This window comes from Cupressus sempervirens, chromosome 5 (genome assembly GCF_028749045.1).
Source record: "Cupressus sempervirens isolate cs-2001-9-10 chromosome 5, ASM2874904v1, whole genome shotgun sequence".
NCBI classification, from domain to species: domain Eukaryota; kingdom Viridiplantae; phylum Streptophyta; class Pinopsida; order Cupressales; family Cupressaceae; genus Cupressus; species Cupressus sempervirens.
The window spans coordinates 101733668-101877846 of NC_143122.1; the positions used below are offsets into that span (position 1 = coordinate 101733668).

General features: G+C 34.9%; 2 protein-coding genes across 2 annotated transcripts; one reads left to right on the top strand and one right to left on the bottom strand.

The window, feature by feature from the left end:
• Positions 1-48819: 48819 nt before the first annotated feature.
• LOC149554764 (ribosome-binding factor A family protein) lies at positions 48820-111658 on the bottom strand. The gene is made up of 3 exons (XM_089828793.1): positions 110979-111658; positions 84390-84563; positions 48820-49224 (listed from the first exon to the last, which is right to left on the bottom strand). The coding sequence occupies exons 1-3, from the start codon at positions 111333-111335 to the stop codon at positions 49027-49029; spliced, it is 729 nt and encodes a 242-aa protein (XP_089684919.1). The 5' UTR covers positions 111336-111658; the 3' UTR covers positions 48820-49026.
• A 22581-nt stretch (positions 111659-134239) lies between these two features.
• LOC149554765 (DNA polymerase epsilon catalytic subunit B-like) lies at positions 134240-142832 on the top strand. Its single transcript, XM_089829014.1, has 5 exons — positions 134240-134263; positions 141352-141441; positions 141637-141801; positions 142244-142420; positions 142740-142832. The coding sequence occupies exons 1-5, from the start codon at positions 134240-134242 to the stop codon at positions 142830-142832; spliced, it is 549 nt and encodes a 182-aa protein (XP_089685140.1).
• The last annotated feature ends 1347 nt before the right edge of the window (positions 142833-144179 follow it).

A 144179-nucleotide genomic window follows, 5' to 3' on the forward strand; every position in this document is an offset into this window, starting at 1 on the left:
GTTGAAATTGCCTGGACTCAAACTAATTAATTCATATTCCAACATATGACCCCTCATTGAATCTTGTGTGCCAAATAGTGTCTCTAGCTTTGTCCATACTTCATTTGGTGTATCCAAAGACTCAATGTGAAATAGCAAGTCAGGAGAAATAGACAAACACAATGTTCCATATGCCTCATCACATTTGTTAAACCACTTAGGCTTGTCTTCATCTTTAGTAGGTTCAGTTTCAAGTCCCATAGTTATCCTATTTAATCCAGCTTTCTTTAAGTGAATTTTCATGCGTGATTTCCACTCAAAGTAATTGTATGGAGTTAGGATGGGCATATTTGTTTGATCCATGATGAAGGAATGCAAATAAATGCTAAAAGGAAGAGAATCCAGCCACGACAATGCCCCCCCCCCCCCCCTTTTTACTCAATCAAAGAACTCCCCCAAAGAAATATGATTTGGCACTTTATTTTAGTGCATTTACAATTACCACTAGAAAGAGATATTTAGTGGTCTTGATTTCAATGCATTACAAACCCTCATAAAGAGCATATGCTAAAAGTGAAACTTGGGCACAATAATCAAGAAAAAAAATAGCACCACTGCGATCTACTCAAAAAATCATGCACTTTCAAAAAAAGAATCGCCTCGATACGAGGTCGTATGAGAAAGTTATGATCCTCCGAAGTTTCCAAAATGAGAACTGTGCACAGTCACGGCTGAGAATCTGCAATTTCTGAAGAATTCATGCATGAAAATCAAAAACTAACTCCACTAGTGGATAGAACACAAACAAATAGCCAAGTTCATAACAAGAATCATCAAAATCAGAGTCCGTATGAGCAAGAACGAGACATTTGAAAACTGCATTCAAATCTGCGGCTGCCAACGGAGAGGGGTATGGCTGTAGCTTTGCATGCTCGATTCTGAAAAATATACAGCTTGCATGCAAAATCTAAAAGATATCCAGATGGTTTTTCGGGGCTGCGAACAAAACCCAGAAAGAGTTTTTCTTGCTAATGAACAGAAGATGTTGTTGTAGTGTAAATCAGACACCTTTAACAGTAAAAAATGGCTCCAAAAATCAAGAAACGACCCCAGCAACCAAAATATGACATGCAAATGCTGGATCAGCTTCCTAAGTCCATCAATGGCATGCTGGAACCTGCAATACTGATTGAAAACTCCAAATATGCAAGTTGGTTGTCAGATTTGAGATTGAAACCCCAGAGAAAAATTGTTTTTGTCAAAACTTTTCTGATTCTCAGGATCATCCAAAGATGCAAGAGAAGAGCATACTTCGTTTTTCAAAAAACTACAAAAAATTTTATTAGCCCCCTCCCAAATCTCTCAAATAAGGAAACTAAGATCTACTCTTGCACATAGAATAGCTCTGATACCATGTTAGAATCTGAAAAGATTAATAACCCAGAAAACTAGTGCAAAGAGTAAATATCTAAACTATGAATGCAAATGATACAAAATCAAAATAGCATCATAGAGTTAGTCTCCAAGAGAGTAATGCAAATGCTAGAAGCAAAATAGCATTAAGAGGATGCAAAAATAAGAGATACAAATACAAGCCAAGTAGCATGCTTATATAGGCTAGGAAGAGGGAGGAGGTGGCAACACCAACCAATGAGGAGCAACCATCTATCGGACTAAAGATAGCAAAGTATCTTCCCAAGATAGCTAATGGATGCTCACATGTAGGAAGATGACACCTCACAACCATTCACCTAATAAGACATGCTTTATTAACCTAAGAGAGATTATTAAAAGTGTAGGAAAAACCTAGCAAAATAGGAAAAATAAAAAACTACACTAACAATTGTAAGGAGTGAGTTTTCATTACCAAAACAAGAGATTGAAAAGGGTAATGAAGATTTTATTGTAGGGTCCTCAATTTTTTAAATGCTTTTGATAAAGACTATAGTCCATTAGCAAATGCTAAGACTATAGGTGATAAGATAAATAAAATGATGATATTATTTATTGAGATTACGGACATGTTGAATGAAAAGAAGGCTCTCTTGATCAAAGCATACCATGATCAATCAAGAGAGGTCATGCAAATGTTATCTTTTACTCTTTTTGTGAACTCAAGGTAGTATGTCATCCAAAAGAGACTAGCGTATAGTGTATTTAAAATGCAAGAGGAGGTAAATAAGAAAGGAAAAGAGGAAAGTGACATCAATGGGTCATCTTCCTTAGCACACAAGAGACCTACATTTGAGGTATATTCATATGGGCATGCATCCAAGAAATAAAAAATTGGAGAACCTACTACTTTTGAAGTTCATATGTATACACCATCTCAGTCACCTCTTTGTCTTGATAATCAGTAACTCACAGCTATACAATTGGAATAATTGGGAAACTAGGGTGAAGTTTTTGTTACTTCTTCTTAATTAGAATAAGGGATACTAAAAGAGCCTTATATTCCAAGCATGGACTTAAGTGTGAGTGACTTCAAAGGTAAAGAGATAGACCATTTATTAAACAGGCTTCTCATAAAATTTGATCAGATGATAGTTTTGTGAAAATATAGAACATTTTTATAATTTTATTGGAGGTTAGATATTTCTAATTTTGAGGAAAGATGTTAGAAAATGAAATTAGAAAAACCTATTAATGAGGACTCTGCAAGGAAACTTGCAATGAAAAATAAAACCGTTTCCACATAACCCATTATAGATTTGAAATAAATATGCAATTAAAATACAAGTGCAAGAGAATAAACAACATACTCACTTAACTTGTGACAAAAGATATACCCTAGGAAACCCTCATTGAGGGAAAAAACCTAGCCTCCAAAATCATCCATCACCATGTATTATTTAGCAAAAACACCATTGTGATACAACCATGGAAGCCTTCAAAGCGATAGCCACAACCAAGCAATCCATTTGAAGAAGAATTAATCCACACATCTCATGTCATACTTCCAACCTTCACAACTGCTCCCTTGGCTAACCTGTCAAACCTTCTCCCACTCAACTCTTGCCATTTTTTCCTTTTTCCTCTTGTCTCTACAACTACCCTATGATTTCTTATACAGTAGCAAGTCCCACAAAACCACCAAGTGGTATTACATAAAGCATGTGCTAAAACCCTAAAACTATGTGCTACCTAACCCACTAATCCCACACTTAATATTGGACATTAATTTATTTTTCCCCAATATTAGAACAATTACATCATATATTATCACAATTTTACAATAGAACTCATTGAGTCTATCCTATGGGAATGTTTACATAGTGCACATCCATCTAGGTGCTCCTAGTGCAACATTACATAATAAAATAAAATAATACAATATAACAATATTATGAAATGTGTGTAAAACACATAATCTCAACAGAATATAGGGTCAAAGATGAGATAAAAGAAGAAATGATGTAATATTTTTGTAAAATAATGCTAGAAGAAGGAACAACAATGATCAAGAATGTTGGAGTAAAAATTCTCCCTAATTGGGATATTGCATAAGCTATGGTATTTGATGCAATAAGGAAAGAAGTCAACACTGTGTACAAAAATGAAGAAGAGGCCAAAAAGGCATTCAAAGGTGTGAATTATAGTGAAGATCATGTTTCACTAGTCATATGGTCACTACAAAGAAAAAATAGGTCTCACTCTTCTGAACAATCTAATCCAAATTTAGTGGGAAGTTTATTTGTGAAAAGAGTTGAAGATACTTCTAATGAAGATGTTGCCTTCATGAACGCTGAGACAATTTTTTTTGCATTAGCCACAGCAAGAAAAGAGAAGAAAATAATTTATGAATTGCATATGAAATATAAGAAATTCTTGGCAACATACAATGAAGAGATAAGGCAAAGAATGAAGGTTGAAAATGATCTTTCTAGATATAAAGGAAAACAAATTAAGTAGTTGGAGTTAGGGGAATCTTCCCAAAGAATGATTGCATCTTCACCTTCTCCCCCACCACCTACTAGTCCTATTTTTGTGATCCTAGAGACTCCATTGCATCCAAAGGAACTTTCAAGGCTATACAAATAGATGTATAGAAGAGATATGAAGAAAAGATAAGAAACACAATGTTGCATTTTGTTTTTGAAATTGATATCAGAATACTTCACCATGTGATAATAAAATTGATAGCTATGACAAAATATTTTAGTGATGATGAAGATAGGTTAAGAGAAGTTCTGAATAAATGGATTGGAAGAGAGGAGACAATAACTAAAATGTGTTTCAATGCGGTTGATAAAATAAATGTTGATTATCATATTGAAAAGATATATGATCAAATAATTGGTTTTTTGGATTTTAATATAAACAAAGAATTGTTACAAAGGTAGATGAGATTTTATATCTCCAAGTGTGAGAAAAAAGGCATGCATTTTTTCCTTCAGTTCTTTCAAGTGATCATGAGATGAAGATACTTAGAGACTAGGATGATGGCATTCTTGTCATGTTTAATGATAAAGTGAGTGTCATAATGAATAATGATGCTAATAGTTTATTCATAGAAGTTGTAGAAGACCTAGTGGAAGCAAGAAGATTTTATAAATCTTTCATTTCTGAGGCCAAGAAATTGAAGAGTAAATGGAAAGACATCTGTTGTAAAGAGAAAGAGATCCTTGATTTTGATTGGCTAGATGATTTAGTTTATAATGAATGGGAGGAAAAGTATGCCTCAATAATAGAATCTTCTTAGGTGGCAATAGAGGAAAAATCATAAGGCATGGACATGGATGATGAGCTGCAACACTCATTGGAAAAAGGTGTTCAGCATGAGGAAGGATATCCAATTGGCAACTAAAGAAATAGAAGAACAAACACAAGATCAAAGGAAAAAAGAGGATGTAAATGCACATAAGGTTGTTATTGATCTAGAGAAAGATAAAAATAAAGAGGCCTCTACCCCACCAAAAAGCACAGACACCTAAGATGCATGACGGTAAATAATTAGCAAAAGGGAAGAAATTGATTATTACAATAGGATACCTCACCTTTGTGGTTTACCCACTATGGATATACTTATGTAACAAATCATTGAAATTACTTTTAGAGAATGCAAATTATGCCATATGTACCTAGATCAGTTGTTCCATGGTTTTTTGAAAGTAACTTTTTGTCTCAAATGTAATCATCGTTTGTTTAAAGCTAGGTGTCATTTTTCCTCTAAGCCTAAATCTTTTTGCAACTCACCTTATATAAATGAGTTTTCAAGGCTACAAGAATCGTTCGAGTTTTTATTTTGAATGAATTATAGATTCATATTTTGGAGTTGGTCCATAGTTGTATAGTTGTATTGTTTCAAAAATGCCATTAATAGAAATACAAAGTTAGATGGTTGAGTCTTTTTGAGTTTCCTCATTGAAGTTGATATTGAATTGTATATTTTCAAAGTAGATAATACAAAAGAATTTATGGGTTGCTTACCCAATATAAATCTTGTCCTTTCTTGTGTGACTTTTGATTTTCTAGAAGTTGATGATAATATCTATTGAATTTCAGTCATAACTCAATTTGAATTATATCTTAGTTCATTTTTTGTTGATAATCTAATGGATTATGTAAATTCTTCATATTAATTTGGGAGAATTGAAAGTTATCAAAATAATTTCATGATAAGAATGATATTTTAGACTGAGTATTGTTCTCCTTTTTCCAAAGTGATAGGATAGATCTCGTTTATGAGTCAAAAAGTATGTGAGTAACAACCCAATGGACAAGGAACTTATCATATTTTGAATTGGTAAAATCTGGATGGACTATATAGTGCAATATTGATATAACAAATCTTTAAATTTTATTTTTATAAGATTGAAAGTATAGCCTACACTTCATTTGAGGAGTATTAGGGTTTGAAAATTTGTAATCTTGCATCTCCTTTTTCAATCCTTAAATTAGAAGAATCACATGCATTCATCTACTAAATAGGAATCTATACTATAAATTGTAAAGTAGGAAGGGAAATCATAAATTCCTAGGTATACCTTCCTGAATTTTGTAGAGTTCAAAGTGAAGAAGAATAAAGTAGTCTTAATAGTTGACCCTATTGATTTTCTTTTGGAATACCCATTATGGCTTTTAGTTGTCTCCTAGGTATCCTTTGCATTTACAAAAGGTAGTTAAAATTTTGTCAATTCAAGAGCCAACAAAATGGTGACTTTGTTGGGGAACACATGCCATGGGCTTTGTTTTAAATGGTGATAGGTCATGTGCTAGATTAGTGTCTTGTCCTTGTGACAGAATATTTTCTTTGGTGCAAAAAAGTCGCCAAGTTCTATCACTTCTATGTGTTTAGAGTTTTCATTTCCCAAAATATATCGTGACATTGAATTCATTTGTATTAGGCCCCCTATGTTAGATTTGTATTCAAAATTCCATTCTCTTGGAAGATTCTTATTGTTAGCCATATTAAAATATTTCCCCTTAGTGGGTGGTGACTCGGTCAAAGTTTTTAGTAGCTAGTGTTATTTTTTAAAATATTTTTTGGAATGGATGATAAGAGGAGAAACACAAGATCATATGTGAAAGTAAATCCAGAGTTCCCTTTATATGCAGAACTACCTCAAGCTAGTAAAAAGAACTTGCCTAGGAAGAAAGGAGATTTTGGCCACACATGGAAACCCTGAGATAATGTAATAAATCATTCTCAATACCAACATGTAAAAGAAAGGGAATCCTCATCTTTTAATTCTAAATCTAAGAATACAAGACTTCTGGGCAAAATGTTTACTCCGTTTCCTTAGGAGAGATTATACAAGGATAAAACTATTTATTCTATAGGATATACTACTTTCAAACCAAATATATCTAAAGAAGTAGATCAACTCTAGAAATACAAGAAGACCCCAAATAATAGTTAAAACCTTGGCATGTTCCATTTTTTGAGATAAACTTTACAGATTTAAGTGATCCTGTAGATTCAGAAACTACCTCTACAGATCTTGATGACTTGTTGTTTGAAGTTGGAATACTTAGGAAAATGGTTGCAAAGGAGAATGCCAAATGTATACATTTGGAAAAGAAAAAAGAAATGATCACCATGAATACCCTTATAGAAAGGGGAATTTTTCTCAAAATAATGGAGGTGCTTAAAGAGGAAAATAGGAAGTTGGAAAAGAAATCTTCAACACTACATTCATATATATTTGGAGATATTGGAGAAATGAGGCCTAAGGTTCAAGACCAAGAGTGTGCCCTCCATGAGAAGGAATGACTAGTTATTTCCCAAGTCCAACCTTATAAACCCCTTGAATAAAATGTAATAGATATCACCTCTAAAAATCTTGATAAAGGAAAGAAAATAGTTGTTGGTGTTCACATTAATGAACCTACGATTACATTTAAGAGTAATGATATTTCCAAAATTGTGTTAGACCTGGAAAAAGATAAGAAAGAAAGAGAAGATTTAGAAAAGGAATTGGAGAAGGTTGAAAATGAAGCTCGAGCAACAGAGATGAAAAAAAATCCAATTCTTGAAATCCACCTATGGTTTAACAATAAGACAAAATGAGACCTCACAAACTATATCCTCTATCCCAATATGTGGTCATGTGACAATTAGTCATTGAATTTCCCAGTGAGTACAAACTTCTTCTTCCACCACAACTTGTCATCTAACTATAGCACAACAAGGAAAAGCATCTATGCAAACCCAAGTCATTGTACCTAGTTCTTCCAATAACTTAGGATCTCAGAAAAGACCCATATCCAAGGAAAGGTATAAGAAAATGTCTTTTGTAGGTATCCTTGGTTTCCCCTATCCCATCCTAAATGAATTAAGGGATAAACTTGTAGAGTTATTTGGAAATAATACCATTAGTGGTGAAGAATGCCTTAGAAAGTTTACTGATATGCTAAATGATTATGAGGTTGAACATGAAGATATTGTTATGAATCTATTTGTGCACTCACTCACAAAAGATGTGAGATATTGGTTTAAGAGACTCCCTGATGATAGTATTAGTTCATGGATTGATTTGGAAAAGTGTTTCAAGGAACAACATGGAGACAACACTAATGCCAGTTTTTTCTTGAATGAATTTAATAATATAAAGAAATATCAAAATGAATCCACTTTTGATTTCAATAATAGATTCCAAAAGGGGATGTACAAGCTATTCCAAGTCATGAGATTAGGTGATAATATGTGCCCAACTACTTGCTTTAATATATTTGATAGTAAAATGGCATACATTCTGAGAGACAAGGATCCTAAGATATTGAGGGATTCTTTTAAGATAGTTGCAAATATTAAAAACAATAGGAGAGCATCTAGGAAGTTAGGAGGAAGAGATGATCCTAATTTGTTTAAGCCTAGGGTAAACAAGAAGGAAGAAGACAAGCCTTGTACAACTAAGAAACATGAGGAAGATAAGATGGACCAGGTGTTGAATTTGTTGAAGAACTTGAAGCCTCCAATCAATAATGTAAATAATTCTAATACTGGTGAGTCTCAGTCTAATAAAAATTAAAATAGGAAGACTAGATTACAAAATTACCCCTATAATACATAGTTTGAAAGATGGTAAACCTATTAATAGCCCTGTGCAAAATACAAACGAGAAGAATACATTATATCCTTTACAAAGGAATTCTTTAAATATGGTTGAGGAAATGCCCTAGTGTGTGGTTTTCCAATCCCCTCATTCTTTTGATTATTATGGTGTAGCTTAATCATTGTCTACATGCCAACAAAAAATCTAAAGAAGGGGAGGAAGAGAAGAATTGTGATGATGTAGCTTACAATATGACTAGTTCCTATGGGGATTGTGAGGAATCTAATACTGAAGAATTTTAAATGGATGTAATCAATCAATGTGATGTACATCAGATCTATCATTAGTAGATCTTTTCAGATGATGAAGGTAAAATTGATGGAAATGCATGCAACATGACTCCAGGGGTGGGACACATGAATTTGTGAAAACCAGCTAAGGAAGAAATTGACAATATAATTGTAGAAATGGTTTCCAAAGTACATAGTACTTATAACCTAATAAATAGAACCATAAATAATGTCGTTGGTAGAGCTTTAGGAATCTTCATCAAGGATGTAACCCACAAAATGAATGATGACAACAAAGAAAAAGATCAAATGGTTGTCAAGGTCAAAAATATTAGAGCTAATATGTAGACACAGTCATTATCTTAATGTAGATGCAGTCTGTAATACCCCAAAATTGGCTCATTACCATTTTAACCAATTTTGGTCTATTTTTTATCAATTCTAAAGTCTTATTTTACTAGGGAATTCTTATTCTGATTTTTGCTACTCAACTTAGTTGTCAAATGTAGAAAACCCTAAATGTACATTAATCATGCTACCTATTTAATTCCTAAGTATTGACTCAAATTAGTCATATTGAACCTATCGATTAAGATTTAATTTAATTTCAAGCATTTATACTTTAATTATATTAAATTATATCCTAAGGCTAATGTACTAAGGAATTAAAAATATTTAATTTAATAATTATGCTTATTTTAATTAATTGAATGATATTATTCAATTAAATGGAAAGGGCATTTATGAGGTCATATCTCACTTTACTAAATTAAATAATATCTTCAAAATCTTCTCTTCAGTTCCAAAATGGAAACTCTGAGTGAACTATCTCTTAAAATTGGAATTAATCTAGTTAACTTGTTCTCACACTCATGAAAAGCTCAGTTAACTACTCATCACACTCAGATTTGAAACAATCAACTTCACATGCATAAGGAAGTTTCCATTTTAACTGAATCTTTTCTTTAATCTCAACCATTCATCCAAATTGATCCTGACCATTGATAAATTCCTAGATTTTATTTAAGAGGCTCACAATCCCTGATTATAGAGGTTGGAATTATATGGTATTGAATTGTTGTTGAAATAATCATGCATTCTAGCTTTCATACTTTCTTATATACTTTGATGTCATTTTAGAATAAGAATGCATACATTTAGCTTAATGTCTTTTATTTCTTAGATTAATGCTTGCATTTTCATATAGATTAATTGTATAATCATATTCTACATCAAATCCTTCATTCTAGAAAGGTCTAGTTGCCTGCATCTCTTTCTGAGAGCACAATAGGAAAAATCTTTCTAGTTAGAAGGCAACAGGTCGCATTGTCGAGCCTCTTGGATAAACGACTCCATGTTTATTCCAGGATGAATCCACATTTAATGACCATGTTGAAGTGTAGGTGAAAGATCTGAGGCCTCATTTTCACATATACATTTCTGGTGCCCATCGTGGGACAGTGAAAAATAATTTTTTTGGCCTCACCTATCTATTTTTTTGATATTTTCATCATTCTACCATACTTGAATGTATAGTCTTCCAAATTTTCACATAGAAAATCTCATTTTTGTGCAAAGATTTGAGGGTTTTTCTTGTTGCTCTCCACTTTCTCGCATGAAAAAGTGCCTTGTTGCATAGATTTTCATGCGGTACCTCATTTTCTCATGCATGACAGTCAAAGACTTTGCATGGACCTATGCAAGATTTCGTGCAAAATCTTGAAATAACATAGTTAAAATGCAGTCTTTTAGTACGTTGTTTATCATTTTTTACTTACGTGTTTTCTCTAAAGCATCATTATTTGAGTTTTCTAGTTTTCTGCAGCCTAATAGTTGTCTATAGGACATTTGATGAAGACTCCTTTATACAAACTTTCTCAAACATGAACTAACTGTGTGTTTGTAGGATGTTGTCAAAGATACAATTATCGAAGACCAATATTAAAACCCACTAAAACAATGTGTATGTTTCTTGCTTTCCAAACATAGTCTAATTAGGGCTTGTGAACTTTGTAGGGTGTAAGATAGGGGAATAGGGGACTATGCTCTTCACCACTTGGAAGTCATGACCAAGGGTGAATTAGAAAACTAGAAGCCTCTAAAAGATAGCATCTAAGGGAGGCTAGCAACTTAGTGTTTCTCTAGTATGAACCCTCATCTATGATGAGATGATGATTTCCTTTTAGGGGATCAAAATCTTTAGAAAGGATGAGTCTAGATTGATTAAGCTAAGTCAGTGATTAACATGTTCTACATGTTTGGGTGAGAAAATAAGGTAGAGGAGTATGCTCTTTCCCCTTAAGTGAAATCAAAAACTTTGACCCTTGTGTTTGAACCACTAGTCTAAGTCAATCCTTTAAAGGGCATGTCAAAGTGATCCAACCTCTAGGAACAACCCACGTAAGCACACTCCTTTCGCCAGAGATTCCAACTCACTATAATAAAGAAGCTTTGTAGAGTGAAAGACTCCAAAGCTATATTAATTTCTTCCTCTTGATTCTTGATATTGCATATCAAGAGAAGGTTGTCTATTGCACTGGTTGGCTCTAGCCCTAGTCTTTCTAAGCAAGTGTGTGCACTTTCAGATGCTAGTGTGGGTTGCTGGTCTCAACTCTACTTGTGGATCCACTAGGGATTAATACAAATGGAAGCCAAGTAAAAACCTTTTGTTAGAGGCTACTCGGTTCACCTTTGAAAGGAGGAATAATCTTTGTGCATGGAGGGGGAAGAATTTCTCCTGTAGAACTCACCATAGGCATGCTACTAGGTGTTGGAAGGTAATATACATGCTTGATCCCTACCACAAGGGTGTTCATTAAGCATATATGTTATTGAGCCCTTTGAATACACCAAAAACACTAGTGCTCTCTAGGGGGTGACACTGTTGTGTGTAATGCATGCATGCACATAAGTTGTGGGACAAAGGTTTTGCCTTCTCTACCATTTTTTTTTTTTAGGGACAAAGCATGTTTGTTATTGAGTCTTAAACATGTCCAAACCTATCTCAACAAATTGAAGGTCAAGACTCTCTCATCCCTTTGAGTTGCTTTGCCCTCAGTTGGATTGTATTCAACTATTGCTTGCTTCCCGTGTCTTGTTGAAAACACTTTGTCTTACTTGGAACTCAATGTTATTTTACAAACTTGAAAATCAACCTTGTAATATGTACATTATCTATCAAACTTATCAACAATCTATCCAGAATAGTCTAAACTTTCCAAAGTCTCTTTGAAATCCAATTCTATTATCTATCTGGTCTCAAATTTTGCACATAGTTTTGCAAGATTTTGCTCAAACCCAATTTGCCCTATCATTTATTCACACAATTCTATCTAGGTTATCACACAAGTAGTTTCATATCTCCATGCAAGATCTTTCCTTGTTATACTATCTTGATCGTCAAAACTTCACCTTTCATTGCGTACCTTGGAGCATATCCTCATGCTAGCTTTAGTTGTTGATCTGAGTCTTCGCACATGCCTATGCACTTTCTCACGTGTCTCCTAAAGGATCTTCATGCGAGACCTTGAGTCAAAACTACCAAATCAACTTGTTTGAGAAATCTATGTCCTGCATCTAGTATGTTTCCTACATCAGGTTGCCTCTTTTCTGTCTATAAATAGTCCCAAATAGAAACATTTTTCTTAGCTAATGACTTACGGTCTATACTTTAACTAGTTTCATCTCTCAACCATCTTATTCTCATCCTCTAGTGTTTTTTATACTCCATGTCATGATAGTCATAATCTTTGGTTGTCCTAGCCTCTACTCATCCTACTCATACCTTAGTATATAGCACTCTTCCATTTCTTTTTGAGACTATGTTTTAGTTTGATCCTTGTCTTGGTTTTTGCTTCTTGTCCTTGTCTATGACTATTGCAACAAGAAGTGGAACTATGTTGTATCCCCTTAGACTTAGGTGAGGTCATTCTAGGGGTTATAATTATAGTAGAGGTCATCTTGCATTTTATACACAGTTTGCATCTAGTCCGTCCAGTGAGGAATCTTCACAATCTCCCTCACCCATTAGATCAACTCAGGTCCAGCGAATGTTCTCCATAAACTTAAAACCAACCAAGAACCCCTTGTATCAAAAGGATCCTAAGACTAGAAAAGGTCCCTCATCACTGAAAAAACTTCTAAATTCCTTTTCAAAGGACCTTTCCAATCACATAATACTGAAATTGAACACGTTCCTACAATGGCTGATTATGAGCCTGAACATGGTAGTCATAGAAAACACCAAGATCAACCTAGGAATGACAAAGAGAATGACCATGACACCAATGAGGAATAGGAAGAGGTGGAAATACTTCTCAAACACATAGCAAAGTGTCAAAAAGACAAAAACTTTCAAAAGGTCATGGAAATCCTACTCAACAAAGAGAAAGAAAAGTACTTTCTCAAGCTTGCCCAAGAGGGAGCTAAGCTACCCCATCATTTTAATGTGAAAAACATCATCACACCTAAAGATGAAATTGAGACTTTCAAACTCCAAAAATAACTAAAAATCATGCAAGACCAACTAGCTCAAATGATGTGTGAGAAAGACAAACCCACAAAAATATACACCTTAGATGCTCTTTGTCCATTTCCATTTGATAGGAGCATAGACATGCCTCCTTTTCCAAGAGGAGTAGAGCTACCTAAGTATGATAAATACTTTAGAACCACCAATCCCCAAGATAAATTGCAAGAATTTGGTGCCTTGTCTATGAAATTTATGCATAATCAAACATATCTCATGCATTTATTCCCTAGAAGTCTAGGTGGTCAAGCTATGGAGTGGTTTTCACACTTGCATCCTGGTATCAAGACGTTTGATGAAATTGCCAACTTTTTTGTCCAGTAGTATTCTCATGACATTCAACACCCTATTAATATTCAAGATTTATGTAACCTTAAGCAGAATGTTGGGGAACCTTTCCTCACATTCCTTCAAAGGTGGAGACAACTTTACACTAAGTATTCATGCAAGATTCCTAAAACGAAAAAGCCTGAGATCTTCACTGATAATTTCTTGCCCAATTTTGGGTATAGAGTCTAGCTTCAAGGTCCACGTACCTTTGAAGACATGGTCACACAAGCTATCTGCATAGAGGAATTCATGGTCAAGAAGGGTGAACTTACCCTTCAGAAGGACACAAAACAAAGATCCACCTCCAATAAGGACAAACCCAAGTACATCAACAAGAACTAAGAAATTGTACATGATGTTGTTTTTGACAATGTCACTCCTAAATCTGCTAAGGTAGCATTTTATCTCATAGATGGTCTCAATGTGGCCAAGAATGTTGAGAAACCTCCTCCTAACAATAAGACATCTAGGAATAGACTGAAAAACTCATGGGTCACATGCCATAAATGAGAGTATACACCTATGGGTGAACCTTTGGATGTGGAGTACAAAACCTTGTTACAAAACAAGCTCATTTCACCATTGGACAACTCTCACCCTTATATTTCACCTTTAGAACTATGCTTTTTTCATCATGTCATGGAAAATTGTAGTGACTTCTCTCTGATAAGTAGCACCAACATTTTAAAAACCGAATGGCATTACATTCCAACAGAAGGTTCCCCATGCACATGTAAAAGTAGTCTTTTCTTGGTCTTCTAGCACAATTTTTATCTAATTATAACTAGAAAACTCATCCATGAGAGAGTACATCTCATATCTTACTATCATGTCCACTATAATATCAATATTGGGAAGTGGAAGATCATCCTTAGGACATGCTAAGTTGAGATCACAAAAATTAGTACAAACTCTAATGGATTTATCATGCTTAGAGATTGGAACAATGTTGGATATCCATTTAGCATAATCAATTGCACAGATGAAACCAAATTTCCACAATTTTCCTTAACTTTTTCTCTCCAAAATGTTTTTTATACATCATTCTCAAGCATCATAGCTCTTGATGCTTCCATTATTGACCTTTTTTTTTCTCAGTGATTCCAAACTCTGCAGGAGTCTTCAAAGCTTATAGCTACCTCATAATGTCATTCACTTCACAAAAGTTATTAAACTCATTCAAGATAAATTCTCCACCTCTATTAGATCTCAAACATTTAATTGTTAGTCCAAACTCATTCTCAACTCTATACTTTAAAAAGTTAAACTTCTCAAATGCTTCATACTTTTCTCTAAGGAATGCTACCCACATCATCCTAGTAAAGTCATCAACAATAATCATGAAGTACCTTTCATTATAGAATCCTCTTGTCTTAATGGGACCACTCATATCTATTATGACACATTCCTTGTACATAACATTAGTACGCTTCACATTTTTTGGTAAATATATAACAAAAAATGTATTACTTGCCTTCACAATATTATCAAAATTTACATGAAATAACCTTCTATGAAACCACCTATTGTTATCAACTTTTTCACACAAACATGTCATCTTTGTAGGGTTCAACTAAAAAATATTACCTCTAGATCTTGTACAAGTGTCAATCAACTTACCATCTTTTTCCTTAATAATGCATGTCTTTTCTATGAATTATAATTGATATCACTTATCAACTAATTGTTCAATACTCAATAGGTTATTCTTTAATACATCAACAAAGTAAACATCATCTATGTTAGTTTTACCATCAAGAGTAATAGATCATATTCCCTTGATATGATATTGTTATGAACCCTGGCAATTCCTCCATCATTGCTATTGAACCTAAAAAAGTTATTCATATCACCAATCATATGATGTGAACAACCATAGTCTATGACCCAATAAACTTTCTTCTCAACCCATGACACTAGGGCTTTCTCTTCTCTAACTTCTTTTTTAGGATTCTCTTCTTTTATAGCTACAAGTCCTAACTCATCATAACTTTCACACTAAACTCTCTCATCAGAATCATCATCTTCATTTTCATACAAAAATTCTCTAGGGCTTATAGACTTGAAATTATTTTTGTACTTTTTGACTCTTTTAGGAAACTTAGAAGCATCAACATTCAAATATTTTCTTACCATCTGGTTCTCTCCTTTAAAGAAAGGAAATTTCTTCTTCAATCCTTCTATCTTCCCCAGATCTGGATCTACTACTACTTGAATAATTTCCATTGGTGTTCACTTCTTGATGAGGAAGAGTGAACACTTAATACACTAAAATTAGTTTTCACTCTAGGAAAATCTCTAGATTATTTCAAGCTTACTTCTATTGATTCCAATCTTCCAAGAAGAGTCTCTTTGGTAAATTTATCAATACAAAGTATCACTTTCTCAATCATCTATTTTGTCTTCTTGAATTGTGGTGTCAAGGTTTTTAATATCTTCTATATGATCTCATCTTAATCTTTATTTCCTTTACAGAACTAAATTCTTGAATAATTTTTGATATTCTACAAATATAACTTCTTACAAATTCATCTTCCATCATGTTATCCTCTTGAAAAAAAACATATCCATTTTTTTAATTTGATTATCTTAGCATGCTTATCACCTTTAAAAATAGACTCCAAAGCTTCCCAAATTCCATGAGATGTTTCTAAGGATTTTACCTAATTGTATTCTTTTATGAAGAGTTGATAAAAGTTCTTCTCTACTAAGCATATTACACATGAAGAGATCTCTTTCAACTTCACTACATTCTTCAAGTTTTCTTTCTTCTAGAATTTTCTTTCCATTCTTCATCATCGGTCAATATCTTAGACCCATGCATAGAAGATATGTCTTCATCTTCTCTTTCTAGCTATCATTGTTAACTCCATTAACCTTAGGAATCTCTTTTCTAAAATGACCCGCCGTTGATCTCCTAAAAATGTTAATCTTTTCCTTCAAGAACCTGATGCTCTAATAGAAATTGTTAGAAAGTAAATTCCACCAAGATAACTAAGAGGGGAGGGTGAATCAATTATCAAATCAATATATTTTATCAAACTTATTAAACCTTAAACATGTAATCAATATAATCAACAACCATAAGAAGACACACATACATAATAACATTCAATTTGTTAACTAGGAAAACCATTGATTGGAGGTAAAATCTTGGTGGGGATGGTACCCACAAAATGATGTACTAATATATAAGTTCCTTGTAAGAGGAAAAAAATATTTTAGGAGAAAATGAAGTAAATTCAGTACATATTAGTCTTTGTTAGGTGACTTTGAATCCCTATGAAGATATTACAACCCTATTAGAACTTGTAGAAGGTACATGGACTCATTGTCCAAACAACTCAAGGGAAAGACTATCAAACTCAATGTCCAACTAACCTCTATATTATTCCTTTAAAAATAATAGAAATGAAATTGATATCAAATGTTGGAAATGATTAAAAAGATCATGAATGAAGAATAATGGAACTGGTAAAGAATGTTTTCAATCATTGTTTTGTCATTGATGTCAAACTTGCCACTTGTAGGAATGACAATTGCTTTAGTGATCCAAATACTATCAATTGGTTGATTGAAAAGAAGGTGGAAATCAATAAGATGTAACTAGAGTACCTAGAGAAAGGTTGAAGTTATGATGTTGTAATGAAGTATAAGGATCAGCTAAGCCATTGATGAAATAGTGCATTGATGACATACTCTAAGATACAGAGGATGGACACACTCAGACACATGATGTAAGGATTAACTAAGTCCTAGTTAGTGTTGAACAGATTCTTAGTTGAAGCCGAGAAAGTTCAACTTTAGTGTGTGCCGAGTGAAGATCAAGTGTTGAGCAGCCTTTAGGTGTCAAGTAAAGATCAAGTGCCAAGCAATCTTTAGGTGTCGAGCAAGATATAGGTGCCGAGAAATAGTAAATAATATTAAGAAGCCGAGTAACATAGAAGGTGTTGAGCATCAATAAACTAATGATGTTGAGTTACTGCATTATTTTGAAAAGTTGAAGATTCGCCAGATCTAAGCCGACATGGTAGTTATCTAAAATTTTGTGAACCAGATAGAAGATAAGAATGATGAGCTAGTGGCACAGAACACTATGTAAAACATTTTTGGCAAATGCTAATGGATTTATCATGAAGTTTCTAGATAAAAACAAGATATGGGACAGATACATTGTATCCTACCTAATCCATTTGGAGAGGGAGATTTGAGCAAGAAATCAAGAACAAAACTTCTTTATAAGGAGTTATAGGTTAGAGATCAAGTGCACATGCATGAGGAGTTGGTCATAAGTGTAATCATGTGAAGAAGCCAAGAGGAGTAAGAACAGAGCATCAAGACTCTAAATTGATCGAGTGACTAGAGAGAGCATTGGCATAATGAGTGGAACAACTCAAGGAGATAGATCTTGAAGGGTGAACAAGCTATCAGCACTGCAAAAGAGGAAAGCCAAGAAAAGAAGAGAACTGAAAGAGTGATCTGAAATCTACAAGGTTGAAGTTGCAATCTGTATCAGGTAAAAACCCTTCTAATATTTTCTTACCATTGTATTAGATATTGAAACCCTACATTGCTAGGTTAGCTTAATAGCTAGGTGGATAAGCCTCAGGAAAAGGATAAAGAGATCCCCAAGAGAAGGATAAGGAGATCCTCAGGAGAAGGATAAAGAGATCCTAAGGAGGAGGATAGGAGATCCTTAGAGAGGGATGAAAGATTCTTTTGAGTAGGTGATTGTAAATCCAATGGACTTGGGTGAGCCTAACAGCTCTATGTAAATCCTTTAAAAAGGTGACATTCCAAGTTGAATGTTCTTAAATCTTTTAACAAGGTCACATTTAATAATGTGATGTAGCCTTTAACAGGGAAGACCATCAGAAGTGGTTGAAATCAATTGCGCAGTTATTTTGTGGGTATCATCCCCACTCCAATTTTACCTTCTTATTCTTGGATGGTTTCTGGGTTATCAAATCCTTAGTTTTATGGTGTGATTCATGTTTACTTTTCATGATTGTTTAATGTTCAATTGCATGCATGATAATTTCAGTTATGTGCAATTAAGGATTTGTAGAAAAAGTTGTATTGGACATCATTGGACATTAGATAACTGATTCACCCCCCCTCTTAGTTATTCTAAAGAACTCTAACAATCAAAAACTAGAACTCTTACTTTTTCCTCTTATTGTGTCAATATTGTATGAATGCCTTTAAAATATAAATACTAGATCTCCAACTTTTCATCGCAATGATCCCTTTGATCACTTACTCACATTTACCAACTTCACATATTGCTTTAATAATTCACACTTACATTTTTTATCACAAGGAAAAAAATTTCCTTTATACTATGTCCTAAAAATTATTCATTTAGTTGGACTTAAGGCTTTCCCAATTAATTATAATAGGATCTTATTAATATAATACAATTCATTACATTTTTTTACAATTACAAAATATTGTCAGCTCATAGTCTTCACAACTTTTCATGTGTGACCTTAAACCTCATGTACTTACTAATGTCATCATCAATATATCTACTTTCACTTTATAACTTCTCTCATCGTGATTCTATCCCTATTAAGAGATACAATCCAAAAACTAAAAATCACTTCTCAAGTATTCTATCTGCACACTATCTTTTGTAAATCACAAATAACTCTCAGATCTCTTCAACTTCTTGCATGCACACTTGTCGATGTCATCAAGACATAATATCAAATATATCCTCAACTACACTTGACCTCATCATCAATACTTAGTCTATAAGACCTCCTTACCTATTTTCTATTATGTTAATCTTTACAAATACAATATTATGTCGACATCAATGTCAAATATAGCTATGAATTCAACATGTTAATCTCCCAAAGGTTCAATAAAAGATTAGGATATTCCACCAAAGGAATACCATCAAAAATAATGCTAGTAAAAGTATATGGAGCACACTAGATAATAGTAAAGAAAACCAAGTTGGGTCTTAGTGATTTGTAACATGAGTAGATGATGGATATTCTTAAAAAGTTAAGATAAATAGTGTAATGCACACATTAAAGTTCTATGAAATATTGATATGCATATTTGTCTATTTCCTGGGTGAATACCCTAGATATAAGGAGTTCTATTCAAATTCAAGGATTAGTTGTATCACCACTTAGATAATGAGCATGCACAATAGGTCAGGTGATTAAGGTTCTAGAGAAACTTGAAATTTACTTCAAGAAATTTCAAGAAGATATGTAGAAAATAATAAGGATACCAATAAATATAACAATTGACTATAGAAGAATCATTTTCCTTCTTAGTAGACATAGATAACTTAATGGTGCAAGCACTCGAACCAAGTACTCACTAGTTAACTAATTTTTCCTATGAGATGGAACAAGGACCATCCAGAAGTCTCATTAAGAAGCTACTAGAAAAACCTATTAACAAGAAGAAATAGAGGTTTGGAACAGCCAAGGTAATAAAGAAAAATATCATTGAACAAGAAGAAAAAGCTTCATAGTAAATGAAGAAAAAGAAGAAAGGAAAAAATTTGGATGTAAGGTAAGAAAAGCTAGAGGAAGATCAAGAAAGTGGAGATAGTCCACAAATCAGCATCGAGAAAATTTCTACTCCAAAACCTAAGTTAGAAGAGGAGAAGGACCAAAGAGAAAGAAAAAGAAGACAACTTATAAGCCTCCAATAGTAGAAACTTACAAGAGGAAAGGTGTTAGCCCCTTTTAGGAGCTGATAGTTTATAAAACTTGGATTTGAATCAAAAACCCTAAATAACAAAGAAAAAGTTTATCCTTGTTTTATTTTTGAACCTTTAATTTTAGGGTTTTATTTTGATAAAGGGTGATCTTATTAAAAGCATTTTAACCTAAAGCTTTCATATTTTATTTTATCCCTTTGTTGTGAGAATTAATTAAGTCAGGCCCTTTTTAAATTTCCAAACCCTTATGGTTTTATCTTCTAGTGGACCCTTGTTGCAGATTACTGTATAACCATTAGATGGTGAATCAATGATAGTCACATTGTCATTATTGAAATATGAAAAAGCTTTAATCATAGTGATAAAGCAATAGTGTTTCATGTGTCTGGTGGGGCCATCTAAATATGGAAGTCAAAGGCTAATGAGGGTCATCAGATTTTAATCAGATCGAGAGTTGTCATGTTGTCATTGAAAGAAGATGATCAAACTTTACTTATAGTAACATAGCAATGGTAAGACATGTGTACAAAGTGGGACCCTGGGTGTTGATAAACTTTAGAAAGAAGATGTCACCAATGATTAATCAATATCATAGTATGATTTGATCATGGCTAAGTGTAAGATGGTTTTAAAGTTTTGTTTAAGCCATTAATGGGGTTGAAGATCAATGAGTATCACTTTGTCATAGTGGAAAGGTTGTTAGTGTTTACATAATGTGACAAAGTGAGAACATTGCACATGTCCTAGGTGGGCCTTACCCTATAGTGAAGGTATTATTTCTCACATCGTTGATCTTGCTTAGGTCAACAAGCATTATTTCCATGAAGAGATATATGATATTTATGCAATATGACAATGTGACTGGATGCCATGTGTTGTGGTGAGCCATGAACCAAAAGGTAGAAATGATTTCCCATAGTCAGTAAATCAAAATAAAATCAATGGTCATCACAATATCACAATCGAAAAGTGCTAGGTTTTTAATGAATATGACTATGTGACAATGTGACATGTGTCTCTAGTGGGCCTAGTTGTATGAAGTACAAGAAGACATCTCAACTGTTGGATCAAAAGGGCATCAATGGAAATTGCTTCATAACTGTTGAAAAATGCAAGGTCTTTAACTAATGCAACTATGCAACTTGATGACATGTGTTGTTAGTGAGCTAGATATCACATAAAGCACCAAAAGAAAAGGGTTTTATCTAATCCATTCGATGCAAAATAGATCTACAGTTATTGCTTTGTCACTATTGAAACATGCAAGGCTTTTTTCCATAGCGACAAAGTGATAAGGTGCCACATGTAAGGGTGAGAGTTGTCCCCACCTCGTAACATTAGCTAGATGAGAGGTCTATAAGGAACACCCCAATCTATCCATAGGTTCATCTCATAGTTGGTAGATAGATCACAACCTTTTACAAAGACTTTACATAATGGTGTGAAGTTCAACTAGAGTCAAGATTGTGAGCAAAGCTTGACACAAATAAAACAATATCTTTCTAATCCACATATCTTGATGCCTCCTATCTATGGGAAGCCTTTGATTTTGTACATCTCAATAACTGAAACATCTCTAGGAATCTTATTAGCTCAAGAGGAAAACAACAAGGAAAGAGCTATTTACTACTTGAGTCTCATGCTGATTTCTTATGAGATGAATTATAGCATCATTGAGAAAGCTTGCTTGGCATTTTTCTTTGCTTCCCAAAAGTTGAGACACTACATGCTTGCCCACACTATGCAGCTGGTGGCTAAAATAGTTCCACTAAAGTGCTTGCTCAATAAGGAATCTCTCACAAGAATACTAGCTAAGTGGGTCATGATACTCAGTGAGTTTGACATTCAATATGTCAAATGAAAGGGTATCAAGGGACAAGAAATTGTAGATCAGCTAGCAAATACACCTATGCAGAGTCATCTCTCAATGAGCATTGATTTCCCTGATGAGTCAATTCTAACACTCACACATCAAATGTGGGTGATGTTCTTCAATAGTTCCTTCACACAACAAGAATCTTGTGGTGGATTACTCTTAATAACACCGCAGAGATATTTGATACCCAAAGCATACAAGATTTTGTTTCCCTATACAAACAACATTGTAGAATATGAGGCTTTGATTAATGGCATGAAAATTGCAACTGAATGGAGAGTGGATCAGTTAGATATCTTTGGGGACTCTCAACTCATAATCAACTAGATTAATTATGTGTATTAGACAAAGGATGAGAAATTAATCCCTTACAAATGCATGGTTGATGACATGAAGAAGTATTTTTCTCACATCACTTTCCAGCAAATTCGTCGAGCAGATAACAAAGTGGTTGATGTTATGGCTACCTTGGCCTCCTTGCTATAGATGTTTGAACATGATCTCTGACATGAGTTCCTAGTGGAAGATTTACTCTACCCTGCTTACAACACCCCTGATTCTAGGATGATCTATTCTATTGTAGGAAAAGACTCATCTTGCTACCATCACATCTACTCCTATCTCCATAACCAAATCATTTCAGATGGTCTAACCTAGAATGAAAAATGTTACCTTATTTGTGATGCTTCATAGTATATCATTATTGCTAATGACTTGTTTAGGAGAGTTCTCAATGAAACACTCCTTAGGTGTCTAGAACTTGAAGAGTCCAAACACACATTAATTGACGTTCACAAGGGCATCTACAAATCTCACTCAAATGGCTTGACACTAGCTCACAAACTCATTAGAGCTAGTTACTATTGGCCTAAAATGGAGCAAGAGGCAATCAAGTATGTCAAGTCCTAAAAAAAATTCTAGCTCCATGGAAATTTGATTCATGCTCCAGTCAAGGAGTTAATTCTATCTACTACACTATGGCCATTTCAATAATGGGCCTTCAATCTTTTGGGTCAAATTCACCCATCTTCCTCTAATGGAAATAAGTTCATTATTACAGCTACAAACTACTTCACAAAGTGGGTAGAGGTGGTACCTCTCACAATAGAAAATGGCAAAATTTTAGCTATTTTTATCACAAACTACATCACCTATAGGTATGGTGTACCATCCTCCATCATTACTAGCAATGGAGGACAGTTTAAAAACAAATACCTCAAGGAGCTATGTAAGAATTTCAAAATCACACAACATTGGTTTTCTATCTATTACCCCCAGGGTAATGGCTACACAAAGGCATCCAACAAGGAAATCTTCACATCGCACAGTCAACAAATTTGGGAGGGACTGGCACCTCCAAATTAATCCAACCCTATGGGCATACAGAACAAGTATCAAGACTCCCATAGGTACAACACCCTTTGCTTTGGTTTATGGAGCAGATGTGGTGCTTCCAATAGAGGTTGAGATTCCTACTTTGAGAATCTCTATGAAAGGCCTCATTAACAATGAAGATTACAAAATAGCTCAACTTCAAGAGCTAGTACTACTAGATGAATGTCAATAAGTGGCGTGTGATTATTTGTGAGCTTATCAGTAGCGAATGTCTAGAAGTTGCAATAAGAAAGTTAAGCCACATGACTTCCAACTGGGTGATCTCATCCTAAGAGAGAATCCTAAGAATCAACAAAAATGGGTCCAAAAAGGGAAGTTTTAATCGAACTAGCTTGGTCCTTACATAATCACTATAGTGTATGGATATGTTGCTTACTAGCTCTCTACAGCTGAGGGAGAAGTGCTCAAGGAGCTTGTCAACACTTTCCACCTGAAGCAATTTTATAGCTGATCTGATCTCAAAAGCTCTTTGTATATTCAAAAAGTCTTGAAAAAAATCATTACCCTAGTGAAAACCTAGCAATAGGCACCTTGGTAATACCAAAAAAATTGAAAATTTTCAAAAATATAAAAAAATCAAAAAAAGAAAAAGTACAAAAAAATTGAAAAAAAAGAAAAGTGTCATTGATGAGAGCCTAGAAATAGGCATCATGGTAACAAAAAAAAAAATGAAAGCCTTGTCAAGAAGGTGAAAACTTGGTAAACAGGCGCTTCTTGTTCCCAATGCTCCATCTTGAAGTGCATCTTTTTGCTCCCTATATAGTTGATTTCCTACTTTTCCTACTTTTCTACTCATGTATCCATGGATTGAATCTTGTCATAACTCGAGGGTACCATCCTTCAGTGTTATAGAATCTTTCACAATAGTCACCAGTTGTTCTAACTGTGTCTACCTACTATCACTAGTGTCACTCTTTTTGAGATTCTTCTCATAGATTCTCTTTCGCGACAATCACTAGTTGTCTCAACTGTGTCTGCCTACTATTGCTTGTGTCATTTTTTGAGATTCCTTTATGGAAGATCGCTCTTGCATCAATCACCAATCATCCTAGTTGTGTTTGTCTACTAGCACTCAGTTCTACTTAGGTTCTTCACTCTGAAGATTCCTCTTTGACTTTAGTCACCAGTCATTATGGTTGTGTTTGTCTACTATTGTCACCCTACTCCAGAGATTTCTTTCATCTATGTTTTGGACATTGACACTTGACATCAATCCAAAAACACAAAAACTCAAAATGATACACTTGTTTTGGATATGCTTAGCATTTTCTTTATTTTTTCACTTTTGTTTTCATCATGCCTCCTTGAGCAACTCGATGATGTCATTCTGACTAGAAAAGTAATGACTAGGGGCATGATCTTTTCTTTTCTTTTCTTTTTTGGTTTAGTTCCACAAATTTGAAACATTCATATCATAGGGGTGTCCACTATAAGAGCCTCCATCTCATATTGGATGGTCAGGTGTACTTCAACTCCTTATATGTGGATACATCAAATAGCATTGGCTCTTATCCTTGCTTGTTAGAGTGAACTCTTTATGCTATAGTAAATACTGATACTCATCCTGCTAAGTGAACATATGGGTGACTACAAGTATATCTAGCACACTTTTGTCTTAGGTTATGAACACAAGGGTCGTTGTAGATAGAATACTCACTAATTACTTAGCATAAGAGGGATCTCCTATGTGTCAGTGTGTCTACACACAAGAAACATTTTTGTCACCCTAGCGTTTATGCTCTAATGTTTATGTTAACTTGCTACATTAAAAGGGACAAATGTTCTAGTCATTATGGCTTCTTGTGCCTCGAATGCTTGCATTTCATCCCAACATAACTAGAATAGATGTCCTATTCATATTCTCATGATTGCAATGTCAGTAAGAGTTGTATGACATCTAGGGTTTTGGCTATATGCTTAGTGATGACAATTGTCAAAGCTTGGAAACCATACCTAGGGTTGCATCTAGTTTTAGGTTGCATCAAATATAGGGTTGGGTTGCATACATTACTTGGTTCAGCATATAATTGGATTACGATTCTACTTTCATCTTTTGTGATGAGGGATTGCTGGTCTCTTCAAAGTATCATGATTCTTCATGGCTACACAAGCATTTGATTCTTTGGTTTGTCCTCTTGCGCTCCTCGATGAAATACTTGTCACTGTCAAGAAAAAACATGAAAACACTACATGAGATGTCAGTCCATTACCTATGCATTTCATTTATAAATCCATAAATTCATTTCATCTAATGAAAAACTCAAATCAAAAATTCATCCATAAATCACATCACATTTGCATCTAATAATCACAGCATAAAACATCTCATGTATATAAAATTAAAAGGCAAATAATGACAATGACATGAACACAAGATGCTCATCTTAAAATCTCATATATATATATATATATATATATATATATATATATATATATATATATATATATATATATATCGAAGAATGTGTCAGTACAAAAAATGGGTGCTACTCGAGCACTGTCAATCAAAATAATACAAAGTGGTGTTGGCACGCCAATGGATACATAGTCAGAATCAAAAATTGGAGACAAGAGCATCGAATCTAACTCTGTCCAGTACCCTCACCTCCTAGAGGAGGAGGAGGAGGCAACGACATATCTGGTCTAGCTAGTGAACATGCACCCCCAAACTCTTGAGCATACCAAGAAAATCTAGGAACCTATTGAGCCTCATTGGGCACCACTGTGGAGTACACTACAAAATAATAGGTTGCTCTGGCTTCCTATAGTCTAACCTCATCTTGCAACATCTCCAACTTCCACTCAGCTACCTGCACCTACTCTTGTAGCCTTAGGATTTCATGATCACACTTTGCTATCTGTGTATCTTGCACCACCACCTGTATCTATAACTCTCCCAACTGTCAAGAGACCTATCTAATCTTCTCTCTCACCCTCCTCAGTGCATCTTGGAGCCCAACAGCAGGCTAATCCTGCATCTCCTCATCAAGTATCTCTACTTGCTACTCTGTAGGTGCCTACTCCTCTATGCATGATCTCTACCATCGAACCTACTCCACCCCACTACCACTAGCATCTAGATCTGACCTCATCTGGCATGGGGGAATTTGTACTTGTCATACTCTCTATCACACCTATTGTGGTGGACCCTATAGTGGTTGTTGTTGTGCTGGCTGCTGAACTGGAGCCTATATGGGTGCCTTTTGTGGTCCTTGTGGCTTAGGAGCTGCCATCCCCAATGGCTCTGTGAACCTTGGGAAGGGATGGCTAACAAAATATGCCTGGTACGCAGGCATCATCCCTATATCTGCTACATCTGGGAGGTAGTCCCATTGTGTCGCAACTAGGTTGCACACATCTATCTTTGATCTCTCGAGATCTAACCTCATTGACCATCCTCACTCCATGTCTCAGGCTAACGTGGCATAGGAAAAATACTCTTGCGAGATGTCCTAAGGCCGCCCGTACTATCGCCATAACTATGTGATGGGGAATCTCTCTATGATGTGGGTGGTTCAACCTAGTAGTGGCCATGAGGAGAACATCCAGCTAACCTCTTGAGGAGCATCATCCCAGCCCTTAGTCTCTCTCTAGGGTCATCATATGACAGATACTAGGTCATCGAGACATGTCCTCCAGTGCTTAATCTTACCCAAACTTGTCTCGGTAAGCTGGCCTCTATAACTACATATGAAGGACTCCATCAACTCCCATGTATCCTCAAAAATGGGTTGTGTTACTGGCAGGTGCTCCCATGCCCAAATTTGTGGAACATATACCCCAGTGGCCATATTCTTCCACTCATGGTACACTATCTCGTGTATCTTGTGGTACATGTGTGCGGGAATGCATTGTCCCCACCTGCATCTCTTTGGGGCATCTAATATCTACTATAGCATCATGCCCCAACCACACTCCAGTCCATGTTGTCTTCTGTTAGGTACCAGGAAGTAACTATTGAAAATGGCCAAAACTGAGGCCAACCTGTGAGTAGTCTCATATGTTTGGACAAGCTCATCCTGTGTGATGGCTTACCCTATCACCAAATCTCACTAAAATATGGCCCTCAATATCATTGTGCCTACTCTGGGCACTATGTCATAAACTGCTCATGACCCATGGAAGGGTATCCGCAGTATCCGATAGATGTCCTCTGGTGTAATAGTCATCTGCCCTTGTGGAAGGTGAAAGGTATTCATCTCCAAATGGAAACACTCCACCAAGGCAGTCAAAAGGTTGTGATTCACCAGCATTGTGGGATCTAGCATAGAGATGCTAATCCTAATCTATCAATGTGTGCCATATTAGCATCATCTAGACTCTGTAAGGTGGATAGTGTGATTTGAATGCGATGTCATCAAAGATCATTTGCACACATGAACAAGAACAACATGCAAATAGTCTGCACCCACTTGACAAGTCAAAATGACACCCAAACAAATACAAATTTTAGACAAAAAATCAAAATTGCAATTTTTAAATTCATTCCTCACACCAGAATTTCACACGAAAATTCATGTTCTCGCACAAAATCTTGCATCTTCATGCAAGAAAGAAAGTCCTCACACAAGAAATGATGAGACTTCGAGAAAAATGTGCCTAAAATCCTGTGCATCTTGTGTGAGAGGTGGGTATCTCCTGCACAAGAATCCCCACTGACGCACACAAAGAAACATCGAGCTAGTGGATCTTTGCACGAAGAAGGATTTTGTTTGCTCGAGGAAAGACACCCCCACACAAGAACCAATTGAACTACCCTAAAAACATGTAAAAACACACTAAAAAATGTCTCGAAATGCATGAAAAATTCAATACGAAGAGGGATTGTTGACTACTCATTGGAGGTCCATAGTCTGCCAACTGATTGTGTCGTTGGAAGCACTCAAAATGGTGTGTGCGCACTAGAATTGTCATATTTCTCTTAGAGCTCTCTTCTCCACTAAAGAAAAAATGCGCAAATGATTTGAAAATGACCCTTTAGGCCCTTATATAGGTGTTGACCTAATTTTTCAAAGTGCTCCAATTTGCACAAAACTCACCCCTTGGCTAATTTGACCATTTTGAATCCATTTTTAGGATCAAATTCAAAATCTGACACACCTAAACAACTCAAATGCATTTTAAAATTTTGGGACTAATGTGATTGAATTCTTGTGCAGTCTAAATTTTGCTAATACTTTGTGAATCTTGGTATCTTTTCACCTCAAAATTTCTTCAAATTTCATCACAAATCTAGAAAAAGTCAACTATGGTCAAATCTAGTCAACTTTTGGTCAAACTTGGTCTCTTGGACCTCGAGTCCATGCTGAATTCACTCTAAATTTTTTGATCATTCTAATCTCTCGTATATTCTGTTGACTCTTCAATTTTTTCTGTATCTCTCTCTATACTACTTTACATCATATTTCTAATGTGTCATCTTTTAATTTCGCTCCCGAGGGGGTAGGATGATTACATCATTGAATCTAAATTTCAAAATCAATCTAAATCTTCATTGCTTGGGGCATCCTATTCCCATCTTATGTCCTCATTGCTAGGGGCATATCATCAATAGGGGCATCTTCTTCCCCTCTATTTGGCATCTTTTTCATCTATCTCATCTTTTCACTATCTAATTATATCTTATAACAATCTTTATCAGAGTTTGATGGACAAGTATCAGGACAGTCTAAACCCTGACTCTTAAGGACCAAGCCTTATTCTAAGGATGATTCTATGACTCATGATTGAATTGTGTTATCTTTCAACTTAGGTATTTAGGTGTTCTACCTAGATCCATTAAGATTAAGCTCCATTCTGGAGATAATCTTTATAAGCTTGTTCAACTTAGGTATCTAGGTGTTCTACCTGGATTCCTTAAGATTAAGCTCTATTATGGAGATAATCTTTAAAAGCTTATTCAACTTAGGTATCTAGGTGTTCTACCTGGATCCCTTAAGATTAAGCTTCATTCTAGAGATAATCTTTAAAAGCTTATTCAACTTAGGTATCTAGGTGTTCTACCTAGATCCCTTAAGATTAAGCTTCTTTTGGAGATAATCTTTAAAAGCTTATTCAACTTAGGTATCTAAGTGCTCTACCTAGATCCCTTAAGGTTAAGCTCCATTCTAGAGATAATCTTTAAAAGCTTGTCAATTAAGGTATCTAGGTGTTCTATCTAGATCCCTTAAGGTTAAAGCTCTGTTTTGGAGATAATCTCTAAAAGCTTATCAGTTGGTCTTTGTATCATCAATTTTAGAACCGATCTCATTTCTTGATCTTCGCATCATGCTTTTTGATTTTCTTTGAATTGAACATGTTGCTCACACATTCATCTAAGGAGGGGAAAAATATAATACCCCAAAATTGGCTCATTGTCATGTTAACCAATTCTGGTCTATTTTTGATCAATTCTAAAGTCCTATTTTACAAGGCAATTCTTATTTTGATTTTTGCTACTCGACTTAGTTGTCAAATGCAGAAAACCCTAAATCTGCATTAATCAGGCTACCTATTTAAGTCCTAAGTATTGACTCAAATTAGTCACACTTAACCTATTGATTAAGATTTAATTTAATTTGAAGAATTTATACTTTAATTAAATTAAATTATATTCTAAGGCTAATGTACTAAGGAATTAAAAATATTTAATTTAATAATTATGCTTATTTTAATTAATTGAATGAGATTATTCAATTAAATGGAAGAGCATTTATGAGGTCATATCTCACTTTATTAAATTAAATAATATCTTCAAAATCTTCTCTTCAGTTCCAAAATGGAAACTCTAAGTGAACTATCTCTTGAAATTGGAATTAATCTAGTTAACTTGTTCTCACACTCATGAAAAGCTCAAAACTACTCATCACACTTAGATTTGAAATAGTCAACTTCACTTGCACAAGGAAGTTTCTATTTTAACTAAATCTTTTCTTTAATCTTAACCGTTCATCCAAATTGATCCTGACCATTGATCAATTCCTGGATTCTATTTAAGAGGTTCTCAATCCCTCATTATAGAGGTTGGAATTTGATTGTATTGAATTGCTATCAAAATAATCATGCATCCTAGCTTTCATATTTGCTTAAATACTTTAATGTCATTTAGATTAAAGAATGGATACATCTAGCTTAATATCTTCTATTTTCTTAGATTAATTCTTGCACTTCATATAGATTAATTACATAATCATATTCTATATCAAATCCTTCATTCTAGAAAGGTATAGTTGTCTGCATCTCATTCTGAGAGCACAACAGGCAAAATCCTTATAGTTAGAAGGCAACAGGTCACATTGTTGGGCATCTTGGATAAACGACTCCATGTTTATTCCAGGATGAGTCTGCATTTAATGACCATGTTGAAGTGTAGGTGAAAGATCTGAGGCCTCATTTTCACGTATACATAGTCAAGATAAATTCAGAAAAAAGAAGCTATGTAAAAATGTAGATGTAGTCACAATGCAGAAGAAAAAAAAAGATATTTATGATCCTATTGATGTGATAACTAAGTTATCAAAATTTATTGTAAAGGATCCTTTGTCTCACATGTTTAGAATAGAAGAGCATAAAAGAGAATCTCTCTCTTGGTTGGGAGGAATTGGGAATGGTAATGTAATTAAGAGTGAGCCATCATTAGGAAAAGTGGTACCAATCACACCAAAAAAAAGGAAGATAAAGGAGTGATATCTCATATACCTCCAATGAACTTGGATAGTTTAGTAGCAGCATACATAGAAAATGTTGACCCTTTCTTTCTCTTTCTAATTATAAATGGAAAGACTGTGGAGAACTGTATGATTGACTCACAGATTCCCTCAAATTGAAAGTAGGCACAAAATAGGGTAGATATCATGTCATGGATACAAGGGCAATCCTTCTCATATATACAATCAATGCATTACCATATAAACTAGTTGCATACCTTGACCATGATTTAACCATGAGTGTTCTAGTAGTTGATATTCCTCCCTAATATGGTATGTTACTGTCAAGGAAATGGAGTGCTACAATGAGAAGAAGCCCGTAATGTGACCTATCTTTTGCTACTTTTCACATAGGTGAAAAAGCTATCAAGTTCAACATGGATCCTAGAGTTACCCATATGATTGAGGACAATATAGAAAACAATGCCACATGCTTCCTTGATACTAGTGTAAATTCTTTTAGAGCTGAAATCATTATTTTAGAAAATAAGAAACCAATTCCATAAACTACACAAGAAGTAACTAGGTGTTCTAATTCACAAGGATCGTGGGTTATGTATTTTGATGGTGCTAATTCTAAAGAAGGATTAGGAGCTAGAGTGGTTTTTGTTTCAACAAAAAATAAAACATTAAGGTATTCCTTCACATTGAATTTCACATGTACCAACAATATAGAAGAATATGAAGCACTCTTGCTAGGGTTAAAAGTTGTTGGTAAACATGGAATTAAGAAGTTACATGTAAATGGTGATTATGAACTAGTAGTGTCACAAATAAGGCAAACTTATGCATCCAAGAACAAGGGGTTGAAACGGTATAGAAATGTTGTTTAGGATGAAATTGAAGCATTTAATGCATTTGGGATAACTTGGATGGACAAAAAAAATTTAAAAATGGTTGATATGCTTGCCAATATGGCTATTAAACCTAATGATGTTTATTTTGCTAGGGTTTCAAAGGTTGAAGTACAAAATAGGCCTTCTATTCCTGATAATGTAGAGAAATAGAAAGTGTTTGAAGATTAAAAAGACATACTAAAATTCCTTTTAAATGAAGATAAGTACCATGGTCAGGAATTAGATTGCAGTGCCTTTGTTGAGACTATAATTGGGAAGGATACCATTTTTGGTCAAGAACTTTTGCAATTGAAAACAAACAAAATTACCAATGGGTTGGTAGTGTTGGAGATTTTTTTCACAATCAGGATAGAACCTAATCAGAAGTCAAAGACAAGAAGCTAGGAGAGGTAGAAGAGATTGATCCTTGAACTATTGAGTCTCCAAAAAGGGTATACATAGGTAAGAGTTTATCTCCTACTAAGAAAGTTCAGACATGTGTTTTCTTGGTCTTATGATGATTTAAAGGCTTATAGGGAGGATTTATTTAAGCATGCTATCCCTTTGAAGGAAAATTTCAAAACATTTAGGCATAAATAAAGAATTATTAATCCTACCCTAGCTCCAAAAATACAAGAGAAATTATTGAAACTCAGAGATGGAAGTATCATCAAACCCATCAAACATTCTACTTGGGTTTCAAACTTAGTGCCGGTCAAATAGAAAAATGGAGATATCAATCTATGCGTTGATTTTAGGAACCTTAATATTGCCTCCATAAAGGACAAGTTTACCCAACATGGAGGCTATGCTGCAGCAAGTGACAAGTTTAGAACTGATGTCGCTAATGGATAGTTTTTCAAGCTACAATCAAATGTTGGTTGATGTGACTGAACAATATAAAACTACTTTTAAAATACCATGGGGAACTTATGTATATGCCAGAATGCCCTTTGGAATAATTAATGTAGGAGCAACTTTTCAAAAAGCCATGGATATTGGTTTTTCTTATTATATAAACAAATTCATGGTGGTATACCAAGATGAACTAACTTCTTATTCCAAAAGGGCAGAAAATCATTGTAAACATTTAGAGAAAATTTTCATATAAGCCCTAGAGTATGGAGTTTCCTTGAATCCTAGGAAATATACATTTGGAGTTACAGAAGGAAAACTTCTTGGTCACATAGTATCCAAGGATGGGGTAAAAATTGATTTAGAGAGAGTTGCAACTATTAACAAATTCATTAAACCTAAAAATGTTAAGGGAATCCTATCATTTTTTGGCCAAGTTAATTTCTTTAGGAGATTCATAAAATAAATTGTATAAATGAGTAGGCCAATCTCCAAAGTGCTCAAAAAGAGATATGTAGTCAAATGGGATGGAGAACCTTCAATTTCTTTTCAAGAGATAAAAATGCAATCAAGACTGCACCTATACTCAGGACTCTAGATTATACTAGTCCCATGCATATATTTTCCTTTTTTTCTTCTCATACAATTGCAGTAGTAATGCTTCAAAAAAATGAAGAGGGTTTAGAATAACCCATTGCATTCGTTAGTAAATCAATTCAAGTTGCAAAGCTTAAGTATGATGTTACTGAGAAATAGGCTAATGCCTTAGTAAAAATAGTTAAGGTTTTCATATGTTAGTTGGTTGTAGCCACTATTATAGCCTTTGTTCCAAATGTTTTTGTAAAAGACATATTTCCTCAACAAGAGGTATCAGGAAGAAGATGTAGATGGATAAATAGAATCCAAGAGTTTAACATAGATGTTCAAATCACAAAATTGGTAAGAGATCGAGGGTTGGCAAAGCCAATGGCTTAATATAACCTATATGCCAACCAAATTAATCTTGTAGATGAAGATCATCTCCCTCATACTTGTGATGTGGACCCATGTGAGTGGCATAAGGATGTTATTCATTATTTGCAACACATAGATACTCTGTCGAGAATGACTGGTAATTAAAAGAGATCATTGAAACTACAAGAAACAAAGTGCATTATTGTACATGGTAAACTCTGGTGGAGAAATCTAGAAGGAGTGTTACTAAAATGTGTGGATTAGGAGGAATCAACCAATATCCTAAATGAAATGCATTGTGGAGTCTATGGAGGACATTAAAAGGCTAAGAAAACATCCCACAAAGTAATGAGGGTTGGGTTTTGGTGGTCAAGCTTATTTAAAGATGCTCATCATTTGGTTAGGAAGTGTGACCCATGTTAGAGGTTTGTTGGAAAATTGAATTTTTTTGGGAATGCCCTATTAAGGCTAGTAGAGGTTCAAGCACATTTTCAGCAATGGGGAATTGATTTCATAGGAGAGATAGTAAGTAACTGAAGTAGTGGTTATCCATGGATCCTTTAGCTACTCATTGTTTCTTAAAATGGGTAGAGGCTATCCCAAATAGACGACAAACTAGAAAAGTTGTGAATGATTTTTTGATGAGTAACATAATTATAAGGTTTGGGTGCCCAAAGAGAATTGTGAAAAATAATGCAATATGTTTTAGATCTAATGAATTTATAGAATTATGTGACAAATATACTTTACTAGGTCTACTTCATCCCCTTTATCATCCTCAAGGAAATGAGTAGCCAGAACCCACAAATAAGAGTCTATTGAAAATTATCAAAAGGATCCTGGATGAAAATAAAAAGGCATGGGACTCTAAATTGCTTCTAGCAATTTAGGTAGACAATAGTAAAGAAGACCATTGGAGTGTCACCAATTCATTTCTTCTTGGTTAGGAATACTTGTTGCTAATGACCTATAGGTGACTAAAGTTGTATTCTATTATGCTAAGTTGGTTCGCTACTTGTGAAAAGCAATCGTATTGAGGATGGAACAATGGTGTAGAATTAGATACACCAAACATTCTTCCTATTTTTTTGATAGTATACTTGAATCTATAATTCAAGGATGGACCCTTTTTGTAGTATAGTATATTCTAAATTCTCTTCCCGATTTCAATTGGCATAGAAGACCAATGAAAAGAATGAGACTCATAGTGTAGTGCACGATGAGACAATTAATTTTCTATTTGGGATGCACTATAAGATATAGTTGACCATTGAGTGATAACCACTCACTTTTTTTTTTGTGACACCTATATGAGCCAATATTTATAATCTATATGATTTTTATATGAGCCTATCAATATTTTATATATGATGCATGCATGAACCAGTTACTATTGTCTTTGTGATTCTTATATGATCCACTCAACATTATCTTTATGATGCCTATATGAGCCAATCATTGTCTTCTTTATTACTCTTATAGGAGCCAGTCATTATTGTCTTTGTATTTCCTACATGAGCTACCATTGTGGGCTATCTTCTTCACAATCTCAAGTAACACTTGGAATTTATCACCTACATTTTATAGATGATTTCCAATTAACCCTCTCAATAAAAGAGCTCCAATTAATGTTACTTTCAAGGTAAGGAAACTACCTATGCAATCATTACCATATAAAATCCCAAATAACTTCTAGCAATCCTTCACCTCCATGAACTAGGTTAATGTTGGCTAATTAAAAAAGATATAATAGTAGCTCTAGGCATTCACTATTAGCATACTCCGAGACAACTTTCTAAATATTATTGTAGTATATTCAAGATAGCCAAGTTTGAAAACTTAACCTCTGTAAACTGAGTTCCATCTAATCCCTTATAGTATAACCCAAACATTTATTAGTATCATTATCCATTGGCTTCCTATCATTTCATAGATATCTTGGTCATTTACACTTATGAGCATCATACATAACAAGATGTACAACGTTTTCTAAATGGATAAGCATTTCACCATCAAGAAAATTGGGAGACTATAAGGGACAATATTAAATCTCACAAAAACATAACAACTACTAAGAACCAAAAAATTATGGCTTTCTCTCAACATATGATCTTAAGAAAATGAATTATAAGGAAATTAGCCTCTTCAATTCATCTTGCTATTTAGAAGCACATTGTGTATTAAATACAATTTATTGAGAGAATTATCAAGTTCTCTTAACTCGTTCATGACTTTCTAATAACTATTTCAACCTATTCTGAATCATATCAAAGAGGAAAGGTCAAGCAAGTTGAAACAATCATGGATACTTTGATTTGCCTCCCCCAAATCATTCACCTACAAAGTTGAGGTCATATGAGCATCTTTCACCCAAGGACTACCTATGCACCTACTTCCAAACATATCAAAGTCACATGTATTTCTCCTTGAAAGGTTTCTCAAAGGATACCTACACACAAGTTCTCATAACCAAAGTCCCCTTATATACTATTTCTTACTCCTAAACAATTCTCATAAACAATTACTAGTATTCATTAATGTTTGAAAAAATAGGGAATTTTTACACTATCTAACATCTTTTGGTATAACACTTTCCTTAAAGATATCAATATCCTTTGTTAAGCTCAACCTAGTACTATTTATAAACTATCTTGAACATCCAAGATTTTCCTTATCAACATAGGGGCTAAACTTATTACTCAACATGAAAGAACCTTGGTTTACATGAACACATAGGAAAAGAATTCCTTTCAAAATTTATATAATAGATTCAATATGGAGATTCTTACACTCTACAGATAATAGATATCTTGTATTTGTATATAATTATTTCCCCAAATGGTCAAATACCATTCTATATACCATGTCCTAAGAGAACAATTTGATATTAAAGGCTATTATTACATTCATTATCACTTCAACATAATTTCTAATGGTCCATGATTACATGTATCTTGGTATATTCTCAATATAAAATTTGATTTAATATTTTCAATATCACATTTATTGAAAATTTCATAGGTCTTGTACCATATTTGTATACTTTCCCTAGCCATGATTCATACAGAAGCATATCATCATAAAAATTCATATGATAGTCCACTATTGAGGTCAATAAATATCATGTGGTCATAATATTGATATAACATAAGATTACTGCAAAAGCCTCAACAAGGCTTTGACTGAGGTCCCACTACAATATGGTTCAATGATATCAAGTATCATAAAAACATATGACATAAACCTAATAAGGTTGCACAAATTTGTGTGTTGTCCTCGAAGACATATATTGATTTTTGAAAATTGGAATAAAAATGACTAAAGCCACAATCTAAATAATTGGAAATGCTAGCCTGATGTCTTCGTATAAGATATACTCTTCATAATATTATTGGTAATAATATTATTACATTCTTATTTTAATTTCCCCATTGTATAACCCATTATTCATATATTATTTAGTTCTTGTACTACATAAAATTTTGCACTTGAGAGTCATAATTAAATGCTACAAATATTAGATAACAAAATGGTAGACTAATGAGTCAGACAAGTTCTCTATAACACCTTAACTCCCTTCTAAGAATGAAAGATTGCAATACAATCCAAGGATATAAAGTATTGTAACCATATTATACTACCAAATTTTGTTGACTGAACCCCCTAGCATCAGGTAGCCTAACAATCATCTAATCTATAAAAGTTGTAAAATAATACATTCTAAACTTTATTTTAGTATAATTATTACCATAGTCATACTCATGGTAGGTGAAAACATTATACTTTTTAATTTATAATATAAAAATATATACTCAATCTATTTTGTAATATTCAACTTCTCAACATTTAGATCTTATTTATTCTAATTAGAAAAGAAAAAATTTATCTATTGCATGCCTAATAAATCTTAAAGGCAACATGTATTATAGTTAAGTGCTCAATACCTACCATTGTCCAAAAACAATTTTATTTATGTTTTGAGCAATATTGAGCTTACAAGAAAAATTAATGATCTATGGTCTCTAACTTAATGCCGTTAGAAGTGACTCACCCATCCATAATCATAAATTATATAGATTTTGGTTTCTCAAAATGACCATTTTATACATAATTAAATCAAGACTTATTAAATTTACCTATATACATGATTAGAATAATCAACTATGATCTAATCAGGACAAGGAAATCTAGTATATATCTCTACACATTAATATGGACTTATAATTCCTTTTCAATTACACCTATTAAGTTACCATGAACATTAATAATTTGGTAAAATCAAGTCTTCTGCACCAAAAGGTTTAATGTTATGTGGCATGTTTTTGATCAATTAGTTATGAGTGGTCATTTTTGCCTACTTTTGTTAGGGTAAGCGCCATTGTTTTGCCACTTTTATAGTCAAAAATAATATTTAATTTTATTGGTCCGCCCATCTTTTTTCACAACGTTATCCAGTCTTGTTTTTCATGTTCACAAGGAGGGCATTCTAGCATAGATAATTACTCACTGTCTAAACTTCTTTTGCTCCTTCCATTTGCAACCTCCACATTCATTTGGTAATGAACTCATTTTCCATGATTATGCTTGCTTCCCTCCATCATCAATGTCATTGTTGCTACTACTATAGATGTGTATAGATAAGTAAAACCCACCCCACATTATCCCCTCTCTATTGATGCCTCTCTTCCTTTTCTCCCCAAAATTTTTCATTTATGTTTTCTCTTTGCCTCTTTGTGTGCCATCTCTCATGTCATCCAATCCCTCCACCTCTCTCTATTCTTCTTCCCAAATAAATTTATTTGTCTTCAAATTCCACCAAAATCATCTCCCTTTAGTCACTTACATTTTGAAGTTTTTATTCCTCTAAAACCACTTCCATTTCCATTTATCTCTTTCCCACATCATCCCACACAATTTGTTGCACTCTCCTTTCCTCCCCTCATGAATCTCCTCCCAAAAGAAGATAATATCTATCCCTAGTGATTTAATGAAGATAATATCTATCCCTAGTGATTTAATGTGCATCCATAACATGTTTGAATGTGCATTTGTAACAAATAGTAAGTATTGTCTTATAATAGAAGAGGTAATTGATTTCCCCATCAAGGAAGGAATTTCAAAAGTAATTGGAAGTATGTTGATAATATATGCATGGTTTTTTCATTGATGTTAAAGAGATAAAGAACCTATAAGAAAAAGTAATATTGATATATATAGGATGCTATCAGAATGAAGTCATAGCTATCGACATAATGTGGTTATCAAAAAGAAGACAATAATATTATTGAAATATAGGAAATCGGGTATCATACAAAGGAATTTTTTCATAATAGCCAACAACATGGAAAAATAGCTTGTGGAGAAAGTTAGAAGGATAAACCCTAGAATCAAATGTTGAGATTGTATGATGGTCTCAATAGAATCAAGGAGGAGATTTAGATGTAAGGGTTAACTACAATTGTGTGTGTGTGTGTGTGTGTGTGTGTGTGTGTGTGTGTGTGTGTGTGTGAGAGAGAGAGAGAGAGAGAGTTGAGAAGAAAAGTGATTGAAAGGATCTTTTGAGCTTGGAAGGAAGCATAATTAGATCAATTATCTTGTAAAGAATCCTAACTGATTTTCTACAAGTTGTTTTAAATACTTTAACAAGGTACTCTCTAATAGGACTGTTAAGTTTTGGTATGAACTTGTTGTAAATCCTTTAACAAGGCGAATTCCACATAGGAAAGAAGAAATATCTTTACAAAGTAGTCTTCATACACTAATAATAAAACTCACATTCTATTAGTCACTCCTTACTAGGAGAGTCACTCATAAAGTGACAATATTGTAAGCCCTAACAGGCAATCTTTTTTTACTGTAGTGAAAAAGTTGTGGGTATCATCCCCAATATAGTTTTTCCCTTTGACCAAAGGTCTATGCATGACCAAAAATTCATGTGTTATGCTTGTACAAATCTTTGTGTATAACTATTATTTACCTTATGCTTTTAATTTTTTAGCATATCGGTAATACTGAAATTGTTATTGATGAAAAGTACAATAAATGTAATGAGATAAAAGTAAAACTTGTCAAAATTGATAAGTATTGATTCTCCCCTCCACACCCCCTCCCCCTCCCTATACGTAACCTTTCCAATTAACAATTGGTATCAAAGTCTGGTTCTCTAAAAGGAAAGCCTAACAATTTGAGAATAGATCTAGGAAACAGAAAGGTACAGGAAGGAAAAACAATTGGATGAAGAAATTGCACAAAATGAAGATCTACAGAAAAAGTTGAAAGCCTTCTTTTCAAAATGAAAGGAATTATCATAGCATTTATAGATGAGTCTTGAATATCTTGAGGAATTATCGTACTAATTCTAAAGAATTTGATGCAGTAGTCATGGATCTAATGGAAAGAAACACAACTTTGGACGAAAATATGAATGAAGCCCAAAAGGAACTTGAAATCCAAGCCCTAAGGATGAAAAAATAATCGAAAGAAAGAAAACTACCAAAGAAGCAAAGGAAAGCCTTGAAGTTGATAAGATAAATCTGGGAAAAATGATTAGAGATAAAGATAACATCATTCTCCAGTTGCAACAAGAAAATAACAAGACAAATGAAGAAAACATACAAATACTTGCTGAAAAATGAAAACTAAGAAAAGAGGTTGAAGATTTGAAAAATAATCTGAAGGTTGGAAAAGAAGACTCACAAAATTTGACATAAGCATGAAAAGGAATAATGAATAGTTAAAGAATCAAAGAAGATCGGACAACATAATTGGTCTTGGTTACACCGAAAATAACAAATTTGAAATCAATGAATCATCCAAATCGGTATCAGAAGATCCATTACACAAAATCAACAAATCAGTCAATATGCGGGATAAGAAACCTACAAAACCTATTTGCTACAAATGCGGAAAGTTTGGTCATACATCAAACACTTGTAGAAGGGAATCTTTGAGCACACCTTTTAAAGGTTACTACTATAATTGCAACAAATATGGACACAAAGAAAGAGAGTGAGTGTAGGTCAAAAGCAAATAACATTTCGTAAGAAGGAAACTTTGTAGGATGCTATTAAACATGCAATCAATTTGGTCACAAAGTTGAACATTGCAGATCTAGAGCATCACCAACAAGGAAACCGATAAGCATCATATGCAACAATTGTGGATACTTTGGACATAGAGAAATGAATTACATGTCTAGATGCTTAAGAGGTAACATAGGAGCATGGAGATCAATAGGAGTATCATGTTACGTCTATTATACGTATGGTCATATAGCAAAGAACTATAGGACCGACAAGTGAATAGTGATAGCTATAAAGGAAAAGAAACTAGAAATCAAGAACCAACTAAAAAAATATGAAGCGCATTTGAGTTAAAAAAAAGATAGGAAGACATTCATTAACAATTCTTCAAACTCAAGTTGAGAAGATATGTCATCAAACTAAGAAAGTACTTGGAGACCTATAAGAAATGGTTAAATTTATTTTGTCCCTTATGAGAAGAATAAGATTAATATCATATTATGCATTAGTTATATATTATTATTTTACTTAGATTGAAAGCATGCATCTATCAGTATAAAATATTGTTATTGGAAGACAATGAGAACTTCAGTGAAGTAAAATTATTATCAGATGGATAGAATGTCTATTGGCAGAAAAGTTACTCTTAAGGAGCATTTATTGCCTAATTAGCCACTTGTACAATTTTTGGTTAGTAAATATATGTCAAGTCTATTTGTTTGGCACCTTACTTTTATGAAGCTATCATTGAGCAAGAAAACCTAAAAGAATTAAGAGCAATCAATTGCAAAAATCTATCAGTGAAATTTTCATAAGCAATTGAAGTGTGTTTTGATTCCTAGTTTGCAGAAGCTACATAATTTTTTTTATTTTTGAAAGAACATTTTTTATTCTCGAATTTTAGCATTAAGAAGAAACCAAAACCAAAATTTGACCCATGCTCTTTGAAGGTTGTAGACAAAGACAAAGTAGGAGCATTGTCCCCATTACCACCAAGGGTATTATTGATTAAAGACATTAGAACATTTATTCACAACAAAATAGTCATATTGGGAGATGCAAAGATAGAGAAGATGTATAACAAAGAATTATGAGAGGATGGGGTATTGAAGAATGAGTTCAAGCACCTGGAAGCTCAAGGTCTAACACATATGATCCACATGCTTAAATTCTTTAAGAAAAAAATGGATAAGATATGTTTCAAGTCATGTGCATGACAGACATTTATGGATTGATGGGGAGAAACGGGTAAAATCCAAAAAGGAAATTATTCATAAGTTCACTAGACTATCGACACAAGGGAAAGAATGTTCCCTTCGTGTAAGTAAAATGGAGGAGCTAAAGAAAATCACAAAAAATACCTCAGATGGGAGAGCCATGCAAGTTGATAAAGTCAAGAACAATGGTACTCATTTTTCTACTATGATTATAAGGTACAAGGTGTACTAGTCTAGCCAACCCAATAGTTTGTTTGCTACTACTGTATGGACAACACATGAAATAGCCAAGCTAAATGAAGTCTTTGATTTATTAGGTATTGTTGTTGCAATTGTCTATGAACATGAGAAGGATTGTCAACAAGATATCAAGTTTGGCTCATTACTTGTTTCCATGTACCTTTATGTTAAGAAATTGATTCTTGGAGTTGGAAATGTGGAGTGGAATGATGATAAACCCATAATCTATCAAATCAATGATTATACTAAAGAACAACTAGGAGAAGAATTTGCATAAGTCATGTGGGGTTACTTTAAGGAATTCCAACTTAGAATGCAAGCATGTTATCAGATACTAGAATCAGTAGTGGATAGTACAAGGATTCTATTTATTTCTTGGTAGACACTGATTATTCTAGGATTCAACCAGTGGAACCCAGAACCTCTTGGGTGTTAGCATTAGGTTATGAAGTAACTAAGAAAGAGGTCATTATTTGTGTTGACCATGTTATGAGTTTTCCTAAAGATGTTACAAAATGATATGGAACATATAAGAAAGCCTATCAAAGCATAAATTTGGAATTGAAGCTACTTGAGAATATGAAGAAGGAGAAAATTATAAAAATTCATATAGATCACTGTGGTGAAGGGGCCACCAGCACAATAGTGGAAACAATAGAATAGAGTAAAGAGGCTAAACCTCTACCACTTCCAGCCACACTAGCAAAGAAGAAGAAGAGGGCAAAAGATGAAGGAAAATTAGGGGAGTCATCAGACCTACTTTCCACTCAAGAAGTTCAAGGCAGTGACAAAGAGGATATTGAGATAACGACTCTAGTAACTGTCAAAGAAGAGAAGGAAAAAGCAAGAGTGATAAAAAATACCAAATGGAATGTATTTAAAGGAAGGAAATCACAAGTCCTAGCAAGAGAATGAAGAACCACTAGGAGTCAGTCAAGGACTCCACAAGTCATCAGCAAGAAAGTTGACAAAGAACTTGAGAAGGAAGTTAGTTCATGGGGAAAGAAGCCTGGATGCAAAACATATAAGATTCCTATAGATTCCCAAGAGATGGAAAAGTATATAACAAATACTAGAATAATCAGGATAATTAATTCCTTTACCTTTTCCAAATTACTCGAACATGATAAGAAGATGATTGAAGATACAATCATTAAGCATTTTAGAGATTATAAAAAAAACCCATGAGATGTTGTGGATAGTGTACCAAAGGAATTATACAAGACTTTAGATAAGATGAAACTCTTCACATCATAGAGTTGAGGAATTGAGAAAATGGATTTTAAAATATTTATTTCCACAACTATCTTAGAATGATATTGAAATATTTATGGAAAGAGAAGAGAACATTCAGAATGAAGACATTAACTACTATGGTTTTAAATGAGGAGCACATACTACAAGAAGATCTTAAAAATGTATGGCACGAAGTATTTCAAGAAGAGAAAAATCAAGTCTACTCAAAAGAAAGAATGTCACATGCAGACAATGCCTTTACCATAAATTAACTAATTGGCAATGCACCTTGTGCACCCAATAAGCCATCAGATAGAGAAGACGTAGTTGTTGAAGATATTACTGAAAACCAAGAGGAATCTACTAAAGAGTTGGAACAACATGATGACTTAGCACAAGTTGCTATACTCAAAGAAGAAGAAAAGGTTGCTACCACCATTAACATTGTACAAGGAGAGGAGACCACTAAGAAGAAGGAACCTCACCAACAAGATAACACATCAGCAAGCTCATTGTTAGTACAAACTATGGAATTACCAAGCCACACTTTATTGTCAACAAAGGAGGTACTCAATGCCATGCATACCCAAGAAGATATTACTAACTAATTGGCAATGCATACCATAAATTAACTAATTGGCAATGCACCTTGTGCACCCAATAAGCTATCAGATAGAGAAGACATAATTGTTGAAGATATTACTGACAACCTAGAGGAATCTACTAAAGAGTTGGAACAACATGATGACTTAGCACAAGTTGCTATACTCAAAGAAGAAGAAAAGGTTGCTACCACCATTAACATTGTACAAGGAGAGGAGACCACTAAGAAGAAGGAACCTCACCAACAAGATAACACATCAACAAGCGCATTGTTAGTACAAATTATGGAATTACCAAGCCACACTCTATTGTCAACAAAGGAGGTACTCAATGCCATGCATACCCAAGAAGCAATATTGGAAACACGAGAGTAGAACATTACATCACTTAGGAGTAGCACACGCCCCTAGTTCAACCAATAGTTACAAATCAAGAAGGTTTAATTGAGAAGCCGCAAGATTTAGATGATATTGGTACTCAATCACAAGACATTGGTGACAAGGAAAAAGGAAAATATGACAACTCTCAACAAATTACTCGAAATACCGACAAATGAGAATCAAATCAATATACCAAAGGTAAGGTACATAAACATAATGAGAAGGGAGATGAAGATGAAGATTATGAGATGGATAAGAAGAAGGACTAGAATGTAAATAAGGAAATGATTGACACTAAAGGAAAATGAAAAAGAAAGATAGAAGAAGAAGAAGATATCCAAATAGTGATATCTACAATTTGATATATTAAGACAAGATGCTTTGAAACTGAAGCCCAAAGATAGAGATCATTGTAAATAAATAACATTCTACAAAAAAATACTGAAAATTTTATCTTGATAAAATTGATGAATCGGGAACAGACCTTGAAGAACAATTTGCCTGAGAAGCAACACAGAAGGTCGATGACAAGATCGCGCAAAAAGTGTTTGCCGGAATAGCAACACTGAAGGGTGAACTTCACTAGATCATTAATTCTTTGAAGGAAATTTAACTGAGGCAACAACTATGTATACTACACTCTACAATTTGATATGTTTACTGCAGCTATCAATACAAGCATTATCAGTGTACATAGTGAATAACGAGTCAACAAAATTTTACTACCTTCTATGTCCAATTTTATGGAACATTCAGTGGAAATGCATGATTTAGTGTCACAAGAACAGGAAATGACAATTGTAAAAGAGCACATCATTGTCAAAGTTGTAGAACTGCAAGGTTCAATCACCTCAGACACAAATATCACCAAGTCTAATCTTGTTGAAGTTGAATGAATTGTACCATTGCCAAAATCATGTATAGTAGACAGCCTTGAGAAACTAACATCTTATTTATAGCAAATTATCACTAGTCTCAAAGCTTTAAATGATACCTACAATACCTTTTTGCTAAATATAGGTAATCAGTTACATCTATCATTAATAAGTTATAAGTAATTCCAATTTCCACATCTTTGTATATATATCATTTGGCATGATAGTTGGCATTGATCGCGATAAAAGAAAAGGGAGAGATGAATGATGAACCAAGAAAGGGGGAGATGAATGTAATTGTTTGACATCAACAAGACTGCAAACATGAGGAGAACATAAGTAAAACAAAACAAATTTTGAAAGAGATTTTACAAAAATAGGACGGTTTTTGAAATCATGGGATAACAAAGTTTTGAGGGGAGATTGTTGGCAATATCTACATAGTTTTGCCATTGATGTCAAAGAGACAAAGAACCTATAAGGCAAAGCACTATCACTATATACAAGATACTACCGAAATGAAGTCATAGCTATTAGTATAATGTTGAGTTATTGGAAAGAAAACACTATTATGAAAATATAGGAAATCGGGTATCGAACAAAGGAAGTTTTGCATAACAACCTACAACATGGAAAAACAGCTTGTGGAGAAAGCTTGAAGGATGAACCTTAGAATCAAAGGTTGAGATTGCACAATGAGCTCAACGGAATTAAGAAGGAAAATTAGATATAAGGATTAACTACAATAGGATGAAAAAGAGAAAAGCAACGAGAGTGGGGGAAGAAGGAGAAAGAGGGAGGGAGGGAGAGAGAGAAAGAGCGGGGGGGGGGGGGGCGGGGTGGTTGGAGATAGGGAATATCAAGTCAAGAATTTTCTAGGTGTTTTAAATCCTTTAACAAGGTAGTCTTTGACAAGGTTATTAAGTTTGTGTATGAACTTGTTGTAATCTTTTAACCGGGTGAATGCCACATAGGCAAGATGAAATCTCCTTATAGAGTAGTCTTAATAGGCTAATAATACAACTCACATTATATTAGTCACTCCTTACTAGGTGAGTCACTCAAAAGGTGACAATATTATAAGCCCTAATAGGCAATCTTTTTCTACTGCACCGAAGAAGTTGTGGGTATCATCCCCACCACAACTTTTCCCTTTGACCAAAATTTTTTACGTGACCAAAAATTCATGTATTGTGGTTGTACAAATCTTTGTGTATTACTGTTATTTACTTTATGCTTTTTAATTTTTCAGCATATCAGTAATCCTGAAATTGTTATCGGTGAACAGTATAGAAAATGTAATGAGATCAAAGTAAGATTTGTCGAAATTGATAAGTACTAATCCCCCCCTAGACAAATGGATATACTACCGGAAGAGATGCAAAATAACAGACTGAAAGCAAATGAAGTATTTCTGTCGCTTACTAATAAAGAAAAGAGTCAGACTCTTCAATGACTCAACCTATTGACCTAAGACCAAATATATTAAGTCTAAGAACCCATGTGCAAGAACTATACTTGGATAGGAGACGGTAGAAAATGATTTGTTTTGCACATCTTTGTTTGTGTTTTACAGCTTTGCTTGAGATGGAATATGATTATGTTTTGTTAATATAAACTATGGATTATGTTTTGTTAATAAAAACTAAGTAAATGTAACATGCAAAATTAAGGGAATAATTGCTAGTACACTAAGTCAAAGGTAATGGTCATTTTTCAAGTAGAGGTGCATTTGAAAAGGCCCAAACACTTTACACAAATACGAACAAATTTAACAACGATACACAACCAAGAGCAATGAGACGGTGATTGACAGCTGTAAACAAGCAGCTACACTCAAACACTAACAGCACTAGAACGACTCATTTAAATAGACTGAAGCCAATAAATTCCAAAATACCACAAATGCTAGTTACGCAGCTTAAACCCTTAAAGCTATAGAGAGCCCTGAACACTACCAGGAGATCCATCCACTGCCTTACTAAAGGAAAAATCTATCTTGGCCAGCTTTTCATTTTTCACTGCCACACTTATTTCGAAGGGCTTCTCACCACGTTGAGTATATTAAATGATTATTGGCATTATTAACGTTAGGAATCAAAGGTGATTCCATATATCAGATCCATTTCCTAGCCAATACATCAACAGTTGTAAAACAGGCAAACATTTCACTTTTACTTTAAAATCCGGTACCCTTCAAATATCAGTCTCACAAGCAACCATACAAGCAAATGCGTGCTAATTCACTTTTATTGTTTGATTTAAGAGTAAGGACCAATTAATAGTTTATAATGCATTACAGCCCAGCAAATGTGTTTTGACAGCATAAAGCATCCAACACAATTCAATAGAGATTTTTGTTCTCATTACATTTGCAAATTCTTTTGAAATCAACTAAGCAGAAAAGATTATCCTCTGATATTGACACTTACATAGTAGCTAAGCCCCCAAAGTCAGAAGGAGACGCTAATAACTCCTTTTTGTATCTCAACTACAACCACCACTCCACATGAGATATGCCACAAATTTAAATTTAAGTTTCCCTCCAAATGATCTTAAAATTTTGTTGCACTTTAAACATTGGGAAACATTTTATCAATGCCCATCATATAAAAAATGGGCAGAATAAAATGGTGTATAATTTGCTTTGGTTTTTGAACTACGCATCTCTTGTAATTTTTTGTTTGAAAAACATCTCATCAATGCTAATCATATTTTTTAAATGGGCAGAGTAGACTGGTGTATGATTTGATTATTTATTTTACCAACTTTTTTATTGAAAGAAATTGTTTCAATTCTGATCATATAAAAAAGGGGTGGAATGGAATCATACACCAAAAGTACACATTGGATTTCAAAAATGTCTGAAAGCCAAAGAGTTAGCTACATAATAAAATTAAGCATAGTTACAGTTAAACATTAGGATAGAAGTTTAAAATTCAAGCCCCAAGGGCACCACAAATACAAATAAACAAAGCCCAAGACAACTAAGTCTGGGGCCAATCGATCCCATAGCCAATGGTTTCCTTCCCCAACCACCACCTCTAAAAGGATCAGTAATCTAAGGGATGGACTGCAATCCGCACTGAATTTCATATTTTTCCAATGTCTAAGGAACACTCAATATATTTGCCCTTTTTGAATTTGCTTTTGTACAAACATAGAAGAGTTAAAACTAGGGCATGCACATTAAATTAGACTAGTAAAGGTCAGGCTTTTAGAAGGAGAAAGTATCACAAAGGGATGCAATCAAGAAGGCAATACAAGAAAAAGCTCTATATTGTGAAAACGTGGATAATTACAGATAGAATTACTAAAACAACCAAGAGCATAAGAGAGAGATCATAATATTTACTCGTGAAGAATTTGTACAGTATATTTTAATTATGCTTTAGCACCAGTTTCGCATTCACCCCATCAAGTAAAATGGCGGTCACAATTGGTTCTGACAATAAAAGCCATTTTTTCTTTTCATACAATACAACACTCAACAACCTGCTGTAAAAAGTGGGCAATCCAGAGACTAGTGATAATCATCGTATGTATATGAGATCTCCATCATCCTCATCACTTTCCCATTCATCCTCTGATAATTCTGTATGCTTCTCTTCTTCGGGATTTGATCTCATCTGTCTTTGTTGTCTGTCTTTCTCAAGTCCACTATTTGCTGATCGATTTTTCTTTTCCTTCATTTCCCTCTCCCGTTCAAGCTCTTTCAATATTGCATTTACCTGCAAAGATTTGAACAACCCATTAAATCAGTTCCAATGAAACAAAGCAGAAATAATTGCACTGTTTCTTTGAAAATGGTGAATTTAAATAAATTGCTCCATTAGATTTTCCCTGGGAAATAGGCCAACAAAATTAAATTACACAAATTGCAAGTAAACTAGTCAATGCATGAAAAATCAAAATAGATTTGGCATAGGGATTGAAGTTCAAGACCTCCACAAAAGGGTACAATGTAAACATTTCTAGAAAACCCTAAGTTTCAAAACATTAATGATGCAAATCAAGACTGGAGGAATTGCTTTCCATTATAAATCAATCAAACATGAACATCAATATGGCAGATTCACAGAATCATTCAAGTAGATCCATAAACCAAGTGATGCAATAGCCTTACTCCACAAAGTTGCTCCTCTATATTATAGTTATAAGGCCTACTTTGTTATTCATCATGCACAGCATCACTGGCAAACATATCTACTGTTTTGAGCTGTCAGTTTTGCTTTCATTTTGAAAAGACTTCATTCAGGGAAGGAACCATTGTCTTGAAAGTGCATACCAATACTTTTGCTACTTAAATGTGAATTTTAAATACCAGGATTTGCAATCTTTTTGACAATTCTTTCATGCAGCAGTTGAATAATTGAGAAGGGGGGTGAATCAGCTATTCACAAGCACTTTCTTCAACATTTATTGATTCAATAGGTACTTAAAGCATTCAGAAGCTTGTAACAGCTTTAAGCATGAAAGCAAAAAACCATCAACACAATGAACACCATAATTTACGTGAAAACCCAAACTGGGAAAAAACCACAGAGAAACTTGTTAATGTTTTAGCATCAGTAGAAGTAAATGATGCCTATCTGATATACTAATCTGTTTTTATGTTTCCAGATAAATGTTCATCATAGTTACACACACACGCACACACATATATTGTTTGGATTAAACCAATGACATTATCGGCTAAGAGAACATCGATTGATTGTGTTATATATCAGTGGAGATCATAATATATATGTATGAGTATATGTATGTATGTCTATAACTTACATAAGCTATGGGACATGACTTTGTTGTAGCCTCTGTTGGATTGAGTTTATTAAAGCTACCTCATTGATGATAAATCATCCTTAAGATAAGTATCTTGTATATATAATATATATTATATATATACAATATATAGTATACATTATATATCTTATATATATAATATATATATATATGATATATGTAATATAATATGTATTATACATTATATATTATTATATAATAATATTATATTATATTACATATATGGTTTATATATTAATATTATATATATGTTAGAAGTGAGTTATACATATAGTTATTTATAAACTAAATGGTGATTAACTTTAGAGACATGTCTCTTGATGTCTCCTGAAGAGACATGTCTCATCTTCTCATATTTATATAAGATCCAAATCTGCATTTGAAAATCATCAATTACAATGGCAATGAAAATACATTTGCAGAACGATCTTAGTTACTTTAACATGGTATCAGAGCTGGGCTGTAAATGTAAAAAGGAATAGTTATTGGTCTACAGAAATCAGAGAAATAAAAGAGATAACTCCAGCAAGCACAATTCAAGATCTTTGTCCAGATCAAACAAATAGTAAAGATGAAGGAGAGATACAAAACACTATCGATAATTTTTTTTTAAGCAACGACATAGAGCCCTCTTTTGAGCAAAGAGAAATAAAGAGATCTTAATAGATAAGAAACGACCACACTAACAGAAGTTTCTCAGGCCACGTCACCTCAGTGTATGGTGCAGAAGCCACGTGATTGGAATGAGAAGAGAAATAAAATTAAGATTTCAGGAAATATTTGATTGGAACAAATATGCATTGAATTGGTCCATCCCATCAGTAGAAACACACAGGAAAAGAGAAGAATATATACATTGTATTCATATATCATGCGAACAGGTAAAGGCATACTAGCTGTACAATAACCATTAAAGTAATATCGATGGTAAAAGCATTAGCACGAATGATGGCAAGGCATAATACAGTGACAAATTAATAATATCTCTTCTCTTCCAAAAGAATGATATTCTCTCAAATAGCTGAAGCAATATAAAAAGAAGCCATGTTCAGCCAATGCCAAATCCAATCACATATGCATTTATGAGCAAAGCAGTAATGACCAAGGAAACAAATAAATACAAATTTGTCCTCCTTTACACTGAAACTGAGAAAAGTAATCAAATATGGATAATTACTAGCACACACTATGTACTTCAACTCCAGACAAATGCCTAAAGAACTTGTTAACCATTCAAGACATCTAAGCACCTCTTCCATTTGATCTCAAACAAATTATACTCTCACTGTTCCCAGTAGTAAGACTCAGTACTGGCATTGATATCAAACACTATTCAGGTTAATCTTGAATTTTCTCACTTATTTGTCAACGAACTTTGTATGGATCACTACCAAGTCACTAGAGAATTCATTACTGTGTTGTTTGAGCAAGCGAAAGTGAATAACTTATGAAGTAGAAACAATGCAACAAGTCTTATAAAGTCTGAAATCTGTTGACCCTAAAAGGTAAGTTTCAAGTTTGTCTTCCATAATCACTAACCATACTATACTGAAGCAATGTTGAAGCATCCATGGAGAAGAAAATCAAACTTGTGGACTCCTAAGATGTTGAAATGAACCGAAGAAATAATATCTAGCAAACATGGGATATAACATCATATTCTTATCAACATTATAATAGAGATTTTTGAAGCAGTGATTTCCATACATAATATGCTGCAAGGGAACATTGATTAAATTTGAGTCAATTAAAATATTTGGTGGAGGCCATATACATAGGTAACAAGCAAGAGAGATCAGCGGAATTCCCAGAATAAGTCCACCTGTAGAAAATGAGGATCAAAGATGGAGCAGACCAAAATCAATACTCTCCAGACATCTTGGGAAGTAGAGAATGAACTTTCATTACAAGTAGAATTATATATGAGGCCTTAGTGTCACCGAAGCATGGAGAAAATAGTGAATGGTATGCGTCTAGCAGCTAACATAGAACCTACATAACAAAATAGTAGCCCATGCCCCTTTGACTTCGTACAAATGGAGAATAAGAGAAAACATAAACAAGGCATAGAATTTAACAAGGAAGACAAACATTGATAAGAACACCAAAAGGGGTGGGAGTATCAGAGTAACTATGTCAAGAGGACTGAAATTCTTACAACTATGTGAATGGACCTACCCGTTGTGTACATCATAAGGAAGTTGTGACTTTAAATTAAACTATCTATGAGTCTCCCTTTAAGAAATGAAACTTGACATATGAGTTGTAGTCATTCAAGTGGCACAATCATACTCAATCAAGATATTGGTGTATTGTGGACGAGTTTGTGTTGGCTTCTACTATTAAGCTTAATGAATGTTTAGAGCGTCAATGGATGAAAAGAGCAAGTTGGAACCTAGAAAGAAGTCCTCAAATTTGATGTGATGCAAAAGTGTTCAATGATATAAGAGTGAGAATTTTACATTGTGGGGGGGAATAATAGGCAATGTTTCATTCCCACTTGAACCATCCTTAGAAAGGGAGATATTCCATGACCCTCATGGGCAGATAAGTACTTGTATCTTTTACATTTATATATTCATTAATTTGTAATTCTATAAATAATATAAGGGTTATTTTCTTTGATCTTTTTCTTTATGTTTGAGGATATACTTACAGGAAAAGAAGGTCGATACTTCATACATGCTACCAAATATTGGGCAGACTCAACCTAATGATAGTAGTTCCAAAGACCCTGATGATTAAGATGGATAAACTGAGGCTCTTGAAGAAAACATTTTTTATGATTAAGATCATGAGATTCTTCTACATTAAGAGGGAGTATGACATTTCTTCGAAGGCAATGCTGGAGCTTAGAAGATTGATACTCAGAGGGAGTATAGAAATACATATGGTTGACTGTATGATGTTGATGGGCCTACTCCTACGTATATCATGAGGGAGTGATGAGTTTGACAGGTATCCTTGGGTAAAGAGAGTTTCTGAGGAAGTAACATCAGGACTTGACTTCCCAGGATCGATGTTCAAAGGGAGAAATTTTTGAGATACAATCCTTTGTGGATGATATCTTCTCTATGAGGAAAAGTTCTAAACAGAAATTCTCTGTAATGCGTTCTCCTCTATGAGAGGGAAATATAAGGTGAAAACCCTTTTTTGTACCACCCTATGACTAGGTTCATGGTAGTTACTAAGTCACATATGATATGTAATGAAAGGTGACGATTTTTCATTGACATATATAAACAAAAAGTAACCATTATAAGATGATGATCTTGTAAATGATAGACTTGTTATCATGGTTCTTTGGGCCGGATTTTGTTGGACACCATGATAACAAACAAACAAAAGGTAATTGTTTGCAAGGTGACGATCTTGCAAATAATAGGCCTATTATTATAGACATCTCTAGACATTGCTTTGGGCAATTAGAGATCATAGATAACGAATTCATGTCATTATCATGGACATCTCTAGACATTGCTTCGAGCAATTAGAGATCATGAATAAAAAATTGTATGTTATTACTATGGACATCTCTAGACATTGCTTCGGGCAATTAGAGATCATAGGTAACATTTTCATTACGGTAACTCTAGATATTGTTTCAGACAATTAGAGATTATAATGTATATTATGATAGTGTTCATAACTTGGTGATTTTTGTTATCTTGCCTATAACTATTTCATTGTGTGAAGATTAGATAAAGTGATCAGGTATTCTATACTAAAATCCAAATGGTGTATTACTTCTCCCTTGCTAAAGAGGGAGTGTTAATGTTTTAGCATCAGTAGAAGTAAATGATGCCTATCTGGTATACTAATCTGTGTTTATGTTTCCAGATAGATGTTCATCATAGCTAGTTATGTATGTATGTATGTATATATGTATGTATGTACAAGTAAATGATGCTTATCTAGTATACTAATCTGTGTTTATGTTTCCAGATAGATGTTCATCATAGTTAGTTTTATATATGTATGTATGTATGTATGTATGTATATATATGTATGTATGTATGTATATTGTTTGGATTAAACCAATGATATTATCGGCTGAGAGAACATCGATTGATTGTGTTATATATCAGCGGAGATCATAATATATATGTATGAGTGTATGTATGTATGTATGTCTATGATTTACATAAGCTACGGGCCATGACTTTGTTGTAGCCTCTATTGGATTGAGTTTATTAAAGCTACCTCATTGATGATAAATCATCCTTAAGATAAGTATCTTGTATATATAATATATATTATATATAATATATGTAATATAATATATATTATACATTATATATTATTATATAATAATATTATATTATATTACATATATGGTTAATATATTAATATTATATATATGTTAAAAGTGAGTTATACATATAGTTATTTATAAACTAAATGGTGATTAACTTTAGAGACATGTCTCTTCATGTCTCTTGAAGAGACATGTCTCCTCTCATATTTATATAAGATCCAAATCTACATTTGAAAATCATCAATTACAATGGCAATGAAAATACATTTGCAAAAACGATCTTAGTTACTTTAACAAAACTAACTCTCATGAAATGAACAATAGATGAGGGGACACCAGTTTAGATGATTTTTACAAGGGCTCATTGTTGGTTTGCTCGCTGTTGTTTGGTTCACTATTGGTCAAGCTAGAGTTTAAGAATTGAAAACCACCACTGAGATTACTGTCACCAACACTGTGCAATACAAAAATGATATATCAGTCTGCTACCAATTATATCCACTTGAAACACAAATCTTCCTTGTTGGATTTGCATTCACTTCACATATACTCGCATAAAAGCATTGTGCATGCATATTAATAAACTGAGATGATTGCTCTTGTTATTTTCTTGATACCATCAACCAAGTTAGCCTAAACCAATTTGAAATAGGTCACACCGAAGCATTTCTGCAGTGGTAAGGAATGAAGCATGAACCACCTCACTCAATACAACATGCTTTGCACATGCGAATATGCAACACCATCTCTCAAACTTTCATTACCAATGGATATGAACAATGTATTACACAATAACTATTGGGACCAAGACACAATGAACATGGTCCAAATAAGACCGAATCCAAATAAAAATTCCACCATATGTTGCAGACGAAATAGAAACATCACCAACATGGATAAGGTAAATCATTTAAAGCACATCCTTCAGTGAACAGAACTACCGGTAAGCCAAGGATAATGATACACACATCAATCAATATAAAAAAATGACCAAATCATCAATGAAACTCCTCTATGCATCGGATATGTTGACATCAATGACAACAACATGAATAGCATCAACTTCACATTCTAACAATCTCCCCTTTTTCATTGACGGTAACATTTATCAATAACAAAGAAAACAACTTACTGTTATAAGATATCAGCATCAAAGTTTGTTTCCTCACTCCCCCTTTGACAACAATAACAAAGGGCCTAAACCCCCTCTTACTATGCTCCCCCTGACAGGAATTTGTCAAGCATTGATCCAGAAAAGAATAAGCATGCAATTCACTGGACCAATGCACCCGTGCGTTTAGTGAACACTAGGAAGGGGCAAAAAGCCCTACTTCCCCTGAGATACTCAAAAGTATCCCTGCACAAAGGTTTTGTAAATATATCTGCAATCTGCTCCTTTGAAAGCACCAATACCTTCTCTCTCAAAAAATGATATCTAAGATATATGTTTCATTCTGAAATGTCACATTGGATCTTTATAATGTTTATAGCATTAGTTTTATAACACATAATTGAAATCGGCTGATCAAAAGCTATATCTATATGATATATCCTTCAAAGTTTGTTTCATCCACAACACCTAAGTACAACATGGGGATGTTGCAACATATTCTGATTCAACAGTTGATAATGTTACAAAAATCCTACTTCTTGCTTAACCAAGCAACCAACCAATACTTCTTTGGGTATCCAAACAACCTGCCCAATCAGCATCAATATAAGTTGTCAGCGTGAAATGTGAACTTTTTGGATACCATAATCCAAACTCTCATCTTCCCTTAAGATATCTAAAAATCCTCTTCACCACTATAATGTGATTCATTCGGTTCTTGTTTGAAATTTGGCTGCCAAATATACTACATACATAATACCTAGGCTAGTAGCAGTCAGGTACAATAATCCTCCAATCACCTATATTTACTTACATCTTCTTTCCGGTGACTCATCCTCCTTAGTCAACTTGCATCCAGTATCAACAATAGTACATACCAATTTAGAACTCTCCAAGCCAAACTTTCTCAACAATTCCATGGCACACTTGGACTAAGAAATGAAAATCTCTTTATTGTACAGATTTACTAGCAATCTAAGGAAAAAATTCGACTCACTAACCATAGACATTTTAAATTCCTTTAGCATCTCTTTTGCAAACCTCTTACACAAGTCATCTTTTCCTACAAAAATAATGTCAACAACATAAACTACGGCAATCAAAATCTGGTCTAAACAAATCTTGTAATGCAGGATACAGTCTATTGATCCTTTTTGAAATCCTTATCCAATTAGATGCTTGTCCAATCTACCATACCAGACTCTCGATGCCTACTTCAAACCATATAATGCTTTCTTCAATCTACACACAGCATTCGGATCCTCTTGTGACCTAAATCCTTAAGGTTCTTCAATGTAAACTACCTCCTCTAGTTCTCCATTCAAGAACACCGACTTGACATCCATCTATAAACGTTGAAATCTTCATATGCTGCAATAGCTAAGAATATTTGGGCCACCACCATTCAGGCAACAGAGGCATAAGTCTCACCAAGATCAATACTTTCAATCTAAGTGTAACCTTTGCATACTAACCTTTCCCTGATCCTTATTACCTTTCCATTTTAATCTAGCTTGTTTCCGTACACCCAAATTGTACTAATCACATTCCTGTCAGCCAATCTTGGTACAACTTCCCAAGTCTGATTCTAAAATAAGCCTTCTTATTGAACTTCTTAGATTTCTGCCTAGGACCTTTCTCCGGACACCTAGTAGCCAAATGACCAATCTTTCCACATCTAAAATAATTAAGAGGTAACATACCTTTGTATTTGTCAGTACCTCTTTTCAACTTCCTTGCAAAGTTTGCTTCCATCTCATTTGAATCTTCATCACTGTTAGGGTCTTCTGATTTCATTGTTTTATTTGTTTTCTCAAATATGCTCTTATCTTTTCCGAACTAACTCAAATGCAATCAAAGTGCCAAACAATTGTTCTTTAGTAAACATCCTCTACAGCCAGACTCTTATCACTGTAGCTATCAAATGATGTCACCAAGATCTTTTCTATCTTCATTGGTGATATTCCTCCTTGATTCTTGAGTTCATTCACTACTTTCTCAACCCTCTAAAAGTAGCTTTTGATGTCTTCACCTTCTTTCGTTCTCATTTTCTCATAGTGACACTTAGTTGTTAACTTCTTAGATAACCGTATCATTTTCTTCATAAATTTCTTTCAACTTTTCTCAAACATCATAAGCAATCTTCAATAAATTTAGCTCAGTTTTTGATAAGGCACTAGTAATTGCATACCTTGCTTTCTCATTCTCCTCATAGTCTTTGATTTCATCTTGAGTATTTAGGCCATTATGAGGAAACACATACTTTGTCTCCACAGGCTTTCAGGTAGAGAAATTGATTGAAATCATATATCCTCTCATCTTTTCTATCCATGAACTGTAGTCAGATCCATTAAACATATGCATGTTCAGTTTGTGCAACATAGAATCTGCCTTAAACGGTTAAGCTCTTCACCAAGGAACTAAGCTCTAACACTAATTGTTGAACAAGCTTAAAAATTGAAAAGGGGTGTGAATCAATTATTCAACACTTTCTTCAACTTTTACTGATTCGGTACATATTTAGAACATTTAGAAAGTTATAACAGATATTAATAGAAAGCACAAAAATATCAACACAATGAACACCAGAATTTTACTTGGAAACCCAAACTGGGAAAAACCACAGAAAAACTAATTATGAAATGAACAACAGTTAAGGTGATTTTTACAAGGGCTCACTGCCAGTTTGCTCACTATTGTTTGGCTTTCTGTCCTAAAATATGAACATGGCTAACTACAAATATGAATATGGCTAACTGCCAATACAAATTGGCTCATTGCTAGAGTATGAGAATTGAGACTGAATCCACCACTGAGATCGCTGTCACCAACACTCAGCAATACAGAAATGATATATCAGTCTGCTACTGATTGCATCTGCTTACAACACAAATCTTCCTTGTCAGATTCGCATTTACTTCGCATATACTCGCATACAAGAATTATGCATGCATCCGAATCAACTGAGATCATTGTTCTTCTTATACTGCATGATACCATCAACCAAGTCAGCCTAAACCAATTTGGAATAGGTCACACTAAAGCATTCCAACAGTGGTAAGGAATGAAACGTGGACCACCTCACTCACTAGAACAAGTCTCTCACATGCCAACAAGCAATATCATCCCCAAGACTTTTGGTACCAACAGATATGAACAGCATCACAAAACGACTAGGGCTGAACCACAACGGACACTCTCCAAATAGGACTTATAACCCAAATAAATGTTCCATCATATGTCGCACACTAAATAGAACCATCACTGACACGGATAAGGAAAAACATTTAAAGCATATCCTTCGATGAACACAACTACCAATAAGCCAAGTATATCGGTACACACATCAACCAATACAGATCATAAGTGAACCTCCTATAAGCATCGGGTATGTTGACATCGACGACAACAACATGAATTGCATCAACCTCACATTCTAACAACAATGGGTTATGCATTTTTGTACCCTATTAGTCCCTCTATGGTTTAACACAGATTTAAAATTTGCCAAACTTGCAAGTACTTCTGAGTTTGTGTGCCGCAAGGAATTTTCCCAGTTATACTCACAGACAAGTTACATTGAGTCAAGACATGCAACTTGCAGTGCATAACCACAAGTACTCACTAAGTTTCTGGCTAAATTTTTCGTGACTGGTTTACAATACTTTTGTGGCTATGGTTCCTGATATTATTGTAGCTAATGTGTTTGATATTTTCACTGCTAATGTTTCTAATGTTTCATTGTTCCACCCATGCCTGCTTGCAATCTTGATCTGTCCATGCTCTACAGACCCATGTGCTGCCTTCCCTGTACTGCACCAGTACCTGCTCTGCCTATGTGATACCCTTCTTGTATCTGCTCCTCAGTTGGCCCCAGCAAGGTTTTGCACAGCCAAACCCTTCTCATTTTATAATTATTTGCAACTCAATTACCTTTCAACAGGGATAATCAGCCTTCCTCCCTTCTACTCATTATCAATCTAAAACAACCCCCCAACAGGGACTATTGGCCAAAACAACTATTGACTGTAATTTGAATGCATGGTGATCTTTCCAATTTTTAACTGTTGATGGCAATATTGTTCTCCCTCTTATTCAGATCTAATAATAAACATTTTCCAAAGTTTTACATGCTCATTTCACTTGCAATTGTACTTTGCGTTAAATTTATGTTTGCAGTTTTTTAAACAGACTTGAGTACTTAAATTTGCTGATTTTTGTTCCGTCACAAGCTTTCAAACTACAGTTTAACATATTACAGACAGTTAAAGAAAGAATATGAATTGGATTGGAGACATAGTCTTGATTTCTTCTGCCACAGATAGTATAAAATAGACCATTCATAAAAAACAACACAAGGTAATTGAAAAGATTGACAATACTTTCAGGCTGAGGACCATGATATAAGTTGTTGGATTGAAAGAATATACTAGCATGCCAAGAGTCACAAGAAACTCTAGTTGCTAACAGTAAACAAACTAAAATATATGGTGCGACATTTCTACCCAAAATTATTCCTCGTAAGCAGAAGAAAATACACATTAAGATCAAAAAGGTCATAACCAGAAGCTCTTGTTCCCCACATATATGTGATTCAAGTTATACAAAACTAATCAATTGAAAAATCGTAAAACTTTAAAAATATGTTCAAACATTTTGAGATTAAAAAAAATTGTGACAAAACAGGAGCTTAATTGCAAGTATTTTAACAAGTGGTTGACAATCAGGATCAGAACTACAAAACAGTTTATAAAGTGAAGGATCTCCTGAGACAAACCTTCTAAAAGTTGCATATAAGAAAATATACACTGTCTTCTTTGATTGGTCTGATAGGGAAATAATGTAAGACTTAGTTGATTGTTCAACTTCAGGGTTTAACAGTGTAAGAGTGTTCTGCAATCAAATCTTCGGCTTTTTGGGACAATACTAAAGCCACATAGTTGATCCCAAAAATCAAAAATTACTGTTTTCTCCTTTGTCAAAGTTTAACCTTTGAATGGCTTTATTTAATTTAATCTTCTTGGGCAATGTTTAGGCTTTACATAACATTGTTTGTTTTGCCCTATTTTTCTAGAATATACTTACATTTTATTCTCTTCTTATTACCCTTTTAAAAAGGACTCAATGCTTTTCTCTTGTTCAATCTTCCTTTCCTTTTCACATTCAAAATCCATATCAAAAGTCCCCCTTATAGTCAAACACATAGTTCGCAGATTTGTACTGGAGATTACTTGGCAAGCCCAAAATTTTCAACGCAAAAACTCGTCAAAAACTCGGCAACTTAGAAAGTGCTAAAAACTAAAATCTCTTAAAGAAACATATATTTTTTGCAGAATTCAATTACAAAAGGTATTAAATTAGAAATTGACATCTCAATATAGAAAATGCATTGTTTTATAGCACTAACATCATGTGAAAAACGTAGCTTAACCAGCATTTTACCTGTATTGACATTTTTACCTACATTTTTTTACATCTATAAAAATGCGAGAGTTAAACTTGAGAGTACTTGCTAAGCAAAAATATTGAAGGTACTCGGCAACTCTAAGAGTACCCGCAAAGTTGGTAAACTATGGTCAAACATATTGGGAAAACTAGACTTACATGATTTGTATTGGATGACCTTGTTTTAGCCATGAAATTTGTTGATTTTTAGATTTGCTGCAAATGTACTAAGCATTGCCATATTTTTTCATATATGTTTTCCAATTGGCAGCAACCTCTTATTTATATTGATAATAAATTAAGAGGAGACATGTCTCTTCATGGGACATGTCTATTCATTAAAATAATAAAAACATAAGTATATATATAATTTATTATTTAACTGACTACACTATATATATATATATATATATATATATATATATATATATATATATATATATATATATATATATATATATATATATATATATATATATATATATATATATATATATATATATATAACATTTATGTATCACATATATGAAAATTCAGTTTAATCTCAAAGTTTATCCAATTGAAGCTACCAAACATCAACACTCCCTCTTAGCTAGGGAGGATAAACAGAATCGGATATTACACCATTGCTAATATTAGGAATGGCAAAAGTTAACGATATCTTTGATCAAAAGATATCCACCATTTTGATATCATGAGTATTGGTCTTCTAGAATATCAAGACATGATATTCACCAAATACTTAAATAAGGTTTGATATCACATCTAATATAATGAGTATTGGTCTCCCAAAATATCGACATTCAATATTCACCAAGTACTCAAACGTTTTTGATATCACATCTGATATCATGAGTATTCAACACTTGATATTCATCAAGTGCTCAAAAGGTTTTAATATCACATCTAATATCATGAGTATTGGTCTCCCAAAATATCAACACATAAAATTCACCAAATACTTTGAGTAATGGCCATCGAGAACATTCAGTTGCATGATATTGACCAAGTACTCTGTGTTATGGCCCTCTAGAACATCAATTTCAATAACATTCACCATGTGCCCAAAAAATGTTTATAAGGTATTCTCATAATTCTTACCATATAAACATTCACCATGCAAAGTATAATCTATAATGGTTTGCAAAGAAATCGTAAGATTTCCATCATAATAGAAATATTAAGTTATTGTAAAATCGTCGTCACTTCCTCATGATGTACACAAGGGGTAGACCCATTTAATCATGTAGTCATATGCATGATACCAAATGTTTACATGAAGTCAAAACTCCCTTTGACTTTGATATGATCCAAGTATTCAAGAATCAATTGAAAAATATCCTCTATCCACTCCTTCAGATGAATAGACAATTTTAATGCTCAAGGAAAATAAATACTTATCATCCTTGATTGTCCTCATCATCATTGATGTAGTAATTATACATAGAACACTGAAATTTTTTCACCCTTGTTATAAGACATCATATTAATCTCATAAAATATCAATCATTTATTAAATAAATGTTATATATATATATATATGTTATCAAATGTCCTTCCAATTATAATATCCATATCACATTAATGACTAAAGCGTACCTTATACCCACTTTTACCTTTGGTTATGCCTTCAACACCTTATAGCCAAAGGCATCATTATTATTATTTAATGTGTACGAGGTCGGTCTTTATTCCCTTTAGCACATGTCCCTTATTCAAATAATCTATGTTGAGTACTTCAATATGCTAATGAGGATACGACTCTCCCAATTGCCATGGTGTGAACATGGTTTGTTTCATTCGACCAATACTAAATGGATAGAAGACTCTGTGAATTGATGTATTCGTTATTAGCAAATTTGTCGCTCAACCTTCTTGTCTATCACATACTTAATATGAGTCAACATAACTTTCCATAGTGACCCTTGGTAATGTCTTGGTCTTATGGTGATGTGGGTCCCCATCAAATATTCAGTTGCCCCTCCTCGCCTCTTTATTAGTGAGCGGTTCGAGTACATAGGGCTTACTGTTTCCACGCTGGCCAAGCACGGTGGCTGTTGGCAAAAAAATAGATCTGCACTATCCTTGTTTATTTGCCCATTTGTTGTACAAGACTTTGTCATTTTCTTAGATGGTGGCAATGCCAATATTCATATCAAATATGCTTTTTCTTTGATCTTCCTTGGTAGGCGTGTATTCTCAAATCATATTCGTGTACAATCTGATGTACCAAGAGAGCATGCCCTTGCAATAACTTGGTTTTATTTGTGTGCATCACATTCAGTTTGATAGTTTTAAAATTTTATCCACAAATCCATTCTTTGATAATTCTTCCAATTCTCGCATTCTATGAGACAATCTATAATTCTATGAAGTTGTTCATGAGTAATGTTTGTGATTCACATTCTATATACATGTCTATGCAGGCAGCTATAAATAAAAGAGTCAACAATGTCTTTCGTCCCTTTATTTATTTGTGGACACCTCTTACATGTTCCAAAGGAACATAGAATTTGAGAATAGCTTTCTATGTAACTTTAAATGGTCTTCAAGTTTCTATTGCCTTTTCAACAAAACCATTTTCTGTATGTTTTTTGCACTTAGATTGAGCTCCATGAGATTGATTTTTCTGTTATGCTTCATGTGATGGATGTCCAGATGGTGCAATAAATCTCTCATATTATAGCAGTTTATCGAGGCATGTTGTTGCTTGTAGAAACCCTCTACGGTAGTGCCCACATAGATTACATGTATAAGGAATATGTCCTACAATTTGAACTTACATCCTTCCAACCACTTAAATCGATACAACATGAAATCTAGACCATACCCCCTCTCGGCGATGCTTACCAGTGACAGAGGATAGCAGAGACCTTCTACCAGCCTGTGATCAAGTCATTCAATGATGAGAAACTCTCTGTGGTTATTCTTGGCTAGCGATTTCTAATACAATTGTGACTCATTTCTTATTCAATGTGCAAACTCCACAATAGCACACATCAACAATCTAAAACATGCACAACTTGATCTGCACTAGCTTCCATTTCATTGATTCGATCCAAATATTGAACAACAATCTCTGATTATTCACTTATACATTTACAACTAGTCTCTGATACCATGTTGATTTTTAGATTTGCTGCAAATGTACTAAGCATTGTCATACTTGTTTGGTATATGTTTTTCAATTGGCAGCAACCTCCTATTTATATTGATAATAAATCAAGAGGAGACATGTCTCTTCATGGGACATGTCTATTCATTAAATGATAACAACATAATTATATATATAAATCTCATATATATACTTCATTATTTAACTAACCACACACACACACAATGTGTGTGTGTGTATGTGTGTTACATATATGATATATATATTACATATATGTAACTTCAGTTTAGTCTCGGTTCAGTGTCCAAGGCCAGTTCATTGTTGGTCCAGATAGAGCCCCAACCCCAACCTGCAAATCTAGACCTATCAAGCCCAGGTGAAGCTGGGAAAAATTGTGTACACAAACTCATGCATCCACCAAATTGGGCGCACTTCCAAAAAAAATTGAGTTTTTTAGCACAAAAAAGGTAATTTCACCCACACTACCCCTTTCACACCTATCCCCACCCCAACCCACCCCACCCCCACACGTAACCCTAACTTTTCCCATACAAAACACCTAAAAGGAAAATCCTATCTCATTTTTCAAATTGTGAATGAAAAACAGATATATTTTCTACATTGCTGAACTTATTTTCTTTCCATTGCTCCAAGCTAGTTGTTTTGCTATTCCTAAGCATTTGTAATTGTTTGCCTGTTGTTGAAGAGATTGTCAAGAACAATTTCATCAAAAGAAGTGGATTTTTCTAAGTTTTTGCTTTCATTTTTTATTTTATTTTTGCAATGTTTTAAACAAATATAATATTCTCATCTTGTTTTTAAGATTTTTCTTTTTGGTTTGTTGTGAATACGTTGTTTATTGCAAGGTTGAAAAACTCGGACTTGACAAAAAAAATCAGCAATAAATCGGTACTTTTATTGAATATTTGAAAATAAATAATTTCGTAAAATACTCTTAAAAGCACACATATGTACAACAAATTTGTAGAGCATAAACAGATTGAGATATCCACCACATAGTAGTCAAATTTTTGAGTTTCATATATAGCAATTAATACTTAGCGGACTAATATGGAATCATATATCAAAAAACAAGTAAGGCATCTAAATAAAAATAGGTTCAATACATATAGAAGTCAACCTCCATGAAACTACAACTTCTTAATACATATTAAGTTCAAGTTTCAGTATCTGTGTAAACTAGAAGTATAAATCATAAATTGCATCTACGACTAAAGCTCTAAAGAAATCAATGTTGTTGTGTGGGTGGTGTTGAAGTAGTTGTAGCATCCTCAATAAGTGCCTAAATAGGGGCCTCAACAAAAGCCTCTAATGGATGACCAAGCTCAAGTTCCTCCTTACATGTTGTCACCTCTGCATCTTATTGACAAGACTTTGTTTCGCATGCAACCAACAGAGTAACAATTGTCACTGGACTGGAATGTTCAACAAATATCGCCTGAATGAATGTGATGCAAAAACTTTCCACTCCCAAGCTCCTTGTAGACCGGGTCTCAATCGTGCAAGAATAAGCAAAGTTGGATGAGGTGACTGATTTATAATAAGGCGGGTCGAAGCTTCATCGTTTCCCTCTGTGTTTGATTAGGCAATGGATCACTTAAACTAAGTTGGACAAATATCTCAAGACGGAACCAAGGAAAGTAAAGAAAGCAAACAACAATAAATTAAAGAGTCTATAGAGTTAGAAATTTAATCTACCTATAGTCTACCTTTGCACTACTATTACCAACAATACATGCTTGAATGGTAGGATTACTTAAACATGTGCTCAATCAATCAATCTAACACATATAAGTGTTGCAAATGAAATTGGTATTGAAGTAAGCAAAGTCATTTTGTTTTATCTAAGCCAAGGAAGATAATAGCGTCAAAATAGAAAGATCTCAATGTTTTCGAAGGTAAATGAATCCAACAGAAAGCACTCCAAGATCCGTTTACTCAAAACATAGCTTATAAATACCAGTAAGCACTAGGTGAAACGAATATTTTCCAGAAAAGATGATGTTGCTTTCATTCATAAGTAAGGTGTTACAATAGTATGGACCATATAGTCATCGATTTTACCAACCCTAGAACAATTGGTTTGTCTCTTATTTATAGACAGGCATTTACACTTTGCGCAAGAAAACAACTTCCAACCCTAACTAACTCACCTACCACCTTCATTAACACTATCTATTGTTATCTCCATGCAGGAACATCTGAGGAATAAAATAAGTTAAATCATAGCCATGAAAGGGGTAGAAAGAAGCGGGGAACGGAAAGACGGGAATTAGCAAGGGAAATCCGATCTAAACGATGATCTTTACACACTTTTCCTATCAAATCTCTATCAATTATCTCCTCAAGATGCCCACTGATTGATAAGAGCACTCCACTTCTCTGACAATCTTAAATGCATCAAGTACGCAAGGAAACGCACAGTTGAAAAAAGAATTTTTATCTGCCATCATTAGTTGTTTGTCGCGTCATTAATAAGTCTGTCAACGAACAGCGGCAGCAAATGGTCGGCTTCCAAAGGAATCTTGGCAATTGAAGCCCCTTCTAAGTAGGTAGTGAATCAAACCAAGAGTATCCCCCAATGCTGAAAATCTTACATATAGTGGGGTCCTCGTGCATCGTTCTATGTCAAATACAAAGTTCATTGGACATAGAAGGGGAATCCTCATCAATCTCGAAAGATAAACGTTTCCGACTCCCTGTTACGGGATTGAGAACATATGAGCGCCCTTTCGTTTGTTAACTAACTGTCTCATTGGCTTCCCTTTCTTGGACGCCTCTCGTCCTGTGTTGACAATTGGTCCTTTCATGATTTGGCTCTCAGGACCCGACTGACCTAGAAACCTTGGGTAATCATCTTCCCCTCTTTTCTCAAAGATGCCTATTTTACAAGGCAACAAGCATCTTGTAGAATTTACACCAGTTCTTGTCCTGTCCTGATACTCAAACAATTTTGTCGATCCTCTGAAGCCAATATCCATTAGCATATGCGAGGACTGAATATGGGTTAATACTATGATCCTTTTAAAATATGTTTAACTTTACCAAGCTTAAGATTAATGATTCCAGGAACCTTGTGTCCTTTCATCCCTTTTGAAGACAAATATGCTATATGGGAGAGAGCACAAGACCCGAAAGCTGAAAACAAGTAGAGTAGCTTTTGATAAAAGACAAAATCTGGTATTCGGAAGCCATAACTTGGAAGCATGAAAAACTACCTCTCACCAGATATGAGAGACAAAATCCCCGAATCTTGAAAACCTACAACATTTAAACTTGTGAGCACAAAATAGATAGTTTCGAACTTGCAAGATATCCATTATTCATTCTTTGTCGGAATCCTAAATTGCATTGCCTAGACAAACACTAGCAACGTGACTTACACGCTAAGTTGTCCTTATGCTACTGACAAGACTACTATTCAATATTCACTCATGTGACACATGGGACCAATAAATGATACATACTTTGCATGTGACAACCATTTGAATTCAAAATACTAGCCAATGTGCTAATGATGCAAGGCACTAAGCCTGAGGATATGTGATGCATCTTTGTGAACAATCAGAGCCAAAAACCACCTCTTACAGTCACCCAAGACCACAAAAAGGGCTGCCAGCGCAGTGCCAACAAGTCATCACTAACCCACCACGATTGAGGTCACACGTGTGCTTTGAATAGTGACAAGATATTACACACCAAGTTTCAGAGTCAAAGCCACCAACCAGGCACCCATGAAGGCATGCCTTCAACCTTATGGCTGAGCCAAATAGACCAACTCAACCTATGGGATACAACCCCATGCTGAACAATGGACAAAAAGGGGCCCCAAAAAGCACCCAGAAAAAACAAAAGAAGTGAAGTTGTACCACCAAACAACACAACCCAAAAAAGAAAATAGTAGAACAAAGCAACCCTTTCTACAGCAGAATGCATCCTATACCATGAATTCAAACCGCCAACCAATGACCAGAATTCAAGCTACCGAGAGCATTTCGTGGAAGAAACGTTAACTTGTTCTTCATGGGAAGGGGGTGGAGCCAAAAAAGCCCCACCCCAAAATGAACAAACAGCGAAAACAAAACAACAAGAAAAAGTCGAAAAACAAGCATAACAACGCCCAAGAAGGGAAAAGGAGCAAAACAAAAAGAACACCCAAAGGGGCAAAGAAGAAAAAGGGCAGACGACAAAAAGCCTAAGAAAAACATAGATTGCAAAGCGAAAAGGACAACGAAGGGAAAAACACCAACATGCAATGGTAGCACAGCACTAGGACCCGTCTTTGTCCGAACACAAACCAGAACTAGCTCGGCCCACCAAAGCACTTGTAGACGTAAGAAATGATCACGTGCAGGTAGGGTGGCAACCCAAAAAAAGACTTCTGCTTCCAGAGCACAATTGTGATTATTGAACAAAGTGACAATTAACCCCTTTAGGCATCTTAAATAACTTGTCAATCGCAGTAATTAAAGGGCGCATTGATTGTACTTGTTCTTTATTAATAAACCTTGCCATGTGTCCATCCTAAGACCACAAAAGCCTTTTCCCGCCATGGAAACACAAGAGAAAGTGTTCCTAACAAGTCCATAAATTACTTTTTCTCATTGGCCATAGACCTTTGGCACGATGTTGAGAATCCTTCCTTCTCCCACACAAGAGGGAATGACAACTTGGACAGGAATGCCGGAACCCGAACATCGAAAACCAAAGCAAAACACAAATGACTTGTCTCAAATGAAACAAGACAAAAGCAAAAAGAGGGGACCCAACTTTTTGCTCACAAAAAGTAGGGATGGGTATGTAGGGCATAATACATCCCAGTCATCTAGCTCCATCTCAGAGTCAACTCATCAGTCAAGAAAGGATCCACGCTCACATCTACATCATCACCATCAAAAGGAACAACCCAATTTGCTGAAATCAATCTCATGCAAGTCAAGTGCTTCATATGAAGAATGCCCTTGAACCTTTTTTTCATGCATTCAAAGATTGTACTACACATAAACCAAGTCATTCAAGCACTTATAAGTCAACCTATTACACTTCTGTGTGTATGTTCTTAATAACACTCTAATTTTTCTCACAACCAAAAGCACTACAAAGCAGTGATAATATTCAGACGACAAGCTTTTGAAGATTAGTTATTGTGGCACAATAATCTTCCCATTCCAATAATATTAATGAGTGAAATAAATGTTAGAATAAAACTAAACACGTGCTCTTGTTTACCTAGCTACAAGGTATATATCCTAGGTTTGCAATGAGGTTGAAAGAATATTATCAAAATGAAATAATCCAAGAGAATTTCTTATGAAAATAGTTACCATAAACTCAAAGTCATAGAGAGCTTTCCAAAAATCGACACAAGAGGAGACAAATGATTTTTGAATGGGGAAAAAGAAGAAAAAACCCATGTGAATTATATGAATGAGGCAAATGCCTAAGGAATAAGACAGAATTGGAGCCATAAGCTCATTACAAGCACTACATAGTGAGTGTGTGGTATGGAGAATGAGAGAGGAAAATCTCTTATATAAAGATGAGAAGAGGAGTTATTTAGTATGTCCCATGTGAATGATCGCCACATTCATAAGTGCGTGTACCAAGTGTCATGATCCTCTTAAGGAGGAATAAACTATTTCCCTTAATAAAGGAATTACAAAAATGACATATCCTCACACTTGTACTAGAGGACAAAAATTACATAAGGGATGCCTTGGTTTATCCAAATTAAAAATTAATACAACTAAGGAAAGATTACTTATTCTAACACAGGTGAAGTAAACAATGGCACGTCTTTCCTCTTGTAGCTCTGTAACTCATAAAGTACGAGGTCTCAAAGATACAAATCAGCAACCAATCTCTGACTACGTGTCCATGCCAACTTGAACCTCTGCATCTTCTCTAAAAGTGTTGGGGAAGTAATAAGCAACATGAATATGTTGGAGTTGCCAGTTCCACCTACCATCAATTATGGTCCATGTGGGTTTATATTTGGTTTGATTTGACCTATACAAGTGCTAGATGGTCTCTTTGGTCTTATCCATGGCCTCATATAGATACCCCATTGGGGTTTTCATCCCCATCCACTATTCATAAAACCCTCGCCAACAGTTTTGACACCTGGACATTAAAAAGTTAACAAAACAAAGTGAATTGCAATACCTGAGATTTAAATTATAAATCATCAAACAAGATTTGAAAACTTAAATCGATGATCTCATCCATTAGCTTGCCAAATCTAAAATCATACACAAACTTCTTTGCTTCAAGCTTCTTGGCATAAGGACTCTCCAACCATTTCACAATCACAAACATCCGTCTCTAGTTGGGTAATGTGGCTAATATGCTTTACAAGTTGAGAAAATTAGTAGCAAAGTGTGTAACCCCGGCTTACACGAGATCCTTATCATCAATGTGCTCTCTCATAAGACTCGAGACCCATGTATGATTGTAGATGTACTCTGTGATATACCTTTCATCTTCAACCACCTTCTCCACCCTACTCAATTTCCCTAGGCCCTCAATCCTTATCATCAATGTGCTATCTCATAAGACTCAATACCCATGTGTGATTGTAGATGTACTTTGTGATATACCTTCCATCTTCAACCACCTTCTCCACCCAACTCAATTTCCCTAGGCCCTCAAGGAGCACGTCAAGACTATGAGCAACACAAGGGCTCCAAAATTCTGTGGGATGTCTATGCAGCAGAAGTCTATCGGCTGCCACATATGCAGTTACATTATCAATCACAATCTGAATGACATTACCCTCTCCCACTTCCACCACCAACTCATTTGACATGTTGCACATATTATTTGCATTTTTCACTTGATCAGAGGCATCGGCTAATTTTAGATATACTAATTGTCCCCCTGAAGAAACCAGAAAGTTGATGAGCATCCTATTCCTACCATTTGTCCACCCGTGGGATATAATAGTGCAGCCTATTATTACCAAGCTCTTCTTTTCTCTTCCACGAGTTGATGAATGGTTTGGACCTCTTCTTGTATCAATGGTCCACTCACCTCATAACAAGTCGAGGGCTTGAACCCCTTATCAGACATAGTCATTGCAGCGACTAATTGATACCAGTATGGACGACATATAAAATTGAAAGGAATATCATTGTAGTACCAAAATCTTGAAACTGCCACCTTTGTCTTCGCATGCATCTCTTTGATTTATCCAGTATCTTGCAAACCAGGTCAAGCACCAGGAATGTTACATGGAACCCAAAAGTCTAATGTATGCCCACTCACATTTTTGTCTAATGACGATCCTCCTATCCATGGTGGAATGGAAGAAGCCTATGCATATGTTTGCAACCCTATAAAACTATAATCTCCCATCAGGGCTGCCATTAAAATTTGCTGTCCTCTTTTTCTCATATGCTTCAAGGATTGTCATAGCCTCCCTAGTAGCCTCTTCAGAACAGCTATCACATGGTGTGATGTCATGGCCTGCTATCTTCCCAATGTGATATTTTAGTCGAGTTATACCCCCACTCATCGACTTAGGACAATTATAACATTCCACATCTCCTCGTTTTGTTCCCAGTGTCCCATGTTTCCAAAAAGCTTCCCTACTCTGCCAACAGCCATTTTCTACAAATACCAATTTGGTTACGTGTAAGTCTGAGAATGTAAGGATAAATAACAAGATGTTAGAAACAAATTAGCGAATATTAGTTGTCCAAGTCTGAGTTCAACTATTAGCTAAGTCTACGAACTTATGAATATGAACTATTATGAAGAAATGCAGATTTTCATATTATTAGGTAGTGTTTACAAGTATGTACTTCTCCTATGATTAAGTTGTGATCATGCGAATGAAAAAAAACCATCTTAAGATAGAATTATTGAGGTGTAACTGAAAACATATAGATCTGTTAACTAAAAATTGAGTGTTCGATAATCTACTCATTCTAACTTTATTGTGATCTAATTATCTTGAAAATTATCTGTTAAATGTTATGAGTTCCTTTTCAAGTCAAAAGCCTCAATAAGTAAGACTATAAAACACAAAATGCAACTGTCCTTGTATAATTTGTATGCTTATTAACTTAGCATGAAGAATAAAATTATTTCTTTTTCTTTTTTTCAACTTTCTTGGATCTTTATTTAGCAATGCAGAGTTGAAATACACTAGGCAATGATTTTAATTGAATTATTTGAATGCTGAAACCAACATTTCCAGCTCTCATCGACAAAGATGTCAGCTTCTTGTAGCAATCCTTGCCTTGAAATGGGAAGATCGACTAGTAGCACATTCATTAAAACCCAAACTACAAAATCCAAGTGTCAAGTATTCAATGGCAGCAGAATTGAATGTTTTTGTAGCAGAAGAAAATTGTTTCCCCAATCAATGTCTTACTAACTAAGAAATAGTTGTTGTTTTGGTTGGTTATAATCTCCACCTTAAATGGGAATATCATTTTATGTCTTCCGTAAGGAATCTAGCACCGTCTAAAGAACTCACCTCATCCAAAGATGATTGAAATTGCAAATTTATACATCTGATACATTAATCAATAAAATAATTCTAGAACATTGTCCAAATTTCAAACCTCTTACCCTAGGAATGTCGTCAAACTTTTGAAACATGGCATTTTTCATCCTGAACAGACGACCCAAAAAAAACCCAAAAAAACATGTCTTTTTCTACCATGAAAACCCTTAAAATGTTTTGTTTGGGCTATGTTGACCTTTTTAGCAAATAAAACTCTACAATATCGCAAGTTTTTGGTGATTTTTTTTGTTAAACTTGCAGCACAATAATGGTAGTATCGATAAAAATGGAGATTATATCTACTTCCTCCGTGAATCACGATGTATCCCACTACATGTGATATTCTCACAATATTTTAAACCTTGGTTTATTGAGCTTGTTATTTCTAGTTCCGTGAGCCACACCCACTTTTAAAGGACTCTCCCCTTAGGAAATATGTTGAAATGGTAAAACGACTTTCATACAGCAAAGGTTACACTTGGATTAGTGATCATTACAAAGCAAGATATTCAAGCTCATATAATCAAATGAAAAGGCCATTTGTGGCCTTATCCCTAATCAAAGAATCAAATTTTGTCCCACCCCAAATGATAGACACCTTGACTCAAGCTCATATGGCTGAATGAAAATGCCATTTGTGCCTTATCCCTAATCAAGGCATCAAATATTGTCCTGACCCAAATGATAAAGGTATTCCACAGAAACAACTATTGGCATATATTGAAGAGCAAAAGTAGACCAAGTAGCCTAAAGAAAAGTTGTAACTCATATTTTGCTAAAGAATAAGGAAGGATCAAAAGGGATAAAGAGCCCCTCCACTACCTTCTCATCTTCAGCCTATGGAGAGCCATCCATTATCCATACCTAAAAAACAACCTATAACATCTACAAATAAGATTATCAAAGAAAGCATTGGAATGCCATTTCACAATGAGTCCAAAGAGTTTGGCCTAGACATTGCTAGGTGTATCTATGTGAATGGATTGGCATTCAATGTGGTTTGTTCACCATATCGGCAAAAAAAATGGTGAAATTAATTGATGGGGCTCCAAAGCATTACAAGGGCTTAGGTTATGAAAAGTGTGCTACCTTATTGGACAAAAATGTGAAATACATAGAGGACTACTTTTTGAGTACAAGGCTTTTCACTTGACTTTATGTACAATATAACAAATAATCATATAAATAGATTGCATAAGACTCTTCATCTTTCACACAAAGGTCTCTTTGAGTCCCAAAAATAAGACCCTTCAGATTTCCACATATTCAACACTTCACATTTCCATTCGCATGCCATGACGTATGACATGTGTCTTTTTGCATAATATTAAATCAAATATAATTTCACAAATATCTCTTTCAGTTGATAATGATCTTAACAAAAAAAAATTTATCTCATAAAATCAAAGATAAAGAACTCTATTGCAGCTACACACTTCAACACTCTCTCTCAGCAAGAGGGTGATCTTTAGTAAGGTATGCACACATAGCTACAACCAAAGATGATAAATTGACATATGTTATCTCAACATAACATAATCTATCATAGTTACTTCATATAGTTGAAGTCACACACATGACCTTCACCATGCTTTCTTGCAGAGGGTAGAACAAAGACTTTTATCTCAAAACTTCTCCCAAACAAAGATACATTTCCACCATGCCTACTCGCAAAGGGTGGAACGAGGGCTTTCACCTCAGACTTCTCCCAGAGAAGAATGCATTTCCACCATGCCTACTCACAGCAGGTGATCCAAAGTACCTACTTGCAAAGGGTGGAACAGGGGGTTTCACCTCAAACTTCTCCCAGAGAATAATGCATTAATAACTGAGATCTTTCTCTTAATAGAGACTTCCTCTCAGTAGGAACAACTTTAATAACTAAGATTTTATTTTTTCTTAACAGAGACTCCCTCTTAGTAGGGACATCTTTAGTAATAGAGTCTCCCTCTCAACAAGGACAACTTTAATAGCAGGGTCTCCCTCTTAGCAAGGACAACTTTAATTACCACAATAAGATATCTAACTATTGCATGAACTTGCAAAGGGTTGGACATCTCTCTCTGTCACGTAACCTCCCTCTAGAGCTGAATAGTCTTTCTAAATATGATCTTCCCCTTTTAATGTGTCATCAATTTAGTACAAGACTACAAAGAATGTTGCATAATCTCTCACCATTCCATTGCATCCTGCAACCACGAGAGATATTCAGTACTCATGATTCTTAAATAATACTCTAAACTACTTTCAGTGCTATTCAATATTCAAGATACTTATATCAGCTCAGCCAAAAGCACCCATAAGAGAACAAAGAACACACAGAAAATGTGCAACATTTCACAAATTGAATGACTTATGTTCTTTACCATATGAAACTTCTAGAAAGCTATGTGCCTTGACACAAAGGGCTTCATCCCATAGATTTGTACAGAATCTGCTTTCAATAAAGACTCGCGCATGATGTAATATGCAAATATTGAGAGTCAACACTACCACTCTTCAAGAAGAAAGAAACCAATAATAAAAAGAACACAACCAAGGAATAAGGACAGTTCTGCCAAGAATAGTGGCCAATGCAATTCCCATCACAATTGTAATCACAATATTTGCAGAGCCAGCACTCATGTTGTACATGATATTCTTGATGCCATTAAATGAAGGATTTGAGAATGCAATTGGCTAGAAATCGAGTGGCCCATATTAACTCACACCTCCGTTTGGGCATCCAACGGTGTTTATCCTTCCACCCAGCAAGTGTCGAATTGGTAATCACAAGCACAATTGACAACACAGGCACATAGGCAAACAGTCTAACCAAAATGACTATCTTTACTTCATATTTCCACCTATATAGGAAGAGTGATTGAGCAAATAGAACCAATGCAACCAGGTGAAGCACCCAATTTTATAAAAGAAACTGAAGTCTTTAATAAAAAAATCATTAAAATAACTGATCACGAAAGAAACAATAAATTCCAGCAATGCTAAGAAAGAATTCATGATACCCATCAATCTTAGAAACATACACTGCTGCCTTAATGGGTGAGAGATATATTCATGAGAAAATGAACATCAAATCCTTTATAATCTCGTCACTCTTCCTAGAAACCTTGAGGGCCTTCTGCAAATTAGCCAATCCAACTCGATAACTTTCTTGTACAGCAAAAATATCAAACCGATACAATTTCAAAGATGACTACCGCAAGAATCACCCACAAAAGAAAAACATGCACGAAACTTCCTTGAAATGTGAATGCTAAACTCAATACATTGTATTGTGTATGTTTCAAGAATCTTATGGAGAATCATTATCTTCAGAATGATGACCATCCATCACTAGAGATGACATCAGTTACACATAGGTTGTCATAATTCCAGTCGCAACCCACCATTTGCACTCCAGCTCGATCCCTACAACCAACGAGTTGAACTCACCACTGTTGAGATTCATCCTTAGAAGGCTTCACAACATTCACAACATTGATGAGAGTCATCCTTGATACAATGATTAGATAAAATGCAAAATATGAAAAGAAATTATTTGACTTCACGTTAGATACTGTCCAAATGAATAACCTACATGCATAAGACAACTAAACCAAAAAAAATAGCAATAGACAAAATAGGTTATCATTACCCACCTCTCTGCTAGCATCAAATTAATTTCTTACGATTATGATGATACTCGACAAAAACAAAGATGACACGACGGTAGTCTTCCATTACAAGTACCCCAAGAATATTATGCTCATCCACAAAAAAATATTATACCTTTCATGGCAATGACCAATGATGGGCAAATAAAATGGCACATGGTTACACTCAGTAGTAGTTTTCTTGTGACTGGAAACTACCTTTGTGCCAGTAGAGCATCCTATCGTCTTCAAAAACCCCAAACTCCCTCCTATTATTTCTGTTCTTTTAATTTCCATAAACCATTTGAACTGCTCTCCAACTCATCCAACCAGCCTAGCACGCTACCTTTCTTTGACTTTTGGAAAATGTTCACGCACTCAATGAAATCAACCTAAAATCAACGCTCCATTCGAAGGCATCTTGTTGAGCTAAGGAGAGCTATTCGGAAGGCACTCTAAGCGATTTGTGTGAGTACTGCAATATTTCATGAAAAACTTCTAACATCAACATAAAAGCTGACTCCCAATCAGAGCCAAAGACACCTTAAAAATTATTCAACATTGGCAAGTAACATATACACTCGAGCCACGAAAAGAGTCGACAAACTAAAATTATCAAGAATCCAAGCCTTGCTCTCAGCCTCTCAAAATGATTTCCGAGAAAAAGTTCCGACAATTTAACTTTTTATGTCTTAAAGACAGAGATGTAGCTAAATCTTGTTGATTTCACACAAAATGGTATCAAAACAATCTTCTGGATTTTGCCAAAACTCTTTTGATCATCCATAAGAAAATTGATGTTCTGATATTTCTCACTACATTCAAAACCTTGATAAGTCATTAAAAACCAAGCTCAAGCTTAACTTATAAGTGATGAAGACAATAAAGCAATTCATTATATAAGAACTTAAAACTTTCAATAAAAGATAATGCCAAGAACCCTTAAAAGTTGTTATCCACCTTGGCTCTAATACCATGTTAAGTTTTATGCGCACAAATTAGATAAACAACATAAGAAAAGTAAATAAGATGCATAGAAAACACAAGATTTATCCTCGGAATACCCTTCCACTTTAAGGGAAAATCCCAGCCACACCAGCTAGGTATCTATTTTATTGATGATAAAGTATTTTTGAGTACAAGGCTTTTCACTTGACTTCATGTACAATATACCAAGCAATCATATAAATAGATTGCAGAAGACTCTTCATCTTTCACACAAAGGTCTCTTTGAGTCCCAAAAATAAGACCCTTCAAATTTCCACATATTCAACACTTCTCATTTCCATATGCATGCCTCTTAGCATGACATATGACACGTCTTTTTGCATAATATTAACTTAAATATAATCACAAATATCTCATTCAGCTGATGAAAACCCTAATTGTCATAACAAACATTTTTGTATCTCATAAAATCAGAGATAAAGAACTCTATTGCAGCTACACACTTCAACAAATGCCATAACTGCTTCAAAACTCTGATTTTTTTCTTCTTTCTATCTGCTCCAAAATCAGGAAAGATATGCAATAACTTTTTCTTAATAAATCTGCAAAAAACTCTATATCAAGTTGGCTTAAAATTCCTTAATAACTCTGCACTATTTCCTCTTGCAATCTGTTATAATTCTGCTATAATTTCTTTTGCGTGTCTACAATAATTATGCTATTAATTCTTTTGATATCAATGAAAACAATTTTGGACATCTAATTAATTCTTGACATCAATGATAAATTTGTTTGTGCCCCTTTGACAATTGACAATATTTCCAATACCCTTTGCATTAAGTTCCAAATATTATTCTTCTCAGATCCTTTTGGTTGGCACAAAAGTTCCCCCACATAAAGACCTTGAAGTTCTCAAGGGTACAAGGCAGCACTTCACAGACACTGGTAATTATGACATCCGGAATGCAAATAGGGTTGAGCTCAGGGTTTGCATTCTCCAACAATGTGGTCTCGATGTTCTTCAAGACAAGTATGATGTTGATGCTCGAAGTTACTGGTACTTTCATGGAGAATCATACATGCACCTACAACCTTTTGTTATCAAAATTCTATCCCAAGTTTTATTAAAATAATTATCTTATAACTTTTATTTAAATTTTAATTTTATCATTAATTATCATATTTTGTCTTGATAGGTTGCTAGATCATCTGCGTCTATAGAGGAATTGGGGAAAATACCCCATATACTCAATAAAGTGTCATATACTGAACTCAAAATAGGTGGACTTACGGTTTGTGCATTCAAACTTGCTGCAGCTCCTTAAACATAAAAAAAGTGCCTACAAAGAAGGGGAGACAAAGAAGTAGGATATCTTGCCAAATCTTTGTTGAGTTCGATGCTTCCACTTCCCACTTTGCTGTAATTGAAGTTGATGATGACTATGAGCTGCCCAATGGGCATGAGAGAGCTAGTGCAATGCTAGTGGTAGTGCCAATGCTAGGGGCAATATTTGTAGTTCTTCTAACATACCACTGCATAGATGATCAAATATTTGGCAACAGTGAAGAGCACAGAGGAAATGCGTGGGGTGAAGAGGAGTAGCCAAGCTAAAAATTACTGTGTGACTGATCGATAATATATTGAATGCAATGTCTCCATTATACGTAAATATGTAGGCATAATGTGGATAGCAAATAGTAAACTGTAAAACTAAATACCATCAGACTGTAAAATGTTGGCCTTTCCTTTATGCATTAGTATACACAAATCACAATCCTTCTTGTATGATTCCTTGTCCAGCTGTTGCAGATAGGCTTATTAGGTGATTGTTTTTGGCCCGAGGCTTGAGCACATTGTATGCAGTATGCCCACATATTGTATTGTGCTCATTTTATGCATAATGCACATTGCCCATTGTGTTCATTTTATGCATTGTATGCGATATGTCCACATAGTCCATTCAAAATAGAAATGGCTACAGCAAATTTTGAGAGAGAATTTTCTGAAAAAATATTTTTAAGAAGATATTTATAATTTTATGTGTTCTGATTTTTTGAATTTAACAAACATAGGTGACTGATGAACTAATCCACTAATTATTGACTGTGTTACGAAAATGACAATACATAATACAAAGTTCAAACCATGATTCTCAAATTTCAAGTGATTGGGAGTCGTGACTACTGATATAGCTGTTCATAGCGGCATTTGTAACATTTATCATTCACACACATTTACTGCGGCTCACCATATCTATTTGGAATTTGGATTATCATAGATCATTGTCTGATAAATTCTGATCTCAGATTTAGACAACTATTTGGTGACTGCTCTTTTTAATAGTCTGATAAGTTTTGATCTCAGTTACTTCATAGGCTTAGCTATTAATTGATCTCAGACTTAGACAGCTATTTGGTGACTGCCCTCTCTAAAAGTCTAATAAGTTTTAATCTCAGTTACTTCAGACTTAGCTAATATTTAAACTGACTTAACTGTCCTCTTAAAAAAAATTATGAATATAACATTTAACAAATATTCAGAAATGAAGGGGAGCTATAATTCATTACATCTTTAAATAGCTGAGACTACTGTGAAAGGTGTGAATTACAAATTGTCAAATCATGTATCAAAATTAGATATAACATGGAGATTTTACTTCTGCAAGCTGTCCTCTTCATTTGTTATTTTTTGTCTCACATTTCTAATTCTTTATCCTTGGCCTTACAGATTTGCAGTGCTAGTTGATGTGGAAAATGGTCGGTGGCAGAAAGGGGGACAGTTTTTGGAAACATGGGATACCAGAACCAAATCAAGATGTCAAATGTAACCATTGCACTCGGGAGATAACTGGGGGCAACAGTTGGCTGAAACATCACCTTGCAAAGATTGTGCCATGATATTACACTATGTGGCGCCTGTCCCGAAGAGGTTATGAGGGAGGCATTAGAAAGCCTTGAAGCATATGTGCAAAAGAAGGCAGGAAAAAAGAGACCAGCAGAGGCAATGGCAGCCCGTATGAAAAATTTCAGTTCTACAGGGTTGCAAACTGGTCAGAGGGCTTCTTCTATTGAGCAACAGATACAAGGACCAGGAAATGTGATCGGGCTTATGTCAGAGTTTTGGGTTCCACATAACACTCTTGGTGCTCAATCTGGATCACTAGGCACTACATGGAATAAAGAGATGCACCATCGAACAAAGTTGGCAGTTGCAAGACTTCAGCACAATATTCCCTTCAATGCATTATGCAGTCTGTATTGGGGTCAATCTGTCACTGCAGTGACCATCTCATAAGGGGTTGAAGGCCTGAAGTCACTATGAGATGAATGGGCCATTGTTGCATAATGGAGTCCAAAACACTTATTGACTTGTGGAAGATCAATTAGGGACTTCGGGAAAAGAATGTCTACAGTATTACAACTGATGGGTGAACAGATGGAAAGAATAAGATGCTTGTCAACTTTCTAGCCGCTTTTGGGGGTAGTTAGTAATTCTAAAATCAATCGATCCCTCTGATCAAGTGAAAAAGGTAGAGACTTTGTCCAATGTTATGGATGAGGTGGTGATGGAAGTGGGAGTACATAATGTCATCCAAATTGTGGTAGACGACAAAATTTTGATGGCTAGGCATTCAACATTAATTTAAAGCCCTTGTGTTGCCCATTGTCTTGACTTGCTCCTTGAGAACATAGGGAAACTGAGTTGGGTGGAGAAAGTGGTTGAAGATGGAAAGATCTTGTGCGATCGGGGGTCACATGCTTTGCTACTAATTTTCTCACCTAATAAAGCATATTAGCCACATTGCACAACCTAAAGCAAATGTTTATGAGTGAGAGATGGTTAATAAGTCCTTGGACCAAGAAGCCTAAAACAGAGAAAGTCGTGAAGGCCGCTTTTTATGTTAGATTTGTCAAGATGATAGAGGAGATCATCAATCTAAGTTTTCAAACCTCATTTGATGACTTATTATTTAATTTATATGTATTCCAATTCATCGATTTTGTTAAAAAAATTATGTCTGGGTGTCACAACCGTTAGTGAGTGTTCTAAGAATGGTGGATGGGGATAGGAACCACACCTGGTATTATATGAGGCCATATTAGCACTTTTATGGGTCAAATGAGAGCAAATACAAACACATATGGTACATAATCAATTGGAGGTGGAACTGACAACTCCAACATATTCATGCTATTGCCTGCAACTTGAACCACAAGTTTTATTTCTCCACAACTTTCAAAATATATGCTTGGCCTAGACATGTTTTTGGAGATTATTTGCCGATGATGAGCTATAAGAAGGTCGTTGGGCCATTGTTTTCTTCACCTAATTGCAAACATCCCAAGTAAAATCATATGTTTAATTTTATTATACAATTTATATTGCTCATTAAGTTTACTCTAGAATCTTTACCAAGATATAAATGGCATTTTTTATCCTTGTAGATTTGTGGTGGGAAGATTATGGTGCCACAGCACCTAATCTTCAAAAGCTTCTCATTTGAATATTAGTGCAGCCTTGTGGTCCTTCTAGTTTTGAGGTCATTCACACCAAGTGCAATAGGTTGACTTAGTAGCACTTGAATGACTTGGTCCATGTATGGTACAGCCTTCGATTGCATGAAAAGAAGGTGCAAGCACAGGCTTCACATAAGCACTTGACTTGGATGACATTGATCCATATTCAGCAACTTAGGTTGCTACTCCTGATGGTTATGATGTGGATGTGGATTTGATGATCACCTAGCTAAGTTTGAAATGGAGGTGGATAACTGGTATGTGAAAGTCACAACATGCAAGGAGGAATGTCATCTTGGTCATCTTAGCCGCAAGCACAAGCTTCACATAAAGCACTTGACTTGGATGACATTGATCCATATTCAGCGACTTGGGTTGCTACTCCTGATGGTTATGATGTGGATGTGGATCCTTTCTTTACTAAGGATCACCTAGCTAAGTTTGAAATGGAGGTGGATGACTGGTATGCGGAAGTCACAACATGCAAGGAAGAATGTCATCTTAGTGGTCCATCAGAGGCTTTTGTTGAGGCACCTACTCAAGAACCTCTTGAGGATGCTACAATTGTAGAAACCCAGGACAACTCTAATACAAATTGTAGAAACTTAGGAATACACCTTGTGGAAGGTGGATGGACAAAGTAAACTAAAATGGAAAGATACTCAATGTGTTGCGGCACTAAAATATTTCATTAACCCTTTTGTCCATATCAATAACATTACAAGATGCCTCTATTTATAGAGGTCTTAGATCATTTCTGGAAACATCTAAATTGACCGACATAGAACAAATAGACTTTTCTAGAATTATCTATGACTTCCAAAACTTTACCTAACCTATTCATTTATCCAGGAATTTCTAGAATCCTCTATTATACTTTTCCATTTCATTTGAGGGAAAATTACACATTCCAACACTCCCCCCTAATTTCAACCTCAAATGTTGTTGTGTACAAATCCAAATCTTTTCTTTTTCCTGACACCAAAATGCTATTTTCCAATAATCTTCATATCCGTTGATGCATGAATAGTGTCTTCCAAGGCTGCGGCCTTTAATTTCTACAAACATTTTGTCAGCAATTGACTGCCAATGATTTCCTCTTTTCACAAGATCCACTGATAATCTTGCCTCATCTGTCACAAATGTCGGTGACAGGATTCACTAATAACCTTGATCAAATTCATGTCTTCTTTCAGCTACCCCTTGATAGCTTCATCTGTCACAAATGGTGACAGGGTTCTCCAAATAACCTTGCTCTGCAAAATAAACAATCTCTTTGCTGTCACAAATGGTGACAAACAAATTCCTTACTTCTTCAGCTATCCATTGATTAGCTGCTTCTGTCAAAAAATAATGACAGGATACTCCCAATTAACTTGACTCTAATTCGTCTATCACAAATGGTGACAGGATTTCCTTACACTGGCTCTGATACCACTTGTAGAAACCCAAGACAACTCTAATATAAATTGTAGAAACCCAGGAATACACCTTGTGGAAGGTGGATGGACAAAATAAACTAAAATGGAAAAATACTCAATGTGCTGCAGCACTAATATATTTCATTAACCATTTTGTCCATATCAATAACATCTCTATTTATAGAGGTCTTAGATCATTTCTGGAAACATCTAAATTGACCGACATAGAACAAATAGACTTTTCTAGAATTATCTATGACTTCTAGAACTTTACCTAACCCTATTCGTTTATCCAAGAATTTCTAGAATCCTCTATTATGCTTTTACATTTCATTTGAGGGGAAATTTACACATTCCAACAACAATTGCTTCAACAACACACACCCGGCAGCAACAATCTCTTTCGAGCTTTAGTTGTAGACACAGTTTATGATTTCTAGTTTTCTTTGATACAAAAACTTGAACTTAATATGTATTCAGAGCTTGTAGTTGTTTCATGAAGTTTGACTTCGATATGTATTGAACTCAATTTTATTCAGATGTTACACTTGCTTTTTGGTATATGACTGTTAATTTGTTAAATTCTAATTGCTATGTATTTAACTCAAAATTTGATTTATTTATGATGGAATTCTCAAATCAGTATATGTTCTACAAATTTCATATATGTGTGTTTTTTGAAGAATATTTCAAGAAATTATCTGGTTTCAAATATTCAATAAAAAAGCTGATTTATTACTTATTTTTCACCGAGATTTAGGCAAGTTTGAGTTTTTCAAAAAAAATTGGGACAGCTGTGTTAGTGCCAAGTTTGAGTTTTTCAACTGTGATAATCACAATTCAACTATTACTCAATATTAAAAAAACAAAAAACACAGACTTTTTTGAAGCTACTTAGCTCAGTTTCGGACCAATATAAATTTAAAAATCTTACTAAACTAACCAGATTTTATGTGCAGGAAATTGCTAGATTTCTCTGAGCATTCATGTAAAGCATTTATATTACAAATGTAGATAATCAAATCTGTCATAATTTTAAATATTTAAATAAACAAAGCCTGGCTTAAGAGAGTTTATCCTCATGTCAGATTTACAAATATACATACCCGACTTCCGCGTTCTAGTGAATCATCTTTGATGAAACGAACTTCAGGTGTCAAACGCAACTTCATGCGCCTGCCCAATTGATATCGTACATACTTATTCTTTGCTTTCAGACCTTCCATAGCTATCTCTTGTCCTCTATCATCACCAAAGATAGAAACATAAACCTTTGCAACCTGTGTTCAGGAGAAAGATAAATTTTAGACATCCCAAACACCAAAAAAATGAAATTAAATGAGATACATTACTGATAGCAACTACTATAATAAGAACATAACCCAATTACCAAGCCACAAACAACAAAACAGAATAATAAAAAATCTCAAAGAAAAATAACAAAAATGAATCTTTCTAGAGCTATTATTTTTTGTTCTATCTATGAACAGCAATATCATATGAATGAGATCAGATATTACATTCGCCAGACATATGTGTTAACAGTTTAACTGCTGGTGTTCAAAATGCCTAATCACGCAACATAAATCCTAATTCTACATTGATCCGGCAGCATTTACTTCAACAGGCCAAACAATTGTCAAGGCTCATGCCATCAATATAAATCAAATGAAGAAACTGAAATCTATTTATGATCTCAATAGTACGAACTACCTAATATTTCAATTCAGATTCAAATTACTGAACAGGAATGAAAAGACAATTGAACAAAAAATGAAAAGTGGTGTCTGGACTCTGATGTCCCTCTTGTGGACCTACCTATCAAACCTATCTCTGCTTGTGTTTATTCATTCCATGGGGAGAGGTTAGCAAATCAACATTTGATGACAAATTCAGCACTTTGAATTCTTAGATATATATATATATATATATAGCCGTTCGGCTATAGAGCCCTCTCTATCTATCCTGCAAGGATGATTTCCCACTGTAATAGAGTTTGGTCAATTGCTATGCCCTCCATAGTTGATATCCTATGGAGAATTGGACTTGGAATAGGTGTTCTGAGAATAGATGCCTGAACTCACTTTTTTATGGATATGTATTCCACCCAGTGCACCCAGCACTAGATTTTGCACTTCTTATGCTGAAGGCACCTCATATCCACCTTTGAATGTGAGCTGGACCTTATATATGTTCTTATATCTGCCCAGTAAACCTTAGCACGGTCACCTCATCTTGGATCTGGACAAAACTTGTTGCACTGGTCCTGGTACTGATTCGAATAAATGATTGGATCATTCAAAGCCCTACCTGTCAATGAACTGCTACATTGAAAAGTTGAAAGCAAAGATCAGGTGCTATAGCTGAAATGTCCTATTGGTAGATAAATTTCTTTGGCATGGCAACTAACATTCTCAATGTGAAGATTGATTTATGGCAGCTAAAGAACGCTGCACTGAACCGTTCCAAATGCCTGCAACAACTAAGTCTTGATTGAATATGGCCGGCGAGTCCCGAGACAATTGCCTAAGCTGTGGTGTACGTATTTCATCTCAACCTCAAGAGCTGAGCCTTCGAGGGGTTTCCGTCCCTGAGAGGAAAATTAGCTATAAAACGTAGACTCTCCAAAAGTAAATCTAGTTGTCCTCCAAAACAACCCACCATTCAATTCTATACCTGTTGGAACAATTGGTCAAGACCCAAAAATGGCACCACTTTTAAATTTAAAATTTTCACTTTTTTATTTGATTGTTAACAATTATATTATATATTATAAAAATTAAAATATAATAAATTAATGTTTTATTTTTAAAAAACAAAAAAATAGAATAGGATTGAAGGCAAGAAAAAAATGGGATATGACAGGCTCTTCCCAAAATGCTTGGTCTCAGGAAATGACAAATCAGGGAGCTCAATCAGCTTCATGTCAACATCCTGAGACTCATTAGCTTCTCTATAACTCTCATCCTGAAACAACCTCCACAAAAGGAAGTCGTCCATAATGAATGCATCAATGCCCTTGAATCACCAAGAGGAATCACGCCACATTGCTCATTACGTCCAAATCCCGCCTCTGTCAAGTGGACTCAGCAACAAACCCTGAAAGAATCATTCTGGAATCTACTCCATCCAAATGTCACTCCTCGTCAATAATACTGCCTACCCAGAGAATGTGAATACACTCCTTTAAGTCCAAGGACTGCCCTAAGAGCTTACCACCTTGTTCCTATTGTACCCATGGGATCATCTTGTGTGAATGAAGTATCCCAAACATTTGTTCTGTGCTACATCCCTGGGTTCCAATGAGTCCCATAATGTCACAGTGGGTTGGTCCATCCAAAGTGTGACACAAGTCAGCTTGCATGTAAGCTGGAAATAAGTCATAAAAACCACAAGTCACACAAAATTCCATCCAAACCAGCACTAGAATGGTCGGGATGATAGTCTTCAGTAATGGAGACCCTCCAATAACCCTCTCAATATGCACAAATCTACAGTTGTCCATGACTAAAAACATAAAGACCAACCACATAAAATTCATATATCAGTTGCAATAATGAAAACCCAATGCAAAATTCAGCAACAGGTAATCTTACTAGGATTTAAAATTCTCCATTAGTTCTTAGCAGCTGGAAAATACTCCTCATCATGACTGAGAACACTTGTTTCAAATTAATTAAATAGGTATATCTTAGAAGCGGACAGCTTAAACATCTTTAGATTAAAAACCATAATAGAGGGTCTCATATAAGTATATTTGCAGTCATTTGACCATGGATACCAATATTGTTCTATTCCACATAACTGAGGCTAGAACAACAGCCTTCAAAGAGGAAATCAAACCTGAAAGGTGGAATCGCATACTCAATCATCCGGATGACTTGGCCAGGCATGCTGTTGAAAGAGTTTTAGGGGAAAGGCATTTCAACAATGGAAATACTTGGAAGACTAACAGTGATATTATTAGCACTTTCATGGCATGTCTTTTTCAGGCCAAATTTTCAAAATGGGATATAATGGCATTATGCCAAGCAGTGTTTGTGAAGAACTAGTTGAAGGGTTTGGAGAATGCAGTCTTTAGCATTATAGGAGAGAAATCCCCTATCCAAAGGACTATATGGATGCTCCCATAGGTAGTTTGGAGATGGCCAAAATGGCTAGACCCCCAATTCTAGTTATCAGAGATAGCATGGTCTTTGAGAAATGTTGGCTGGATATGGAGAAGAATATTAACTTCTTAAAGCGATGGTTTTACATCATTAGGGAGGATAATCCTCTCTAACTCAAGAATGACCTCCTTGCTTACGGATACAACGTACCTCCCTCATTAGATCTGAATGATCTAGATCAGGTTAAATTTGTTCTACCCAAATTGTGCAAAAAAAGTAGAATGAAATAAGCAGTCGGTCTCAAGAGTGTTAAGGGCAAAGCCATTACCTTTGAAGGACTTGATTCTAATGACTCAGAGAATGAAATTATAGTCATTTGTCGAACTTGACTCTAATCAATTATTTGGCTTCATATCTTAGTAGTTTAGTTTTTATCTTTTATCCTCTCTAGCTTTCAGAACCATAAAAATGTTAATTATCTTTTCTATCCTCTGTGGACAGTGAACTTATTTACAGTTTGGTTACTTCAAACTTCAACTAATAGACTCGTAATAAGATGTAGATATGTTAGATTTAACCTCTTTTATGATGGCTAACCTAAAGGTTGTTATTCTCATAAAGAGATATATCAGACATACTTAAAACCATAGTTCCGAGAATCACATTGAAATCGCCTGAATTGCCAATTTGGCAACTCGATTCAACCTAGGCGATTTTTCATGAGCCGTGATTTGAAATCTTTGATTTTTTCCCATGAATTGCCTGAATCGCCGATTCATGCGATTCATGGAAAAAATTGCTTGAATTAGTCGAGCAGCAAGGCATAAAGTTGACTTTTTTTTTAATAAAACACATGTTTCTTTTCTTTTCTTTCTAGCCTTTCCTCTTTGTTTTAACCCTAAAGGGCCTTCTAATTGTTAAGCATGAGTAGAAGAGAGGAAAAGTGAGAGAGATGAAGAGAAAAGAAAAACCACAGATTTCTAACCAGCAAGAAGTAAGAGCACCAAAGAGATCAGAAGTCCATCTGGGGAGGCCATAAATTGCATTGGGAGCATTAAGGAGTCAACAGCAACACTCCTCAACTCATTTGCAAGAGGTAAGTGCTGATTTTTTTTTTTTGCATGTTAGTGTATTATGCATTTTTTGTTAAATTTTTTTTAGTTTTCATTTACAAATCTTGAATTTTTTTAGTTTTACTAAATTGCAAACTAAGGTTTGTTGTTTTGTGGCTTTTGTTTATTAGTTTCAAACTTTGATAGTTTACTTGAATTTTCTTATTACAGCAACCCTTTGCTTTCATTTTCCGCAATGGGTAAAAAAGATGAATGTTGGAAAATAACAAAGAGTTTCCTGGAAGAAACAAATTTCAAATGAAATGTATGTTTTGTAAAGAAATAAATTCTGGTGGTATTTATAGATTCAAATACCACATTGCTGCTATACTTGGACATTATATTACAATTTGCAATCAACAAACTGCTGAGGCAAAACGCACTTGTTTAATGGCATTAGAAAAATATGAACATGAGAAATTGAATAAGAAAATGCAACTTGAAGGGTTAAGGGCTATTGGCTCTCATGCTCTCGTAGCTGCATCTGCATCTGCATCAGCTTCCACATCTATAAGTTGTGTTGGAGAGGGTTCTTCCAGGCCTCCTTTTCATCCTAGTTCTAGTGCTCATGCGAGTGCTACTGCTAGTCAGTCTTATACTGAGATTGAGTCCAACTCCAACCTATTGCGGCCTAAAGTGCGGAAAAACAGAATGGATAGTTACTTTGTGCCCCGCACTACTCCTAGCTCACAACCCACGCTTGAGGGCATGGGTTTGAACAAGGAGATTCATGATGCTGCTAGAAAAAAAATTTGCAAATTTTGGTACTTTTGCAACATTCCATTTGTTGCAGTCAAGTAATTGATTTTTTTTTCTTTGTTTTCTTTAAGGTTAAACAAAGTAAAACTTTAATTATATCTACTTGTTTTATGATTCATTGATTAATCATAAATTCGCCTTACAAACTTACATAATGATTTGACATCTAAATTTCTAATCATAATCTATTTGTGATAGGACTCCTTATTGGCAAAATATGATAGATGCAGTTGTTATTTGTGGTTCGGGGTTTAAAGCCCCAACTGAGGCTGAGTTGAGTGGATACCTCTTGGATAAAATGGTAGAGGATATGAAGATTGAGCTTGAGGAGCACCGAAAGGAGTGTATCGAAAAGGGTTGCACCATCATGACTAATGGTTGGACAGATAAGAGGAATATAACACTCTTCAATTTTCTTGTATCCTGTGGAGGTGATTGATCATTCTACTTTCCTACATACATAATTGTGAACCGTGATTGAATATTTCAAATTTTGATTTGTTGATAATTCATTATAATTCATTGTTTTGTAGAATATAACAGGTTTCTCAAATCCATTGATGTTTCCGCTAATATAAAAAAACGCCACATACTTACGTGAGGCTATTGAGGAAGTCATAGCAGAGGTGGGGGAACAACATGTGGTACAGGTGGTGATGGATAATGCAGCAAATTATGTTGTTGTAGGTAAACTTTTAACTTTTCAAGTTTCGAAAATAAATTTATTTGAATGTTGAACTTTTTTTAATTCTAAGTTTCCTAAGTTCTAACATGTTTGAATTTCTAATTAACTTAAAATTGTTATAGGTAAACTTTTGATGGAGAGGCACCCCAACATATTTTGGTCCCCTTGTGCAGCACACTACATTGACCTCATGTTGGAGGAAATTGGCAAGCTTGAGTGGGTCAATCATGTATCAAAAGGGCAAAAAATATATGCAAATTTATTTATAATCATTCATTTGTCCTGAGCACAATAAGGAAGTACACAAGAGGCAAGGAGTTAGCTCATCCAAGCATCACGAGGTTTGCCTCGAATTTCATCACACTACAGTCCTTGTTGACATCAAGGGATGATTTGGGGAGCATGTTTATTGAGCGAGAGTGGATTTCATTTTCCTATGCTACAACCACTACAAGGGTAAATGTGGTGAATTGCATATTTGATGATGACAATTTTTGGAAACCTAGTACAGAAATTCTTAAGATAAATTTATTGCAATTTAACATTTAGTATTTTACAGTTTACTATTTAGTATTTAATAATTAATATTTAATTGTTTAATGATTTAGTTTTACTTTAAGTTATATTATTTTAATATTTAAGTTTTGACTCAAATTTTCGTTTTATTTTATATGCAAGTCACTGAGCCCCTTGTATCTCTCATACGAATTGCTGATGGGGAGAAGCCCTCTATGGGCTACATATATGAGGGCATGGATAGGGCCAAGGAGACCATTAGAGCCCAATATGCAGGAGTGCAAGAGAAGTATGCCCCTATTTGGGATATCAGATAGAAGATGGCAGAATCAGCTCCACCGACCCTTCCATGCAGTAGTTTACTTTTTGAATTCGACATTTCATTCCCATCCTGACTTCAAGGTGGATGAGGAGGTTCTCATCGGCTTATATACAGTGATCCAGAAGGTTGAGTACTGATGAGGATAGTGTAGTTGCAATCATTGAGCTCAACAAGTTCAATAATAAAGAAGGGTCACTTTTCTCTGGCAGGATGGCCATAGATGCTCGAACAACAATATAGCCAAGTAAAAATTAAATAATATATATATGAATCTAAAGTTTATGACTTATAAGTTGTGCATTTTAAATTTTAATTGTTGATTATGTAATTTTAAAATTGTAAATGAGATTAACTGTTTTTGTTTTCCCTTATTTCAAATAGATAGTGGCAAATGATTGGGCGCACAACTCCAAAACTTAAAAAAATTGTTATCCATATTTTGAGTCAGCCAAGCAACGCTTCTAGATGTAAGCTCAATTGGTCCATGTTCGAGCACATCCACTCAAAGAGGAGAAAGGTTGATTGTACAGAGGTTGAATGATCTTGTCTTTGTTCATTACAACCTTCGTCTTAGAATCAAACATATTTTGGGCGCTGACTCCTCTCCGATCATTCTAGAGGGAATTGATCCAGAATCAGAGTGGCTCATTGAGGCTGTGGATCCATTCTTGATTGAGGAAAACCATGAGTGGGTTGACCAGGTGGATATAAAGGCTGAGGCTATGGCCATGGTAGAGGAGGTAGCTAGAGCACGTTCGAGCATTGGTAGATGCACACGCCCACGCACAGACACAGGTCATAGTGATGATGTTCGTGAGCCCATCTTATATGTGGGGGATATGGCTCGGCGGTCCTCTAGGACCTACCTTAGACACCTTTCTAGTAGGCAAATTGGATACTCTAAGGCTGAGGCTACAACCAAGCTTGAGGATGATGATGAGGCTTGAGTTGGAGCCTTGTTTTTTCATTTTGTTTACAAATATTGATACTAATAGACATACGTTTCATGGATCTTCATCTTAGATTCTTACATACATTTATGATTTGATGTCTTATGGATCTTCATCTTACATACATTCTATGATTTAAATCATTATGATCATATGATTTCTATTTACTTCAACTAGCCTACAATTTACATTTTACATGTTACAGAGTTACATATGTGATGGATTTATCATTTATATTCCATGTTTATATATGTTAAGTTTTAACTTCTATTTGATGATGTTATAGTGTGTTTAAGTTATATTCAATAAAGGGTGCATGAAATAAGTTTTAAATTGTTAAAATCTCTAAATTTAAAGGGTTTTTTTTAAATTTGCCGATTCATAGCCAATTCATGGCCGATTCACGATTCGATTCGACCTTGCCGACTTTGCTTAAAACTTTGTTTATGAGAAAGTGTTCTCAAACATATTTTTTGACATTTCTATTTAGAACATTAAGGGATTGAAGGAATAGTTGTAATGTTCCCAATATTTTAGACCCTCAATGGAGTTCTTAGCTTTTCATTCTCCGAAGGCTAAGTGGAGAAATAAAGAGAAATAAATTGAATTAAAGTCAACATATAAATAAATCTGAAGGTGACTTTATATTTAATTAATTTTAATTTTCTACACGTACAACTAATTATTGTATTGGAAGCTTCTGAAGAGTGCATTCTCGTAAAATACAACATATTATTATATTGGAAAGGGGGAAGCTTTTAGAGAGTGCAATTAAATAATATTTTATTTCCTTCTAGAATAGTGAAAGAAAAAAATAAATAGAGGCGAGAGCTTCATTGTTAAGCATCCGATTATTGTCAATTGCATTTGATATGAACTTGGGAGAAGAAACTAAGGGTTTCTTTTTCAGTTAGCCATTGGAGAGCATCAATTCTTCTATGTTGCAACCATTTGAGGTGGTGAAATATCCACCGAATTTGGCACTCAGGAGAGCTTCATTCTAGAGTTCTATTTGTGCTTAAAGTTAGAGAATAACCGAAAGGTTTGAAGAATATTGAAGGACTATCGAGAGCAGACCTGAAGATTCATCTTTGGCAACCATTAGTAATTGTTTTTTTTCCCTTGCTCCTACAGTACGCGTGAACAATGTCGCGCTACAGTATTTATGCTTGCTTTCGATTGCAACTTTCATCTTCATCCATGGGCATCACTATTATCAGGTTCCTCTTGCAACTATTAGTAGTTAGCACTGTAATCTTAGGCACATAATTGTGTTGTTGTAAGTGATAACTCAATATTAGATTTGGCATTGCTGTAGTCATTATTGTAAGCCCATTTGTCTTGGCAAATTCATAGCAACATTGTACATGGGAATGAATTGAATAAAGGAGATATATGTTGCATACCATTTGTTTGACAAAATGTCCATCTAATAGCATATTTGATCAGCATAATAGTTGTATGCCAATTGTTTGTCAAAATGTCAGTTAGTTGTAGGTATGCATTCCATATCTATTTTTCATGTATATGCATTGAAAATTTCAAAAGGAACTGCATTTCCATATTAGTTCATTGTAAGAGGTATTGTAATATCATTTGCGAATATTCTAAATTTCTTAGCATCATTCAAACTATATCAAACAATCTAAAACACAAAAAAATCAGAAAAGAGAAAGACGACATACAAGTGTTTGGCAATATTCCTTGAGCTAAAATCAATCAATTTGGGCAAGGGATATTAAAGTGGTATCAGAGTTTGCTTGCAAAGTGTTTGACGAAATGTCAAACAACTGAATTATAAAAAAATTTGGTGTTTAACGAAGTTATAACTGGTTGGGATTATTACAGTGGTATCAGAGTTTGCTTGCAAAGTGTTTGACAAAATGTCAAACAACTGAATTATAAAAGAATTTGATGTTTGACGAAGTTATAACCAATTGGGTATATTACAGTAGTGTGAATAAATACTTAAGTTTTTAAAGTTTAAACTTTAGATTATTGGTATGCTAGTCTTAAATTCCTATTAGTTTCAAATTTGCAATGATTTATTCTGGTATAACAGAAAGATTTAAACCATAATTCTCTGATAGAAAAAGCTCATATGAGTTTAAATTTTAAAGTTTTAACAGGAAGAATCTTAAGCAAGAAATTTTGTATCTTGCATGGCTATTTATATTACAAGTTTGTCTACATTACGCGGACACAATTAACTTTATGCCTTAACTTTTGAGACTGATATGGCAAAACAAAATAGAACTATGATAAAATTAGTCATTCATTATTTCAAATGACTGTATGACTTTTAAATTGAAATTTGATATTGTAGTCTTTTGCAATCACAGTTAGGCTTATCATTTGCCTCCCTTTTATTAAATAAAGTTTTTTCTTATCATCTTTGTTATCATCTATCTTTTGTTTTCTAATCCTTCTTAGTCTATCCTTTGACATATCAGATTCGCTTATGTCCGGTATCCTTGACATATCTCTTTTCAGGACTCATATTACTTTTCTTGACACCTTGAACTCTTTCCCTGGTATTGTCATGATGGTTTGGTGCCTCCCTAACAGTCAATCTCACATATACCTGGCACCTTTATCGTTACTCCCCTATTTATACCTTGCATGGCATCTTTTCCCCCATCCCATTTTTCAGATCTCTCCTTCTATCAGGCCTCATTTCTCTACTATGGGAGGATTTGGTTCTTTTCTGATTTGTTATCATGGTGACTAAATCTTTTTAGTTGTCTGGGTAATTCTTATCCCTGTCTTTTTATCAAATCTCTTTAGTGGGCTATTGTAGCCTTGATAATATTATTCATTTTGGGAAAGATTATAAGGCTACAGTATCCTATTCGGAAGTTTTTTATGTCCATTATACTTCATTTTCTTGCTATGAAAATTGTATTTTTGTAATCAGCTTTTATCAGAACATTGGTTAATATCTCACTTCTCAGTTCACTTGAAAGATCCCTAATGGATCTCTTCTGCTGATCTGCTGTAATTTTATATTTTTAAATTTGTTTTCCTGTTTATTTATGTTTTATTGCAGAACTAGACAAAAGTGCAGAAAGTTTTGTTTGTTTTTTATGGTTTTATGACATAGAAAGGAATAGGGAACAGCAACCATGAAACAAGACTGAAATAAATAAGGTATTCAGTAAAAATCAGAATTATTGCAAACCGTACCAGGCAGATTTGTCTGAATTATAGAGCCAAGCAATAAATTCAATGCATTTTCCAAAGCTCACATACAAATTTGATGTCAAACTGGAAGGTGAAGATTGTTCTCGAATCTAGCATAAATTTGGAGGTGAATACAAGCAATACTCTATACACCACGTGGTGTATCTGCTACAAATGGCGTCCCACAAGCTACAATGAACCACGTCCCAACTGGAAAGATGATATGCTACGCTGAAACCCCAATGAGAATTGCTGCCTCTATCCTTAATCACCACACACAATGCCTAAGAGATTCGGTGCCAAAGATTGTTGAGGGCTATGTCCCAGCCAATCACTAACCTGGGGTTTGCGTCCCAGACTAGAAGTCGCCCATTCAGAGAAAATTCATAAACAAGTTGTCAAATATGCAAAAGATGATCTTAGAATGAAGCTTCTATCTCCTTATAACCCCTCTCAATTGCAAATCAAACCCTAAGTGCCTCCAAGTGGCATTGGGTTGTGAAAGTGTTATAATTTCTTATTTTAAAGTGGTCATGTTACTAGAAAATGACATTTTTCCTCATAGACAAAAATCTGTTCATTGAATTGCCCTGAGACCAAAGAGAAAGATTTAGAGAATTTAGAGACCTTTCCAACGAGCTATCACACCATAGGATGCACATCCAGATGAGGCCAAAAACCCCTTATTACTCCAAAATGGCTAATAACTTAGCCTTATTTAATTAATAAATGCTAACTTAGGAAATATTAAAAATATAACCCAAATAGCCACAAAATGCCCAACTGACATCACAAACCATAAAATCATCCTGTCACCTCTCTATGACTGAAGTCGAAAAACAAGGATCCACTGGTAGTCTCATCCCTAAAATCTAGGGATGCTCCTAAAATTTAGGAAACAAGCCCTATCCCTCTGAAACTGAACCCAAAGAGTAATCTCATGGAGACCCAACCCTGGGCAAGATCATACCTCCTAAAAAGTAGGAACTGCCTCCCAAAAACAAGGAACGTCTCCCAACTAATCAATAATTGCCAGAACATCAAGTCCCCAACACTAAATAACCATACTAGGTCTCTATCCAACCCTGTCAGCCTACAAGACCCCATAATAAGCTGACTCACATGTCTCTGCTAGACTAAGCTAAAAGAGGGGACATGACAGTCCTCCCCTCTCAGAGATGCTTGCCCACAAGCAATACAACACTAATCCTCCACTATCCCAAGCAATCCAAATACAGAGCACTGATCGACCCCAAACCCGAAGTGTCTTGTCAGGACAAACATACTCCCCACTGTAAGGTGTAGAAGTGAAGTAGATCAGATCGTCACAGTAGAGTATGCACCCCTGAATACTCTCGCGCCCAAGAATCCAAACAAATGGCCATCCTGTCCTCCTGTCAAAATTTAAACCAGTAGCCGGTCCCAAAATAGTCTTGTTATGCAACCCGTCCCAAACCTCATACAATCTTCGTGGCAAATCTAAGGCACCCGCTCCTATCTGTTGAGATATTGAGGACATGGGGTTATGATCAAATCACTGCTACTATCTGAGTCTTGATCAGTAATCATACTCCTAGTTGATCCAACCTAAAACGGAAGTGGGCATGCCTTGAGCACGATCTTCCTTCTCCCAACCACAAACTCCAATTCTCTCGCCTTGAAATCTTGGTTGTATCTCCCCAAGTATTGCAACCACTGTACACCCAAAACTACATCCGTGCCCCCTAGATCACACATGTAAAAGTCATCTATCAAGGTGTATCCCTTCATGCCTATGCTCAACTGTGGGATACCCTTGACGCATTGCAAAGTAAGACCATTGGCCACAGTCACATTGATTCCTGGAAAATTATGTGCTTGCAGACCACATCGATCTACCATTCTTGTATTTATAAATTTATGTGTAGACCCACTGTCCACCAAACAATACACAGTATGCCCATGGATCATACCCGAGATGTAGAAGAGGTGAATCATCAGTGCACCTGACAACATAGCCATAGTCCCATGTGTTGCGACTGCTACCTCAGCATCTTCGAGCTCAATTTGGACACCATCATCTTTGTCATTTATATCCCAAACCTCCTCATCGTCTACATCTAATATGACCTCAATAAGATGTGCCTTTCCCTGCCCAAGGCACCTATGTCCTAGTGCCCATGGCTCCTTACAAGAAAAACATAATTTCCTCCTCCTCAGTTCATTTCAAGAATCCAGGTCTACTTTGGGAGGTGGAGGTGGTGTGTCCTTAGCCTGTAAAGGAGGTCTCTATGGTGCCTGTATATTCCCCAATGGTTTCTTATCAGTCTGATAAGAGGTAGGAGTGGTGTCCAATCTCAATGTCACATCAATAGCATCCTTAAGAGTGGCCGGCTAGAAAGCACGAACCAATCCCTTAAGCTTGTCCTGCAATCCCTCAATGAATAGCATCACACTATGCTTCTGTGTCATATCAAGTATCATAACTACAATGCGTTGGAACTCATTACTATAAGCTTTTGCATGACCAGTTTATCTTAGATGAGCCAACTCTCTATAGTAAAATTCTGTATCCATACGGTCAAACCGTGTAATTAGTCACCCAATGAACTCAGCATAGGAATGTACTAAGGCATGATCCTGGCTAACCAATCCATAGTGCCACCAATCATAGGCAATCCCCTCTAGATGCAACACAGCAAACTGAATAGCCTCACACTCAGGCATGGGCCGTAATGAAAGATATATATCCAGCTTGTGAACCCAAGCTCATGCACTCGTATCTCCTGAGCCATTATATGTAGTCAATGTGATCTTCCCAGTAGCTCTATTCAGGTTATAGTTCTGCTACTGTTGTGGTGATCTACAACCGCGATCTCCCCTGAACCTAGTTGTATCTCTACGCTGTGCACAATACTGGGGAAGAGGGAAGACATCCCTAACATCAGGGGGTAGAGCTCTCCACTCAACTGTGGCTGCCAAAACTGACTACTGGAACCCCACCTCTGGTGATTCCACTTGTGCTAGTTGTTCACTTGGTATGAACTGAGGAAGCAATGGTCTATTTGTAGTAGGTGTACGATGGTGATGCCGCCTAGAGGAATGAAGGGAGCTCCCAACTGAAGAATGGGACCGATGGCTGCATTGACTACCAACCATTGAAACTGATCTACTTCGCCTACCTCTGTGTCCACCCATCTCCAAACACTCCAAGGTATCCTGTAATCTATCTAAAGCTTGAGCGATCATAGGCTGAGTAGTGAATAGGGTCTACACCATCTCTCTCTCTTCATCACCCCGATTCCCTGTGCCGCCCACCTGTTCTTCTACCATAATAAGTTCCTAGTCTATTCCAAACCCTTACTCAAGTTGAGCTCTCCTGCGCGTATAATATCTGTGTATCTCAGCTCTTGGATGCATAGATTTGTATTCAATCTACCAACTAGTGACTACCTAGATGCTAATATGAATTATCAAAACTTTTGATCCAGTACCCAAATGCCAAAATGAATTATCAGAACTTTTTAGCCAGTAACCAGATGTTCAAATGAATTATCAAAACTTTTTATCCAATACCCAGATGCCAAAATGAATTATCAAAACTTTTTAGCCAGTACCCAGATGCTGAAATGAATTATCAAAACTTTTTATCCAATACCCAGATGCCAAAATGAATTATCAAAACTTTTTAGCCAATATCCAGATGCAAAAATAAATTATCAAGACTTTTGCTAAAATCTGTTGTGACAATTTCTCACAAACCCTACAGGCTAGCAGGATCTAAGCTCTGATACCACTGAAAGATCCCTAATGGATCTCTTCTGTTGATCTGTTGTAATTTTATATTTTTAAATCTGTTTTCCTGTTTATTTATGTTTTCTTGCAGAACTAGACAGAAGTGCAGAAAGGTTTATTTGTTTTTTATGGTTTTATAACATAGAAAGGAATAGGGAACAACAACCATGAAACAAAACTGAAATAAATAAGGCATTTAGTAAAAATTAGAATTATTGCAAACCGTACCAGGCAAATTTGTCTAAATTATAGAGCCAAGCAATAAATTCAATGCATTTCCCAAAGCTCACATACAAATTTGATGTCAAACTGAAAGGTGAAGATTGTTCTCGAATCCAACATACATTTGGAGGTGAATACAAGCAATACTCTATACACCATATGGTGTATCTGCTGCAAATGGCGTCCCACAAGCTGCAATGAACCACATCCCAACTGGAAAGATGATATGCCACGCTGAAACCCCAATGAGAATTGATGCCTCTGTCCTTAATCACCACGCACAATGCCTAAGAGATTTGGTGCCAAAGATTGTTGAGGGCTACGTCCCAGCCAATCACTAACCTAGGGTTTGCGTCCCAGACTAGAAATCGCCCATTCAGAGAAAATTCATAAACAAGTTGTCAAATATGCAAAAGATGATCTTAGAATGAAGCTTCTATCTCCTTATAACCCCTCTCAATTGCAAATCGAACCCTAAGTGTCTCCAAGTGGCGTTGGGTAGTGAAAGTGTTATAATTTCTTATTTTAAAGTGGTCATGTTACTAGAAAATGACCTTTTCCCTCATAGACAGAAATTTGTTAACTGAATTGCCCTGAGACCAAAGAGAAAGATTTAGAGAATTTAGAGACCTTTCCAACAAGCTATCACACCATAGGATGCGCATCCAGATGAGGCCAAAAACCCCTTATTACTCCAAAATGGCTAATAACTTAGCCTTATTTAATTAATAAATGACGCTAACTTAGGAAATATTAAAAATATAACCCAAATAGCCACAAAATGCCCAACTGACATCACAAACCATAAAATCATTCTGTCACCTATCTGTGATTGAAGTCGAAAAACAAGGATCCACTGGCAGTCTCATCCCTAAAATATAGGGATGCTCCTAAAATTTAGGAAACAAGCCCTATCCCTCTGAAACTGAACCCAAAGAGTAATCTCATGGAGACCCAACCCTCGGCAAGATCATACCTCTTAAAAAGTAGGAACTGCCTCCTAAAAATAAGGAACGTCTCCCAACTAATCAATAACTGCCAGAACATCAAGTCCCCAACACTAAATAACCATATTGGGTCTCTATCCAACCTTGTCAGCCTACAAGACCCCATAATAAATTGACTCACAAGTCTCTGCTAGACTGAGCTAAAAGAGGGGACATGACATCACTCATATCATTTGGCTAACATTTTAATGTTTTGTTAGACACATGGCATTTTGGAGATTTTTACTCTTTAAAACTTTAAAATCAATTCTTTTCACTGAGCTATTGTAGCCTAAATAATCTTTTACTTCATATTTAGAAAGAGATTATATGGTTACAATATTTCAAAGGGAAGAATTATATTTTTTTTAAAGTAAATCTATTTTTGTATTTATTGATTATGATTGTAACATGATGAGACTTTCTGTATATTAAACCAAGGTATTAAGTTCCAAAAATTTCATGCATATAAAGTCTTTAACCATTTGTTGACATAGCTCTATACAACATAAAGGATTCTTCAATTTTCTACTTTTACTAATTTTAAAATATATCTAACATTGATATAAGCCAGAGGACGAAGTTTGCAGGTGGGCATAAAATATCATCAACAAAAGGATAAGCTCATAAAGACATGAATAAAGGAAGGATGTAATTAAATGATATTTGTAAGAGAAGGCATTCCATCTCAAAGTCTCTTGGAAAAAGGGGCAAATGTATTTCATAAAAACTCAATTGATCGCTAAAATCAGTGATCAAAACACAAATAATTTATTTCTAAATATATACATGTAAGGGAAGGTATGCCTTTCCAAAGTCCCCTTTTATAACAGGGGCAATTGTATTTATCATAGTTCACAGAGCATTTGCACCCCAAGCTACACTGGGGGTTTTCTTCCTCATTTTTTTCCCCCCCAGTTGCTCACTATGAATAGGGCAAAAAAATACATTTGTAATATTTTTCAAAAATTAATTAATTATTTTGGCAATAGCTTTTTACCAATCAAATATATATATATATATATATATATAGAGAGAGAGAGAGAGAGAGAGAGAGAGAGAGAGAGAGAGATCCACAAAATTGCCAAAATTGTTTAATATTGCTAAATAATTTAACTAACCCAATATTATTTGAAAATAAAACAATATAACTAAATATCATAAAATTCGGATAAGTTTAGCAAGAGTAAAAATTTGACAAAATTCAAATTTCATGAAAGAAGTTTGACAAATGTTCACTTAGATTAGTCGACCAAGCATGCCTCTTTATTCAAAATAATATCCACAACAATGTGAGGATGGCTAAAATCTTCATTCTCAATTTTGTTTTGAACCAGAATACAAGGTGTGGTATTTGAAGAAAAAAATTGATTTGTGGTTTTATTGAGTTTTATATTGGGAATTTGGGATGCCAGCTTTACCAATATCTTCAAATCTCAAGTAGGGTGGGCTTACACCCTCAAGTGAAATCTGAGTCGGCAGATCCATTCTCACAATGTGGCTCACACCCCATGGTATTGTTGGTAAGTGTCCATGATATCCTATCGAGATTTGCGACATGATCTTGTTAGCATGAATATTGATGATATTCCTTTGGGGGAGTATCCTAAGAATCGGAGAGTATTGATATGTTGCCTTCATGACTATATTTGTCATTGATGTCAACATAGCAATAAGCCTGTGAAGACTAGCAGAGTAGCAGACAGAGATCTTAGTTGTACAGACAATGGTTTGATTGTCTGGTGATACGCGATCAAGGATACGTTCCTCACTGTGTCCTAATGATGTGGTTAAGTGCATGTGACATAAGCCAACGATGTACAGAAGTTGTACCTGATTTACTGAGAGCAGTACAGCAACAGAGTACTTAGAAAGCAGTTCTTGATGTTTGTTTGATAACTTTCATCTAAGATGTAATGAGAAGATGTGCGGTCAACCAATGACAGAGGACAGTTGGATGGTGACGTCAACGAGTGCGCAAGCCCTAGTATTGCACTTGTGAAAAGTTGTATAGACTGTGAGCTGACAATGCTATTGCAATTGTAAATTAATTAATTATCTTATTATAATTAATTGGGAAAGCCTCAAAGCTGACTCAAGGAATTATTTTGAAGATATGGTATAAAAGAAAGTTGTTTTCCTTGTTTGTAAAAAGTATCAATTGTTGTGTTGAATGCGAAGTGCGAAAAGGAGCAGAGTGTTTACTAAATGCGAGTAAGCAATCCAATGGATTATTGGATGCGAGTTTTGTGATTTGGTTACAAGATCTAAAGTAGCAAAAGTCTGTTTGACAGGATAGAGGAAGAGGAAGGAAGGACATTTCATTTCTATTATTCTGCAAAGAATAATACAGAGATCATTTGGACAGTGGATTCATTGATCTTAGCCTTGAAGCTGTTTGGGCAGTGGGTCCAGCTGTCTTCCACAACTCCTAACAGGGTTGGAATCTCTTAACAGGGACTCAAAGTCTCCTAATAGAGACTGATATGTACTGCATGTTGTTATAGACTCCTAACAAGGTCCATCCCCTAAAAAGAAATATTTATATTAGTACATCATCTTGTGGGTACCATCCCCACCGAGGTTTTCCCTTTGATCAAGAGTTTCCTTAGTTAACATATCTGGTGTTATTGTGCATGAGTGTTACATCCCAAATTTTCACCCAATTTAAAATGTTCATATAACTGTTGAGGTTTCACATGAAGTCAATGGACAGTTGAAATTTTTTATAATCATGTGAAATGGTAAGATGTTTAATGGTTATAATTTCATATGAAGATGACATGCTAGTTAATCGTTATGATGATATTTTAAAGCTATAGTAGATAGTTGGTTATTTATCATGAATTCATGGGAATTGAAAAGGCAGTTAATCGTTACGATCATTTATGAATAATAACTTGTTACGGTAATATGATTTAACTATGGAGGCAAGAGCCTACAATACAATGGTAAATTGTGAGCCTCTTATCTGAATGGTCTTGAGTTCGACTCTTCACAAACTTTATAAATAATAATAATTAATCACATCACATAATAATAAGGAATATTGGCTTCGGCCTCTTACCCATCATATATATATATATATATATATATATATATATATGATTTAACTGTGAGGAATTTCCTTATAGGGAGCACATCAAAGGGGTGGAAGCATTGTGAGAAAAGAATTGTGTACAGGGGCATCACAATTACTGGGCAAATGGGTATGAATCTTGAATCACCATGGTTAAGGACCTAGCGACTTGTATAACAAAATACAATCATTGGACACACATGAGCTATTGGATAATCTTTAAAACATTTAAACATTTTACCTTAATCAAAGTACATAACTTTAATGGTTTATGATTGACATTTTTCATTACTTCAATATAATACATATATATGTACGTGCACATAGATACAAAAATAAGGTGACACCATAGTATTAATTTATACAAGCTTATATCAGTTAAAATACATATATCTAAATATGCGTAAACCTAGAGAAGATATAGAGATAAATAATCTTCCAAGTGATACACGTATTTAGATATGCATACCTTAGTGGGTACAACCTTGGATAAATACTAAATATGATGTCATCATAATAATATATATATATATATATATATATATATATATATATATGTGCATATATATATATAAAACTTTATAAATTATCCTTTTGAATAAGTAACTTTCGAGTTCTCCTCCATATTTATTTACTTCCTTATAAGAGGCGAGAATGTACACTTGGCATTTTTATTGGTGACTCAAGAAGACGATTCTTCTTCTTTTTATAACTGCTCAAGAGTCACGGCTTCTTGGAAGCTTTTATTATTTTTGAATGCCTCCTTTTATATACAGGTCGAGAGAACCAATAACTGGTGTTCTGCATTTTATACCTCTCTCTCTTATGTTTTCTTTTATCATTATTTGCTGTGAATGACTGAGGACAAATCATAGTTATTGTTTACTCTGAGCTCTACACTTTGGATTACTCACGTCAAGAGGAGTCGGCTGCATAGAGTCAAGCCAAACTCACGTCTCCCTGATCAGGTTATGTGGTCAGCCATTCCAAGTCGTATTTTGTTATATAAATAATTGCAATCAAATTTACAGCAATAAGATGTGTTAATAAATTCCATGAATCATTGTTGAATTGCAAAATCGAATAGACATTCGATGAGTCCATTCTTTCCATGTTAAATGGAGATCAATTGTATATGTTATGCACAAATGTCTATGTTACAGACAGATTCCAGAATCAAACTATTTCCTTTAATTCTTTAAAGAGAAGTTCTCAGGTCATAAAAACTGTATTATGATAGTTCTGAAAATATATTATTCTTTACACCAGCTGAGGTTCAGCAAGAGAGTTGAATTACTCTAAGATTTGACACCTAGGACTCACCCGGCCGGATGGCCAAGAAAAGGGTGAAGAGGTGAGAGAAAGTCCTGCAAGAACTAGTAAAACAGGATCAGAATTGATTCAACAAATTTATTACTTTAAAAAAATCATTTAATAGCTCATGCATGTCCAATTCATTCTCTGATGTCAAGTCGAGTAGTGTAATTAAGTACCAGGATGCTCAGTGACTGACAAGGTGTTTCATGTCTATTCTGGGTAGGGAGGACCTTTCTAGTTAGAGAAAGTGTGGAGATAAGTTTAAGGTCCGTGGTTGGGAAGTTAAGCCCCTAACAATGTTTCCCCTCTCCACAAGATGTTAGGATGTGCATCAAACAAAGACACGCTAAGCATTCAAACATTTATTGGTAACAAGTAATTTATTTTTATGATGTTTATTCAAGTAAGAAGGTAAGATAGATTGATTTATATCATCGTTTCAATTATTTTCCTTTATTGAAAACAACTTTTCACGTCAATATAATTGGTAACCAATTAGATTGGTTGATCTTCCAACTGAACATGAAATATAACTAAATGCAAGAGATAGGCTTATCTAATGGATTGTTATTTCTGTCTTCATTTATTTGAATAATGAATATGCATTCACCTTCTAACTAAATGTTATTGTCATAGTTAGCAATAGAAGAGAAAAGAATGATACAGTGGTATTGATGCCCTAAATGATACAGTGGTATTCGATGCCCTAAATGATGCTGTAGTATTTGATGCCCTAAATGATACAGTGGTATTGATGCCCTAAAAGATACAGTGGCATTTGATGCCCTCGATGATATATTGGTATTGTCACTACAATAAAGTAGTATAGCTATTTGTTCCTTAAGAGGTATTTTATGGACTAATCTGGGTTTTGCAGAAGCATCCCTAGACAATTTTTCGGTTTTGAATTTTATAGTATGTAGATTTTAAATTCTTTGGTAAATTCATTGATGGTATCTTCAATTGTTAGTTATGAAATTTCCGTTTAAGTAATTGTAACCGTTAATCTCATTCACATGAACATAACTGATATAACTGTCTTCCTATGAATATAAACCAATAACTTTATTTCTTTGATATGTTAGTTGTTAGTTAAGGCCCAGGAAAAGTGGATGTTACAATGAGTATCTTGTTATGGTTTCTGATTATATTGCTCATATAGTTAAAGTTTAATAAGGTTGATAATTGTGATATTAGTTGTATAACTGATTCACCCCCCCCCCTCAGTTATATTGTTGGACTATATATTCTAACAATTGGTATCAGAGCAACAAGTCCTTGAAGGATAAGCTTAACAGCTTTGGGAGATCTGTGGTGAGTCATTTCAGATTAGATAGTCCTAAGTCAGATAGAGGAAATTTTGACCCAGAAGATGGAGATTCTTGGTGAATTATCAAATTTATGTAAAGAACAAAGCATTGAATTTCCAAATCTAGAATCCTTTTGTTGCATACAAAAGAATAGATGCACAAGTAAAGACAAATCCAAATCTGAAGAAGACATAAAGATCAAGGAAGGTATTGATCTGCTTATGAAAAGAGAGCAAGAAGGTATAGAAATTTTTGTTTGTTGGACATGTAAAGAGTTTGGTCATTTTTCGTCTAGATGTCCTAAGAGAGTAAGAAAATCTAGAAAGAGTTCACTTTCTGATGAAGATGAAGAATTGAAGCTAGTATGGAAAGATTCTTAAATGACCGTGATGATAAAGATAATGAGCCTGAATTGGTTAAGAAAGAGTAAGTAGTAGAAGAGATAGCTTTGGTAACTATTGTTGATCCAAAGGCTAACCATGAAAATGTGGAAGTTATCATTGAGACTAACAATGATTTGCAGAATGGGAATCAAATTTGAAGAGTGGAGATTTAAGCCTAGAGCAAAAGAAAGAGTTGAGTTGACAGCTCCAAGCAAAAGTATATCAAAGAATCATCCTCCTGGACAGAACACTAGGAGCAAAAGCAATAATGAGGTAAATGAAGAAGTTTGTGAATTATGTTTGTTTTTTCAAGTTGAACCTAAGAGTGCAAATGAAGCATGTAAAGATGATCGTTGGATTCAAGCAATAAAGGAAGAAGTATATCAGATGGATGTTAAATCAGCTTTTCTAAATGGAGAACTTGAAGAAGTATACATTAAGCAGCCTAAAGGTTTCCCTCTGATAGAAGACAAAGAGATGGTATGCAGATTGAAGAAAGCTCTATATGGTCTGAAGCAAGCACCTAAAACCTAGTATGCAATGTTGGATAAGTATTTGACAAAACTTGGATTTGTTAAAGGTACGACAGATAGTAACTTGTATTTGAGAGAAATTGATAATGGTTTGTTTATCATAGTAATATTTGTTGATGATATAATATTTGGAGGTAATTATGAAGAAAGTGATAAGTTTGTTGAAGAGATGAAGAATGAATTTGAAATGAGTATGATAGGAGAAATGAAGTTTTTCCTAGGACTGTAGATTGTGCAGAACAATGATGGTATTTTCATTTCACAAGCTAAGTACTTAAAAGATTTGTTGAAAAGATTTGGATTGGAAAGTTGTAAGCCTATTGGTACACCTATGATAACTGTTCACAAGTTATCTAGCAAAGATAAGACACCTACAGTTGAGCAAAAGAAATACAGATCCATGATTGGAGGTTTGCAATATCTGACTCACACTAGACCAGATATAGCAAATGCAGTCGGGATTGTAACTAGCTTTCAAGCTGATCCTAAAGAGTATCATTATGCAGCAGTAAAGAGGATATTCAGATATTTGAAAGGAACATATGATTATGGAATATGGTATGATAGATCAAGTGATTTTACTTTATGTGCATATGTGGATGCAGATTAGGCAAGTAGTATGGATGATAGAAAGAGCACCAGTGGTGGAGCATTTTTCTTTGGAGGAAGATTGGTTTCTTGGCTAAACAAGAAACAAGATCACATTTCACAGAGTATAGCTGAGGTAGAATATGTAGAAGCAGCACATAACTGTAATCAAGTTATGCAGATAAAGCAGATGTTGAAAGATATTGAGATTGAGTTTGCAGAACTTGTTATCATGTATTGTGATAACACAAGTACAGTATGTCTAAGAATCATGTATTGCATTCTAAGATGAAGCATATATCTATTAAGTATCATGTCTTGAGAGAGAAAGCAGCAGAAAAAGAGATCAGATTGGAGTATGTGAGCACTAAAGATCAAATTGCAGATATCTTTATGGAGCCCTTACCTAAAGATACATTTGAGTACTTGAGAAATATGCTTGGGGTTATGCCCTTGCCTACTTCTAAGTAATTGATGCAGAGAGTGCATCAGTCCAGTAGTACGGAGCACTATTGTTAGACTGTATTGAATGTTGATGCTTCCTATATGGGGGAGTATCTATTGAGAGCTGAGTCGTTAAGGACTCTTGGTATTTGGTCTTGAACAGTGTCTTTGGACACCTGAGCTGGTTGAAGACTTAGAGAAGTATATTAACAATTGGTATCAATTGGTATATTGACATAATGAGGCCTTTGTCATTGATATCAATGGGGGAGAATATGCATGAAAAACATCTCCTAAGTATATATGGGGGAGTCCTAAGCATGGGGGAGATATGTATGGTTAGTTGTTTATTGTGAACAACTGTTGTTGATCCTAAGAAGATGTTGAACAGAACAGTGTTCCAGAGGATTTAAGAAGATGAGAGCAACAGCAAAGTACTGTTTGGTATTCTTGGAACTTAGATGTTTTTCATCTATGTTGCCACCAATGCCAAATGGGGAGATTGTTAGCATAAATACTGATGGTATTCCTTTGAGGGAGTATCCTAAGCATTGGAGAGTAGTGATATGTTGCATTCATGATTGTATTTGTAATTGATGTCAACATAGCAGCAAGTTTGTGAAGACTGGCAAAGTAGCAGACAAAGATCTTAGTTGTACAGACAATGGTTTGATTGTCTGGTGATGCGCAGTTAGGGATACGTTCCTCATTGTGTCCTGATGACGTGGTTAAGTGCAAGTCGACAATGTACGAAAGTTGTACCTAATTTACTGGGAGCAGTACAGAGATAGAGTACTTGAAAAACAGTTTTTGATGTTTGTTCGATATCTTTCATCTAAGATGTAATGAGAAGATGCGCGGTCAGCCAATGACTGAGGACAGTTGGATGGTGACGTCAACGAGTGCACAAGCCCTAGTATCGCACATGTGAAAAGTTGTATACACTATGAGCCGACAGTGCTATTGTAATTGTAAATTAATTAATTATCTTATTATAAGTAATTGGGAAAGCCTCAAGGCCGACTCAAGGAATTGTTTTGAAGATATGGTATAAAGGAAAGTTGTTTTCCTTGCTTGTAAAAAGTATCAAGTGTTGCATTGAACGCGAAGTGCGAAAAGGAGCAGAGTGTTTACTGAATGCAAAAAAGTGATCTAAGGGATTATTGGATGCAAGTTTTGTGATCTGGCTACAAAATCTAAAGGAGCAGAAGTCTCGTTGATAGGACAGAGGAAGAGGAAGAAAGGACATTTCATTTCTATTATTCTACAAAGAATAATACGGAGATCATTTGGACAATGGGTTCATTTATCTTAACCTTGAAGTTGTTTGGGCAATGGGTCTAGCTGTCTTCCACAACTCCTAACAGGGTTGACACAACTCCTGACAAGGTCGGAATCTCCTAACAGGGATTCAAAGTCTCCTAACAGGGGCTGATATGTACAAAATGTTGTTATAGACTACTTTCAAGTTTCTCCTAACAGGGATTCAAAGTCTCCTAACAGGGACTGATATGTATTAAATGTTGTTATAGACTCCTAACAGGGTCCATCCTCTAACAAGGAATATTTATATTCGTACATCATCTTGTGAGTACCATCCCCACCAGGGTTTTCCCTTTGATCAAGGGTTTCCCTAGTTAACATATCTGGTGTTATTGTGCATCCGTATCTTGTTATGGTTCTGATTATATTGCTCGTATGGTTAAAGTTTAATAAGGTTGATACTTGTGATATTAGTTATATAACTGATTCACCACCCCCCTCCCCCTCTCAGTTATATTAATGGACTACATATTCTAAGAATATCTTCAGATCTCAAGTAGGTTGGACTTATATCCTCAAGTGAAATATGAGTCAGCAAATCCATTCTCACAATGTCAGCACTGGAATTGACAATTGAACTTCTTGTAGCATAGAGAGAGCATTTACTACATCTTAATTCTTTGGATGAAATGTGCAAGTCTACCCTAGAACACACAGAAATCATACAAAAGCAAAGGAAACAATGGCACGACTCCTACATTAAGAGTAAAAAATTCCAAATTGGTGACTAGGCATTGCTTTATGACTCCATATTTAAAGATATGTCAGGCAAGCTGTAGACACAATGGTTGTGTCCCTATGAAATAAGTCATGTATTTGCAAATGGAGTCATCCAATTATCCACAATTGATCCACTGCATTTTAAGTTATTAGTCAATGGACATCGACTCAAGTTGTATAAATGGCCCCAAACAAAAGAAGACTTCCTACAGCAATTTCAACAGCCAGTTTCAAATGCACAACAGGTAACACTTCCTGCAGCAGAAGGTGTTGACCTCTTGCCTACAGCTCTTCAATAACAACTCCTTTGAGCATGCCCATAATAAATACTTTATGTCCAAATAAAGTTCAAATTCTCCATTCACTTTCTAATTTCTTCTTTTTTCAACTCATCTCATTTCTTTCTCTAACACCCACCCATCTTCCACGTCATCATTTTACAATGCTTTCAATAACGCGGTGAGTTCACTAACGTATGTTGTCATTGTTGACCTTCAACTCTCGCCACCTTTTTGCATGTACAATGATCAATTAGCAGGTATAAGCTTTTCAAAAATTTATTCATTTTTTGTACATAGATTTTGTTGGTTATATCTATTACTGCATTAAATATATTATTGTGGCTTTATGCCAATTCCATACCTCATGCCAAGTATAACAAGTGAGGACACTTGTTCAAGTTTCATAGGGGGCAGGGAAAGTTACTAATTCCCAATGACATTTCTATTTATTCATTAAAAATCCTCAAATCTATACACTCTCTTTGATTGATTAAAACTCAGTTGCCATAGTACACAAGTGTCAAGTGTCATACCCTTATTCTCGAATAATTTCTCACTGTCAAGCTATGATGTGACCCAAATTCAATTTTAGGATGATTCTCGCATATCTATGATTTATTTTCATTAAAACCACATTATTATTGTTCATGACAGAAATTAGTAGAAAAGAATGTGAAATGTGAAAAGGGTCTATGATTTTCAAAAACAAAAGAAAGCCTGAATTCATAGAAGGGAAGAAGGTAATAGTACGAGCAGAGATGACCCTTAAAACTTCATATTTCCCAGTCCAAAACCAAAATCAGAATTTTAGCATCTTCCATCAGGAGTCCAATTTCATAAAACCAGACCGCGTAATTCAAATTTCCCAGTGTGATGTCTACCAAATAGATCAAAAAGCCAAAATTTAGACAGGAATCCCCTGTTGCATTTCATTTCATAAAGCACAATATGCCCGACCAGACACACCACAAACATTACCATATACAACCAGCTTCCCAATCAGACAACAATATAATATATTCACCAAACAATCCCAAATACACATACACAAAAAAATTCAAAATTTGCTGGTGAATAACATAATGTAATGTATACACACCTGCAGATCCTTTGAAACCTCAACGTCACTTATAGTTGTCAGTGAAGTCAAATACATATCTGCACCAAGGGCAGCCTCTGGAAGAACAGCATGCCTAAGCACTTTATCCGTACAAAGCATGTCTGATATCTCTCTTCTGATTTGTTCGGCTACCATCTGGACTCTTCTTGGATGCGCCATACAGGTAATGTGATTTTGTCTTTGAGTTCTCCTAAATTTGGATTCATGTGGATATATGGTACTTGTAGATAAACTTAAAGAGGCTAATGATGTGTGGGCATTAGCTGTAGTTGTATGAAGAGAATGAGGGATTGCAGACAATGAAAACATCGAAGCCTGATGAACCAACAAACCCATTTGTGGACCGTGAGAATGCTAAACTGAACGGAGTGAAAGCAGCGTTGGGTTCACCATACGCTTCTCAGACTAGTTCGCTGCAGGATAGGGGTAAAAGTTGGGAACGCTGAAGTGGCTCGACTAGCGGATGTCGGGCACCGTGTAGACTAGTTTCAAACAGGGACGAACATGCGCCAGTATTTAGGAGCGCCCATCAAAAACACAAAATCTGAATTCGTTAAAGTATAATGTTCCAAGTTTCTGCTTTGTCTCCTACCAAGTGCTTCTTACAAACTCGTGTACAAGATCTTAAGTTTCATGAAGATAAATTATTTTGATGATTTAGTAACATAAGAAATGTGCATGTATATTTATAATGAAATTTATTTATTTTCAAATCAAAAAAAATTTAGCAATCATTGGTTGATATAGTTTATGTTAATAACAAGTTAATAAAACTCATTGCAATAGTATATAGCCTATCAGCAATACTAATAACATCTCTAAGGCTAAAATATTCTATGGAATTATTTAGAAAAAAGTGCACACCTTCGAATAGGGAATAAGAACTTTAGGCCTTTTGAAACTAGTTCTTTAAGTATGTTTTTCGACAATGAAAGTTTATCGCTAAGTTTGTTGTCGTGTCTTGCTTTGTTTCCTCAAAAAAGAGTAACTAATTTGCCCATTTATAGAATATCTTCGTACTTGGAGCGGATGTCATTGTATGTTGGGTATTTCATAATAAAATGTTGCTCTATCTCCACCACTCCCATGTTGCAAAATAAACAAATTCTCTCCTCTCACTCTTCATTGGTAGCATCCATCTATTTAACACCTTAAATGATGAGAACTTGTCCTAAGTTGTACTACAAGCATTTTAGTTCTCCATGTGATATTTGCTCATGTGTATGTTTTCTCCTCGTGGTCTCTCAATGGATTAAATTCTTTAATATAATATTTTTTTGCACCCATTTTGTTTTGACCATATGAGACTCCTGGATTTCTCCTTCACAAACTTTTTTATTCCATCAATATTATCTAGACATTCATGCACACTTACATTTCATTTTTCCATCCATTTGATATTTTGCTTCATCCACGTGTTCTTTCTATTATCAAGGCTTTCCTCTATGATCAATTCAGGCCAACGATGATTTTTCATACTTCGAGTTTTATTTAAAAAGCATAATAACGGAACCATTGTTGAGGCCTTTTAAAGGGAATGTGTCTGCTTCCACTAATAAGATCTCATAAGGAACCATTGTTATATTTTGAGACTATTGATGATTAAATTATTTTGGTTTCTTTCTACTTGTCTCCATTTTTTATTTAATATGTTGTTACCCCAAATCTCACATCCATAAAGGATCATTGGGTAACCAACAAACTAAAAAGCATCTTTTTAGTTTTCCAATCCCATAATTTCACATTTTTGCTAATGATCTCCATGTTGTATTGACTATCAATGACAAACACTTTTTCATTTTATAGGCAAAGTTGGTCAATCATCACTACAATCAAGCCACCCAAGGAAGGTCAAATGATGAAAGACTTGTTTATATTCCAATGCGAGTCGAGTAGTTCTTAGGTTGTTAAGCACCCCAATGTGGACCAAGTGACAGTTTATGCCAAGTAAAGATAACAGATGTCAAGTGAAGTAAAGTTAGTTTATGCCGAGTGAGACAATTACTGCCTAGGATACAATTGCCCAGGGACAACATGAATATCTGTTGTGACCGAGCGTCAGGATATTCAAGTGCCAAGTAAACCGATTTTGACATATGTGCTTGTGATGGCACAAACACTTATTTAAACCATTTTGGTTGAGTTCTTTAAGTGATTTTATGATTATGGGGATAGCTAAGGAGGTAATAACACAATTTTTTAGAGGACATCAATCCTTAGAAGGGAGAGCTCTTGATCATGATATATAACCTTCTCCAATTGTTTATTTAAGAGTTCAAACCCTAAATCAATGATGTAAAGGATCAGGAAATAGCGAAGATACAAGTATATGAGCAAAGGAAGGCTATGTTTGATGATCAGAAGCAGAGATTAGACAAAGCAACCTAGCAGTAAAGAGTTGAACAAAGTATATCAAATAAGGAGATCAAATCATACAAGGAAAGAGAAGATTCGTAATCTAGCATCATAGTGCTAACCGAAGGATCGAGTATTGAGACATTCTAACCAATAGGTCAATGTAAATCTCTTAACAGAGTGATCCTAACAGACCTATTCAAATCTCCTAACAGAGTACTTACTTAGTTGTGAGTTTAAATCCTTTAATCAAGGTAGATTGAATAAGTATTGTAAGCTCCTAACAGGGCAAACCACTCACAAAGTAGATCACCAAAAGTGATCAAACATTATAGCCTTAACATGCATACTTTATTACTATAGTAGTGAATATTTGTGGATCTCATCCGGGCCACCCTACTTTTACCTTCACCTTGGAAGTTTTTGGGTAACCAAATCTTGTGTGTTATGTATTTTCATTTACTTTCATGTTTATGAATGTGATGCATACGTAGATCTATTTTAGTATTATAGTTTACAGTTAATGATTGCATGGTCTATGATCTAGATATGAGATGGATTAGAGGTGAATACATTTGATTTGTTATATGAAGTTTTAAAAAATTGTAGATTTGGATTCACCTCGCCTCTTAGCATCTTAGTTTCCCATTAAGACTTCCAACAATTTGTATCAAAGTGTTATTCTCTTAAATGAAGTCTAACAACTTGAGAGTTAAGATCTTGGAGACAGAGGCTTACAAGTTGGGAAAGATCATTGAGAATTAGAAGCCTGATATCTAGATCATAATGCAACAAGTTGAACCGGCAAGAGAAGAGTTAAAGAAATCCATAAAGAAGAGAAAGGACTTGGCTATCTAATAGAATGATACTCTATATGTAGAATACATTAAGGACTACTTAAACATGGAAATTCCAGTGAAAGTGATGTAGCAATAGCAGACCTATTGGAAAGAAACAACACACTAAATAAAGAAGTAAGAGCACTTAAGAGAGAACATGAAATGCAATCAATAACATTGTGTAAAGTGACTGAGAAAAAAAAGAAAGTTGAAAAAGATAAAGATCATATGTCTACAAGACTTGATGACAAGAATAGTGAAGTGTAAAGGCTTACTCAAAATCAGTTTGATATGACCAATATACTACTCCTTATAACTCAAGAGTTCAATAGAAAATATGTGGAGATTTATAATCTAAAATTGGAGAATGAGCATTTGAAGAATGAACTAAAACATGAAAAGGAACTTGTTGAAAGGTTGAACAAACCTAAAGAAGCTATGATATATTATGAAGAGTTGATGAGATCACAAAGAAGACCTAATCACACATTTGGTCTAGGCTATACCGAGCACCTATCTAAGGCAGGTGAATCATCAAGGAGTAGAGAGAAAATAAATGCAAAGCCAAATATCAAACCTACATGCTATCATTGTGGCAAGCTGGGGTACACAACAAACATTTGCAGAAGCAAGATTGGTAAGTGAAATTTTGAACTGAAATTCAATGGACACTTTAGTGTTAATTGCAAGAAGCAAGGACACCAAGCACATGAATGCATATCAAAGGTAATTAGTACACCTATTGCACCTAGATTTGAAGGTCATTGTTACAATTGTAAAAAAAATGGACATAGAGCTCAAGAATGCAGATCCAAGGCAAAACCTAACTAGACATCCAAGAAGCAAGGGCATGCACCTAAGCAAGGTAAAACTCATAATTGGAATTATAACACATGGTATAGTTGTCATTATTGTGGTGAATATGGTCATATTCCATAAAATTGTATCAAGACAAATTTTAGAGGCAAATCTAAGAGATGGATGAATGGAAGCTTAGTTTGTTATAGTTTTCACAAGATTGGACATGTAAGAAACTACAAGACCTAAGCACCAACACCAAGCAATAAACACAACAAAGGAAAAGGAAAATTTGATGTTGAACAAACAAGGAGTGAGTTGAATCAAAGTTGGAAGAAGAAGGCAGAAGATGGCAATAGTGGATGTAGTGAAGTCAAGGTCACCCCATCCAATGGATCGGGTGACCACACTATCTTAAACTAAGCAAAGAAAGTATTTAAGGAACTGTACATTTGAATAACACATCTTACACCAATTCCTAACATAAGATATATTAAAATTCCATATTTGCATGAACCAAGATGCACTAGGGAAAATTTGAGGCAAGAACTAAGCAAAAGAGATGATATGCATCATAGATGTCGAGTATTAGTGTCTATAGTGACCAAGTATCACTATATAGACCAAGTTCCCATGCAAATCAAGTTGATATGTTTGTTGTGAAATTAAGATCATTTCTGCAAATGCTATAGCATTGCCATTGTAATCGATGTGTTCCTAATGTAGATTTGGATCTTATATAAATATGAGAGGAGGAGACATGTCTCGTGAAGAGACATGTCTCTAAGGTGTAATCATCATTTAATAATATTATATTAACATAAATAATAATAATATGTATAACAATATGTGTGTGTGTGTGTGTGTGTGTGTGTGTGTAGATATATATAATCTAATCTAATCTAATATACTATTAAATATAATAATATTATTTAACATGGACAAGTATATATAGGAAATGATGATTTACCAATAACAATAATGTATCTTAGAATGAACCAAATGACTAAAGCTACAACCTTAACACTCCCTCTTAGCTAGGGAGGATTTGTAGAACACATTATGCTCTCAAGTATATGAAGAGAGATCGTCTCAGTATGATATTCTTGGAATGACATATTTAAGGACATCAAAATATATCCATCAATTTAGATGTTATCTTTCAATATAATATGAAGTATGATTCAACAAGAAAAATCAATCATATGATATTCATCATACTTATATTCTTTTGATATGTGCACTGACATCAAATAAGAGATGTCTATCAAAAGAATAAGTTATTTGATTTCTGGCACTTCGAGACAATTAAGTTGATTGGATTAACAAAAATTAAAATGTCATGAACTCTATCATGACAAGTATTATGATCTCTGGCACTCCAAGACAAAAAAATTAATGAAGTTCAATCATAATACGTTCATTATCATGACTTTCAAAACTCTGTGACAACAACTTAATGAAGTATATCATAATACATTGATTATCATGACTTTCAACACTCTGTGACAACAACCTAATGAAGTTTTTCATGATAATAGGTCTACCATTTATAAGATCGTCACCTTACAATGGTTACCTTCTATTTATATATGTCAATGAAAGATCGTCACCTTTCATTACACATCATATGTGAAATAGTAACCACCATGAACCAAGTCAAAGGGTGGTACAAAGGCTTTCACCTCAATTATCTCTCACAGAGAAGAATGCATTACAAGGAATTTCACTTAGAACTTCTCCTTATCGAGAACATATCATCCACAAAAGATTGCACCTCAAAATTCTCTCTTCGAACAATGATCTTGGGAAGCCAGGTCTTGTTGTTACTCCCTTTGAGTCTCTCTTCACCCAAGGATGTCTGTCAAACTCCCTCTAAATCTAATATTAATATTTTAAGCCTTAGGTGAAAAGTTATTACTTCCTTGTGATGTACACATGAGTAGGCCCATCAGAACCATGTAGTCATACACAGGTATGTTAGACTTCGTCTAAGTATAGATCTTCTTAGATCCTTGTATGCGATTGTCTCTGATGAAGTATTGAACTCTCTCTTGATATGAAAGGATACTATAGTATCAATCATCAAAGATATTTGCTTCTTGAGCCTCACTTTAACTAGCCAGATCATCAGATGACTAATAAATTTCAGATCACAACTTCTTTCAAGTTACTACCGTAAGATTGAGTCTGCACAATATTTGGTAGCATGTGTAAAGTACCAACTTGCTTTTTCCTACAAGATCATCCTTAAAAAAAAAATCAAGGCAAATAACTCTTATAGCACGTATAGAATTACAACTAGGAGAGAGACCGCAATGAGCAGATAAATGTAAACGATAAGATACTTATCTGCACATCTCCTTTCTAAATATGGTTCAAGTGGGAAAGAAACATTGTTTATTATATTTCCCCCCTACAACGTGATATTCCCACTCTTATATCACCAAAAAAAATTGCATTATATTCAAGGTCTACACAAAAATCTTGGCTTTCTAGAATACCCAACGTATGACTTGGTGATCTCAATGATCAAAGTATTATTGTGAATGATATTGTTGGTACAATATCCTAAGTATATTCATGCTTGAAAAGCTTGTATTTGGACATGAATGACTCTTTTATGCAAATGTTGTTTGGTTTCATAGTAACATGAGTGAAAATAATAGAAGATAATATACTTTCCTTCTAAGCTTCAAGTATACGTAGTATCAACATCTTGTCCTCTTTGTCCAAGGTTGCCTCTAATGGACTGTCAAACTCCCTCTAATTCTCAATAAAATTCTTGGAGGAAAAGATTAAGGCACATGGCTCGTAGAGAAATTACAATGTTAATATTAATTAGAATATTAGTAATTTAACTCATACTTATTACTAACAATAGCATAAATGAGAGTAACACAACTCTTTATTTTGCATTTTCAATAATGTAAATAAGATAACAAAATACTTAATATGTTACTTATCATACTTTGATAATAGATCTCACAACCATCAAACTATTCAATCTGATTTTGAATTAAAATGCCATCATTTCCTGGTACATCATGATTATTCAATTACTTTGCATATAAATAGATATCATTCACAAAAATAATCATGCATGCCTTCCTTATAAATAATCTTCATTAATAAAATATTCATAAATTAATAAATTAGAATGTTCCCCTGCGTTCTTACCTTCCTCGGTAATAGTTGAACATTTGTAGCTTAACAGGTGCTTGAACCTTGTGCTTGGTGGGACACGGTCTTATATTAATGCTATGCTCTGCCAATTCGCTTCTGCATATTTATCTATGTTTAACTTTATTCGTCAGTTATAAACTTCAAAGCATTCAATACATTCCCATTATTGGTGATTTGTACTTTCTTTGGATTCTCCCATAAGACAAATGCAAACTCTCTCATGCTGACTCTGTCTTCTTAATGACATATCTTGCTTTGATTACTAGTGGCACCACTAAACTGAGGAAGATGGATCAGATAATATTCTTAATACATAGAGATGGTATTTGACTTTGGATCCCACAATAGTGATAATGGAGAGCCATAAGACTATTCCACACAATCATATAATAATTCTTTCTTAATCGATGTAATTAAAACAGGGACATGCTAATCTCAAGACAAAATGCACTAAAAACAAAACAAAGTCAAAAAAAAAATTATACATTATTTTTTGTTGTTGATTTCGACTACAAACTATATAGATCATGAAGATCAAATGTAGAAATTTTCAGAAAAATTCATGATTTTTCAATTTTTTAAAAATTGGTCAAGTGTACAGTTTGTAGAGAAGATAGCCTCATCTTTAAAATAGAGGGTGAGATGAGAACTTGAGCGCATGTTTTCTTTTCCTCCATCACTGTTGACTTGCGCTCAGCAACATTTTAGATATCGATAACAACATTTGTGCAAGATCTACTAATCCTCTTGGATACTTACCGTCATTCATCATAGCAATTATTATTTGCGGTTATATCATCAACATATGGAATAGTGATGCACACACAGCAACTCATTACTCATTAATATTGTACTCAACATTACATTAGTCAAGAGGGTCATCTCAAGCTTTATCTCCATATTGTTGGTGAAACTATCCATAGAGGACAATCGTGTGTATTTCCATATCTAAAAGTCCCAAGCAGGGGCTCGATAGGGTTGTCATTTGCACTTGTGATTTTAGACAACTCTCCTCCTTTAGTTGCACTACCAAACCCCACACCGCAGTCTGCAAGTTTCATTCTATCTTTTTATCAATTCAAATCTCTTCTCCAACAATTGTCTAACACATTCTATTATGGGACGAAAGTAGACAAGTTCACCTGAATGATGTATACTATCATGCAGAAAGTAGCCATACAGAATCTCCGGTCCATGAAGATGATTGGCAGTATGTGCTTGATCAAAAATAAATGGGATGTCTTAAGAAAGCGATTCAGTTCAATTTCAGATCAAGGAAAAAATTAATGAGCACAAGTAGTCAAACCATAATATCCATATTGTAATGAAGACATAGACATTTGACAGTCGGTGTACTTAGATGTATTCTTCAAAAACAGCACCAGCTCGTCCTTATCAACTTACTTATTCTCTTTCAAAATTGACCAGTTAATACCAGTGGATGGTCAAGTGCATAATTAATGTTTGCATTGGGCACAATTATAATATTTGCACATTGGTTTGAGCCGTTACCCTATTACCTGGCATCGCACTGGCGGCTCATTCCTCTCTTGTAGGTGTATTCAATTGTCACAAATTATAGTAATCTCTCTTAGAAAACCTAAGTTAAATTCCCTGGATTAAACAAAACTTCAACTGGCAACTGCCAAGTTTTTTTTTTTTTTTTTTGGTAGACAATTGGGTATTCCCAACCATTCTACAATATCACTGATGAGACTATGACAATAATTATTACCATGTTTTAAAAATTCACTATATTATAGACGTATAGTGTCTTCCTCTTCCCACAAAAGGAACTGGCCCGTTTGGTTTGTGAATTTGAGAAAGAATTAGAATTCGTAATCCTTAAAAAACTTTAATTCATTGTTTGGGTCACAAAATGGGAATTGGAAGTCAAACAAATGTGGATTTGGTATCTCCATTTGACCCCCAAAAGAAGAATTTTGTATTCCTCCAAAATACTTGTTATTTGGGATTCCCATTTTAAATCTCATTTTTAAAAAAATGATGATTTCAAATAAAGTAAAATTTAATTGGGTTTAACATCCACATGCCCATTTTTGAATATCAAATATTTACAATTTAGATGCTTCAACTATAAGAAATTACAGTCAAATAGAGGAACTTGTAGGTGATTGCGGAAATCCTCTAATGGCCTTAGTAACAAATGCATATCTATTTGAGATAACAATAGGCCCTGGAAAAATACCACCCTGACAGATGTTGGGGGAAAACATTCAATTGATTAGGAGTATCATCACAACAACAAGTGAAAATGCCCAAATGGTTGGTTCTTTCCTAGCAATTTAAACTTCTATTCTCCAACCACAACTTGATCCAGATGAACACACAAAATCAGAGTTCCTCCCATGCCAACAAGTAGTTGCTGCAAGCATTACAAGTGGAAATGGTGATGCCAAAACATGGCATGAGAAATAACACCTAGGTGGGTACTACGAAGAGTCAAATTGCAGTTTCAAATCCATGTCAAACAATGGGCAATATTGGCATGAGAAACCTATAACCCCTCATCCCTAATTAGTAATGCCAGATGCTAAATACGGTCTCCCAATGTTGCAGAACAATCATGCCAAACAAGAAATATTAAGGATGCTCCAAATTAAGGCAATCATTATATGATTTTTCCATACCAGTTTGCTCTCTAGTCACTGAACATACAGTAAGGAAAGCACACTAACTCAAAATTTTTAATTTGAACCAAACAGTCCCAACATAAATCTAGAAACTATAATCTTGATGTAGGAGCATCCTAGGTTGGCATGTTATCCTACTCATTTATGTTCATTCTGGTAGTTTTTGTCAAGTTTTAGTCATTGCCAAGTTGCTGCAATTGTCGAGTGCAAGTAATTTTGTAGTTTAAGCCGAGTTCACTAGTACATTTGACTCAAATTTTTGACCAAAACTTTCGACCATCTAATAGTTTGGGGTAATTTTGGTTGAATTGTGATGGCTTTAGTTAAAGATGAGCCCGTGTTGGTCGAAATTTCGACCAACACGAGCTCACACTAAGCAAAAATTGAAAAAATGTTATGTTTGCCGCCTTAATCTTATTGTTACGTGACCCAGAAGACTCGTGCACTGAACCATTTTCTACCACTGCGATTTGTGGCCAGGAGTACGTTGCAAAAGGGTTTAATAGCGTCACATTGAAAGAGATTTCAAAAAGAAGGCGGCGTGAAAGGATCAAATAACAACTGAAAACGTTGAAGAGTCTCCTTCCCAGCGTTACAAAGGCGAGTTGAAGTTTTTTTTTATAGATTGACATTTCTTGCCTTGTTTTGAATATATTTATATGTACCCTATACAATATTTTCCTTTTTTTGTACTAGACATTTCTCATTTGCTTGAACCTTGAATCATGGAGTTCTTCCTTCAAGTGATCTTTATGCTCAATACCTTAACAAAGTGGTGAGGGAGTTTTATAGTGGTCATCTACTAAACTGTTTTAGCTAGGGATATGATGAAATTTGCGGGGGCAAAAATACCATAAAACATTAAAATGACACATCATGCATTTAAATTTTTAAAATTTCTTAAGTTCATAAAGATTTTACTCAATATTTTATATTGTTTGATGTGTAGATTTTCATTTGAGATATATAGTACCACAAACATAGCCCACTTGTGCCAAGTGCTATAGTAAAAAACATATAACAAAATCCCAAATGAAGAGAAGAGATATTTCTTCTGATTTGTCTCCTTTCCCTCCCGCTTGTCTAACAATAGCTACAACTAATCATCAGCTAAGAACATATATATAGAACTAGTGATGTCCACCCCCATTGTAGTAGTGAGGCCCTATTTTTCAGCATGAAGCAGGTGAAGATTCCCAGTTATCGAGTGCATAACCCTACCACAAACTTGGCCACATCATCAAATCTTTGTTCAATAATCTCTTGCCTCTCCTGTAGTTTCTTAAAGCTTCTCTAGGGTGAGATAGTTCTCTTCTTGTTTCTGGTTTTCACCTTCAGGAGTCACTTGGGTGTCCTTGACCTAACACTGCTTGTCTTTCTCCTGCTGACATGGAGGCGAAGTGAAGGTCTCTCCCTTTTCTCCCACCCATTTGTAATTATTAGGATTATTTGTAAGTTTTATGAAGACCCACAATAATAGAAAAAATGCACCGACACTTACTTGGAATCCAAGCATTCGACATCGAGTGGAAGATGGACCAGACTTCTTTTGCAAGAAAATGATCAACACTATATAATTAGAGAAAGGGAGAGTCCTTGCATGTTTTCAATAGGTACTCTATGTCAGGTGCTCTATCTACCATTGTATTGGACATGGAAATCAAGGTGTGCCTTAAAGAAAAAACAAATCTTTTCCCTTCTCAGAAACAGACCAGATTGAACTCTCCATTAATCTCAAGTACTAAGAATAATACTTAATTGTTCGTGAGATACCTATTAGACTGGTGCCTAGACAAGAAAATTTTAAAAAGTACTCTCATTCAGCTGGTCCATTAATCAGTGTACAATGTAGTGTGCCAACCACATTTTTCCCAGTTGGAACATGGCAATACAACAACGCACACTTCCCATAATTTATGTGTACTTATCAATCATTCACAGGTCCGTATCAAAAACATTATATTCTTGTTTGGCATTCAAGCATTCATTACAAACAGAAAGATAGAGCAGACTTATCTTGCAAAAAGCAATTAAAAATTACATGATAAGCACAGTAACTTTTTTGACCAGAAAGCATTGAGATTAGTTATGAGTTACTTTATAGAGCAAAAAATCATCACACCACCAAGCATTGCAAACCATCAGAAATAAGTTGGATAGGGGAAAGCAGAAATGTACAATCTTTGATAACATCTTAATGGTTTTAGGAAATCAGAAGCAAAAAATATTTTGAGCCATAAGGAAATGCAAATGAATACACAAATCAAATACTTTGGCCCCTATAATTTGATTATAAGATTACACAAATAAAAGCAATGTATTTTTTTAATATTTGTAAGTAGTGCAACTACTTATGTACTTCCTTTTAATTTACTTTTTATACATAAAACTAATTACATTTTAAACATTCTGTGATGTTTATCTAATAGAATGTACAATATGTTCAAGCATATATTTTCCTATCTCTTAATAACAAGACATTAGACTATTAATATGATTGTGACAAATTTGGAACATTATTTGAAGAGGATTATATTCTATGAGATAGTTTTGGAAGGATGATATGATGGACTAGAGGAAGAAAGTGATTTATTATTTTATTTAGGATTTTATTATTTGGATGAAAAATCAGAGGATGATTCAAAGTATTGACACAGAAAATACAATACAATTGAAACATTGATGCAAAAAGTTCTCATTCGCAACCCCTGTAATATCCTAGTTATATAATAGGGCTTTAGATAGTTATTAAAAAACATATCTTCTTTTCAAGCTCTCTATTATTTTGATGATGGATTCTCAATTTATGCCAGTGCAATACAAGCATCTGATTTGAAATGTCAATGCAAAAAAATTCTTCTCCCTTAACTCTCTGTTATACTGACGATAGAATGCGATTTAAAATGTCAATCTAGAAATGTTTATCTCTGACTCTATATTATACTAATGACAAAATGGGATTTGAAATGTTGATGTAAAAAAATTCTTCTATTCTAACTCTGTATCTTGATGATAGAATCTAAGACAACGAATTACACATTACTTCATTTTATGTTGCATGAAAGTTGGCCCTACATAAGTGCATTTAGAACTTTTTTGTGATACTGTACAAAATCTGCAATATAGTTACTCCTCTATTTGAGAAGTATTTTCAGAAATCAAAGGTGTTGTTGATGTGGTGACTATGATGAGGGTGCAATAATAATGTGTGGAGCTTGACCAAAGACCAATTTTGCATATAATAATATGAACCATCATCTTCTATTATTTAAGCAGTGTCGAAGGCCAAGCTTAGAGGGATTTATGTTGCTTCACTAATGTTAGAGTAGAATGAGAGTTCTAAAGAAGTATTAGCCACAAATCAAGTTGATAGTGCTAACAGATTTACAACAGTTATTCCAGAAAACAAAATTTTGGAAGCTACAGTTAGTTCATATTTAAATCTCCAGATCTCCCCAAGCTCATCAAGCTCATTAAAAATAAGAGTATTTGGATATCGTGTCTCACCACTACAAACCATTATAATTCTGTCATTGTACATTAAAATTCCCAAGATCTGATGCAGTTTACCTTGCATCCTCGGTAGAACCCAGAGATACTTGATATTGCCATCTCTATTCAAATCACAAACAAAGACATATGTCCCATCTTTAGACACCCAATAGATTTTCTGGTTCTGCATGGAAAATACTTGTAAAAAGCCAATTGGCATATAGTCATAAGACCTTCTTTTCTCGAAGGGAGCATCTCTTATTTCCCTTCTCTTATTCACAGATTTATAAATCAGAACAACAAATTTCTTACTTCTGACAAGGTAAAGATTTCCAATTATAAGGGTTACCTGATAGGTTTTTGTCTTGGGATCACAGTTGAGATGAACAGCCACATCATCATTATAATCTTTTATGTAATATGAAAGTTTGGTTTCTCTGTTCAGTCTTACATCTTCAATATAATGGGTCTGCATAGTCAGTGGATTGACCACTTGAAAGTTCCCGTTTCTCTTATAGCTATACGCCAAGAGGCCTCCATCTCTAGCTCTTAGACACCACTGCAAGTCACTACATCTCCAGTCTTCATTAAATATCTGCTTGTACCTTCGTCTTCTATTGATATCATAGAAAACAAGACCTTTGGAAGATCCGATGGTTTCGTCATAAAGTTCCATCACCAGCCACCTTTGTGCATTGCCCTGCTCCCATAGATTGTGAAAGTAAGCAGATCCAAAAATAATGCGTTGCTATGAAGTAGAAACTATTTGCATTTGGAACAGTGTGGAGAGGAAGTTTGCAAAATATCAAGGTCAAGATTTCCTCTGGAATATGACATGGAGAAAAAAATTCTTCCCTTCCTTCTACTCTTTTGTTTGATCCATCATCACTGCTTGATGAAGCCTCCCCTCTATTTTCTATAGCATTGGCCTCATCTATGAAATCTGTATGCTTACTGGTTCCATCTTCAATGTATGAGCCTTCTTCAAGGGTAAGCCAATTGGCATATGGTTCAGTTGATCCAAAGTCACCTTCATTTGGTGCAGCCATTGCCTTACCTTTGTTGTATGGAGACTTGCTTAAGCCTTCACCACTCTCCTCATTCTCTTAACTCGAAATGTTATCCAAGAAGATTTTCTTCTTCTTAATATTTTGGATGAACCTTGAATCATCAAGTTCTTCCTTTGAAGCCATCTTTGCACTCAATACCCTAACAAAGTGGTAAATGGACTTTATGAGGCATTTATGTTATAGTGATATCATTTCACTTAAATGACAAAATTTTCATTCTTTTATTTATTTTTGTACAAATATTTGTTTTAGAGGACATTATTCAAACTTCATTTGAGGTTCAATGTGAGATTTTTGGGGAAGAAGCTATGTTAAAATGTTTTCTCAATGCTTCCACATCGTTCCATCATTTTTTTCATAATAACAATCGATGATCTTAGGTTCATACAAAATTTCTAGATTCAAAAGAGGATGCATGGCAACATATTTGTTTGTGTCTTGGTAGACCTAGAAGCACCTACTAGGATGTCAAGGTAAATGATGAACACCGGAGGCCTACTCTAAAAGTGGATCTCTCCTCTTTAAGAGTGGTCTTAGTCAATAATTCCATATGAATATGCTTTATTTGATTGAATTAATTTATCACTACTATCGACATGATACCTTCATATCATTTGACTTCTTAATGTGATTCCTTATCTTCTAATTTCTCATATTGGTGCACATCAAACTACAATATTTGCCAATATCTTTCTTAATATAGTAATGGATGACTAAGATCCCAGATAGCAATGGATGACCAAGTTGTTACAGCGAGTATCCACCAATTAGTGCCAAGACTTTTGAGTGCTCTTAAAGGATTTTGATGTGCCTTGTTCTTGCTGACTTGCTATGCCCAATTCAAGCAATATGATTGACATAAGAAAGTAATGCCTAGCTTAAGATGGCTAGAAGTACGAACTACATAGCTATTTATACCATCAACTGAACATGTGAAAATTATACATACCAAACATCTACGCCTTCTAGAAATTATAGGATCATTTTAGTTACATTTGAAAACATTAATCAAGAAAAACCATATGTGCAGATATAAACATTAATCACAACATGTCCAATTTATTTGCAGATATATTTTCCTGTGAAGAAAGACCACGCTTGACAATATGAACGCTGAACAAAATGAGACAATGGCTGCATTGTGGGCTCAGTTCCGAAGAAAACCTAATAAATGTTATTGTCCTTGCAAGAAGTGTAAAGGCTTAAAGACTCGAAGAATTCTAATCACAACAGCCCAGAGTCATTGTAGGCAACATGGTCATGTTGAAGAGGGCCACGATTTTCGTCCATTGCTGGATGTGGATTTCCTACTGGAGGAACATGGAGGTGTGAATGTCCAAGCTGAGGATAACACTCTCATGGAAGAAGATGATAATGTGCCAAAGGACTTGATTAAAGAAGATGGTATTGGGGCAGGTGATGAAGAGGCTCACAATGATGGTACTAGTGAATCTGATAATGATGATGAAGATGGTCTTGATATACCTTTACTTGAGAAGGCACACGAGCCCTTATACGAAGGCTCCCTAACAACTCTACTCTCGGCTATAGTGTTGTTGGTGAACTTAAAGGTTATGAATGGTATATCCAATGTAGCAATGTCACGTATGCTAAGGTATGTCATTTTTGTCATCTTTAATGTTAGCATACAATTACTATTCATTATATTAACAATGCATATTTGTTGTTGTAGGTTGATTAGTGAGTTTTTGTTACCACCATCAAACATTTTGCCTCGTTCGTACCGAGAATTATCTAACATTATGGATCAGATTGGAATGAAGTATCAAACAATACATGCATGTCCTAATGATCACATTCTATATCATAAACAATATGAATTTGCAGCAGAATGCCCTGATTGTCATAGTAGTAGATATCGGTCAGATCAAATAACAAAAAAAGTGCCTCACAAGGTTCTTTGGTACATTCCCATTATTCCACCTCTTCAACGGTTATTCAGGTGCGCTACCTTGGCACAATTTATGGATTACCATGCACATAATAGAAGTCAGGATGACATTATGCGAATGCCTACCGATGGTTTTGCATTTAAAGAGATAGAAGAAATATGGTCACACTTTAAAGAAGAACCTCATAATTTGAAGCTTTCATTGGCAGCAGACGGTGTCAATCCATATGGAGATATGGGATCTGTTTACTCAGTGTGGCTTATTTTTGTTATTAATAATAACATTCCTCCTTGGATGTCCATAAAGAGGGAGCACATAATGTTGTCAATGATTGTGCCAGGTATTTTTATCATTTTATAGTTATCTAAATTAATTTATAAATAGTGCATGAAAATGGTCATAATAATAATGTAATGTTTATGTTCATTCAATTGCTAGGTAAATACCAAGTGAAAGATATGAACGTGTATATTGAGCCCCTAATTGATGAGTTGTTGAAGTTATGGAGTGGCATCACTATGTATGACATCTCTAGACCGATAGGACATCGACAATTTCAATTCCATGCAATGCTTGTATGGACAATACATGATGCCCCTGGGTTAACTCATTTTTGTGGTATGTTATATTGTTAATATCACATATTTTTGGTCTGTTATAGTGCTTACACATTACTATCAAATGTTTAAGTTGCGCATGATAATTGTACATGATCTACTTCTACATGATCTTGTAGGTCTTCAGACAAAGGGAAAATTTGCATGTCCAGTTTGTGGTCCAAAGATGAAATCTCGTCATTCGAGAACTTTAAGAAAGCAAGTGTTTGATGAGTTTAGACACTTTCTCCATAATAATCATAGGTATCGAATTGCCAAAAAAAATCTTTTCAATGGGAAAGAAGAGACATCATCAAGGCCAGGAAGAATGACACCTCATTTATGGAAGTTGGAATATGATCGACTAAATTGTCGAGGTAATATCCAATTTGTCGTCCGAAGTTTAAAATTTGTGTTTTGATATTGTCTTATATTTACTAACGTTGTAGTTGATGCTTGTGAAGGTCGTCAAGGCATCAATGACCAACTTCCTAGAGGAATGAAAAGTTATCCTACTCAATTTAGTAGGTTACCATACTACAACGATCTCCCAATTGCGCATTTGTTTGATGCTATGCATATTGGAAAGAATGTAACAGAGACACTATGGAAAATGTTGGATGGAAGGCATGATAGAGAACAACTTGCCAAAATTTGTACCGACATTCATGAATCCAATCATGCACTAAAAGCTTCCATTGAATCAAATAGCAATGGAGACTGCATAAATACAAGCGCCCTTCCTTGGTTATTAACGGAGCAACAGAGTGATGCATTAAAAGAAGTCATAAAAAAAAACAAAATTTCCAACAGGATTTGCTGCAAATATAAGCACTCTTCTATCAAAGAAAGGTGATTTTGGGCCTGGGTTGAAAACACATGATTGGCATACCTTCATCAAGGTAAGTCATGTTCTCTATTTACAGTATATTTGTAAGATTGAATGTACTACCTATTGCATTATTTAATAATATATTGAAATGATCATTTTTAATGATTGCAGTTCGTCCTACCTCTATCCCTTCCACAACAGTTTGACAATAGTATTAAACAAGTTATATATGATCTTGGAAAATACACGAGGTTAGAAGTGTTTTTTCTTAGATTTGTAGCTTTCTCTTAAATCTATTGTATAATTTTATTTGAAATCTCGTTTATGTGGTTTTGTGTGTTGAATCTCTTTTAGGTGGTTATCATCTAAAGAAATTGACAAAAAAGATATAAAATATTGGAAGAGAAAAATTTCACAGCTTATGTGTGAAATGCAAAAGTGTTTACCTCCAACCTTTTTCAATGCTCAAGAACACTACCTCATACATCAAGTTGAGGAGATTGAATTGTGTGGACCTATACAAGCTAGATCAATGTGGATGGTTGAGAGGAACTTAAAATTTATGAAGGGCTTGGTTCGACAAAGAGCACATCCTGAGGGTTCTATGATAGAGGGATATATGATATACCAGACCATGGTGTACATTACTGAATATCTTCCAAAGTTTGCAGCAGATATCCATGTAGATTGCATTTGGGATCCCAACTCTAATGACAAATTCGAAGGGGAGTACCTGAGGGGGAAAGGTAGATTGAGGCGGGTGAGAGGTATTTATAAGTTTTTTTTTTTGTAGTTTAATAATTATTCATCATCGTCAATATATATAAGTTGTTTCTAACTAGTGTAATTGTCTTCTTTATAGTTGGTCGTGAGTGGGATGCACTACACTTGTATATTGCAAACAATCTTGATTGGATGATGGTATGGATTGAGCAGTCTCAAAAAAATGGTCGCTCATTAACATGGGATGGTGTTGTATTGTTCGTTAAAGAAGCTCATCGTAATGGAGATCCCAATGTTACACAAATGGTACTTGATCTAATATATGGCTTAAGAGATACAAAGGTACACATAAGATTACTAATCATCACACATAAGTTTAATATCAACTCACAGATCGATGCAAATAATCTTGACATGTTTGAATAATTGTAGGTCAAACACCACAAAGCTATGTACTACCATGGCTATAAATTCCGCACAAAAAAGTCAGATGAAACGAAGAAAATGTGTGATTCCGGGATAAGTGTTGTCTTCGTGGTCACCAATATTTCATCTAGAACTGGCATACATCCTCAACGATCTAAAAATTGATACTATGGCATTTTGGATGATATACTTGAGTGCGACTTTAATTCATTCAAAATAGTTCTATTTGTCGTCAAATGGTTTAGGTTACTACTAAATCGAAATGATCCTGATAGGACTGTTATTGAACATGATAGTGGATTTACTATGATTAATACAAGGTCATTTGAGCCAGTCGGAGATGAGCCCTATGTTCTTCCAAGCTAGTGTGAGCAAGTGTTTTATTTTGGTGTTCCACAGAAACCAGGTTGGTCATTTTTTGTTAGACATGACCCAAGAGGAAGGCCAGTAAAGTATAATGTGATCGAAGAAGAAGAAATTGAAGAAGCAGAAGAGGAAGTAAATGATTATGAGGAACAACAGTTACCCAGTGGTGAAGATGAAGAAGATGGTGATGATTTTGGTCATGCTAACGATAATGGTGATAATGATGATGATGATGTTGATGACGATCATGATCATGGCGATGATGGTCATGATGATGGTGGTGATGAAGATGATGATGATGGCGATGAAGATAGTGTTGATGGCAAAGAAGATGGTGGTGGTGACGACGATGATCAAAGTGACAAGTATGATGATGGTGATGATGATGATGATGATGACATGGATGAAGATCATGATGATCAATGAAATGTCCAGCTAGGATCAATGTCAACTATGATGGGGTCTTGTACGACCAAACTTTTCTTTCTAAACCATATGTGCACATATAAACATTAAGTAGAACATGTCAAATTTTTTTTAGATATACACATTAGTTACACTAAATTTTTAACTTAAGAAAAATGATTTACATATACAATCTACTTTATTATTAATATTTTTTTTTGGTAAGTCTATTACTTTAATTTCGCTACTGATTTCTAAGACTTACTAATTTTTTTCATAGGGCGATATGGATGCACCATCTCAGACACCTTCAGTAGAGCTAAACATTAAATATTGTAAATTTTAATGTTAATATAGAAACAGATGTCGTATTATTATGTTCTTTTCTTTGTGGCTTTGGAGTTGTTTTGATGAAATTTTACTAATATTTAATGTCACACATGATAGGAAAAAGCTAGAATGACCGCTGATCAAATGCGATCTGAAATACGGGCTTCATATCTACATAACATCGCCCTTAGTACTGACCCTGTGTTCATCACCCAACAAATCAAGCAAAGATACACTGATGAACTTGTTAACATTATCATCAAGGGTGACAAAAGTGAGGAGAAAGAGGCACTGAGAACAGAATTGGGCCGTAGAATCCAATCTTTGCAGGTAAGCAGTAATTTGACTAAAGCAATAATAGAAGTTCAATAGATATGAATATTTTATACTATCTTATGGATCTTGATCTCTAATTTTATGTGTACTTGTATAGACATTTGTGCCATTTGTGACATCACATGGTGAACATGGTGATGGTCGTTGCGCACAACCTTCGTGTCAGTAGCACTTTGTTTGTTTTCATCAACATTATAACAGTTACTTTTTTTTTGTGGACATTTCTAGCTAGTATCCCATTTGATCTTTATCCATTGCAAATGTCTTTGCTAACAATATTGTATTCCTTAGCTCATGATGACGTGCGAATTCCTCCTTCGATTGTCGGTCCACTATTGCCTACTGCATTGTCGGCAATAAGGGCCACGCAAACATCCTCATCTATACCCACTAGAACTGGTAAAACCTTGTTTTTCTAGATTTTGTAATGTATTTGTACAAGTTGATGAACAATGAAGTAGCATATCAGTGCTTAAATGATGTCTACAGAAGCTTGCATACACACAAACACATGCATACACACACCACGCATACATACATACATACATATATTGTACTACGTAGGCAAGATTTTGTGCTACTTTTTGAATTAATGTCAAATCAAAGCCAAAAAACTTATGAACACACCCCTACAACTAAGCCACACACTTAGCAATCATAACAGTACCGTACGGAACCGTACAACCCACTGTAACAACAAAATTACCAGTAAATCATAGGTTTTTTATTCGTTTTGTCCAAGCATCGACTACAACCTGATCTCCCTCGCCTTCTGAGATCACACATGATATATATAGAGGCCTATAGGACCATTGGAACAACCAAGTAGCCATTCCTCAACTTAAAACAAACAATAACAACTTTTAAACAATACCGAGCAACATTTTTAAAAGTTGTTAGCAACTTTTATATGCAACTTTTTGCATTTTTGCAAATCTGACTACCTAATGAAAAAACATTTTTGCTAGTCAATTTCTTCAATTTGATTATATCCATAAGTATGCTTTAATTCATTTGGTGTCTACTTTAATTGTCACGATGTTTCAGTTGACAGACTAGCAGAGAGCAGTACTGCTGAAGTTGATCCATTTCCTGGAGCAGTTCGTGTGATTAGTACTGGTTCATATGAAGGGGCATTATTGTTGAATAAGAAAACTATGTTTCTGTTAAAAGAACGAAAGCTTCCAGGTGCTTTAAAATTATTTTTATTTAAAGTGTAAAATTTAATTTATTTTTATATTACTCATTTTGGACTGATAAATCCTTTATGTTTTTGTGGGTAATAATGTTTTCTTTGATCATCTTTTTCATATGACATTGAGACTATTCGGACCCACCATACGTAAAAGGTACGTAGTTTCATATTATTTCTACATAATTTTTCTTTTCTTTGATTTACTGTAATATATTAAAGCTATTGATCTAACAATCTATTTGTTTTTAAAAAGGTGGAATTTACAAACCGTGGAATTAAAAAATCAGCTCATTGCATCTTTTGATGAGAAATTTGGAAAAGACATGTTTGACAATGGCCTACTTCTCAAAAGAGCAACAAAGCATTTAAAGACTGTGAGGGATCAATATAGAAGGGCTCTTAAGGATAACCCAAAGTACAATCATCCAGCTATGATTCCACCAATGGAGTGGAATGAAATAGTAGAAGATGCAAAGGAGAAAAGGCTATGTGAAGATAGAGGTAATGAAGCAGCATAGGGCAAAAAGAGGTATGTCATGATAGTATTAAGTACATTGTAATCATGCACTAATTATTCATATTTGTAAATATATAATCTAAGATGTTTGAAATTGTTCATAGATTGCAGGACACATTCGTGGCTACAAAAGCGAGACTAGAAAAGTTTGGCCAACACAAACTTGGCTCTGGTGGCTATATGAATCTCCAGTCTTGAGTTGTAAGTAGGAGCAATGATATGAAATAATTTTTTTTAATATAATGTTGCAAACAATTTTGTTTAGTGAAACCATACATACAAAACTGATGATATTAAGCAAAAAATACAGGGCACAGAATTCAATGTGGAGGTCACAGATGAAGATAGAAAACTTGCCTTGAAGGAAGGCTATAAAGTCATGGCTGCACGCCTACACGAAGAATCTATAAGCCTTGCCCAAGAATCCAGTTCACCAAATGATATCTCATAGGTAAATTGGTTAGATGAAAAGTAAATCAAATTGAATAGTTGATCCTTTTCTTTTTTGGTATTAGTTTTGAACGTAAATTGACTACATAACAATGTGCATAACATTTTATTGCAGCCTTCATATCCTACCGCAGAACCTGCTCGTGACGAAGGCCATAATGTGCATTATAGTGGTGGAGGTATTAATTTGCTATTGGAAATTAATTATGCAATCAGAAATATGAAATGTTCTCCTTCCATTTATTGTCCAAGCATGGTCTTATCCAAACATATATTCTATGCTCATATATTCTTCGCTATTTGTTGTTTATTAAATCATAGTAGTTTGCATTTCTTGTATTATGTATTTAGGGTATTCTTGAGCAATGACAACTAGGTTTATAGATTGGCAAGGCAATTTATTATATGATTTGGAACATTCACATAGTTTTGTTCTTATTTCTCTAACACTACTTTAAAGATTATCTCTGGTTGCTGAAACATATTCATTATTTTAAAATAGGGATCTTTAAGCTTTTGATTGGAAGTTGATTATGATTTCCAACTCTGTACTTTGATAAATCATTTTTTATAACAAATCTCATAGAGTAAATATTGTGAAATTGCTATCATGAGTTAACTATGTAGTATTTGAGTCAAATTTATTGACTCATATTTCATGTGCAGTGCTCAAAATGAATCCATCACTCATGATAATATTTTTTTGAATATTTCAGAGCATGTTGAACATCATGTCGAAGGAGTGGAACATGTTGACATGGCGGCAGATCAAAATGTTAATGTACATGATGTGGCATTATTAGGTAAGAAAAATGCATGTTATGTTGTACTAGTACTTAATTATAGACTAGTAACAGTTAAAAAAAGAAAAAGAGTATGCCAATTTATCCCATTCACTTGTTCTTGCAACAGAGCTCCCTTTAGTGCAGCAGCCTCCTGCTCCTGCAAAGAGAAGGAGCCACTGTAATTTGACATTACACGTGCTAGAAGAGGAGGAGAATGATGCAGATATGGATGCTCCTATGCGCGCTTTTCTTAAAAGAGCTCATAAATTTTTTTTAAAAAAATGATGTTTTAAAAATCTTCTTTGATAAACCTTGTTGGATAATGAAAGAACTTTGTTTTAAGTAATTATGTATTAATGATGCATATTAATACTAATTTTTATCTTATGTTAATGAATATTGTTATGTCTTAACGAAGTCTTGATTAGTATCGTGTATTAATGAATTTTATATCATATTAATGAATGTTATGTGATTGTATTGATTGAATGTTATGGTTCATAAATGGATGAATGAATCAATGAAGTATGTAATTAGATGATAATGGGTACTTTAGATTGATGTTAGGGGGGAGGGGGGTGAGGCTAGATGAGCTTCCACCTTCACATGGTTGGCCTTGTTAAGTAGAGAATATTATAGTATTCTTGAAACCAAGTGAAGCTCAAACTAACATAAAATGGACACTTCGCATGTGGTAGGTCTAAAATGATCCACGACTACTGCTGCCCATAACATGAATTTGTGAAATACATTTTGATATCACCAATTCCAACACTCTATTCGAAGCATAGGAGTGGCCTATAGTCTTAGCATGAATTTTGAGTAATGCCTCAGTCCAGATTGCCTTAGAAGTGGCTGGAAGAAGCCTGCACAAATCTGAGACTATGAACTCTCCCCGCCTTGGCCAAGAAGAACTTGCCAACCCTCTACTATTATGGCAAACTATAGAGTGGTGTGGCTGGTCTGCAACCAACCAATAAGTTCACAATTAAAGGAATGAGCCTTCCTTCACCAAGGATTTCCAAGCAACGATCTCAAGTGTACCAATTTGATCAATGCTCCAATCCTTATTGAGAATCTTGTCCCAATCAATCTCTAGATGAAACAGGGACACAAAGTGACTAGTCAAATGGTGAATAACACCTAAACGTCTGAAACTTTCATCCTTATATCTTCCAAGGTCACTCCTATGAATCCCAACCAGTTCCGTTACTTCTTGTTGAGAAATCCCAACATTGACACCCAATCAAGATTGATCCCCAAGACCAATGCATCACATGGAGAAACTACATTCCCAAGCGCCATAACAAGTGCAATGCACTCTTAGTATATGATGCAAAGGTGGTGTGTGGTATCCATCTTCTTCATATGAGATAGAAAATCCATTCATTTAGCAACAACTCTTTACTCCTATGTCCCCTCAAGGACTTACCTTCCAGGCTACCCCAAGTGCACTTAGAGTTTCCCAAACACCATAACTTCTTCCAAGGCTTCAACCTTCATTATTCCTTTGTGAATCATCTCCTCATGGCCTTTCCACCATGTTCCATCCATCCATTCATTTTGGACAACTAATCTCTTACCCAACATTCATATCTAGCCTTAAAGCTAGTAGCCCTCACCAGTCACTAATTTGGATTTCTCTCCAATAGTTCCCAAACAACTACGGAAACTAAAACCTGATTAAGATACCCTTTTGGGATCTATACATCCTCCCTAAGCTTCAATATCAACTCTTTTGGACCATACCCAAGATCCGATACCCCTAGCCTATCCACACTAGGCCTAATTCTCCAATTTTACACAGCAACCCACAACTCCATTGAACCCTACGATTCCAAAGGGTGAAAAAGTCCTTCTAGGGGTTGAGAAACAATGGATTTTTAAGATTTTAAGGTTCTACCCTTTACACAACACATTTTCCACCAAACCCTTGGTTTTGGGGTCACTAATCTAGGGCCTGTTCAACAGGACCTCTAACCATATCACCAAAACAAAATAATTGCATAAACACTTCATAATTGATCCCCCCATACGCATTTGATCACCAAAAATCTTCAATCTCAAAGTAAATTACTTTTAATATGACTAGTGTCTATATTGGTATGTACAGAATAGTATAGAAATTGTACGGACAACCAAGAATTGAATAAATTTTTTGAGTTTTCTTGCACATTTGAAGCATATTTTGGTGATGTAATATTTCATTCATGTTGGGAAAGTGTTATTAAGAGACTTTGAATCAGATTTAATACATTTATTAATAGGTTTAAATCTTTATTGCTGCTGTCACGCTGAAAGTCATAGTTTTGCCTAGTTTAACATGAAGAAATGAGGGTTCCATCCAATGTGTACTCTTAACTGCTTCTTGGGATGGAACCCATAGCACTAAAATGCCCAACTAACCTCTAATATGCAAGAAAAGTGAAGATTTGCAGGTTATTGTGAAAGAAATGCAAAGTTGAGTGCTGGAAGGACTAATTTGGGTACCCAAATGAGTGCTAGGTGTTATGCAGCCATACATCTAGCTTAACAAGGTATAATTTTTATTTGATATTCTTTTAAGACATGATGAGTGGATGGTGAATCCTAAGTTTTAGATCCTAGAAGTGTGTGCTTGACCTAGATTGGTGATACCCTTGATTTTGAGGGTTTTAAGGCTTGAATTTGGGGGTTTCATATCAAAAGTCCTCGTAGGATGAAATTTATGATGGATTTGTCTAATTAGGCACAAAATATGATGAATCTATGAATTTGGTGGAGTTGCGATAAGTATATTGCATAGTTTCTTTGTAAAACCTCATGTTTTACCCTTGAAAAACAGTGACAGTCATGATTTTTGGCATATTTTTCCAAAGGAGTCCATATTAAGTTTTGAGTATGTTATAGAACTCCCAAAAGGGTATCTGAAAAGCCTATTTATTTTCTTGGTGTTTTGGAAAGTTTTAGAGAAAAATCAAGAAAACAGGGTCTGTTGATCCAAAGAAGAGAATAGCCTAGTAAAGGGGAAAACTGATCTTTTTTGTATCTACCGAAGATTTGTGGGTTTGGAAACCTTAGAAACATTTTGGTTGAAGTTGTTTAAGGTGTGTAGAGGTGGAGGAAACACTTGGTGAAGGTAAATCCAGGTTTGGAGTCTTTGGTGGCATTGTGTGCTTTTGGGAACACCATTGAAACATAGGGATTTGGGTCCATATTGTGTTTGAGTTTGCAATTTTGTGGGTAGATCCTTCATCCTCTGCACCATGTGACTAGTGTCTATATTGCATTCCTGAAGCAAGATTTTAAAATTACAAACTTCTGAACCCATCTACTTGTATTCAATTTGCTTCACTCTTTCCACCTATTGAAAAGGCATCAAAATGACTTAATCATGATTTTTATGATTTAAAAAAATTATCCCAATACTCCTAGACCCTAAACACCCATATTTGTATCATTTGGTCATTTTGACCATTTTTACATTATTCTTGACAATTGGGTCCTTTGACACCAATGTTGAGCTTATTATATATTAATGTCTTTAAAGGCTTCATTACATCAGTTTAGGTCCATATGACCTTTGAGCACATATATCATGCCTTCTAGGCCCCTTGTATCTCTAGGGCTCATCCATAGGTCTTGCAGTAGGGTACAATCTAAAAAATATGGTGCAACTATACAATTTGACAGTGCATTTTGGTTGTAGTGCTAAGAGAACCTAGGAGGAGAATGTATAGTTTAATATTCTCAAAAGGACTTCCCATAGTGGGGAAATGAGGTTGGGTACATGATTAGGGATCAGTAGGACTATTCCACATTGTAAGATGCCACTTGCACTAGTCATTGCATAAAGAACAACCAACCAAACGAAGTCCATAATGAAGAAGAAAGTGCGGGTATGAAAAATTTCCCATTAGAACCAAAAATGCTTTTGTTATGATAGCACTATTTTTTAACAAATATGTGGTTTCTACATAGTTGTTAGTTCAAGTCATTAATTTTTTAGAGAAAAATGATTGACCCAGGATAGCTTCAAACAAATAGAAAAAAGCTTCAAGATGAAATCAAAGTAACACCAAGATTTGTGATGCTCCATGAAGGCCAGAAAGATGCATAAACCTACAGGTGGCTATTCAATTGTTGCTTCTATTATTTCTCTATTTCTCTATTTGATTGCATTGTCAACTCTTCTGTTTCTATCTATCTAGTTTCTCTTTTTCTTCCTTCTATAATTATAGTCCAACATAAATCAACTTATTTCTATGAAAATCACGAGAAGATTCTCCCTTGATTTGACTCTTCTTTTTAGGCCATCACAAAGTAACTCCTACCAATTAGATCCATCAGAATTGGTGATATAGATCAGTCATTGAGATCTGATAGCTACAATCATTATGGTTTGGTTAAGGTGTTGCCATAGAAATACTGAGGAAGAGAAAACATCATTCATGTTTCACAATTGTCTACGTACTAAAGATCCATAACATTGTTTAGTTCTTTGCCTGGACCTCATCATATTGTAATTTAAGGAACCATTAGTGTGAGCTTTAATCAATGTTGTTTCTCAAAGTTGTATCATTCTTTGTCGATTTGGAGTTTACCCATGCATGGGTAATTTTCAAAAATGGATGTTTGTCCACTGTTCGATTTATCTAAAGCACACAGTCACTTTATGGTTATTCATGAGGGAAAGCATCATTTTAAGAAGGCCTACTGCATTGATTGTTGGAGTAAGATGAGAATCTTAGAGAAGCCTGAGAAATAGAGATGTCAAGAAATGAACATACATGAATAGACATGAACATATTGTGCCACACATCATCATACTGTACCTTTTAATCAACTTTGTCATGATACTGTTATTACTGCTAGGCAGACTTAACTGGTAAACAGTAACATCCAACATTGTAGTTTGTAGAAATTATAAGTAATAAAGAAGATCAAGGTAATTGAAATTGTAACCCAAAGTTTGCAAGAAAAACATGCCATCAGAAAACTAGCAAAAAGACAAGCTAGACGACTAAAATTATTAAGATCAAAAAGACTGGAAGCAACTACAAGCAGGAGATGCAGCAGAGGTACCAAAAGCCTTAGCACTAAATATCCACAGAAATGAAGTGCGACATCAAGATGACTGAACAACAAAAGGAAGTTATGTAGTATTTAATCTCTATTACTATAAGTCTGTTTAGCTTGCTTCGTGGGTACACAATGGAAGCTTCAACACCTTTGTAAATTGTGGATTTATAGTGATATTTACTATGCATTTTCTTATTCTTATTCTTGTTTTCATGACAAATATTTGACCATGGAGCATTTATAAATATATAAAAAATAGGTATGTCCTGTTACTGTTGCTTTGATAAAGATATTTCAAACTAGAGGTTGAGGAAGTTTCAAACAAGCATATGCTTTTCTAGTCTAGTTGCATCACAAGATAATGATGATGCGCCTGGGCATTGAAATTAGGGGCTGACATTTCTTGGCTTTGCAAAAGCTTTTGGTCGTCATTAATGATGGCAACAAAAGTCTTAGATGAAGAATGAGAATATGAGGTTAGCAAACTTGATTAATGCAGATCCCACATACATGACTCAATTTCACTGCAACTAAATAATTGTTATCACCAGTTTCTCTTTAAATATATCTTCCAAGCCAGTGCATTGATATTTTGTTTATAGGTGCAATGGTCTTCACAATGAATTTGTCTTTCTATAATGTTTCTCAATTAGCTCAATATTAAAAACTTAATAGGCAACAAAGAGCATAATGTAATTTTTGATGGGCAACAAGGTAAGAGCATTTATGTTATTATAATTTTCTTTCCTTGAAGTTATCTATGCATTTCTTTAAGCAGTACAAATCTATTATAATTAAATATTTTTCATAAGATTCAAATATGTTATAATTAAGTACTTTCAATGAGACATTGGTGACAAGTTCAAAATTTTAGAAGAACTGTAGATTTTGGAGGGGACTTCAATGTCCACAGCCATGTTTAGCAATATTTTTGGAGATGAGCTCTTTGAGAACATGAATGAACAAAGAAGCAAGCTCAGGCATATAATAGATTTGTGGAACAAGTTCTAGAAGATCCGTCTGGTCCCTCACCAAATTCTTAGGAGTTGTAAATGGTAATCAGGCCTCTGGTGTAGTTGATATCTCAACCGGATGAACATGGTCCAAAATTGTGAGAATGACATGGAACTTAGTGAAAATCTCTCTAATGGTGGCCACCTGAACAAGCTCACCAACCTTTTATACAATTTAGAAAAATTAACAAATATTACATAGGCGAAGAGAATCCCTAATACCGTTTATGATCAATATGAACTCACTATTGTCCTTGAGATGTTCACATGGGAATATACCCCCAACCAGAGCCGAGCCTAACGATATGTCATAATTTTGCAAGCAGAACATAAGTTGTTCCTTTGTCAAGTAACTGTATTTGAATGCTTTGTAAACATCATCTTTGAACTTGACCGATATTTGAAGAAATTAGTAATATATGACAGGAAAATGGAGACTAGTTGAGAGGGAAAGATGAACTTGTTCTCCCTTAGAGAGGCGATTTCGCCTCTTAGTATAGAGCTCATGCTTCATGTGCAATGAGAACATGCCATATTGAATGTAGTACCTAGGACATGCCATTTTGAATTATGGCCTTGAGTGATGTCTTGCAGTCTTTTGATCTGATCAGTAGAAAATAGATTTCATTGAAGTTTATAAAATAAGCATATGTTTGCATGTTATTCATTGCCAATCTTTTCATTAGAGTGATGGATGCATCATGTCTTCGCTCTTGCTTGCTGTTGAAATGCATCCTCAACTAGGCCTCCTTTTGAATCTATTCTCAAACCAGCAAGTGTCGTCAATGCCACAAACCTATAGACTCGATTCACTGTGTTGTTGATCACTCTTCTACCACATTCAAATTTGTTGAGTGATTTGTATTTTGTTTAGTAGATGTATTCCTGTTTTAAGCTATAGACAACGAATCAAAAATATGCAAGTATTATGTCAGTGCTTAACAATTCAGTTAATTGTCCTAGGACAAGTTTTCCTAGTTTGCTTGTATTATTTCTTATGTACGTTCCAGCCTGTTGACTTATTCTTGGTCATTCATGGTTATGATCCATTGGAAGTAAATCCTGAGGATATGGTCTGCTTTGTAATGGAAGAGCCACAAGTCAGTCATAATGGTACACTTGAATATTGATGTTGATTTCTTGATTCACTCATTTTGTATTTCACTAGTAGGAGTAAAAGATAATATTGCATTGCTATTTACATTGCTTGTTTAAATTATTTTTCAGTGTACTGGTTTCATTGTTCTCCATTTCTAAGTGCCATGATATGTTCTTTTGATACTTATTTTGTGCAGACAATGGCTTCCTATTTAGTATTTGATGCTGTTGCAACATATTACCTTTACATGACATATGTACACCCTTTTATCTTTTCTTTAGCAACAATAATCCCTATGCCTCCTGATGAAGTTTTACGCAAAGGTAGTGGAACTCTTTGTGAAATGCTGCTTATGGTTCAGGTGACTAATCTTTCAATGGCTTGAAATCTTTTATAATTTGTTCCAATCTAATTTAGGGTCACTTAAATCTATCAAGGTTTCGGAATATTCACACATTTAGAAAACTGAAATTCAATAATATATACTTTTAAAGATTTTTTGTAAATGAAATGGCTATTGAAATAATTACATTCCTGGTTGTTCCCTACTATTTTGGTACAACATTGGTTAAATCCAAGCTAGATCTTATTAAGTGTTATAATGCTTAAATGCTTTCTTCAAGTCCCAGATTATCATTCTAGAAAAATCTATTTATTTTCTTTAGCGATTTCATCCTTTTTGTTCATAGGTTTTTTGAAAGGTGCTTTGAGGCTTAAACATGATTATTAGTGCTTTGGTGATTATAATATAGGGTTTTGATGATATTATTGTTGGATTTTTATTAATGTATGAACCTTTGCAGGCATTCAAGGAAAACATCATTTGTTCCAACAAGCATCAATCTGAACTAGAAAATTTTTACAATGGGCATCTACTTGAGAGTGAAACATATATTGGAGGCCATGTTGAATGTCTTGAAAGTGGTGTCTTCCGCTCTGATCTTCCTACAAAATTTTGTCTTGAACCTTCAGCTTATCAGGTGCCTTTCTAGTCAAAATTTCTTTTGAAAGTATATATTTTGCAGGAATTTTTCATTGAGTACTATGTTATCAAATTCTTCATTGGCAAGCCCAAAGTCTGGTCCCATTCTTGCAAAAGTCTGATCCTTATCATATTCTTGCTAAAGTCTTTCCAAATTCTGTTAAACGAACCCAACACAAATTTTGTAGATAATGCTTTGTCATATAAGACTTAGCTCTGCAATGTGTTTGTAACATCTGGCTCTGAATTTGCTGGTTCTTTGGTGTCTATTGATTGGTGTACGTATTGTTAAATGAGCATTGTGGAAGCAAGTACAGTATTTCAAGGAATATACATCTCGAATAACAACCGTTGTTGGGGCAGAGCGTGCTTCGAGTATTGTTGAAGCAGAGCGTGCTTCGAGTACTTGAACAATAGACTTGGTGAGTTGACTGAAGAGTCAACTCATTGAGGTGACTGGGTGGGAGTGACTTGGTGAGCTGACTTGGAGAGTTGACCTAGGGGATGGGCTTGGTGAGAAAACTTAAAGAGTCAACTTGGTGAGTGCACTTGAATTGTCGGCTTGGTGAGCAGACTTGGGGACTTGGTGGGACATGTGGGCGAGCTGACTTGGTGAGGTGACTTGGTGACATGAATTGGTAGGCTGGCTTGGTGAGCCGACCTTAAAGAGTCAACTTTGTGAGTGTACTCAAACAATCAACTTGATGACATGACTTGGTGGGCTTGGCGAGCTGACCTGGCATGCGTACTTGAACAGTAGACTTGGTGAGCTGACTTAAAGAGTCAACTCGTTGAGGTGACTCGGTGGGGGTGACTTGGTGGGCTGACCTGGAGAGTTGACCTAGGGGGCGAACTTGGTGAGTGAACTTAAAGAGTTGACTTGGTGAGCGTACTTGAATTGTTAGCTTGGCGAGCTGACTATGGGAGTCGGCTTGGCAAGCTGATATGGGGAGTCGACTTAAAATGGCAACTTGGTGGTGCAAGTTGGTGAGCTGACTTATCGATGCCACTTGGTGAGGCGACTTCGTGAAGCGACTTGGTGAGCTGACCTACTAAGTGTACTTAAAGACTAACCTTGATGAGGCACTTTGGTGGGGTGACTTGATGAGAAAACTTAAAGTGTCAACTTGGCGTGCCGACCAAGTGAGTTTACATGGTGAGCGAGCTTAGAGAAGCAACTGTATGGGGAAACTTCGTAAGCACACTGAGTGAGCCCACTTGCTGGGGCAAGGTGGTAAAACCATTGGGTGAGTTGACTTTTTGAGCTGACTTAATGAGTCAACTCGTTGAGGTGACTGGGTGGGGGTGACTTGGTGAGCTGACCTGGAGAGTTGGCCTAGGGGGCGAACTTAGAGAGTTGACTTGGTGAGCGTACTTCAATTGTCAGCTTGGTGAGCTGACTTGGCCGGGAGCCGGCTTGGCAATCTAACATGGTGAGTGGGCTTAAAGTGGCAACTTGGCGAGCCGACTTAGCGAGGCCACTTAGAGACGTGACATGGCGAGCTGACTTGGTGAGAAAGCTCGATGATTGGACCTAAAGATTGACCTTGTTGAGGCACTTTGGTGGGGTGACTTGATGACTGAACTCAAAGAGTCAACTTGGCGAGCATACTAGTGCATTTGGGTTCATTTTTCGACCTTCATTGATCAAATTTTTGACCCAATTTTTGACCAAATTTGACCAACCCATTGGTCAGAATTTATCTAGTCAAAATTTTGACCAACTCACTGGTACATGATTTGTCTCAATCATATAA

Coding starts and splice junctions, on each gene's coding strand:
- LOC149554764 (XM_089828793.1), bottom strand. CDS start 111,335: ATGGGTTTGTTGGTTCATCAGGCTTCGATGTTTTCATTGTCTGCAATC. Junction 84,564..110,978: donor AGGTTTCAAAGGATCTGCAG/GTGTGTATACAT, acceptor TCCTGAACACAG/GTTGCAAAGGTTTATGTTTC. Junction 49,225..84,389: donor CACTAGAACGCGGAAGTCGG/GTATGTATATTT, acceptor AAATCTTTGCAG/GTAAATGCAATATTGAAAGA.
- LOC149554765 (XM_089829014.1), top strand. CDS start 134,240: ATGGCGGCAGATCAAAATGTTAAT. Junction 141,442..141,636: donor TTGTAATGGAAGAGCCACAA/GTCAGTCATAAT, acceptor TATTTTGTGCAG/ACAATGGCTTCCTATTTAGT. Junction 142,421..142,739: donor TTGAACCTTCAGCTTATCAG/GTGCCTTTCTAG, acceptor AAGCAAGTACAG/TATTTCAAGGAATATACATC.